The 122,418-nt window shown below is 40.7% G+C and overlaps 4 protein-coding genes across 8 annotated transcripts; 1 reads left to right on the forward strand and 3 right to left on the reverse strand.

The window, feature by feature from the left end:
• Positions 1-3,534: 3,534 nt before the first annotated feature.
• On the reverse strand, positions 3,535-23,047 carry LOC117809986 (adhesion G protein-coupled receptor G3-like). 2 transcript variants are annotated; one of them, XM_034679509.1, is made up of 13 exons: positions 22,855-23,047; positions 22,657-22,770; positions 22,484-22,535; positions 17,778-17,868; positions 16,812-16,940; positions 13,040-13,198; positions 12,911-12,965; positions 12,725-12,816; positions 9,695-9,813; positions 6,634-6,914; positions 4,772-4,874; positions 4,312-4,628; positions 3,535-4,223 (listed from the first exon to the last, which is right to left on the reverse strand). In XM_034679509.1, the coding sequence occupies exons 1-13, from the start codon at positions 22,910-22,912 to the stop codon at positions 4,108-4,110; spliced, it is 1,686 nt and encodes a 561-aa protein (XP_034535400.1). In that variant the 5' UTR covers positions 22,913-23,047; the 3' UTR covers positions 3,535-4,107. The 2 variants fall into 2 exon arrangements, with proteins under 2 accessions (XP_034535400.1, XP_034535401.1); XM_034679510.1 differs by lacking the exon at positions 22,657-22,770.
• Positions 23,048-24,328: 1,281 nt separating this feature from the next.
• Positions 24,329-38,575, reverse strand: LOC117810681 (adhesion G-protein coupled receptor G5). Its single transcript, XM_034680604.1, has 14 exons — positions 38,537-38,575; positions 37,898-37,971; positions 36,485-36,703; positions 36,182-36,350; positions 34,598-34,763; positions 34,338-34,460; positions 34,117-34,254; positions 32,217-32,256; positions 31,695-31,867; positions 31,395-31,510; positions 30,075-30,343; positions 28,968-29,073; positions 27,580-27,911; positions 24,329-24,628 (listed from the first exon to the last, which is right to left on the reverse strand). Exons 2-14 carry the CDS (start codon positions 37,950-37,952, stop codon positions 24,516-24,518), a joined length of 2,019 nt encoding a protein of 672 aa, XP_034536495.1. The 5' UTR covers positions 37,953-37,971; positions 38,537-38,575; the 3' UTR covers positions 24,329-24,515.
• Positions 38,576-44,278: 5,703 nt separating this feature from the next.
• Positions 44,279-63,520, reverse strand: LOC117809972 (adhesion G-protein coupled receptor G2-like). Of its 4 annotated transcripts, XM_034679484.1 has the most exons (14): positions 63,435-63,520; positions 62,227-63,113; positions 62,048-62,123; positions 61,692-61,833; positions 60,789-60,908; positions 59,398-59,511; positions 59,233-59,278; positions 54,356-54,450; positions 54,155-54,270; positions 52,710-52,978; positions 52,222-52,318; positions 50,480-50,609; positions 44,935-45,091; positions 44,279-44,578 (listed from the first exon to the last, which is right to left on the reverse strand). In XM_034679484.1, exons 2-14 carry the CDS (start codon positions 63,110-63,112, stop codon positions 44,484-44,486), a joined length of 2,343 nt encoding a protein of 780 aa, XP_034535375.1. In that variant the 5' UTR covers position 63,113; positions 63,435-63,520; the 3' UTR covers positions 44,279-44,483. The 4 variants fall into 4 exon arrangements, with proteins under 4 accessions (XP_034535375.1, XP_034535378.1, XP_034535377.1 ...); XM_034679487.1 differs by having other exon boundaries at positions 62,048-63,113; positions 63,435-63,518; XM_034679486.1 differs by lacking the exon at positions 63,435-63,520 and having other exon boundaries at positions 62,227-63,118.
• A 10,848-nt stretch (positions 63,521-74,368) lies between these two features.
• On the forward strand, positions 74,369-120,019 carry mmp15b (matrix metallopeptidase 15b). Its single transcript, XM_034680882.1, has 10 exons — positions 74,369-75,352; positions 88,144-88,292; positions 90,713-90,835; positions 91,021-91,328; positions 96,645-96,806; positions 97,682-97,878; positions 102,966-103,104; positions 110,661-110,811; positions 111,427-111,545; positions 113,021-120,019. Exons 1-10 carry the CDS (start codon positions 75,233-75,235, stop codon positions 113,533-113,535), a joined length of 1,983 nt encoding a protein of 660 aa, XP_034536773.1. The 5' UTR covers positions 74,369-75,232; the 3' UTR covers positions 113,536-120,019.
• Positions 120,020-122,418: the final 2,399 nt, after the last annotated feature.

The raw sequence follows: 122,418 nt of genomic DNA on the forward strand, positions 1-122,418 counted from the left end.
CAGGCCAGAAACAAACTGACGAGGGGGATCAAGGTAGCTAAGAGGAGCTACACTGAGAAGTTAAAACAGAGCTTCTCTGCCAACGACCCCTCAGAAGTTTGGAGAGGCCTGCGTGAAGTCACAAGCTACAGGAGACCCTCCCCCCACCCTGAAGGTAACAAAAGACTAGCTGACGACCTGAACAGCTTCTACTGCAGGTTTTCACACCCCTCACCCGAAGACTCTGATTTACCTGGCCCCCCCACAACCCCCTCCTCTGACCCCCCACCTGCGCTGACGATCTGTGAAGATGAGGTAATCCAGCTCTTCCAGAGACAAAAGACCAAGAAGGCTCCAGGACCAGACGGCATGTCCCCCTCCTGCCTGAGAGTCTTCGCTGAGCAGCTGGCCCCCATCTTCACAAAGATCTTCAACACATCGCTGGAGCTGTGTGAAGTGCCCTCATGCTTCAAAAGCTCCACCATCATCCCAGTCCCAAAGAAACCCACCATCACAGGACTCAATGACTTCAGGCCCGTCGCCCTGACGTCTGTGGTCATGAAGTCCTTGGAGAGACTGGTGTTGAGCCTACTGAAGGACATCACAGGCCCCCTGCTGGACCCCCTGCAGTTTGCCTACCGGGCAAACAGGTCGGTGGAGGATGCAGTCAACATGGGTCTGAACTACATCCTGCATCACCTGGACTCCCCCAGGAGCTACGCTAGGATCCTGTTTGTAGACTTCAGCTCTGCGTTCAACACCATCATACCAGACATCCTGCACCAGAAACTCACCCAGCTCACAGTGCCGGCCTCCATCTGTCAGTGGATCACCAACTTCCTGACGGAGCGCACTACTGCACCACAATCTGCCCCCCCCCCCCCCCCCCCCCACAGTATAAAACCGGTCCACCCAACCCACACCCCCCACCCCATGTCTTTACCTATATCAGTATCTAGTGAGGTGCATTAAAATAAGGGGGTGGAAGGGAGGCGGGAGAGGGGGGGGGAGAGCCTTGGTGCACTAATGCCCCATCATCTGCCCCTCCCCCCTGTATAAAACCCGCCCCCCCAACAGCACCCCCAACCCGATTGTCATTTTTTTTTTTTTTTTTTTTGTCCAACTGTTCTAGTGAAGTGCGTTAAAAGAGGCAGGGCCCGTCTGCGGCAAGCCCACTCCAGGGGGTCATTTCTTGTCTCCTAAATTAAAGCGAGATCTTTGGCTGATTATGTTCCTTTGCTGATGAATTAATTTCCATTATTAACCCATGATCACATTTGAATGGTATGCATGGTGCTTTGCCACTCACAGACTGGGTTAATTCAGAATCCCAAGTGTCCCCATCCAAGAATAATTGATATATCCTCAGTCTAACTCATCTGATGTACACTAATACACCCTGTAAATCAGTGGATGAGGATTTTGGACCATTTATTTCATGTATGTTTACAGTCTGGCATAAAGTTCAGCTATTAGCATGAATTTCCAATACATTATCCTGTGTATCTCAAATTTTTCGTATTTCTTTCCCTTCTAATAGATGATAAACCAATTATTTCCACAATGAGAGGATAGACTTGTTCATAAGCTTCAAGATATTATAGGACATCAAGGCCTCCGTGAATTTGAAGAGTGACAGAGTTCCTATAACATGCCGGGCACTGAATTCTTCTTTTACTTACAGCTGTGTGCAGCTATGTGGACTCACGGTGTACCAAAGGCACAGATCTGGAAAAGCATCCCCTTAATTTACTATGAGGCTCAAAAGGCAAACGCAATGGCATTGTTACAGACCTTTACAATTATATAACCGAGGCCTCAAATAAGCCTCTGCTGCTTGATAACTTGTAGAAGAGGGACATTAATAATTCCTCAGATCTCGATTGGCCGACTATTTGGCTTAATATATCCCTATCATGAAGACCGACTATTTGGCTAAATATATCCCTATCATGAAGAAATTTAAACAATCACATGATTCATTATGATGATAATGATATTATGACTATGCTGTGTTTGCAATATCAAAGCTACTGAAAAAGAACTGATTAACAATTGATCACAAAAAAGAAAATGCTGCAAATCAAGACTTTCCTACAGTAGTGCTTCAGGCCTGTAAGAGTGCTTTAATACAATTATTTTATTATTAATGGGACAGAGAAAAATACAGGATACTGAGTTTATAAATTATCTGTCAGCAACATGTTTAGCACTACCAGAAAGGAGTGCGTGTGATGGCTGCTTAGCTAAAATACAACAAATACAAGCATGTAAATCAAACCCACAAAACCTCAATGTCTTCTGATTGGCTCGTTCTGAAAGCCCCTTGAGTTCATACTGAACTCGGCAGATCAGCGTTTTCCATTGATGCCAGCATTTTCATGGAATACCGTCCAACAGACTTTAAAGTTGATATCCATTCCCTCTTTTACAGAATCTAAGACTTTGATCTCAGACCACTGTGTCTCAAACTGTATCTGCTTTAAAGCTGGGGTTGGCAGTCTTGGAAAACTAGCATGAATTTGAATGTAGCATGTCCTCATCACTCCGTCTCCCCTCCTCCCTCAGAGCTCCTCCAAAACGACGCCCCCCCGCTCACATGCACGAGCGCCGCTGACTTGCGACCATATGATGGTGACTGATTCAAAACCGGTCCTCACCAAAACATTATCATAGTGAAAGTTAAAAACACAAACAAACATGGCTGCTGTTAGTACTCACAACTATCATTCTAGCATTATCCAGTTGTACTGGTGACACGATATCAGGAGAAAAGTTATAACACATATATAACACTGTAACAGCTCTCCTGTTTGTTAAACCTGTTCAGTGTAGATGTTCTTAATTCCTACAGTGTTGACGGTCAGTGAAGGCATCAGGAGAGGTGTAGAGTGTGCGAGCTGGAGAGAGGAGAGACAAGAGGAGAAGTTCTTCATTCATTCAAACATTGATTGTTGCTTTGTTGGTTGGTGTGATCACGGCCGACAGTGACCGGTTATTAAAGATCAACGTGTTCACGAATCGGCTCGTCATCCCTACAGCCTCCGGACGGACGCTACTGTACATCTACATTTCTGTAGGACTTACTAAATGTCATTAACTCTTCTGCTTGTCAGAGCCCCCGTGGTGAGAGCTTTTTAGACTCTGATCCAGACTACAGTCCTGAGCAAAGCACCTCATCAGGTCAGAGGGGACAGGCCCGAGGTCGAGCGAGAGGGGCAGTAAATAGAGTCAGGGGAAGCAGAGGCAGGAGACGGGGACTCAGAGTACACGCCGGGGAAATGTACACGCAGGAGGAGGGCAGAACAGCAGGACGGGATTTGAATGGTTTAAAATTTTGGGACCCAAAAAAGGCTGATTGGTTGGTGTTTTCCCAGGTTTACTCCGGCTGTAGATAGCAGCTTTTCTTCACTCTTTTTTAAGAACACATTATGTATTGATTGCCATCAGGACATAAAGATCATTTTAACCAGTATAACAAAAAGTGGATCTAAATCTGATTACCAACCCCAGCTTTAAGTAATCTATTGTTTCTTTGAATGATTGTGTGTTTGTTCATTGTTTCTAATGTGCCTGTGATCAAGACGACATTGGACATGAGGGAAACCTCAATGTCTTTACGAGAATAAATAAAGATTTTGAATTGAATTGAATATTGAGGAATAGTTCATGATCGTCTTGTCGTATTGTGCCATAATCCACACAGAAAGACTAATACATCTGTTTGATTTTGCTTTAAAAATCCAAATAAAGACATTAACAACAAAAACATAGCTGAGAGGTGAAGTTCAGGGACTGAGTTAGCTGAGATGACTCAGCCAGAGCAGACAGCCAGAAGACACCACCAAAGAAATCATGCTCTCACTTAAGATTATCTTTAAGCCTTAATCAGTGATGTGCAGAAGAGTGCTCTGGAGTGTTCTCAGATTTTGTTCTTAGCTAAGAACAAATCCTAGATAAGAAAACTTTGGTGGATGTCTGAATCTTCTTAAAATCTTTGTAAGGGGGTTTTAAGAACAAAGGTGCTCTTAAGTGAAAGAGAAATTAAGAGGTATTTCGTTTTGAATTAACTGCATGGTTGCAGTAAAAACCTATTATAAGCAATGAATACTACATTTAGAGGGAAATTCAGTTATTAAAGCTTGTTGTCATCATTTTCTGGGATGAGGGGTCTCTAGATGAAGAGTTGTTTTCAGATCGAGTCTTGCAGCTCAAAGCAACAGACCACAGGAACATAAATACACCTGAGAGGGGAAAAAAAGACTGTGAATTCACTTAGAAAATCATGAAATCACAGTTTACACTTTTGATGAAGCTCATACACACACTGACCTTGCAGGGAGTTGAGTATTGTGAACACATAGATCCCAGCCAGGGAGACATAGGTGGTGCTCCCTAACCCCCACGGTAGACCCAGCACCCAGCTGAGACCTAGCACGGTGGCACAGTCCTTCCATAACCTGGACCCCTTCTCTTTGTTCATCTTCTGCCACCCACCGCCGCCTTCACCACTCCTCCTCACTCCCCACAGCTTAAACACCACCAGCCCCATCATGCAGGAGTTACACAGTATCACCAGACATGGGAGGGCCACGGTGGTGATGTAGATTACTACAAGATGCTGATTGAAATCACTGCTTATCCAACATCTGCAGGTCAGCAAAAGACATACACCATTCAAGAATGTTGAAGCCAAATCAATTTATGTAGAGATGAATAAGGCAGAGTACCGAATAAAAGTGCATTTATGCTTCATATTCAAACTGCTGTCAATAAAATCTTGCTTTCTTACATTGGTGCGGTTAAGTTTGGGTTGTTTTCATCCTCCACCTTTAAGTTGAATTTTCCATAAACACCTGAGATCCCACAAACCAATGCAATCAGTGTAGGAAGTCCTGCAAAGAGGGAAAAAAAACTGACTTCAATGCTGCAGGCTGCATTTTCCACTCTGTTTCAGGGGCGTGTCCAGAGGGATGGCCAGGGGTGACACTGGCCTTTCTTGAAATATGATTGGCCACCCCAGGTCAGTCCAAAAATCCTAAGCTTTGACTGGTCATTTGCCCTGTCAGAGGTGGGACTTACATTAATAATTAATTATACCGTAATGATAGATGCCACAGTAGATTGTGAAGACAGAGAGGATGTGTATGCACAAATACCCTGGCCACCCCTACTCATGTCAGTGCCTCAGCTTGGCCACCCTGTCTTTAAAGTTCTCAACATGCCCCTGCTCGGCTTGCTCAGATCAAAACGTCATAATGAAAAATGTGCAATCAGTCTTTCCTCACAGAAGTTAACAAACACTCTATTGAGAGCTTAATGAGAGTAAATGTTGGGTTTCAGTGTTTTTCAGGTGATAAAACACGACTCCTTATGAAGGCTTAACCCTCCTTTTATACTTGGGGTCAACTGGACCCCCTTCAATGTTTAACGTCTCTAAATTAATGACTAACATCATGTTTTGGCCTCAAATTTCATGACTTTTCCTAATTTAATGGGGACAACTGGGAAAACCTGAAATTAAAATGTTGATATATTTCAATTTCCTGTAAAAAAAATAAATGCATCGGTGTTCCTTGGGGTCAATTTGACCCCAGGCTGTTTTAGCTGTATGTAACATAAGAAATATCAACATTTTACACACTTTTGTTTTGGTTGTTTTGGATGATATTGAGGTCACTATAACCAAGGACACTTCCTCATGTGACTGCAGGAGCTGGGATTGAACTATCAACCTTCAGATTGAGATATAATATTTCCAGCCACCATGTCTCTAAAGACATTCAATGTTGAGTCCTGTGTCATATGTTTTGATAACGACGAGAGCATGACAAACTCACAGCAGTTTGATGTTCTGTTTTACAAATGAAGTCCTTCTGAATGTTTAAAATTGTGTTTATGCTTAAAATATATTTCATTTAATGGTCTGTGTAGGTAGTCAACAAAGAAACATAAAGTACCTGACACATAAACCTGGGAAACAATCAGTTTCTGGAGATTTAAATTGCTGGGGTCAAATTGACCCCAATCATAAAACATGTTTGTAAATTTGAGGGTAACAGGAGGGGTAATATGTTACCACAGAACTGGAACTGTTTAAAAATCTGATCCCTGTTAGTCAGTTAACATGTTGTTTAAAACTTGCATCTGCTGCCCTCCAGTGGCCTAAACATGTATTGCATTGTGTTTAGACAATCATGAGTGCCCTACTACAACATTTAAACAAACACAAGGAAAGCTTTAAAAAAATAAGAAAATCAAAGAGCACACAAATTAAAATAGCACAACAAAATGCAGGGAGGAGAACAACAATATCTCTGTGATGTATTGTTGAATTTGGTAGTGTTCTCTGCATGTGTTCGCAAACCACTAGTTGTATTTTTTTACTCCTATAGATGGCGCTCTTGGTTTAAAAATAAAGGCTCAATGAATGGCAACTCAGTGTGCTTTCAACCCTTTGTTGAACAGAGAGCGCCATCTAGAGGAGTCAAAAAATACAACTAGTGATTTGCGAAGCCTCATTTGCCCATCACTAGTTGTAAGCTTTCTGAAATCTGTTCATGTGTAGTCATGTTTTTTTTTAACAAACAATACTACACTGAACAATTCATTCCCCGTAAAGCATTCACAGAAACTCAACCAGACTCCACTCACCCCATCCCACCAAGCTCAGTTTGAGCAGGTATCTTCTGACGTAGATGTTAAACACTCTGACCAGAAGGAGGTACAGGTGGAAGCCTTCTAGAGCCATCCAGGTGAAGGTGGTCAGCAGGGACCAGTGCAGGACCACACCCAGGCCATGACAAACCCAGTCATCCTCATCATCCTTCAGCTGCCACACCCAGATGCAGCTCAGCAGAAAGCTGAGGTGGAGGCAGAGCAGCGCTCCTGTGAGCTGCATGTGCACGCTCACGGCCTTCTCTGGACGCCTCTGCCTGAAGGAGAGATTATACTTCAGGATCACTGTAGCAGATAATGTCCTGCTGATCATAAGTGTGTCCCCTATTTACATATATGTTGGTACCATTTAGTTAACAAACTCAGGGTCAATCAGGTTTGTCATATCTCCCAAGAGTTAATTTAATTTCTTTAACTTTTTTAATCTACTAGTTGTTGATCATTGACAAATTACTTTTGTTATTACCTGGCTGTATTACATACTCTGATAGTATCAAAACACCATTAAATGAATGGCTGTAAAAGTAATGCCAGAAACATACTGACAGCAAATATCATATCAAATCCAAAACTGGGGTGGAGACTGGCATGTTTCACCATGTTTCATTTAAGTTGCAGATCATGATACAATGCAACATTTATGTTTAAAGATCAACTGCCAAGCTCAGAGATTATGCAGAGCTGAATGAGTTCCTTGATGTTCCCTTCAATGGAAATGTTCAGTTTCATGTTTTTTTTTTTAGAAAATAAGAAGACTAATGTGTTAAAGCTACCATTGATTGAAATGTTCAATATATGCAATGATTAATATTAATGTCTCACATGCAGGGTAAGAAGAATCTGTTGCCATGGGACTGGAGATTTTTTTTTAGCTCTCTATATAAATAATTTTTAAATCAATAAATAATCTTTTAATTAATATTTTGTGTCAGCTAGTTTATTTCTTTAGTTGGTAGTGGTGTAATAAAGATAACCACCCATTTACTACATTATACCTTACTTAGTTTGAACTGTACCTCTAGACGCATACATGAAAATAACCCTGAAGGTTTAAAAGGATGTAAAAAAATGTACTGCTCCTTTAAGACCTGAATTTTTCAGGAATTTTCATCAGCACAGTCATACAGTCTTGCTTTCTCCTTCTGTACAGGCAAATATATGCTTCATTAGCTTGTGCAAACATGAACTTATATTGTTCTTTCTTGTTTCACACTTGAACTATTATTGGAAGCTGACTCATGCAAGTAAATCAGAGGGCGCCATAACATGCCAAATATGTTTTTTTGTTTTTTTTTTGTTGCAGAGGAGTAATTCTAACCTCCTTATACACATGTTTGATCTCAATATGTTATGGTCCTGATTTGTTGTGTGATTTGCCCTAACCCTCTCTCTCTCTGCCTGCAGGTTGCATGGGTAGGGGCGGGGCCGGTCTCCTCAGCAGTGAGGCTCATCAGGCACACCTGTCCCTGATCTGCTCATCAGCACTGGCTTCTTAAGCCACCACCAAACACTCCTCCAGTGCCAGATTATTCCTCTAGCCGCATGCTCCATGTCCCGTTGTAGCCTTGCTCCTGAGGAGATTCAAGACACGCTTTTCTGTTTACTTATCTCAAGTTGTTTCCAGAGGATTGATTCCTAGTTTTTGTTTGTGAGTTTTTGATAGAACCTTTTTCCCCTTTTGGGTGATTTTGTGTTACTCCTAGTTTTGTACTTTTTCTCCGTTGTTTTTACCCGCAAGGCGCTTTTTGTTGAACCTTGGTTTTTGCTTAATAAATACTTTTTCCCTGTACTCTGCATTTGGGTCCTAGTCCTTTTCTCAAGCAGTAACACAATACTTCTGTCTGTCTAAAACCACATTGAGTGTGGCCAGAAGGTGTGAAATCAACAGGCTTAATTTCTTTGTTGGCTTTTGAACCGGAACAAAGTATGAAGATTTCACTAATAAAAGAAGTGTTTATCAGTAGGGGACAGTATCAAAGTAGATTTACTTGAGTTTTGCATTGAAGTATTATTTTGTGTATCTGTGCTTTACTTAAGTATTGCTCTTTTAGGAAATGTATTACTTTTACTCCACTACATTTCTATAAATGTTCTCAATACTCACTACTTTTGCTCTGAAGGCAGCTGATAAATTTCCTATTTTTTCCAACTGATCCAAAAAACAATAAACAGTGTTCCTGTAGTTCTGTTTGTGGTTTGCCTTAGTGTTGTCATAACTGTGTGTCACAGGTCTCCGTGGTTGAATCTCAAGTTGAACAGATGTCACAGATCAGGCGGTTTTATTTAGTGGTTGAAATGATGGCTACAGCAGAGAAGGATGATGATTCTTCACATGAGCATCCATGGCCATATCTCCAGCACATGGTTGAGTTTTTTTTAAATGAAGACTGGTTTGAATCTTTGTAAATGTTTGCTCTGGTTACTGCACACAAACTTCATCACAGCCTACAAAATGTGCTGTCTTACCTGAGAAAGCATGTCGAGGTATGTAGCTAACAGATTAAACCAAGCTATCTATTTGGAGCTGCAAATCTTGAAAACTGTAGCATGTGAATTAATAAAATATTTTCTAAATAAACAGAAAGTGTAGGAATGTACACCTGTGTATTATTGACTGCACTGATCCTTTGTCTAAATACTTCTATTCTTTTTAAAATAATGAGTACTTCTAAAAGGAAGGACTCCACTTCTTTAACTCAAGTAATAAATTGGAGTAACATTTGACAAGGAGGATCTATACTTTGATTCAAGTAATGAAGTTGAGTTCTTTGTCCACCACTGACTGTTACACTTGTAGCACTTGTAAACTCAGTGTACAGGAAGAAGAGAGGGAAGCAGGGGGGCTGCATTGGTCAACATGAGTGTCAGCTCTTGAAACCTCAGCTAAAGATGTTACCTTGTGGTTTCACTTCACAGGAATACACAGCCTTTGTGTATTCTGTGTTTCAGCACTCACACTAAAGAGATTAAAGGGGTCTTTTATAATATCAGACATGTCATTTTTCTCAGAAAAAGTGTATGAATTCACAAATCTTACTGCAGACATATGTAGATGATCAGGCTGCTGGTTATGAAGAAGACAGACAGAGCTGAGCCAATGTAGGTGATGTAGCTTAAGGCAGTAGCACTCTTTTTGTCCACTTTTAGTTCAGGGTTCTGAAAACAGAAAAAAAACATTAAATGAAAAATAAAAACCTAAATTATGTCAAGCAGAGAAATAACATCAATGTCAATTATCTGTACGTGTGTAAATAACTGTTTTGTCGGACATTGCCAAATACTGATGTTTCCTTTCACCCTAATCTCAAAGCCCATCCCCTGATATCTGAAGAGTATTGACCAACTTCGCAGTAATTTTGATTAAGCCGGCAGTTAGTGATAAAGACTTCCTTTCCCCTGTGCTGCATTACTTACAGTCTAATTGGGTCATAAGTTTGCCAAAACAACATCACAATGACGCAGATGTGTAGAAATTAAAGAGTCAAGCTTTGTCATGTCTGTCCTCAAGAGGAGAAGAAAACAACTTTTATCAAATCTGTTTGTTGAACATAGACATCAATCATTTCTGATGCACTCCAGTAAGTCAGGTAACCTTGACACGGTTTTGCTTCCGGGACATGAAATGTTGTTAGCTGCACTGATTTGAAAATATCTAAACCGTCCTCAGATAGACACATAATGCATTCTGCCTGTTTTTGCTCACAGACTGTTTAACCTGTGAAAACCAAAGCTTGCTAATATCTCATTGGTCTGTATTGTTCAGACTATAATTGCTCTGCTACTGGGGAAACTGTGACTTTGTGGCAAACCTTTTCAAAGTGTCTTTGAGCTAGTCACGGAACCCTGAGTTGCTCCCTGCAGCACAGCGGTTGGCGAGATTGATTAGTTCTGACTTGCAGCTTGTTTAGCATCCTCTGCATCGTATGAATGGGTGAATGTGATATGTATTGTCATAGTGTTTTAAAGCTGGGGTTGGTAATCAGATTTAGATACACTTTTTGTCATACTGGTTAAAATGATCTTTATGTCCTGATGGCAATCATTACATGATGTGTTCCTAAAAGAGTGAAAAAAAACTGTTATCTACAGCCGGAGTAAACCTGGGAAAACACCAACCAATCACCGTTTTTTGGCTCCCCAAATTTTAAACCAATCAAATCCCGTCCAGCCGTTCTGCCCTCCTCCTGCGCGTACATTTCCCCGGCGTGCACTCCTCCGAGTCCCCGTCTCCTGCCTCTACTTCCCCTGACTCTATTTACTGCCCCTCTCGCTCGTCCTCGGGCCTGTCCCCTCTGACCTGATGAGGTGCTTTGCTCAGGACTGTAGTCCGGATCAGAGTCTAAAAAGCTCTCACCAACAAGCAGAATAATTAATGACGTTCAGTAAGTCCTACAGAAAATATATATTTATTGTAGCGTCCGTCCGGACGCTGTAGTGATGACGAGCCGATTCGTGAACATGTTGATCTTTAATAACCGGTCACTGTCGGCCGTGATCACGCCAACCAACAAAACAACAATCAATGTTTGAATGAATGAAAAACTTCTCCTCTTGTCTCTCCTCTCTCCCACTCGCACACTCTACACCTCTCCTGATGCCTTCACTGACTGTCAACACTGTAGGAATTAAGAACATCTACACTGAACACGTTTAACAAACAGTAGATCTGTTACAGTATTATATATGTGTTATAACTTTTCTCCTGATATCGTGTCACCAGTACAACTGGATAATGCTAGAATGATAGTTGTGAGTACTAACAGCAGCCATATTTGTTTGTGTTTTCAACTTTCACTATGAGAATGTTTTGGTGAGGACCGGTTTTGAATCAGTCACGATCATGGTCGAGAATCAGCGGCGCTCGTGCATGTGAGCAGGGGGGGGGGGGGGGGGGGGCGTTGTTTTGGAGGAGCTCCGAGGGAGGAGGGGAGGGGTTAGACGGAGTCATGAGGAAAAGCTACATTCAAATTCATGCTGGTTTACCGAGACTACCAACCCCAGCTTTAAGTGATCTCAACCATAGAAATGCAGGCAGTCTGTTATCCACTTAGCAGGAACCAGAGCACTTCTCATACTAAAATCCAGACCCTGAGTACAGATTCTACTTTTTTTGTGAGGGATATTTCTGTAGTTTTACCAGAAGTCAGATGACACATTCAGTTGTAGACGATTTATGAGCAAATGAAGTTGTGTCTTAACCTCTTTACATCTAAGTTGAAGATATGCATCTGAAAAATCTAACATCATAATACAATATAAAGTGAAAGAGCAACTTTCAGTGGCAGATTTAGCTTCATGGTTAGACTCACAGCTTAGCCTAATGAGTTTGAGTATGGCTTACTTTTTATGACTGCTGTTAGAGTGAGGATCTGATCTTTAAATGCACTTATGATTAAGGATGTGCATGTTTAGTCAGTTTAATGATTAAACTTTGTCGCCCTAGTTAGTCAGCACAAGAATTACTGGTCGATATCACAAAATCTGAATATTTATATTCCTGCGGTTTTGACCTACAGCTGCGCTACTGCTTGGACATACTATATGATTATAGTGTGTTGCTACTTGCCACTACCGGGGCTGTTGCTCTGGTTAATCTAACTGCTATACCACTCTACTGCTCTTCTGCGTAGATGACAGATTGCATCTCATAGCCCGACACAGTTTAGCAGTAATTTGATCCAGACAAAAAGGGACTAAGTGTTTTCCTGCCTTTAGACTTATTGGTTAGTTTGAATTTAAATCTGTGTGTTCCAAAGGTAGTCATCATTGCTATTGTACTGTTATTTTAATGGGTGTGTTTTAATTATACACGTGGAACAAACCAAACAACATATAGACCATGCATTGTTGTTGTACCGCAGTGTAAAGCCTAGCTCAATTACTATAATGTAAATAAAGGATTGAAAATTAACTCCAGTTTTATTTTGGTCATCTGGATTTTATGATTTTTGAGAGACTTCAAAAAGCAGGGATCTTGAAAATGCTGATCATCACTCCTTCTCTCACCCATGCATACATTTGTTTGTGTTGAGAGAGTGTAATGGAAAAAAAATATATGCCAACTTACCACCAGCACAGCAAAAAAGCTCAAGTGGTCGCAGCTGCAAATAAATTCAGCTCCTGTGTTGTTGGTTTCACAGCCCTGTGGACTCCAGTAACCTTAATATAATACACACGCAATAAGTGAGTCATCAAATAGAATTGAAGTGCTGATGTAAGAGGGAAATAAAGTGGTCTGGTAAGTGAAACCCACCTGTTCCATTCAGTGTTGATTGCTCAACCCAGAACACACAAGTCCCATTCTTTTCCTGAAACATATGCAGAGTTTAAGACAGCCTATAATGACGGTGAAATGCTAGCACAGCTAGTGTCATTGTGTTACCTGTTTGTTTTGTGTGAAGGTTAATCTGATGGGTTGTGAGAGGCCTGTGACAGGTTGACTCCCCGCTCTCACCACCAGCACAAACTCCCCCATGACAAGGCCGTCTATGCGGAGCGGCATGCTTGATCTGCTTGATCTGCTCTTTCGTGGTGGACTCAGCTGCAAGAAAAAAACATGAGGGGTGACATGAGGTTAATGCTGAGGTTAGCTTCTTGAAAATGTGTTAAACCTTCCTGTAAATGCAGCCAAACATTTAGGCTGTATAAATAAAGTTAAAGTTCTAAAAGCATCTTTACATTCATTAAAATACACAGTTTTTCTATATATTTACATGTTAAACACATGCTGATTCTCCCTCTGTGGTCGCCTTCATGACAGCCTTGAGCTAAGTCATTCTGGACTCTTATGGTTAGTGGAATAACATGTGATGAGCACAAGCAGCAATCACCAGTGCTGACTGAGGTTATGATTATTTTAGATATTTTATTATGCATTATTATTCATTGTGACCTTTTGTTAACAATTTTAGCTTAGTTTTCTGTGTTTCAATGTTGGTTTATTAGTTTAGTTTAGATTTTAGTTATTTCCGTTTGTTCTGTTTTACTCTGTTTACTTTTAGCGGGTGAGACTCAGAAGGGCCAGAAAAAACATTATCTAATAAAAACTTGAATCATCATGCCATTTTTAAAAAAAACATTCACAAAAGATGAACAACAGACAAGTGACCAACACCTCCTTATGGTGGGTGATAGTGTCACATTGCAGAAAAACAGAGGAGATATTTGCAGATAATAAAGATATCATAATTAAAGAACAAAAGGGACAAACAAACTTACTAAGATCTCCAAGAAACTGAATTCAAAAGAAAACACTAGAAACACTGGGATAAGGAAACACAAGCTACACAAGGAAGACTTACACACAGAACACAAGAAAGACTGACAATGATCCAACACAGGACAGGGGAAACAGAGAAACCACATACACAGAGTGATTAGTGGAACACAGGTGGAGCAAATCAATCTTTATTTGTATAGCTCCAAATCAAAACAATTGTTATCTCTATAATCTATGTTAACAGAGACCCAACACCAAGACTCATTTTGAGCCACCATGAGCTTTGCACCTCGCTGTATTTAAGTAGTTACAGCGGCGAGGAAAAACTTCCTTTTAACAGGCAGAAACCTCGACAGAACCAGACTCATATTAGACAGAAATCTGCCTCGACAGAGTTGGGGTTGTAAAGAGAGATAGAGGAGAAGCAGAGAGAGAGAGAGAGAGAGAGAGAGAGAGAGAGAGAGAGAGAGAGAGAGAGAGAGAGAGAGAGAGAGAGAAAGAGAGAGAGAGAGAGAGAGAGAGAGAGAGAGATTTAAACTTAAATTTAAACTTAAATTTAGACATCTAAATTTAAGCCCAAAAGACTCACTTCAATATAAAGCACTAAAAACCCAAGAGCTGAACCCTGAAAACTGTCCCGTTATTCAGCTGGTGAGGAAGCTAATCAGCCAGACTCCAATCAGCACTGATCCAAAATACAACCAAATTAAACTCATCATGAAGCACTCCAAAGATCTGGAGAAGACACTGGAGAAACCAAACTAAGACCCAAAGTAGAATGAATTGTTATTTGACTCTAAACCCTGATTCTAAATGATCTGAATATCTGTACAGTGTCAGAGATACAAAACAAAGACGTATCCTGACCAAATACAGGCTGAGTGACCACCAGCTGGATATAGAGACAGGGAGATACAGGCAGACATGGCTGCCCAGAGAGGAGCATCTATGTGCTCACTGCTCTACAGGGGACATAGAGACAGAGATGCACTTCCTCCTCCACTGCAGCAAGTTCTCTTCTCTAAGAGATTCCCACTACAGGGACATTACTAAAATGGTACCAAACTTCCCAACATTAACCCCAGACGAGAAACTGTCAGTTCTCCTGGGGGAAGGGTCAGCAGCTCCTCTGGCTGCTAAATATGTGTCTGCCTGTCACAGCCTGAGGGACGCACCATCCCATGGTGTTTGATTTTGGGTGGAGGTTTTGTGAGCGCGCCGCATCGGGTGAGGACATTGAGATATGCTGTATAGGTGACACCATCGTTCATTAATGCATATAAAATATGTAATATATGGTTGATATGTATGTGATGAATATAATATGTAATGAATATGGTGTGTGAATTGAATTGAATTGAGAGAGAGATGGACTCAAATCAGGTTAATCAAAAAGGAGGGAAAGGAGGGAAACACACAAAGACAGGAAGTAAATCTAAACAGGGATCAAGAACTACAAAATAAAACAGGAAACACTAGACTAAGAAAAACAATTAAATACAACAAGAGACATGGATCACTAAACACACAAGGGAGACAGAGGATAACTAATACAGAATACACACAGGGAGAAAACAAGGCAAGAAACACAAGGAAAAAACTAAACTAAACTTCAACTCATGACAGATAGCCTGTATTAAATTGCATGATCACCACTAACTGTGTTGGATTGTGAATAAACATGTGAGTCTTAACCTTGGGGCCCCTTCCCCCACATGAAGGGAGAATGCAAGGTGGTTATGGAGAAAAAATTCAAACATCTTAAAAATAAGAAACCATGTTCTTCTTTTGGGAATGTATATTACATGAGATTGCCTGTTCTAGTGACATTATTATCCTTGGTGCTGTTTCAGGCTGCTGAACAACTGCATAAGCATCTCTCTCTCTCTCTCTCTCTCTCTCTCTCTCTCTCTCTCTCTCTCTCTCTCTCTCTCTCTCTCTCTCTCTCTCTCTCTCTCTCTCTCTCTCTGTCACTTTTTTGTTTTTGTTTCTATTTTTTCTTCTCTACCTGTTGACGACTCATAATTTGAAGAGAGTGCAGAATTAGGGCCACAGTTGTTTTTACAACCAGTACAAGTAAGCAGGCTTAAAGATCCAACTGTAGCATGCCTTGTTGGTCAGTCATTAAATCTTCACCTCACAGCAGTTTTTGGGTAACTTCGGACAAATATCTGCGTGCTGCTTTCTGTGTGGCTCTTGGCAGTCCAAGAAGTCCGCACTCTCAGGCCTTTTGGTGAGAAATTCTGACATGTTTGTGTTGATATTTTAAAGTGGCTTGTCAGGTCTATTGTTTTCATTATTTATTATTATATTTATTTTATTGGATATTAATAAGAGTCAGAATTATTGCTGGAATTCCTACGTAGAGATAAGTAACAAGAAGACTGGCTATTTATCAAGAGTTAACCATGGATGCTGGCTGTTCCATTTTAATATATTGGTGTTTGTTAACCTCTCTCTCCTCTCCAGCTCCACCCTCCTCCAAATTTGGTCACCTCTGGCTACAAAACCAATGTGGTGAAAGCCAAATACAGACCTAGAGGTTTCTTCAAGCAGTTAAGAAACCAGTAATTGAGGCCATGGTGACTGCTGCTACTATTTAAAGTCTGAATGATTAATAAGGAAGTGTTGTTGTGTAACTGATGAGCTTTGGAGAGCAGTAAAGCGTAATAAAGACATCTGCCTTCTTCCTGTTGTGTGTTTATAAAGAGTGATCCAACATATGCACATTCAACCCTAATGGTACAGTTCACAACAGCCCTCTGTGAGTGTGTGGAGTTTATGGAAATCAGCATGAGGACAAAATGCGACCTTTTATACGTACACACAGAGGGCTGGCTCACAGTGAAGGCAAGTGTCAGTATACACAAATGTAACCCTTGTTGGACTTGAAGGCTTCCCAATGTCTGAAATGTTGAGTCATGGGGGGACTGACCTTAAAGTAAGTACTGTTGAGCACAGTGGCTACCAGCAGCACCTCGTCCCCTGACATAGCTCCTCTGCTTTTCTGGAGAGCTGAGGACGGGATGTGAACCCGGTGCTGAGGGGTGGGACTCACTTCGGCCTAAAAAAGAACATGAATACATGAACAGTTTTTTCTGTTATATATGCTGAAAAATGGTTCGTTAAAAGAACTCGGTGTACATTCAGAACTTGCATTGTTTGTCAAAATGTGAATTTTATTAGTGTATCAAAAATACATCTTTTTTTTATTTTGATTTTGTTAAAAAACTAAAAACCCATTGCGTAGTATCTGTTAAGAGGAGTGTCTCTTCATGAGAGCTTTAAAGACCAAATGACCTACCTGCATTCAGACAGTGGTAGATGGACATTTTATAAAGGTTACCAACCCTATGTTTTAAAACTCAATCTCCTTATTCAGAGGTCACACATCCAGGTATATTATATTTCCTCATGTAACACCACACATCAAGGAAAATGTGTATTTAACGACAGTGATCAACATAGAAAGTATCTCAGACATCCTTATGTAATTATATGTACAGTATGTGGGCCAGAGCTCTTTAAACATTGTACGCATGGTCTGGGGTGAAGAGGCTACAGAAACAGACTAAACAAACCTCAGTGTGGGTAATGGCAGCATGTCGCAGTGTGGCCTATCACAGTGACCAGCCTATTGTTTTGTTTTCAAGGTGGCTAATTATCCCGTTATCCAATACCAGCTGTGTTATCTCAAGATAAAGAGATAAAAAGGTCAAGATCTCAAGGAAAACTGTAAATTACTTGTTATCGGGTTTTCAGATTATTCATAAACAAAGAAAATAAAATGTATCAATGCATGTCGGCTCAGGGGTTCTTTACACTTCATACAAAATTACAGATCATGTCACCAACTAAAGGTAGATGATATTACACCTGGGAGAAAAAAATGAGGGCTCACCTCCTTGGAAGAGTTAACATTCTGCCGAACGAATGACACGCCAAACATACGGCCTCTCGGTCGACACGTTGCAATCCTGTCCTCATAACATCTGGAAACACATATTTCAGAAAGCTTTAGAGATGCAGTAATCAAGAATGAAGACTCATAACTATCACGAGTACTGTTTGAAGGTGAACAACACAGCTATCGTTAATTTTCACCCGGTTGTCTTCCTAATCAACCGGCTGTGTTTAATTCTTGATTCTAATTGGTCGAAGTCCCATAACATCAGTAATTAATTTCAATTAGACAGAGCAACAGCAGAGACAACCAGATCACACATCATACATATCAATCTGCAGAAAGGACACATTTATATAGTTAGTGATTTCAGTTCTTCATGTTGACTGAGTGGCAAAATCAGTAGTTTCAGCTAGCATTGGTAGAAAACAGAGAATGTTTTTAATACTACTCTGAATTTATTGGCGAGCACAAAACTTTACATTTGAGGTTAATGGATGACCAGTAACCAGCAGAAAGGGGAAGAAGAAAAGAGGGGAAACAGCGCAGAAACTAGAGAGAGATAAGGAGCAAAGGGGAAGGGACATCAACCAAATTAAAAAAACCCAAAGCATCTAAAAAACTGAAACATGGTATAGGCTTTGACACAGCGACAGGACTGGCTGAGTGAGAGGAAAACAACAACAGGAAGAAGACCATACACAGGCGCACTGTTAAAAATGCCACGGAAAAACACCAATGTTTTGACTTTATTGTGAAAGAAAATGCAAAGTGAAATGTAAATTCCAACATGCAAGTTCTTTGATAGGAACCCTGTTTCCATGGAAGTACTACCAAATGTCCAATGTGAGGGACTTTTCTTTTTTAGCTGCATAGATAAAACATTTTCAAATAATTAAGATAATCTTTACATCAGTACGAAGCGTCCCTTCAGGGTGAGACAAGACCCTCCTGCTTTTCATCAGGGTTTTGTCTCATAACCACCTGCTCACTATGCGTGATCCCTGACATAAGAGAAGACCTTTGACATTTAATGATCATTCTTCAGAGTCATCCTTGTGGTGAGGACATTTCAACACACTGTGTTAAAATAACAGAAATGCAGTGTAAAGTCTACCTAGTTCCTGAAAAGCAGAAAAAGATAACTTTATCATATCACAAAACATGATAAGTTGTTTTAACTTGGGGCATGTCAGTATCTCACAAACATGGCGATGATGTCCCAGTATGTACTTCTTCCACAGCAGGAAACAAAAACACTTCTTCCAAAGTGTGGAACAAAGATATGTTTTCTTTAAAAAGACATTTGTAAATAGGGGACATCACCTCTCATGATGAGGACACAGCTGTACAAACAGAAACAAAGACTCACAGTGAGTCTAAATGGGTCAAGATTGTAAAACATAATGTTTTGCTTTCTGAAACAACCTGCTAACACTAATACAATCTGAGAGGTGGATCAATAAGGGGGCCAGGGGCAGCATTGACCCATTTAATTGTGATTAGCCACATAGGGGTGGATGTTGATCAGTGATAGAGTCAGTCAACTTCAATTGGAAGGTTGACAGTTCACTTGTGTCATTGGGCAAGACACTGAACCCCAAATACTAACAGTCCCAAGCAGCCTCTGCAATCAGTGTGTGAATGTGGTGTGAATGGATGAATGTGACTAGCAGTGTAAAAGCACTTTGAGTAGTCAGAAAATCATAGAAAAGGGCTACATCAGTTCAAGTCCATGTACCACTTATCCCTGGTGCCACTCCAAAATCCTAAACTATGATTGGCTATTTGCCTTGTCATAAGTGCAACTTATTCTAAACTCAACTATCTAGCTGTTTTGCTGTTTTATAAATGTCTATGATGATGTTTTTCACATGATTTCCATTCTGCCTCTTCATATTAAAGTGAACTGATCTCTGGATGTTTTAAAGGAAACAAAAGACTCAAATTATTGATTACATTTTTCAATTATTTTGTTACCTGTTTTATTGATTCCATATTTTATACTTCTATCTATCGCTGTCTGTTTTCTGCATGCTGGAATATGTAAAAATGTGCTTTAGAAATAAAGTGGAGAAAGGTCCAGATTCACTCCTGATGAGTGTTTACACAGTTTGATTAAGAAGATATTCACTTTATCAGCAGGCTCATATATCCATTCATCAGCAATGTCTTTGGTTTGGCACTAAAACCTCATTTTATTAAAAAGTTTTGAACTAGGGCTGTCGTGATATACCTGTATTGACAATAACAGTCTTATTAAATTGATGAAATATTGATATTTTGCTAAAATAACCATACAGTAATACTCACAAAACCCATCTGTAGTTATATGATTGTTCTGACTTTACATGTTTCAAACATACCTGACCCTCTGAGATTATAATCTGCTTTACTCAGTTTAAAATAACTTGAATACAAACTGGAAGTCTTTAACTTGAAAAAAGTATTTCTAATGTTTTGAACAAACACTGTCTTAAAATGTCTAAGTGCGAGGACTTATGAATAATGGATTAGTGGATTCATGGGAACAAGGCTTGTTTATAGCTTTTATTCTTGGGCGTTATTATAGGATTTTAATTTGTTTTATATACTGTACATTTCTCTGACCTCCACACAGAGCGTCACATACAGGATAAAAAGAGAACTATGCAATATACATATGTAGATGTTGCTTTTGATGATTTATGTGTGCGGCTTCCAGTTGAGTATATGATAAATGGTAAGTCATATTAATTGTATTTCATATTCTCTCTCAATTTTAATGCCATTTAATTAATCTTCATTAAAAAAAATAAACATGTCATCACCAAACACCATACATTTAGTTTCATTCTTATTTAGTGATAAATTCTTCATTTTTTTAAACTTCATCAGCTCAGTTTCTTCTGTCAATAATTCTGTCATGTTCTCCCTACAACAGATTTGTATCTGCTGCAAAATTAACTCATTTAAATTGATTCAAAACACTATGAATATACAGTTGTGCTCATAAGTTAACAGACCCTGGCAGAATGTATGGTTTCTTGGGTGGTTTCTGTTGTCTTTATGATATAAAAAGATTAAACACAGTTGTTTGATAACAATTTTGCTTCACCCAACCACTAACCACAAGTGAAAAAAAGTTTTTTCCCCTATCATTCATATTCTCTGAAAAATGGCCAAAAAAAAATCACAAATTCTGCCAGGGTCTGTAAACTTATGAGCACAACTGTAATTTAAGTATGAATAACTAAGGTACTGATACTGATCCTGGAGGCACACCACAAGTTACTCCTGCAGTCTTTAATGGGTTTCAGTGTTGTTAGTTTTTACATATTGTAACCTATTTGTTGAATTCATTCCTAACCATTGTCTTGAAATATCTCTTATAGCACAGCATTCTGATCTCTGCAGAAGTAGGGCCTAGTCTATTGTGTCAAAGGCTGTACGTAGATCAATAAATACAACTACTGTGTATTGTTTTTTTATCCACTTCTGTTGCTATATTTTCAACAAAATCCTTCACAGCTATGATGACAATACATTTCTCCCAAACCAATATTGATGGTTTCTCAATAATCATAGTTCAATTAAGTCATTAAATCTATTTACATGTAGTTTTTCAGATAGTTTGGATACATGGAAAGAGCTTTGCACAACTGTATCACAGGTAAGGGGCATAAGGAACAAATGAGACGATCAAAACAGGCATGAGTCCTGCACACTAACTCAAAGAAAATATGTTTATTTGTAACATTTCTAGTTGTTGCAAATAGTTACAAATAGTCTCGCTTTAAACTGAATTTCATTCTTATAACAGCTTTATTTATTTAGTTATTTATTTATTACCTCTTTCAAATTTTAGTCACTTTTATTCTATTTTATTTATTTATTTATGTATGTATTTATTTTATTTTTTAAGTATATCATCTTGTGTTCTTTTAATGGTTTAATATTTTAGTGTTTTATTATCTTAGAAATGTTTTTTATTTTGGGGAGATTCATTTCCTGTGTTGAGTTTTAACATCTTATTTTACCTCCAGTATTTCTGCATTAAGATATCATGAGAGCGATTCCTCAGTTCTTTCAGCAACTTCTTTTATATCTTTTATTTTATTTTTATTTTTTTTATTACTATTGTTGCATATATTGTGTTCTTAACCTGAGGATTGTGGGGTGGGTTTGGGGTCGGGGCTGGGGGTGGGATCTTTTTTCTTAATTTATTCTATTTTAAGTTGTTTTTATGTACAGCACTTTGTGTTACAATGTATGAAAAGTGCTTTCTAAATAAAGTCTGATTGATTGATTTTGGTCCTAGACCTCCTTCAGGTAAACAAGAAAATGATGGCAGCAAAGACACAGACTCTAAAATTTCAGATAGTATGCTCATCACTATTTTTTAAAAGCTCTGTTTTTCGTTTTTGTTACAGAATATGAAATATAAAAGGGTAAGTATAATGAGCTGCTCCAGAGAGCACCTCTCCCCTTGCTTAAGCATATTAACCTATTAGGGATTCTGTACTGAGGATACATTGTTTGACTCAAATAAACTTCAACTTCATTAAAACCCTGTTTCACAGGTAAGATAAAAAGATACTTAATGTCCAGCCTTGCATGTTTTATTATTATAACTATAATTATTATTCCCAGTTATGGCATCTAGTGATTAAAGAGGTCTGAATTACAGCCTTAGTTCAGTATTCACAGTGTGTGTGTGTTACCCGGTCCAGGCACCTCCTTGTCGACATTCACTGATGACATCTTCACAGAAGTCTAACAGAGAGAGAAAACAATCATGTAAGAATGGTTTCAATAAAAGTTTAGCCCTACCAAATAAAATGAAACCTTAGAAAATAAAACATACAGCAAGCAACTTTGTCTGATCTACACTTACTGCTAGAAACTGTGGGTTTCAGTGTTGAATAGCCAGTTGTGGAAGAGTCCCTAACATCAGGCTGAGGAGGACGGAGAGTGGGTATATTTTTTCCTTTGTTTGCGAATTCTCGACCTTTGTACATATTGACAGCACAATTGGTTTTCAGCTAATGAGCAGGAAGCCATTAATGACAACAAATACCTGTAAGCAACTTACCACCAGCTTGTGTCTCAGAAAAGCAGACAAGAGTAACGATGAAAGCGGTAATCCACATATTCTCTGACTGAAGTTAAAGATTTCTGTCACACATAGTTCTGCCTGTTTGAGGTCTGCTCTCTGAGGTGAGCACAGTTTCACATCAACAAAAACCACACCATGACAGAGGTGTGGGGGTGGACTGTGACCATTTACAGGAAGCGATTCAATGAACATGTGCATAGGAAGGTGTGGTTTTATTCATTTGCTAATGACACTATGAACATTTTTTTTTTTAAATCTAGTGTTATGAAATGAAAAAAGCAGATCTGCTCCACTTATAATGAAACTGTGGCTCTTCATAGAAAAACAAATTATGCAGAATTGTGTTTTCCAGCGTGAGCAAAAAGAGGAAGTTTCAAAATGTTCGTTTTCCTACAGACACAAGAAAAAAAGTTAAGTCCCACTACTTGCTAAGTCATCTGACACTGACAGCCTATAAAGGAAGTGAAACTCCAACCTGTCAAACACTTGTTTCTAAAATAGCAGATCCCAGATGGAAAAAAAAAACATACATGTACAACTTTGACTTATTCACTCATTAATATATCATTAAAGATCTACATAGGATTTAGTGAAAAAAGCATTTCAAATACTATTCTTATACACTTTTATATAATTTACCCAGCTGTGGTAAATACTTGATTCTGATAGGTTAAAACTTGAGAGCAATGGTGATTAATCCTCAGCAACAAAAGCAACACCAGGAACAACATGATCATAAACATCACGTCAAGTCCATCAGCAGGAGGAAGTCCCCTTGTCCTGTTGGCTGACGTGTTGGTGTTTTGTATACGTGCTTTCTTACTTATCACTTTAAATACTTTCATGTAATTGGTCAAAGCCCCACAACATTGATTAATTAAAAAAAACAAATAAGCAGGCCAATGGCTGATGAGAACATGCTGTTCTGTGGAGTCAGATGGACCATTTTTTAAAGCTGTATACATTAATCATTTATCAAACAATAAAATCATCTTTGAATCAACAGTTTGTCAACTCTAACCACAAAACATTACCCCTTATTAAGACTTTATTCTAATACAGAGGTTTCATTTTATACACACAGTTATGCAGGAAATGGCTTTAAAAGGAATAAATCAAAAGTCATATTTAAAGCTAGGGTTGGTAGTCTTGGAAAACTAGCATGAATTTGAATGTAGCATTTCCTCAGGACTCCATCTAACCCCTCCCCTCCTCCCTCGGAGCTCCTCCAAAACGACGCCCCCCTCTCACATGCACGAGCGCTGCTGATTCATGACCATATGATGGTGACTGATTCAGAACCGGTCCTCACCAAAACATTGTCATAGTTTAAAATTTTGGCACCCAAAAACTGTGATTGGTTGATGTTTTCCCAGGTTTACTCCGGCTGTAGATAGCAGCTTTTCTTCACTCTTTTTTAAGAACACATTATGTATTGATTACCATTAGGACATAAAGATCATTTTAACCAGTATAACAAAAAGTGGATCTAAATCTGATTACCAACCCCAGCTTTAAGTGAGGACAGTTTTAAAGTTACAGAGAACAATATTTACATCAAATGCTCAAATGGAAACATGAAGGGCTCCAAATGAGTGGCCATCTTTTTCACACAGACAAAAGAGAGCAAAAGGGGACTATTCAGATTTGGTTGCTAAAGTCCTCACAGGTGTTGAACTCAATTTTTCCTCCATTTCCCTCTTCCTCTGCTTCTTGGCTGACAGACAGATCCACAGGAAGATGAAGAAACCTTAAAGAGAGGAAAATAAAGGGATGACAGTTAATTCAACACAAGAATCAGGAGTCTAAATTTTGAGACAATTTATTCCACAATCCACAGATCAGAGGCCTTGCTGAGTTTCCACCCAGTTCAATGTGAGTAATAACAGCTAAAACCTGGCCTGTACTAGGATATTTTTTCAAATCTTAACCAATTTTGAAACGTGAGACCCAAGCTGCAACCTCTGGCAGCGAGAATTTAAGCCAATGCTGAAGTGTTAAAAACTGCAGTTCATCAAGTGTCCACTTGAGGCTGGCTCCAGAAGTACCAGAAACCACATACAGACCAATTCAAAGAAGCTGATCTTTACAGCAGAAATAAACATGTTTACAGCCTGGTACAGAAAAGGAGTGTAGTCCGGATAACTTATTTCTTGATCAGCACACACTGTACGGGGGGTGGGGGTAATTTCAAAGATATTAAGATTAAGATTTTTCCATTATGAGAGGCACAGCTGACTTGCTTGTCAGGCGGGAACACTGTAGCTGTTGGCTAGGAGGCTAAAGGCCTCTCAATTCACCAACAACCAGAGTCCACTAACTTCCAATCTTACAAAATCTCTCACAGTCAAATGTGACTTTAGAGCAGGGGCGTCAAACTCATTTCAGTTCAGGGGCCACATACAGCCGAAGTTGATCTGCAGTGGGCCGGACCAGTAAAATCACAACATAATAACCTATAAATAACAATAACTCTAAATGTTTCCCTTTGTTTTAGTGCAAAAAAAGTACATTCTGAAAATGTTCATATTTAATGAACTATCTTTCTACAAAAACAACTGTTTTATTTCTCATACTGGGGCCAAATATAATAATAATACTTTTTATTACTACAGAGCTACTGAGAAGGTTCCCCCCAGGTTTGGTGCTTGGTTCTGTGAGGTTGAGACAGGAGGTGGGCGTGTGAGGAACGCAAGTTACGGGAAGGAGTGTGATGGTGGAGGAGGTCAGTGAGGTAGGAAGGGGCCTGGTGATGGAGGAGGTCAGTGAGGTAGGAAGGGGCCTAGTGGTGGAGGAGGTCAGTGAGGTAGGAAGGGGGCCTGGTGGTGGAGGAGGTCAGTGAGGTAGGAAGGGGCCTGGTGATGGAGGAGGTCAGTGAGGTAGGAAGGGGCCTGGTGGTGGAGGAGGTCAGTGAGGTAGGAAGGGGCCTGGTGGTGGAGGAGGTCAGTGAGGTAGGAAGGGGGCCTGGTGGTGGAGGAGGTCAGTGAGGTAGGAAGGGGGCCTGGTGGTGGAGGAGGTCAGTGAGGTAGGAAGGGGGCCTGGTGGTGGAGGAGGTCAGTGAGGTAGGAAGGGGGCCTGGTGGTGGAGGAGGTCAGTGAGGTAGGAAGGGGCCTGGTGGTGGAGGAGGTCAGTGAGGTAGGAAGGGGCCTGGTGGTGGAGGAGGTCAGTGAGGTAGGAAGGGGGCCTGGTGGTGGAGGAGGTCAGTGAGGTAGGAAGGGGCCTGGTGATGGAGGAGGTCAGTGAGGTAGGAAGGGGCCTGGTGGTGGAGGAGGTCAGTGAGGTAGGAAGGGGCCTGGTGATGGAGGAGGTCAGTGAGGTAGGAGGGGGCCTGGTGGTGGAGGAGGTCAGTGAGGTAGGAAGGGGCCTGGTGGTGGAGGAGGTCAGTGAGGTAGGAAGGGGGCCTGGTGGTGGAGGAGGTCAGTGAGGTCGGAAGGGGCCTGGTGGTGGAGGAGGTCAATTGCTTGCTGGACAGTGTTGTATGCAGGGCTGTTGTGCTAGTGTTCATAGTTAGTGGATCATCTTATAGTGCTTTAAAAAGTCTTTAGGAATCTCAACCGGATTATGCACAGCAAGTCATCTAATTTCTCACTTTGAGGAAAAAAAATCCCGGAAAAAAAGTGCTGTTCAGGTTCGCTCCATCAGCACTATGATTGTATGCGACCCCCGGAGGACAAATTTGAAATAGTAGTTACTTTTATTGAAAAATTGCAGATAATGTCTTCTCTTTTTTCACTTTGCTAAGTTGTTCAGCGGGCCGGATTGGAACCTCTGGCGAGCCGGTTTTGGCCCGCGGGCCGCATGTTTGACACCCCTGCTTTAGAGTAAACAGACAGCAGATGAGTGGTGTTGTTGGGCTAAATGTTGTGTGCTACCTGGTCCATTGCAGTAGTAATTTCTGTTTAACTCCAGTCACTTTGATCTTGATATGTTTTCAAGAATACATCTAAATACTTGTGTTGTTTCCTCAAGTCAACAAGTTAGTCCTACATGTCTGACGTCCATAGCTCTATGCTTTGTACATACTGTTGTCATAGCTGTGTTGTTGTTCTTCCTTCTTCAGTCAGCTTGTTTCACAATTATCTCTCAGTTTGTTCTACATGACAATCCACAATGTGGAGGCTCGACTGTCCTGAGGGTTCTCTCCATACAACTACGTTTCTAAACATGTATACTTAACATGTTAGCTGGTAAAAACCTCACTCCATAGAAAAACTTTGCAAGCTAATCTGAGAACCATAACAAAACAGGCCTTTGCTGACTTTTGACAGAAGGAAGAATCTGGCTCAAAATCAGCCTGATTATCTTGTGGTGTGTTCTCGTCTTACATTAGCCAAGTTTGAGAAAAGTTACAGAGTTAAATGGACTCAACTCAAACTTTATTACTATTATTTATGAGGGTGGGTTTTTTTGCCTTTCCTCAAAAGGACATATTGAGATAAACTGAGGGGAGAGTAGGGAAAGCCATGATCAAGAAGGACTTCCATAAGTCCTTTTTTTCATAAAACCTTTCCAAATAATAATTAAGTATGGATTTATTTAGCAACTAGCCATGTCATGAGCAGATAATGTGCAGGGAATTTATTCAGTAAGTATCCAATCTGCTTTCAAAAACCAGCTCACTGCATTCTGCCTTACTTATTGTTATTTTGTATGACTAAATCGTTAAAATAAAAACCTCTATCACTCAAACTAGTAGCAGACCTTGTGTGGAGTTGAGGATGCAGAAGAGGTAGAGAATTGGGTAGTTGATGTATCCTGAGCCCAAGAAGGCCAAACCCCAGGTGGTCCCCATCAGGCAGGTGAGACTTAACACAGTAAGACCCCCCTTGCAGGACTCAGTGAACCTCTGCGGGTCTCTTAGGCTTTTTCGCACCTCAGCCTTGGCACCGAGCTTGGACCTGCTCCTCAACATTTGTTTCATCTTGCAGATACTGGAACCCACTGCCACCAGTATGCCGGTGTTAAAGATGAATATGAGGGTGAAGTAGACCAGATTCAAGGAGTAGAAGAAGGAGTCGTCTGTGATCCAGCAGCTGTGGGACAAAACATGATTAGCCAACAGGGCAAGTAAAACTCCAGGTATTCAGGGTACATATAGAGTAGGCTATACTGCACACAGAATAAAACAGACCTCTGTGTTTTTTAATAATAAAACCAGATGCAATGCAATTATGATTGGAACATTTCATTACAGCCTCTTATGTTCATTTACATCCTGAGATTCCTTTTCCATAGTTAGCAGCTGAGTCCACCTCTCTATTCGTCATAAAAAGTAGACCTAGCAGTGAGATTGACTGTGTATAAAATTGTTGTTTCAAAAACCTGAGACAGAAATACCCTCTGCAAAAGATCTTTGAAGTATCTCACATTCAGAGCCAGAGTTTGCTAATTACAGGATTCAGTTGGTGGTGCCCAGCTTTGAACTCACCCCTTCCATCAACCAAATTACAAATCTAACTTGCTGATGGAATGGCTAGGGTCCATTAAGTTGGCATACTCTACAACAGAACAGATTTGGAATTGAAGCAGACTCTCACAGTTATGGAAAATGCAATACCGGGTGTTGTTTTTCTTTACTTTTACTCATGCCCTTGCTCCACTACTCTGCTCACCTGTTTCACAGATCATGTTTGACTAAACCTTATTCAATGTGTACTTAACTTTCATAGTTTGACCGATGTCTTATCTGTTAACATGGAGAAGGCAGGCTTCAGCTCAGTCAGTAAGCTCTACGTGTTTTGGCTTCACTTCTGGGTAGCTATCTTGTTGACCACCTTTCATACAGTCTTTAGTTAATACCCATCCCTTTGTCTGTCTCTGTATTAACAGGTCACCACATGACAGTGAGTCATCAATCACAGGAAGCCACAGTCTTCAGCGTACCCTGTTTTTAATTTCGCTCTGAGTGGGCTTTAATTCACAGAATGGGCATCATGCTTTTTTGAAGAGGACTCAGAACTGGGGATTTGGGCCCTGACAAAATTTCTAAAATTTGTGCTGCAGCACTTAAATCGACTTAAGGCTCAGGTGATATTAAGGTAGACTTTCAAAGCAGAGGGTCTTCATAAAAACATTCAGTATTTACTAACATGGAGTTGGTTTGGTTGGTATCAGCCATGGTCATGTGTGTAACTCCATAGAACTGTTTGAAGTCCTTCATTCCCACAGACACCGCCACGATTACAGCAGGGATCCCTGAGAATCACACACACACACACACACACACACACACACACACACACACACACACACACACACACACACACACACACACACACACACACACACACACACACACACAATGAATATGTTTGTTTGGAACAACTTGGTCCTCCTGCTTCCATTAACCTGTATGAAGGACTACTTACTGTAAAACTCTGCATGTAAAGTGAAAACAAAGATTTTTTTTTGTTATCAGGATCCAACCAGGTGACAGCAGTGATAAGTATTTAAAATAAAATATTCTAGCAGGTAGTATGGTTGAGCTTTTGGGCTTTAATGAGTGACAAAAATGGTAGTGATGGGCAAATGAAGCTTTGCCAACCACTAGTTGTACTTTTTGACTCTTGGTTTACAAATAAAGGCTCAATTAATGGCAATTCATTGTGCTTTCAACCCTTTGTTGAACAGAGAGCGCCATCTAGAGGAGTCAAAAAATACAACTAGTGATTCGCGAAGCTTCATTTGCCCATTACTACAAAATGGATCTAAGACCGTTTCATCCGTGGTAAAGTAAATGCTGAGTAACTTTCATTTTGTGTTGATTTTGGCGCCCCCTTTGGAAAAAGAAGCACCTTTTTTTCTGTCTAGATTCTATCATGTACAAGTTCCTCAGACAAAACCAGAAAAAAAAAAAACCTTTCCTGCTGTCTTTTTAACATCAAACATATCACGCACCTTGAATTTTCTGATAACCTCTCTACCCAGTGCTTATCAAACTATTAGGATTTACTGTTTAATTATGGGATAGCATCCCATACAAGATGGAGATATCTATACTTTATAAGTACTATAAAATGTAGCCTTTAGTCAGAACAAGAGCTTATGGGTTTTCCCCATGAAATAACTTCCTCTGTCTGAAAACTGACCATGTTCCTGGTGATTTCTGTTTTTGTTCTGAGTTAAACCACTCTTAGTCATCAGACAGTGAAACACCTCATCAGCATGTAAACTCTGACTGCTAGAACAAAACTCACCCCATCCAGCCAGAGACAGTTTGACCAGGTAGTGCTTGTAGTCGGTGTTGAACACCTTTATCAGCAAGAGGTACAGGTGAAGAGCCTCTATGGCCATCCAGGTGAAACAGCAGAGCAGGGAGTAATGCATGAGAGCGGCCACAAACACACACACCCAGTCCAGTTTCACTGTGGCCCCCCACTCCGTCAGCAGGAAGGTGGTGTTGAGCAGGAACAAGGCCCCGCTCAGAGAGACATGAATGGAGATGGAGTAATCTGTTTTCTGGTTTCTGGGAGAAACAGAAGAAGAACTTAACAAAATGACATAAGACAAGTACACAGCTGGTGTACTATTTAAACAGCAACCTGTTTCCACAGCAGCCAACTTTCTTTATTCACCTGTCTCCACAGTGACCTTTTCTTTAAAGTTCACCCCATATCATCATATCAATATGTACATTTGAGATTGTTTTTTTAAAAACATTTTTAAGTCTGTTTGTATGAGGTACTCGTCACTAGTAAGCGTATTAGCCTCAGGGGATGCTGGCCAGGTTGGCCCCTTTGTTGAGAAATCAGCCAGGGAACCGGCATAGAAGATTAGCTATCACCTGCTATGGACAGGGTCAACTCTGCAACCTGATTTAGCTGATTTAAAGACACTTCTACAAAACCACTGTTCAAAGTGTAAGTGCGGTTGAAGAAAGTTGGTGAAAAACTCTGCTTGGTAAGCAATGCAGATTGCAACTGTATGTGAGCTGCTGACATGGGCACCACCAGGGATTTTGGGCCAGTCAAAAAGTAGAAAACCATACTACCAGTACACGTACTTACATGAGATGTTAAAAAAAAAAAAAACATACAGAGGGTGTATTGAAAGTGGAGGTTTTGTTCAATGTGTTGTACCAATAGAAAAGGCACATCTTGAAATCTTGAAAACATGAGCTCAGTGTCAGCCATTTTTCAGAGGGATGCTATCCTATGAGGTAGCATCAGGGAATCATAAGAAGTATATCCCACATGGATGTCATGAACAGGCCAATTTATAATATTGGACTACACTCAATTTTCTTGGAGAGACACTGGATGAAATACTGTCAACCTTTCTCTGCTGTCTTCAGTCTTTATTCTATGTTCTGTCTTTCCTTCCAATCATGACATTACATGATATATATTGTTATATATAGGCTACTCTGAAAGAGCAAAGACAATCAAAAACAATCATAAAACTACTGTGACATTGAGGGCAAAAAATGCGCTTTAAGGACCTCATATTTCATAAAAAGAGATTTGTGGGCATGTATTTGTATTTTGTGTGACTCCATAGAATGTATGTGCACTTACCGACTGAAGACATAAATGACGAGAGACAAAGCAGTGAAGAAGGCAGACAGACCACAGCCAATGTAACTGATGTATGACAGTATTTCCCAGTGGATTTGTGCAATCGGGTCTCTTATCTGCAGCAAAGATGGACTGGTTGTAACTATATTTAATTTCATACCTAAGAACAAGTGTTATTTCTTGCACAGGAAATAGATTTAATATAACCTTTAACAGAAGTATTTTCACATCATCTGTATGAAATGAGTCAGCCTGGCTTCATCAGGAAATTGTGAGTCATAAACAAGTGTGTCTATTTACCAGCAACACGGCGAATGGTGTCGTATGATTACATCTGCAAGTGATTTGGTCATTAAAGGTTTCACTGTAATTGGTTGGCGACCTGTCCAGGATGTGCCCTGTCTTCCCCCCGAAGCCCAATGGGTGGAAGGTTTCAGTGTCAGTCTCACATCCATCATTTTTCCAGACCCAATCTGGGAACATAAATATTAAAACTTGGTGAACTCAAACAGGCATCTTCTGATGTTTCTTTGAATAAAAAGATTTGTTACAGGAATTTGATTTCACATTTGGTAAATTCAATTTTTGTTAAAGTACAAATAAATAATAAACAAGTAAAATAAAATTCAGCTTTTTTGAGCTTGTATTTGAGATCATTATCCTGATTTACTTAAATCGAAGGAACAAAGTAAGGAACTTACAAATTATTATTACAAGTTTAATCATACTGATTCCCAGTTTGTCAGTGACTTATTAAATTACTTTTGGCAACTAAAATGACATTCAACATCATTTTCATACTGAAAGTGAATACACACCTACCTTGTTCATCAAAAAAGCGACACTCTAACCACGTGTCATTCTGTGAAAATACAAAAATAGGAAAAACATTAAACAAACAGATGAACCAAGCAGCAACCTCCACTGTTAGAACATGTAGCCAATGAAGAAGAGCAAGAACTTGCAGTACCTTGAGTTTCCACTTGAGGCTGACCCCATAATACACAAAATACATCCAAACAGGATGCAACGCCAGTGAGCATCAGCAACCAATTCAGCTAGACCACATAGTTTCCTGTTCAAGTGTCTGACTGGCAACATGGTTAAGCAATGCAATGCATCCTTTGGATTTTGACTATCTGATTCTGTTCTATACCTGTTTCTTGCTTAGACATTGCCGAGGAGCGGTTCCTTAAAGAAGTTCAGATGAGGAGATACTTGTGGGCCTTGTCCTTTTACAACAATTACACGGCAGCAGGAGTGTCCAGTACAAAAATGTTTTTTGATTGGATTCTTTTTCCTGTGTATCAGAGTGTAGAGTATTGCATCAATAACACATTACCTTAGATCATTACCCGACTTTCTTACTGATCTTCGGGCTGTGTAAGATGCTTGATTCTGATTGGTCAAAACCCCTTGACAACAGTTATTAACTTTCACTAACATGTTTAGTTTAGTTTAGTTTAGTTTAGTTTAGTTTAGTTTATTTATTATTCATCGTGTCGTGCACCTTAAGGTGCCCAGCCCATATGGACTTACAAGACACTACAAAACAAAACAAAATAGGAGCAACAACATCAGAAGAAAAAGAAAAATAGAAGAAAGAAGAGCAGTTACAATACTGCACATGTCCAACAATGACCTAAAGTAATTCAGAAGCACAGAGTTATACTTCAGACATTTGGCAGTGACAACAACTAAATCAGACATAGAGTGTGCTCCTACGCTGCTGAACAGCATTTAACACAAACTGAGCAAACTGGAACACTTTGTGTGTAAACAGGAACTGAAGTATATCTTCATCGGACATGCAAAACAAATCAGGACAGTTTTCTGATATTCTGTTGAAAATTAACAACGCCAGAGTTTTCAAGCGTCATGCCAAATCAATCTGCGGCAAAGAGTTCCTGCTTCTGCTTGTTGACACCACAGACCGTATGGTGAGGTAAAACTATTAGTGCCTGTTAGTACATATTGTAAACAATGTGGCCAAAATGTTAGTTTTCAGTCAAACAGATGTAAACTAGCTTTAAGCTAACTCTGGTACAATGCCTCAAACGGTAACATTTCTGTTCTATGTAGTACATGGTCCCTTTATAAATAGATTTAAAAATAAAAAAAAAACATCCTGTCCAGCAATCCTAGCAACTGCAGCTGAGGAGGTGAGTGCAACTTTAGATAAACGCTCGCAAAAAAATAAACTTAAGCCATAATTCAATTAATTTCATAAGGACACCCTTGAGATGTACCATCTTGTTTTCAAGAAGGTCCCCCCAGGCTGGACAAGACTCTTGTCTCACCCTGTCAAGCTTCTATTTCCCAAAACCACCTGCTCACCATACATTAACCCTTGCAGTCTCCATATCTGTGATTTGAATGTTGCATCATAACTTTTGTTGGCACTGGGGGCTGAGCCACTTTCTTTATAAAAACACAAATGTAAGACGTTAGAAATAAGCCTCCTCTACCATCTTGGACATCTACTAGTAGCAATCTATTGTTGTTGTTGTTGTTGTTTGCACAGCATAACAGAAGTGTTAAGACGACAGATGCAGTGTGGATGCGTGTCTGTATAAGTACATGATGCAATGTGATAAGGTATTTGACTATCTGTTGCTGTGCTGTTTTGACATGGTGGCCTCATGTTAACATGCCCATGATTACAAATCAATCACAGACTGATGTTGATAGTGCTAATGCATACTTGCACAAACATACTTACATCCAGGTTTTTTAGTTCAAGAAAAGTTCTGAAAATCATCATGACTGATGTTGGCAGATTTTGAAATTGCTGATCCCCCAGCAGCTCTATCCTGAGAATCATTGATGAGATTTGCTCCTGTTGGAACTGATGAGGAGACTGTTTAGATCAGGCATGAAAGAACACAGTGCACTCTGAACTTAACTTTAACCATTGAAGCATGACAGAAGTTATAGATATACTTGGAAAAGGATGGGCGACTTGTAGCTGACCAAACCAATGGTCCTAGTCTCCTGTGGGAGATCACGCAGCGCGTCCACAGGCAGCCAAACATCAGGAATAAAAGACTCATTCTCAGTCCACAGCTAACAGGACATACAAAAAGATTAGCTTTAACCAGGCCAGTTAATCAAATTAAGACAAATCATTCACTATTAAGTATTTCAGACACTGAATACTCTGTGTCATCTTCTTCAGCATGATGTGGTCTCAGCTGAAGTACCTGTGGAGCCTCGACCTGGATCGTGGAGTTTTTTCCCATTAAGTTGAGTATAGCCTCATTGATATTGATCACATTCAGTGATAAATCTTCCATGTTGTAAGTTTTGTTGCCTCCAGCCTCAAGCTGGGTGTTCTCCATAATGTTATGGATGATGTTTTTTTCCACTCTGCAGAGAGATAACAGGGTCGATTAAAGAGAAAGTCATGCACACAGATTTGTTTAAAGCTAGGGTTGGTAGTCAAGGAAAACTAGCATGAATTTGAATGTAGCGTTTCCTCTGGACTCCGTTTCCCAGGTTTTCTCCGGCTGTAGATAACAGCTTGTTTTCACTCTTTTTTAAGAACACATTATGCATTGATTGCCATCAGGACATAAAGGTCATTTTAACCAGTATAACAAAAAGTGTATCTAAATCTGACTACCAACCCAGCTTTAAATGCAAAAATCATATTATTTTACAATCTCTGAGATTCAAATTTACAGTAATATATTACATCCCAGAATAGTCTGAAGTCATCCCTGTGTTATTGTAACTGTTATTGGTTGTTGTCATGCACAGCTGAGAGGTGTGTCACTAAAAATATAGTTAATGCAAGGAATATTGGGTCATTTTCTCTTTACTCCTTTCTTAAAGGATTGCATCTTGGAGATAATAAAGGAATCGACTATGCTCTTTCCCTCATCACTCAGATAATTCAAACAGCTTTTATCATGGCTAACACTTTATGAGTGACACCTGAGAGCTAGTTAAGGCAACTTGAGATCCTACTAATAGTCATGCACCTGCAGGCTCTGGCTATATGGGGTTTAAGATATTATCTCATCACTCCTCAACTTGTGCAGATAACATTAACCTGCGTGGAGTGAAGTCAGAGCCTTGAAGTTAAATACAAACAGTGTCTGCTGCAGCTGCAATAAAGTTTCAATCAATCCAACAAACTTGTTTCAGTTAAGTTACCAGGCTTAAAGCATAGCTGGTTTCCCCAAGCAGTAACGCATCACTTTTGTGCCTGACCACATCTCATATCAATAGCACACACTCACATGGGTGCAAAATCAAGTACATAATCTTGCTATTTACACAATGTCGGTGCCAGGTGTAAAAATGACAATGTGTTTGCTGAACAATAACAATGACACTTGCGCTGCATGCCAAATGTTTTATACTAGATGTAGGATAGGACCCCTCGAGCCAGTACAGTACAGAAATCGTGTTGTTTACCATTATAAGGTACGATGGCTGAGTTGTGTATAGATGCTCGCTTGGTTTTATAAACTGAACAGCTTGGAGATGAAGGGATAACCTGTCAAGGAACTCAGTGACAGCAAGTGGCTGTGTGATTTGGCTGTCATGGTGAACCCAAACTTAGAAAAGCAACTGGGAGTGGCGTCATCTGTACAATCTGTAAGTATTTTCTGAGAACTTTGATTGCCCTTGATTAACATAAGTCATGACATCAAATGGTGTAGAAATATCTACGTTTGTCACAAAGGAGTGTTTGATTCAACCACAGCTGAACGACTTTTGAAGCTGTATTGTGTGCATGAAATTGTTCAACAGAAAACAGTCATTTCGACACTTACTTAATGAAGTTTCTCATGAGATAATCGTTAATAGCAAAGAGCTTGTCGCATGAATGTATTATGTGATAGAGTTTCATTATTTCAGTCTGCAGAGAATCGTTACGGCTCAGGTCATTTAGCAGCTTCATGACTGGGATTGGATGGCAAATGTGACACTTGCAGGTAATACCTGGAAGGAGAGAGAGGAGTCAGGTTTAACCTGCAGACATATAAGAGGTGTGATTGATTTACTGTAAATGAGCCAGATTGCGGTGTTGCAAAGTTAAATATAACTGTGGTCTGCTTTTGAGACAATGCACCTACCCTGTGTTGTGTGCTCCACCATGCGGTCGTCAAATGTGGTCTCAATGTCAAAGCAGGTTAAGGAACCATTGAACATCCTTTTTTGGGGACTTTGGACAGTGCACTGGGGCATGCAGTTGTATCCACTGAATATACAAGGAGAGTAAACTTTTCTGTTATCAGTAACATTGCACTCTGTTGAGCTCATGGAAATGATTCCATCTGATATCTGAAAACAAACTGAAAAAAAAAAATAGATGAGAAATTAACAGTGTGCAAATCTTCAGCCACAATGACATGAAAAAGCCTTTTTTGAGGGGGTTGAACCGTTTTAGAACAATGTTTTGGCTGACTTGATTGGTTAAGGTTAATCGTTCAGATAGTGAGGTACTTGATATCATCACACTCAAACTGTAAGGTTACTATTTGTTTTTTATTTCTGTGCATTCTATGCAGCACAAATTACTAGCTCTAAATATTTCCAGCTGCACAGCCAGTTGTAGGACCGTCCCCTGGCTGACTCCAATCAACACAGCTGCATTTGCAAAATCAAAGTGGCAGATAAGAAAAAAATACTCAGTTAATGCATAAATTATGATTTAGAATGTCTGTTTTACATCATTAGTGTGCGATATATTTGACTTTAATAACTCCCATTTCTTCTCTTGAGAGAATTTTTCCTCTGATTTTTTCTTGGGGCGTGTATGACAGTAATATTTCAGCTGCAGGCCCAACCTTACACTTCTAGTCACATCACATTTGAGTCTTCTTTCCTCTTTGCAGTTTTAGTCTACACAAACTCAAAACATTTTTGTCTAACTTAAGTCACATTTCAGTCATTACTTGTATTCAAAACATTTTCTCTCTTTGAACGAATTCTCCTCAATAAGATATTGATATCAGGGTTGAACCAAGTATTAAAGGCATTTTATCTCTCTTAAAATTTGTGTTTTTATGCATTGCATAATATAGTTTAACATTAAGAGCAGAAATACCTTAGTATCAGATAAATAGCTTTTTAAAAAAAGGAACATAATTTGCTCTCTCTGTTTTGGTCCAGAAAATCCAAACTGATGTTGTCTTCTTATAAATTTTAAATGTAGGCCTACTTCAATGTTTCTATTTTGTTTTTATCTATTTATTTTCTATTATTCATGATTTATCGCTCTGCTGCAGTTGAATACTCTTGTTTCATCACTTGTATTCTGTTTATCTGCATTTATTCTTCTTGACCTTTGGGTTTCATTTTGTTCTTGCATAGTTTGAATTTTTCAGACTACTCTGTTTTACCTCTCTGTGAAGTGTTTATTCTATCATCCTCATATTTTCTGCTTTTCTTTGTCTGTCAAGGCATTTAGTAAAGATCTGTTTTTAAAGGTGCTCCATAAATACATGTTGTACTAATATAGACTAAGAAAAAGAAAAAACACATACGTTCATTAGCCATGAGTCCAGACAGCAGCAGTAACAGCAGGAAGGGAACCATCATGATTCCCCTGGGGCTGTAACTGATAGATTACATGGAAAATACATAAATTAATCTACACTGTAGAGCAGATGACCCATGTGTTTCTCAGCTCTTATATATGTATATATGTCTTAAAGGAAAGGCTTTTGTGAAGTGAGAAAAAAGAAAGAACTATGAAAATGATCTCTGCTGGCTTACTCTTGTGGCAAACTGTTTTAGAAGTACATCAAATAATTGCAAACATTGACCTTATTTCAATTTCCCAAAATATTAAAGTGTTCTTATTCAAGTATCTTCCTGTGGATGCAGCATGCAAAAACGTTGAATGATCAAGAGAAAAAAGAGGATAGATCATACAGATAGTAACAACAAATAAAGTGTATTAGCTCTGGTTAAAGTAAAATTATCCACATAAGCCATCACTGACATTTCATTCAAATCAATAAACACAGTTATATGTGAAACTTTTTTACTGTGATCAGTAAAAAAGTTCTGAACGTAATTCCAAAACACTGTTACAAAATACCAGCAGTATAACCCCCAGCAAATAAAATACATTTTGATGAATAATTACATGAGCACTTAGCGAATAAGTCTCTTCTTACCTGTGAAGCTAGTCTATGTTGAGCAGACCTCAGTTAGCTATGATGAGTTGTCACATAATGGGAGGCTCAGAGTCCAAAACAGTACAGCTTGTGTGGGATCTATGGGAGGCGTTTGTTTTATGCAAAAACGTTTTATTAGTGCAACCAAACCAAATCAGTCTTTCAATAGGATCACGTCATCATGTACAGTAACCTTATCGTCTGGAAAAACAGTGATGGTGATAAATGTTCCAGCTGTATATCACTTCATCATGATACATTTAGAGATGTGTCACTTTTAAGTAAACTGGTAATAGTTAAAAAATGTCACTAGGTTAAAATAATGTATGCAGACACATGAAAAACACCTGTGTGTACTCTGTAGATGTGAGCCTTCTAAATCTCACAAGCTGTGTTGTTATTTGGAAACATAATTAATATATTTTGTAAGGCAGAGTGCAGTTGGTGTAGAGGATTTTTATTAATCTAAAGTCACTCTGGCATCTCGTCATTGATCTTTATATTTTCCCTCTAAACTTGCACTCCTTGGAGTGGACTTGGACACTGATCCAGTTGGTGGATATGTATCACTAATGTGTGTTGACACCAGACGTCATCAAATTACAAGGCTTTGCCACTCTCCCTTTGGGTGTCATTCAGAGCATAAGGTGACACATAAGAGTGCCACATGTGGTTGACGTCCAATAGTCTGATTGATTAGTTATAGGCAGCCAAAAATTAAGGCATGCTCAGGGTTAGAACCTACCTTGTGTGGTAAAATAATAAAACAATGTTGGCTTCTGGCTTCACAATGGACTTAAACCCGATTCTTGAGCGAAGCTGTCCACAGTAAGAATCAAATCTGGTTGAAAACATTATGAAATCTGTCTGAACATCTAAGACCACATGTCAACCATTTTTCAACCAGCAGCTAAAATTGTGTTATAACATCAGCATGTCAGAAAGCAGATTTTTTGTTTTATTATTACATATATTGGTTAATAGAGGGATGAAAGGAGGATTGACAAGTACTGTAAAATCAAAAAATTGCACTAGTATATGGAATAGTCTTTTTTTAGGGGACAAGGTTAATCGTGTTCCTGCATGAAGACCCCCACTGTGTACGGCAATGTGCAGTTCCCATGCATATTTGTAGCTCTCTCGAGTACCACCTGTTATCGCCACCCTGCCAGATACCTGTATAGTTGTTGAAATAAACCTATGGCCATGATGATAATTGTGACGAATGGATAGATCCACCTCTTGCCAACCTCTCTGCTGGTCACTTGTTATCTTAGACTGAGGAGTCATTTCAATCAAACCAGCACCCCACAGGGTTTATTGATGTACTAGTATATCACTATTTCTTTAAATGCATGAATATAACCTGTGAGGAAGAGAGGTGGTGCTGCTATGGTCTGCCTCCAACATGCTTTGTACTTTTACAAGTGATCACTTGGTTCATTGAGAGCCATATTCTGGGTAAAATAATAATAATAATAATACATTTTATTTATATATCGCTTTTCAAAAACTCAAAGACACTGTACAATTGTTAAAATCAATACAAGCAAAAAAACAAATAACACAGATCAAACAAAACAACAGTACAATCACAAATGAAAAGCTAACTTAAAAAGGTGAGTTTTTAAAAAGAGATTTGAAAGCTGAAGGGTCAGAGCAGTTTTGGACATGGGAGGGGAGTGAGTTCCAGAGGGTGGGGGCGGCTACTGAAAAGGCTCTGTCCCCCCAGGTTCGGTGCTTGGTTCTGTGAGGTGGGGACAGGAGGTTGGCATGTGAGGAGCGCAGGTTACGGGAAGGAGTGTGATGGTGGAGGAGGTCAGTGAGGTAGGAAGGGGCCTGGTGGTGGAGGAGGTCAGTGAGGTAGGAAGGGGCCTGGTGGTGGAGGAGGTCAGTGAGGTAGGAAGGGGCCTGGTGGTGGAGGAGGTCAGTGAGGTAGGAGGGGGCCTGGTGGTGGAGGAGGTCAGTGAGGTAGGAAGGGGCCTGGTGGTGGAGGAGGTCAGTGAGGTAGGAAGGGGCCTGGTGGTGGAGGAGGTCAGTGAGGTAGGAGGGGGCCTGGTGGTGGAGGAGGTCAGTGAGGTAGGAAGGGGCCTGGTGGTGGAGGAGGTCAGTGAGGTAGGAGGGGGCCTGGTGGTGGAGGAGGTCAGTGAGGTAGGAAGGGGCCTGGTGGGGGAGGAGGTCAGTGAGGTAGGAGGGGGCCTGGTGGTGGAGGAGGTCAGTGAGGTAGGAGGGGGCCTGGTGGTGGAGGAGGTCAGTGAGGTAGGAAGGGGCCTGGTGGTGGAGGAGGTCAGTGAGGTAGGAAGGGGCCTGGTGGTGGAGGAGGTCAGTGAGGTAGGAAGGGGCCTGGTGGTGGAGGAGGTCAGTGAGGTAGGAAGGGGCCTGGTGGTGGAGGAGGTCAGTGAGGTAGGAAGGGGCCTGGTGGTGGAGGAGGTCAGTGAGGTAGGAAGGGGCCTGGTGGTGGAGGAGGTCAGTGAGGTAGGAAGGGGCCTGGTGGTGGAGGAGGTCAGTGAGGTAGGAAGGGGCCTGGTGGTGGAGGAGGTCAGTGAGGAAGGAGGGGGCCTGGTGGTGGAGGAGGTCAGTGAGGTAGGAAGGGGCCTGGTGGTGGAGGAGGTCAGTGAGGTAGGAAGGGGCCTGGTGGTGGAGGAGGTCAGTGAGGTAGGAAGGGGCCTGGTGGTGGAGGAGGTCAGTGAGGTAGGAAGGGGCCTGGTGGTGAAGGAGGTCAGTGAGGTAGGAAGGGGCCTGGTGGTGGAGGAGGTCAGTGAGGTAGGAAGGGGCCTGGTGGTGGAGGAGGTCAGTGAGGTAGGAGGGGGTCTGGTGGTGGAGGAGGTCAGTGAGGTAGGAAGGGGCCTGGTGGTGGAGGAGGTCAGTGAGGTAGGAAGGGGCCTGGTGGTGGAGGAGGTCAGTGAGGTAGGAAGGGGCCTGGTGGTGGAGGAGGTCAGTGAGGTAGGAAGGGGCCTGGTGGTGAAGGAGGTCAGTGAGGTAGGAAGGGGCCTGGTGGTGGAGGAGGTCAGTGAGGTAGGAAGGGGCCTGGTGGTGGAGGAGGTCAGTGAGGTAGGAGGGGGTCTGGTGGTGGAGGAGGTCAGTGAGGTAGGAAGGGGCCTGGTGGTGGAGGAGGTCAGTGAGGTAGGAAGGGGCCTGGTAGTGGAGGGCTTTGTGGGTGAGGAGGAGGATTTTAAACTGTATGCGGTAGGGGACGGGGCCAATGAAGATGTTGGAGGACGGGGATGATGTGGTCACGGGAGCGGGTGCAGGTGAGGAGGCGTGCAGCAGAGTTTTGAATGTATTTCAGTGTACTGAGGACTTTGGATGATGTGCCGTACAGGATGCTATTACATTAATCTAAACAGGATGTGATGAATGCGTGGATAAGGGTTTCTGTGGCAGAGAAAGAGAGGAATGGAAGGAGGCGGGCTTTGTTTCGGAGGTGGAAGAAGGCCGTTTTAGTGAGCTGGGTGACGTAGTGTTGAAAAGAAAGGTTGCTGTCAAAAATGATTCCAAGGTTACTGATGTGAGGTGCAGGAGATAGAGCAGAGTTATTTAAAATGAGAGTGAGATTTGGAATGGGATTTGTGAGGGACTTGGGGCCGATGATTATGAGGTCGGATTTGTCGTAGTTCAGTGAAAGGAAGTTGGTGTGCATCCATGTTTTTATTTCAGAGAGGCAGTTAAATATAGAGCTGGATGTCATTAGCGTAGCAGTGAAAATGAAGGCCATGTTGACGGATGATGTTACCAAGGGGGAGCAAGTAAATGATGAACAGGAGGGGACCAAGCACCAAACCCTGGGGGATGCCTTGAACCAGAGGAGCAATGTTAGAGGTGCAGTTGTTGGTGTAAATTAACTGTTGACGGTCAGTGAGGTAAGATTTCAGCCAGGAGAGTGCAGTTCCAGTGATGTTGATGGTGTGCTCTAGGCGGGAGAGAAGAATAGTGTGGTTTATTGTGTCAAATGCAGCAGTGAGATCGAGGAGGATGTGGATGTTGAGGTGGCCAGAATCGGAGGACAGGAAAAGGTCATTTGTGATTAAATAACAAAACATAAAAAATACCTACAGTATATCTGTAAGATAAACTGCATACAGTATATGGGTCTGCGTATCGGATGCAGATCACTTTTTGAATGACTTCAAAGGTATTAAAGGTGCACCTTACTCACTGAATTTTACAGAGGTCTTTGTAAAGATGTAATGTGACTTTATATAACTTATATTCAGCTTTGTGTCTCAGCGTGAAAACCCTTTCTTGGTAATTCACCTCTTGTTACATTTTGAGTTTCTTCCTCCAAGTGTGAAATATTGGCCTTTAATTAATCTATCTATTTTTTCCACATTTAAACAACTTTTTGAATAAACGTAGACCGGCCATCTAGGTTCATTCTTTAAGTAATTTATTTTGTGATGGTCCAAACTGCGTGGGTCATCAGAGCCCTACTTTAACAGACTACTTTAACAGAATACAACAAAATATAAGTAACAATTTTTAAATCATTATCATGTCTAAATAAATATTTGGTGTAAAATGATTGATTGATAAAGCAAGTAGCTGTTTATTAAGTTGGATAATTAATGGTGAACCTTTTGTTCTAGTGGGGGGAAACTCTTCAGGGTAAGACAAGACCTTTCAGGGTCCTCCTCACAAGTTCTAGCAGAAACTGCTCACCCTACATTATCCCTTTGCGTATTCATGTTTTGCTTTGCCTTTCTGTGTGGAGTTTGCATGTCCTCTCCAAAAAACATGCTCTTCAGGTTGATTGGTGACTCTAAATTGCCCGTAGATGTGAGTGTGTGCGTGAATGTTTTCTACTTTGATGGACTGGTGGCCAGCGTGTGTCCCGCCTCTCACCCAATGACAGCTGGAATCATAGACTGTATATATAATGGCCAGCGTCGCTCCGCCTTTTCTCATTATGCGGTTTTCAAGCCAAAATATCCTGTTCCAGAACACTTCTACAGCGTAGTGTCCCGAGGACCTACAGAGTTTCTCTCTACAGCAGCTGTCAATCAAAGTAAAGCCGGATTTAAAACCCTGTTTTTTAACCTCTAATAACTAACGAAAAAGAAACTTTTCAGAAAAAAGAGGACTTGAACACAAAACAGTCAAATAATAACTACATATCACCACAGCATACGGATGTGAGAAACATTTGTACGACATGTATTTCTTCTTTAAATACTTTCATTCAAATGAATGGGGGAGACAGAGTTTTTGACCTATACTACAGCCAGCCACTAGGGGGAGCAGTTTTTGTGACAGCCTCACTTCAAGCCAAGCGAGATGACATCCATTTTATATACAGTCTATCGCTGGGTTAGGCTACATCCTCCCACAACGCTAAGCTAATGATAAGCTCTAAGATAATGGATGGCTCCCTGACCCTGACTAAAGCAAACGCCTTCTAAATATTCTAAAAAAAAGAAGTTGTATTATGACAGACATAGAGAAAAGCTTTGTTTTCATTCAAGTGTAAAATTGCACTAGTCACAAATTCTTTAGTTGATTATTTCTTCCTTTTAAAAATCAGCTTTAATAACGTAAAACATTCCACAACATGTTGTTGCTGAATAGGCAAAAGAGGGTTTAAACCTGTATCAAGCAGTGATCCCCAAAAATCTTTGACTTTCTCAAAAGATGTTTCAGTTTTTAAGTGCAGGTTTGAGATGAACAGAAGACTATTGAAAATATCACTAAAACAGTGTTATTAACATAATATGTCACAGATAGTCACAACATCAGTCAGCTACATCAGTTTGCACAAGTCGGCTTTAGCTAGCATGTCTACTTTATTTGGGTTGGCTACACAAAACATCATAATCCATGGTAAAACAAAATAATAACAACAAACTTTACACTAGGCTAGTTTTTTTTTTCTTTTGATAAATACTTCACCACACGCGTGCACACAGACACAAACTGAAACAGTCTTCGTCTTGGCATTATGGGTTTGGAGTTAGCTGTTGGTGCTTTGTGTTTTAAAGCTCATCATAGCAGTAGAGTTTCTAATTTTTCTCAAAGACATCAAGAATCGCAGGAAGATGAAGAAACCTGCATGAAAGGAGAGGAAAGAGATATTAAAGAGAAACTGGTGGGGAAGTTCACACCAGTCATGCAAATGTCCCTGACCACAAAATGTTACTTGTGCTGTCAGGCCAATATGTAGGTTACATAAAAGTGCTCATTTTGACGATTCTTCATTTGTATGTAGTATAATTTGCCTCTATCCCTCTGAGGTGCAAAGAACTAACTTTGCATTTTCAAGAAGTACAGCTTTTATGGAAATATGCACACAATGCCCCACTTGTGTTCTACACATAAACCTTAATATTTGCATGCTCCCCAGACCTAATTTGCTGCAACATTATCAAGATAGAGATGAACATGAGGAACCAGGGTGTGCAGACCTTGCAGTGAGTTCAGGATGCAGAAGGCATAGTGTCCAGGAACAGTCAGGTAACCAAAAGAGAAGAAGACCAGCCCCCAGGGGATGCCAAGAAGAACGGTGACTCCCAGCAGGGTGCATATGTCTTGCTTCGCTCTGTCACGGTCGATGTATTCAGACTGACATGCAAAAGAGGGCAGTCATGTTAGAAACATTATTACATCACAGGCAACCAAAAAAAAGGGAAAACAATTTAAGTGACAAATTGTGTGTAGTCATGCAGATTAAACACCAACACAGCTTTGAGAACAAATCGCTCTAAACTTAACACTTTAATTTATGCCATTTAAGCCAAACATTAGCATTTCTCCGTCAGCATTCTTATCAGATGCAGAGAGTAGCAGCAGCACATGTGTGAGGCCCACTTCCTGTGAGTCTCCTGTTCACATGTTGTTCTCAGTCAGCCTGTCCTGTTACAATGCCAAACTCAACCGTGTTGTGGTTTGTGGTTGCTTTTGTGTCTGTGTTCTTCAGTTGGGTCTGCATCTCTTTCACACAGCTTCAGGGATGATTTTAGGATCTGACTTTTAGGGGTGCACAGCTTCTTTAAAATTGTGATATGGAGAGCTCCTCGCAAGTGTTCGGTCCTACCACTAAACCACTGATTTCACTGAACAAAGAAAAATATGATCCTGTGACATTTCTATTCACAACAACGACACTAAATAACCTGAGTTTTACACCACTACATGTTTAAGAAAATGAAAGATGGAATACGTTGTTTTTGAGGTATGTCATTCATAGGTACTGTACTGTACTGTTGTTATTGCTGGTGTGATCATTAATTATTCGGGCAGGAGGAGGTTTGGGAGAATCTGCAGTGGAGTCATTGAAACATGAATGCATCATTTACTATAACACATATAACTTTGTAATGTAATGTACTCATTGCTCAACAAATACTCCTTTTTATTATCTTTTAACACTTAAAAAACATTTCTCTAAAGTTAAAAAATCAACAGCAAAAAATTATCTCACCATAAACAACCTTAAGCATCCTGACCTGTCATTTCATATTTTGTGTTTACTAGTGATGTGCAAATGAAGCTTCGCAAACCACTAGTTGTATTTTTTTACTCCTGTAGATGGCGCTCTTGGTTTAAAAATAAAGGCTCAATGAATGGCAACTCAGTGTGCTTTCAACCCTTTGTTGAACAGAGAGCGCCATCTAGAGGAGTCAAAAAGTGATTCGCGAAGCCTCATTTGCCCATCGCTAGTGTTTACCTACCTATAACATACCAGGTATTTTGTCCATAAACTTGTCAGCTAACCCATTAACTGTTGAAGGAGTCACACATCCCTGAGCTCTATCAATACTAAACAGGATGCTACATTAAAATGAGTCATAACTTATTCAAGCCCAAGTCAGAGGATTGCACCTGAATGAGGTAGGCATATCAGATGCAGAAGTGTGTAAAATGTTAAATATTTAATACTTCCATGTTGTAGTTGCTAGCTGCCCCTCTGAATGCAACTGTATTGTTGATAGACTAAACTAAATTCGAATGAAAAATCTGGTTGAGCACTCGACCCTTTCCTTATTTTTACAGGGGTGCTGAGATTATGTATGTTTTAGTACACTGCAAAAAGCCAGCCTTCAAAAACATTAACATGAACAAATATATAAAAATTGGGGTATATTACTTAAACTAAGCAAAATTATCGGCCAACAGAACAAGAAAATTTGGCTCGTCAAGACTTTCAAAACAAGTAAAAATATCTAACCTCAATAGACACAGAAATACCTTAAGACAGGGGTGTCAAACATGCGGCCCACGGGCCAAAACCAGCCCGCCAGAGGTTCCAATCCGGCCCGCGGAATAACTTTGCAAAATGAAAGGGTTACATAGAAGACATTAAGACTAAAATTTTTCAATAAAAGTAACTGCGATTTCAGATTTGTCCTCTAGGGGTCGCACTAAATCATATTGTTGACGGAGCGCACATGAAAGGCACTTTTTTTTCCTGGGACTTTGTTCTTAAAGTGAGGAAATAGATTAGGCTACTTGCTGTTTGCATAATCCGGTTGAGATTCATAAAGACTTTTTAGAGCACTATAAGATGATCCACTAAATAGTCAACTTTACCTTCTTCATTATTATAATCTATCTTTTCTTTTGCAGTAAACATTACATTCGGTGTCAGGTGAATGGGTAACCTGTGTGTTTGGTGTGTTCGCAGCAGGTTTCAGGGCTTAAAGAGTTTGTAGAAATATAGTTCGTTAAATGTGAACATTTTCAGAATGTGCTTGTACTTTTTTGCACTAAAACAAAGGGAAAATTTAGAGTTGTCATTATTTATAGGTTGTTATATTCTGATTTTACTGGTCCGGCCCACTTTAGATCAACTTGGGCTGTATGTGGCCCCTGAACTGAAATGAGTTTGACACCCCTGCCTTAAGATGTGTGTATTTTCAATAATAACAAGTGCATTATTCTTCATAGAAATAAAAAAAATTAGACTTCTTTTCTCAATATGTTGAAAAATATTCTTAAATTAAGTAAATGCTACTGCCATTATCTATTTATTTTATTTTATTTTAGGGGGGGGGGGCACTTTTACACCTTTTATTTGTAGAGGAAAGGACAGTGGATAGTGCAGGAAGGTGGGAGAGAGTGGGGAAATGACATGCGGGAAAGATACCACAGGCTGGATTTGAACCCGGGCCAACCTTTTTATTTACAGTCTATGGGGCCAACCACTCAATTGGTGAGCAACTTAACCATTAGGCTAAGTCCACACCCTAGTGCCATCAACTTGACATAATGACATGCACAAGGCCTTACATTTCTTGAAACAAACAAAGTTATACTAAAATCTAATTTACTTTTCTTGATGGACAGACAAAAGTTAAGAATATATTTCTCATTATGTAGGATCATTTTCTGCCTTGTCATTTGGAAGAACTTATCTGAATGTAATTATTTCTGTTTGAAACGGTTTGAAATGTTAAATGTTTAAACATGAAGTGTCAGTTTACAGTACTGTGCCAACTGTACTGATATATAGTAGTACATATTTTCTATTGTTTCATTGAAAATAAAACAGTGGATAACATTTGGCTGTCATTTGTTTTAATTGTGTGAAGAGATTTGTGTCAAAGTCATGATTTCTTATTTCATGCTTGAAATAAGAAATGATGTCAGTTTTATCCTTGTGAGTGTTGATGAAACAGCTTTGTAACAGTTGATATTCTAGTTTCAAGCATGTATTACTCAATAAGTCATAAAATCTCAGTAACAAGCTGTAATATCTTACTAAGATCATTTAGGACTAAAACACTCAAAACAAGTGAAACACTCTCACATAAAAACTGCTTAGTGAGAAAAACGATCTTATTAGGAAAAAGATAAGCACATTTTACCCTTATCTGAGATATTCAATCTTACTTAGATTTCACTTTTTGCAGTGTAGTCAGTCCCTCCAGGAAGTTGCGATTTTTTCGCGGCCTTGCAATTTTATACAATCACCGCAACTTTCCTGCAAATTTGACCAATTATCTTAATCTCAGCCCCTGTACGTCATCGGTTTTGTCATCAATTTTACTTCATTGGAACCAATCGGCAAACTCCGGTCTCAAACGATAAAGCCAATGCGGAAGTGCTATAAACTGCAATACATCGAAAATCCGCTTCAGGCTGGCTGCAGGAACACCGTAAACCACACTCATATGAATGGTAAAAAGACGATCTTTTTAGCATTAATAAACATGTTTACAGCCTGGTTCAAACACCGGCTTGGCCCTACAAAGCTAATCTCTCTAATGTCACACACTGTACGGGGGTGAATTTTTTTCTAACGTGACGGTTCAGAAGATATTAAGATTACGAGTTTTGCCCAAATAAGGATATGACTGACGTGACTCCCGGTCGGGAACACACAGCCATTGGCTAAGAGGCTCACACTACGTCACACTCTGCCTAGTTGAGTTCCGCATTACCAATATGGCTGCTGTCGATTTGCTTCAAAACAGCTCTCAGGAACAGATGGGTGACGTCACAGATACTACGTCCATATTTTAGACAGTCTATGGTTGGAACATAAACGTAAGTCCTCATTTAATCGGCACTTTTCAACAACAAAACACGCACGGGGAGCGGGTGAAGAGATAGGACAGCAGGCAGGACAAGTGACGATGACAACGTTGCTATTTATAGATACTAGAGTAATTATTTGAGGGCCTCAGTGTTCGCTTGGTCACCTACCTGCAGCAGGTGTGCCTTATGGACCAGCTTTCCTCACCTCCATGCATCTGTCTCATCTTCATTGATGATTTTTACCTCCCGGTGTGCGTTAGTGACAAACACACAACCGGGGGACGTCTGTTTACTATTTGAGGTTTGACGTTTTTGCCGCTATTACCGTAAATAGGCGTCTACAGCTTGATTTAATCCAGTTTGGTGAAACATCAGACACATTCAGTAAGGTTTGATCAACTCATAGTCCTCAAAGATTCAGATTCGTTTCAGAGTGCCGTGAACTGACTGTCTGTGCCTCTGTCACTGCGAGGTGCATTCAGGGACCGTCGTAAATGTGCAATACAGTCCTTTCATGGCAATTTTCTAAGAATCAAGAGACTCAAAATACAGTCACAGTGGCCACATCAAGAATGTTTTCTAAAAACAACTGTAATTTAGCGTATTTACTTGCCCCTGAGATGTTATTGGGGGAAAAAAGAAAAAAAAATCGCAACTTTCAGCGCAATTTTTTCAAAAAGCTGTCGTAAATTCAGACTTTTTGGGCCGCAACAATCACAAAAAAATCCCGCGAAATCCTGGAGGGACTGTGTAGTGAGTGGCGGTGCTTCAGTCTATGCTCAGCTCCTTGTGTGTTTTAACATCCCTCGCTATTTCTGCAAAGTTTTCCTCCTTTTGTCTTCTTCTCTCTGCTAGGGACTGGTCAGCCATCAATCACCGATCTAAAGTTTTGAGACTATTGACAATGTCCTCCATGCTGTTTACCGATGCTATTGGAAACCCACATTTTTGCCACACTGTCAACAGGAAGAGGTGAAAACTTGGGCCTTACAAATGTCCTGGACACCTAACAGCAGATTGATTGCATGAGTTCTAGTTGTTCCTGAGAATACTTGTGCTATTTAGGTTGAATTACTGTTACTGTTGTATTGGTGTTTTGACCATTCAGAATCAAGTTTAAATTAACTAGGTGATAAGACAGCCAGGTAATCCATGTCATTCATCATTCTTGCATCTAATTGCCAGCCGGACCTTGAACAGCACATAGGCCTTGTTATTCAGCTATGTGTAGGCTCCACTGGTATCCCTGAAATATCACCCATCACCCCAAATGGACAAATCCATGAGTCATGATCATCAGCGGTTCATGTGGCAAACAATCCTTCAGTTCACTTTTTGGGTTTAGGTGTTTCATGGGCTATACAGTAGTGACAGCAACACATTATATAGTAGCATCAAACTTGTGCTTTTAACATCACACGACATGACAGACAAGACGAGAAGAGTTCAAAAACTGCAGATGGCTCAAACCTGTTTTTTTTTACGGAGACTCACAAGACGTCTGATCGTCACTCCTAACATGATCAGGTTAAAGCAGAACACCAAGCTGAACATCCCCACTGTGGTCACCATCTTCACCGTGTCATTGACTATGTAGCATCTACAGAGAGAGGGAGACAGACAGGGACTTAATCTCACACCCTACGAAATCAAATACAGTGTCCAAGGAGCCAGTCTGGACTTCATGTTAGTCAATACGAGGCTTTATATAAGAGGTTTTCTTGCTGTATAGAGAGGATGCAAGTACGTGCTACCACCACTAGAGGGAAAAATAATTCATCCATTATCATTGACTTGGTGCTACAAAAAGCTGTCTCTTAAATGTGGTACGCAACAGAGCTGCATTTCTGTTGTGTATAAGGGAGCTGTAGAAAAATGGTGAAAAAAAAAGGCCAACGCAGGGTTTATTATAATAATCAGAACAAAAAGAAGTTGAATGCTGGGTGGCAGCCATTACAACATGAGCAGGAAAAAAATTCAGCAAGAATCATGTGAAAACTGAGGGATGCTGAATCTAAGTTTATCCAGAGACACTGTAGAGGTTAAAGATAATGTAAAGAAGACATTATTTAAATCTTTGTAAGGTTCATGGGTTATCACGCCTGGTGGTGAAATCATTTATTTTGACACCTTGCACAGTCCTGTAAAGACTTCACAGCTCTTTTCATACAACAAAGACTTATACTAAACATTTCATACGATAGGTTTTTCACAGCCAGAGTACTACTTGATCTATGTATAACTACATTATATCTATTTATTACTCTGTTTTAGTGTTTTACTCTGATGCACCAGTTTTCACATAAGCACCCCTAAAATTGTCCTGAATTTTTCAGGAGCTCTGACCCTGAATCTTTACAAAGTTGTTTGTTCACACATGCCCCCACAGTGTAAAGTCTTTCCTGTTCAGACCAGGGGAGTTTGGAGGGGGGCAGGTGAACCACAGTTCCAATTGGAGTCTTGATTGGAATAAAAGGGTTGCGTATTTATTTTTTTTCTGATTAAAAAATCTAAGTATTCATCATTCTATTGGCAGATGACTGTACGTACTCGTTTCTAATCTGTTATGATTTAAGTTCACACAAGAACATCTTAAAGCAACATGAACCTGGTCGTATAATGGAGTAAAGTTTATTTTGAACATTTTGAAACACATAAACATTGTTAGTCACCTTGATGGAAAAAAACTCTGGGTAAAGTGGAGTTAACATTTTGGCTGTGTGCATTTACACATGCAGCCCATCTGAAAAAAAACTTAAAGTTTTCAGGAGTTTTGTCATTTCCTCGTCGTTTAAGCAGAAATTTAAATTCCAACTAGCCGACTCAACATATATAGAGGTTTAACTTCATATCACTCAGACATACCAATGGTACTGAATTTTGTAGCCGGGGGTTAAGATTAGGGTTGTTAAAATACTCCTTTTGGCATTCTAAGATCTTGTATTTTTCATTGGAAACAGACATTTTTGGGGGCTTTTCAACACTTGGCTGCAAAGTGTAACATAATTTCTGCCTTCATCTGGTTGGTCTGGTCTTTAGAGTCTCTATGTAGTCAAATATCCCAGGTATTTCCCATCCCATGATTCCCTGTGAGTTTGTGATGCAGTTCTAAAAGCATTCAAACACACAGAAACACTAACACGCATTAAACACTTGCAATGTAGAGTATCAAGGTTGTCAAGCTTGCATTTTTATTCCTGGTTATTTCTTACATTTCAGTGCTGTTTGGGTTCTTGGAGTCCAGTGGGGATATACCATACGCGTCTCTGTCTATAATGATCACCAGGGACACAATGACTACAGGGACACCTGAAACACAAAATCAAAGTTCACTGCAGAGTTTCTGAGCTGAAGCTGACAACACTTCAAGTTGTTTTTGTCTCTGGATACACTTGATTTAATGTAAGTCACATTCATCCACCACGATACATCTTCATTCAAGACATTACAAGCAAAAATATACCTCCTTTATTGCATTTAAAAAGTACAATAAACAAGTTCTTGTTTAGTTTCTTAAATAATATATTGTGGCAATGGCAGCTATTTGTCAGACCTTTTTTTTTTCCTGGAATGTCTTAAAATAAGATACAGTTCAGACCTCTCAGATGACTGTGGCTTATATGAGGTGTAATGATATATTTTGACTTGAAACTAGACAAATATACTTCCAAAGATTGGAGGTTTTGCAGACTCTACTCACCCCATCCCACCAGGCTGAGTTTGAGCAGGTATCTCCTGATGTAGATGTTGAAGACTCTGACCAACAGGAGGTAGAGGTGAAACCCCTCCAGAGCCATCCAGCTGAATGTAGCCAGCAGTGAGTAGTGAAGGGCAAGGGCAAAGTAAAGACAAAGACCAGAGTGGGCTAGTGCTGCCACTGTGTGGCTGGGGAGGAAGTGCACGTTGAGGAGGATCAGAGAAATGGCCAGGTTAATGTGGACCTTCATGGAGACGTCTGCTCTGACTTTTCTGATGGACAGAGAAGAATTTATTTTAAAGCTCCTATAAAGAGTTATTAGTTGGTATAATTACATGGACTGGTTTCATCCTCATGCCTCTATGAGACCTACATCAGAAAACCAATGCATGAAGAAGTTGAATATTTCTATAGAGATATTTGATTTGTCTGTAACCTCTGTCTCGAGGTCAGAGTCAGACAAAGAGATTAACAGCATGCTGCAGAAACCTAATATATATATATATATATATATATATATATATGTATGTATGTATGTATGTATGTATGTATGTATGTATGTATGTATGTATGTATGTATGTATGTATGTATGTGTATATATATATATATATATATATATATATATATATATATATATATATTGACAAAATCAACAAAGAGATAAAAGCACCACTTTGTCCACAGGGGGCACCAAAATCTGCACAGATGGAAAGATCCTCACATGAGCTTTAAGTTCTAGTTAAAGGCTCTGTGAGGTGTTTCAGTGTGTTGATTTTGTGACCCTCTAAGACAAAAAAATGTAGCATGTCCAGGTTGAATACTGCATTTCCCATGAGCACCATCAGCCACTGATGAAGAGGTATCTCTTGACAAAGCTAGCATTTGTTTGAGCTGAAAATCAGCACAATCTACTTATTCCAACCCTTTTAATACTTTTCAGAGCCTGCTTATTTCTAGATTTAACCATCTCATTTTAAGATTTCTTGTTAAATAAAATGAACTTGCTGCATGGACAGATCATTTCACTAGTTTTGAGAAATTTTCACCTTGAATTAAGTTTGTCATCCTATATTTAAGCTACCCTTTTTTGCAGTGTATAATCTCATTTTACTCAGGTCATGAAGAGGCATCAATATAAGAGTGACTCTACATCAAAATCACTGAAAAACATTGACTTAAATTATGTGCAGATTTTGTGATCATGGTATAAATGAAGTCATACAAGATCATTTTGTGGACAGCAGGACAGAAAAAGTCTGATAAGAAAAAAACAAGTAATGGGAAAAAAGGAAACTCTGGAGAGAGAATGTTAAAATTCTGAGAAGAATAAGAGCTGAAGAAATGAACCATAACCAAAAAGAGGAAGGACAAACTGACGGTAAGAAAGGATGACAAGAGGACAAGAGAAGTTGAGAGCAGAGTTACCTAGAAGAGAAGATAGAAATACCTGTTAATGATGAAAAGCAGAACTGTGATGACCAGGACGAAAAGAGACAGACTGCAGCCAATCAGAGTGATGTATGACAGAATCTCCTGATGCTCGACTGGGAGGTCAGCTGACACCTGGGGAGAGAGTACAATGCTTATAAATCGGATACTTTTGTACATGGTATTTGCATTAGGTGTAGTCAATCTTGTTTTTCCCTACCAGGAGCACAGCAAAGTATGTGAGGTGATCACAGGAGCAGATGACCTGACTCTGACCAGGCCTCCACAGGGTGGTGCAGCCATCCTCACTAAAATCTGGGAAATCAAACAAACTGATTATTTAAAAGTAGGAATCCTTCACAACTCCTTTTCATTACATCTTCTGTTTCCCACACATAGTCAATATCATGCATGTGGGTTGAGTATATTTTCGGCTGCTTAAGTATAATCCAGAGACTTGCTCTGCAGGTAATCAGAGAGAGAGAGAGGTCCACCCATTATGTCCTTCCTGCTAATGCAATGATTGAAGTGTGACATCTCATATTAAAGGGTAACTGAACCCCTGAGTTTCCAAGGATTTGCCTTTATAACATCAATGTATCAACCATGGACTGTATAAATAATGGACGTAGTATCTGTGACGTCACCCATCTGTTTCTGAAGCGCTGTTTTGAGGCCAATCGTTGGCGGGAGCAATATTGCTGCTGTCGAGCGATTGTGACGTAAAGACGCGGGCTTTGAGCCTCCTAGCAAACAGCTACAGTGTTCCCGCCTGTCAATCAAGTCAGCTGTGCCTCTCATAATGGAAAAATCGTAATCTCAATATCTTAGAAATTGCTGCGTTATGAATTCAATTCACCCCCCTCACAGTGTGTGCCGATCGAGAAATGAGCTATCCAGACTACACTCATCTTTTGTACCAGGCTGTAAACATGTTAATTTCTGCTGTAAAGATCAGCTTTTTTGGATGGGTGTGTAAGTGGTTTCCTGTACTTCCGGAGCCAACCTCAAGTGGACACTCGATGAACTGCAGTTTTTAACATTTCCGCACTGGCTTCAATTCTCACGGCCGGAGGTTGCCGCTTGGTATCCACATTGATGGTGCTGGGGGGGACACACCCACTCATTTCCTCGTGGTACCACCATCAGCTGCAACATTACTTTATAGTCCAACTCATACATTCTTTGCACCACACACACAAACACACACAAACATCAGGGGAGTGGAGGCCACTAACACAACTTGAGCCCAGATTGCTTTCCTAAAAACCTCAAATCTTTTTGACTATAAGCTTTTTTCAGAGCGACACACAATCAGAGAGTTATCAGCAACATGATCACAGAGAGGCAGAGCTATAAACAGCCTGGGAAGTGAAAGTTGACCTAAAGCTGACCTACAACTTAACTAGCTTTAATTGGAGAGATCTCACAACCAAAATACTGCCTGATACTGCAAACTATCTTCTACCCCTAAAACAATCTATGCTAACAGTACAGTCCAATTACTAATGACTACATTTACAGTTAGAATCTCTTGACACATCACTCAGTTTGCCGAGTCAGGTGGTGAAGGTTTTAAAGGGTTTGGCGATGAAAGTTGACACCACATACAGTATGTCAACTACCTCTGGATCAGCCAATACAAAAACTTCATTGCAGTAGCCTGGTTTCATTCTGTAGAGGGCAGTCACTACACTTATTGTAACACTACAAAATGACCATATATAGAGACTTTCAACATGGTTTGGGCATTTAGTTACTCTTTAAATATGAACCTTAAATATGAACCTTTTCATAGTTCCTTTCAAAGTTACGTGCAGCTGATGGCTGCCGAAGTCAATCTGCACCATCTTAGTTTTGGGGTGTTGCAAAACACATCGTTATCAAGGCTTGTCCTCATGCAGATCACCTGTTGTGATAATGTAATATTTACACTGCAAAAACTCAAAATCTTACCAAGTGAAATTGTCTCATTTTTAGTCAAAATGTCTTCTCCCACTTGATTTAAGATACATTTACTGAACAAGTAACATTTGAGCAAGATAGAGGGACTTGTTTTAAGACAATGCATCTTAGATATCTTGTTAAGTCAAACAATCTTGAAATGATTTGTTTTGAGTTGTAATTTAGAAGAAACAAGGTTTATTTTACATTTCAGACATTTTTCAAGCTGAGATCTTATTTGTAGAAGACGGATAATCTTGATTTAAGACAAACCCTTTACTTGATTTAAGTAAATGCATGTTATTGCAGAATCTATCAGAAAACAGCTCCATTGATGAAAGAAAGAAAGAAAGAAAGAAAGAAAGAAAGAAAGAAAGAAAAGTTGTTGTTTTTAAGGGTGGGTTACAGTTTTCAGGAACTGTTTCTTCTAAATCAGATAAAATATACATCCTCAAACTACATGCACACAATGAAACACCTACTTTAGAGCATAGCTGGCTTATCCTAAAAATCAACATGACTGAATATTAGTATATCCAGCTCACTATGAGAAGACATTATATCTCAAAATGCTCAAATTAAACTTTGTCATCTTATTTCAAGTACAAGATGGTCTTAAACCTAGAGAAGTGCTGCTATAATACAACTCAAATTAAGGTGAATATATCTCAAATGAAGAAGTTGACATGAAATGTATTAGTGCAGAAATATTTTTTTGAGTAAAAAATACTAATTGTTATCATTCCTGTCTTATTCTGAGACACTGAGCTTTAAAATACTGGTAAAATATTGCTCAAAATAAGTTTTCCCTACTAATTTTAAGGTCACAGTTTTCTAAATATTACGTCTTATTTTAAGAAATCTTACCAAGGAAATTTTCACTTTTTCTATAGGCAGATTTATTTTTGCTTATTTTAAGGTAAAAGTAGCTTTTTTTCTTGTTTTTGGAGGGGCATTTTTTCCAGTGTAAGGATTAAAAAAAATGTTTAAAAAATTGTTTGCAAAACGTAGTGAAACCTCATTATGTGCTTGTGCGATGCAGAGGAGGAGGAGAAGACACTAAGGTTTAAATTACTGGTTAAATTTTGCTTAAAATAAGTTTTCCCTGCAAATTTTAAGATCACAGTTTTCTAAATATTACATCTTATTTTAAGAAATCTTACCAAGCAAATTTTCACTTGTTCTATTGGCAGTTTTTTTTTTTGCTTATTTCAAGGTAAAAGTACCTTGAAATAAGTTTTTTTCCCTTGTTTTTGGAGGGGAATTTCTCGAGTGTAATGAAAGATTTACACATGATTTGTATATGATCATATCTGGGTGTGCTGATGATGAATATTGTCAAACGATCACAGGAAAAGGAGGAGGTGGAGGAAAGCACTTTGTTGTGTGTGTAAAGAGAGGAAATGGGTTGGTGTGTGTGTGTGTGTATGTGTGTGTGTGTGTTTGTGTGTGTGTGTGTGTGTGTGTGTGTTTGTGTGTGTGTGTGTGAGAGAGAGAGAAAGATAGAGTTGAGGGAAATATAAGCACAGAAAATAAATTAAAGCCGCAAGCAGCGATGAACGGGCCCTCGCACGCGAGCCGCCGCCTACTATGCGAGCCGCCACATGTAAATCACCGCCTGATATTTGCCACCACATGATGCCAAAGCAAGATCTGAGAGTATATACTGCCTTAGGTGGTGCAAATGTTCCAAGTTTTTGGCAGATTGCCAAGAAAAGCTCCAAACTTGACAGAGTGCCACGCCCACAATTTTAGAACAGACATTTTCTGAACAGAATTCCTTTAACAATTATTTAATCGTCAATATGTCTGCTATAGAATGTGCCTTGTTTGGACTGAATCGGAGAAAAACTGTAGGAGGAGATCGGAAAAGTATGCACCCTTATTTGGGCGTCATTCTTCACATTCAAAGCTGTATGTGCGTTTGATGCCCCGCCTCAACGCCTGCCACGCCCACATTTTTTGTCTGATCAAAATTCAAGGTGTCTACTATAGGTTGCCCTTGGTTTGGACTGAATCGGAGAAAAGCTCTCGGAGTTAATAGCGTTTGTATGCACCCTTATTTTGACGCCATTTTTCATGTTTAAAGCTAGGTGGCGCTCTTCCTGTTGAGTTTGGGATATGGGTGCAAGAGGCTTTTTTGTGCGTCCTGATGCCATGAATATGTGTAAAATTTTTCAAGCATGTAGCTCAAAATAACCCCTATGGGGAGGGGTTTTTGAAAACTGTAGGGGGCGCTAGTGAGCACATTTTTTTCAACTTTTTTTGCGAAACCCATAAAATAGCGCAATTTTTCCCAGCACTGACGAGTGTGTTGGATGAGGTGAAATTACGTGCATTTTAAAGTCACAAAAATCAATTTTCCGACGTTTTTTTTTTATGCCCCGCCCCAAAGTCTGCCACGCCCACAACTTTCGTCTAAACGGAATGCCTTTAATTTGTATTAATCGTCAATGTGTTTACTATAGAATGTGCCTAGTTTGGACTGAATCGGAGAAAAGCTCTAGGAGAAATGAGCAGAAGTATGCACCCTTGCACGGACCCATTTTGGCCCATTTTTTCATGTTCAAAGCTAGGTGGCGCTCTTCCTGTTGAGTTTTGAATATGGGTGCCGCTGACTTTTTTGTGCGTCCTGGTGCCATAAATATGTGTAAGATTTTTCATGCATGTAGCTCAAAAAACTCGATGCGTAGGGTGTTATTTTTACCTCTAGGGGGCGCTACAGAATTTTTTTTTGCAAGACCTGTAATAACTTGCAATTTTCACCAGGCCCGATGAGTGTGCAAAAATACTCGCGCTTTCATTAACGTTCAGGGGATCCAAAACTGCAATCTCCTATAATATGAAACCCTTAGGGTTACAATAGGGCCTTCGCCACCATCGGTGCTCGGGCCCTAATTATCATAAAAAAACGGAACAAATTAGACTTGTTTGTGAACACACACTAATTAGAGAACAAAGCACAGTAAATATAGAAATGTTAAGGTGTTTTGATTATTTTAAGAACGCCTCCCCTGCCACAGGTAAACCTTTCTGTGACAAACACTGAATTCACTTTTCACTTTGTTTAAACCACCAACCAAATTGTGATCTCTATTAAACAAACATTATAATGAGCTCTCATGTGTGTTGTGTTGCTGTGTTGTTACTCACTGTATGTTGAAAAATCTAAGAATCTACAGCTGGGCTTCTGGTTGTCCTGTTGAACAACAATAAACAATGTCAGATTAGGTTTATAGTGTAGGTTTAGTGTATAACTCTACAAGATTGAAGAGGTAAAGGGGTTGAGAGTGATCTTTGAAGTGAAGTTGTAGTTACATTTATTTCCATGGTGAGATTTATTGTGATATTGACTCGTTGCTGTAATCCAGAAATATTCTTCCCCCGCACGCTCAAGCCAACCAGTCTGTCCTCATATAAAATATCTGAGGTCTATAAGACAACATACAGGCAATCAGTTAGTTTGGCAGTTCAATCAGGAGACATAGGAGGCACTGCAACTGTCAGCTGTTTGCAGTCTATAGAAAAACTGTTATACACCAACAATGGGAACCTACGTGAGAATGTTTCTCATCATGTTTTCATGCCACTACAGAGAACAATGGGACAGATATAGGAGCAACTACCTCTTATTCAGAAAGAACGTACAGTTGATTCTAAAACAGCATGCTGCACCATTGCATTTGAGGATATTGTGTGAAAAGGGCTGTTCCTCTTTTGTGAAAGATTCCTGTCAGTGCAAGTGTTGAACATTTGTACAAAAGAAACGCTATATGTTTGTTATGAGGGTAAGGAGGATGGAATTGAAGTTGTTTCCAGCAGTTGTTAAAAATCTAATCTATACAAAGACAAATGTGAATGTGTTTTATTTTAATGATGTTGTTGTTTTGTTTTGGGGGTTTTTTTGGATGGAAAAATGCACCCAGGGTTCAGTAATCCCTGAAGTCAAACTGACCTCCAAAGGGCTCAAGGGTCATATTTATTGTCATCTCACATTGTGTCTTTGTAGAACTTTTTAGTATCTTTTTTTCCCTTATTTTCCTTGTATTTCTTGTGTTGCATCTGTTTCAGACTTTTGCACAGGTTTTTAAATTTACCTCCAGGTTAGATTACTGTATTCCCTTTTATCAGGCTGCCCTAACAAGTCTCTAAAGACTCTTCAGCTAGTTCAAAACGCTGCAGCTCGAGTACTGACTAGAACTAGGAAAAGAGAGCACATCTCTCCAGTGTTAGCTTCTCTACACTAGAATTTAAAATGCTTCTTCTGACTTACAAAGCTCTTAATAATCTGCAGCTAAATACTGCAAAGTGCAATGCTCATGGTGGATTGAGGTGGGGTAAGACTGAGTCTTATCCTGTCTTGGTGTTTGACATAGAGTGGTCTAGACCTCCTATGTTTGTAAAAGTCTTGAGATAACGTTTGTTGTGATTTGGCGCTATACAAATAAAGGTTGATTGATTGATTGATTGATTGATTGATTGATTGATTGATTGATTGATTAAATTTGCAGCATGTTTCTGCATTAAGTGTCATAGGCCCTTGCCCTTGTCAATTACTGTACATCCCAAACCCATAAAACAGTTTGTATGATGGCTGTCGTAAACAGCTCGTTAAAAATGTAACTTCGTAAAATGAAATGCTAGGTCTGTTTGACCAACCTACTTTTAAATGACTGCGCTGAACACTGGAATAAAGTGTGATATCTGACCTTGTTTGTTCCAGACCAGGTAAGCATGCAGAACACGATTGTGTTGTTTGATCCAGCACCTATCTCACTCGGCAGGCAAACACTCACTTTGCTGTTGGTGAGAGTCTTCTCTGATGTTGCCTAAAGGTACAGAGCAAAAACAGGATTGAAGGGCACTTTTGCTTTGGCTGTTCTGGTAATCAATAAACACACAGCGTTCAGTGGATATCAGACTCGATATAAAATATAGAATAGCTTCTGGTATTAAATAGTAGTTATTAATAATAATAACTAGCTTCAGACTAATTCAAGGGAATTAATATTTCATGGAGCATTTCATCCTAGACATGTAAGCATGCTGACAGGTGATACTTAGCACCAATAATAACTACAGCTATGGCTAATGTCAGCATATTCTACATAACTAACTAAAAGTTTGACCTGATTTTGGTGCCAGAGGGAAAGTAAGAGAAACACAAAGGTTATTACAGTCAGAATAAAAATGTGTGGGCCAAACAGCTGTTGAGACATTTTTCTCTAGTGGAAATTTAGGGGAGGACCAAAACCTGGGATAGATCATCTGCAAACAGTTGTTCAACAAGAACCTGTCAAGATTTTTGTACCATCTTTGACATGCTAATGGAAGCAGAGAAAATGTCATGGAACTGTTTATGTCGTTAAATTCACATTTACTTTTCTCCCTCAATGTTTGGTTTAAATTGCGAGGCAGTCTATTTGGCAGTCGTCAAGACATTTCAGCTAAAACTAAACAAATGACATATTTCAGGCTCTACAGAACTAACCAACAAAGATTAATTAAGGTGCTGCATTCAGGAGTGTTGCAGACGATGTCCACATTGCGAGCCAAAGATGTATCAAGTTGCAAAATAACTTTGAGTGACCCCAAAGAATGGAAACCCTTACCTCATTTTCACTCGCATAGATTTCAAGGCCTGCAAAGGGGCCTTTAGGTTTGTACAGCAACGCCACCAAAGTGTTGGTAGACATGGATGTCGTCTCATTCACCTCTGTGTCCTCCAGAACCTGTTTAAGGCTCTTCATGGCTCTTAATAAAAAGCACAACAAATATTATTGTTATTATTGTTTTGTGATTCAGTACTTCCTGCATCTGATTTTAGCGTAATGATTTTGTAAATTGCTCAGTGTCTTGGTTTTTGATTTTTCCATAATAACATTTAATCAATAATTCCTAAAACACACAAACACAAAAATCCCAGAAGTTTAAAATAAACTGGAAGATGTTGAAGTAAAATCTTTACTGAAAAGTTTCTTCACGGCTTCCTTTTTTCAAGACGTTGTCTACGTCCTGCATACAAAATCTGGCATCTGAGACCCCTGAGAAGCGTACAGATTTATATTTTTGATGAGTTACAGATTTTTTAAATAAACATATAAAACACATTTCCTTCAAACCATAATAAATATTAAAACATCTCACCTGCTGCCTTTTTCTTTCCACATCGAATTGGAGGATTACCTGGATTGTCATGTTTATGGGGTGAACCTTTATTTTCATGATGACCCGGAGGTGTGTTTTCTTTCGAACCCATACCTTGATTACCACCCATATTTAAACCATTAGAATGGTCCGAATGAGAACTTTGATTTTTATTCTGATTTGAACCTTGATCATGACCTGACTGGCTTTCTTTATTTTTATCTAAACTCTGATTTTGATTTTGACCTGTTCTATGACCCTGGCCCTCTCCTGATCCTTTATGTCCATCTCCACCTGCTTTTTGCATCGCATCTTGACCTGAACCTTGACTATGATCTTCACTTGAACCATGATTCTCCCTTGATTCTTGACTTCGAGCCTGCCTTTTAGATTGATCCTTAGCTGAACCTTGATTTTGAACTTCACTTGAACCTTGACTATGATCTTCATTCGAACCATGATTCTCCCTTGATTCTTGACTTTGAGCCTGCCTTTCAGATTGATCCTTAGCTGAACCTTGATTTTGAACTTCACTTGAACCTTGACTATGATCTTCACTCGAACCATGATTCTCCCTTGATTCTTGACTTCGAGCCTGCCTTTTAGATTGATCCTTAGCTGAACCTTGATTTTGAACTTCACTTGAACCTTGACTATGATCTTCACTCGAACCATGATTCTCCCCTGATTCTTGACTTCGAGCATGCCTTTTATTTTGATTATGAGCTAAATCTTGATTTCGATCTTGACCTGAACCCTGATTTTTATCCTGATCTGGCCTCTTACATGGATTCTTGCCTACACCTTTGTTTTGATCAGGATGTTTGCAGGTGACGTTAAGAGACACCAAAGACAGGACCAGCCAAAAGAGGAGCCACCTCTCCATCCTGTTAAGTGAGGGGGATTCATTTAGAACAAATACCTAACATTATTTCATTAAAAGGCATATATCATAATATGAATGCCAAAAAAAGCACATATTAAAGTAAGGCATGTCCTTATCAAACCTGCTACACAGACAGAGGAAACTAACAGCACAATTATCACACTACATTTAGTTACTAGGTTACATGAACAAGGATGGTTACACAAGTCTGTTTCATACACGTCATAAAATAACAAATGTGTTGTATTTATCCCTAGACCTGGCTGAGCATCAATAATTATTTAACAAGTTTTGACCTGAAGAGAATCAAATGGTGTCCTACCTGTTGAAGTGACTGAGTTCTTGTGGACAGTATTTGATCTGATGAGAACAGAGTACAACTGATGTGACAACAGGAAAACAGAGAGTGGGGAAACAAGTTCAACTGAAAAAGCGTTTTGGGAGTTATAGAGAACCAAATGAGCATGCAAAAAGGTTATTGAGACAAAAGAGGAAGCTGCAAGGGACAGCAATCTAAAAGTTTCTTCTGAAGCAACAGTGAATGTGGGTCAATGTGAAAAAATGATCAAAGTTATTCCCAGATTACAAAACAAAAGAGAGTACATGCTCCTCCTACTTACAAGTTGAAAAAGACAACTAGTTATGTTAAGCAGCAAGTGACTCCAGAAAAGAACATTTGTCAATTCACTGTACATCACTGAAGTCTTATGTCACTACTTCCACCAGCAGATGGTGGTAAAACATCAGAAAACCTTAAAACCAATTCAAAAGTTCAATTTAAGCTTGTATTCGGGTATTTCTATATGATTTAAATTTGGCCCTTTTAAACTTTTAAGTTACAACTGAAGAACATGTTTTACTAAATCCTACATTTTCACATTATTAAATACGTCATGTCATATCAACCTGCTTAATGATCTCAAGACACTCTTGAATGAACTGAGTACTGAGCATCTGGACACATCTGCAGAGGACTGCAAGATGAGAAGTGCACTATGATGTGTTTCAAAATAACTGATAAGGCACATTGTCCATTTGCTGATTGCACACAGGACACAGGGTCGGACAGCACTGCTGACTTTGAAAAATAATTTATGTGAATGTAAAGCAAATATTCAGTTTTTAGGCTTGTCGTCACTGGACTTGATTTTGGGCTGTCTAAATAGAAAAGGTCCAGTATGCAGTACCGCCACACCACACCACATTTTTAACCCTTTTGCGTACCAGGACTTTTTCAGGGTATACAGGATGTCTTACCCATAGACTGTATAAAATATGGACGTAGTATCTGTGACGTCACCCATCTGTTCCTGAGAGCTGTTTTGAAGCAAATCGACGGCAGCAGCCATATTGGTAATGCGGAACTCAACTAGGCAGAGTGTGACGTAGTGTGAGCCTCTTAACCAATGGCTGTGTGTTCCCGACCGGGAGTCACGTCAGTCATGTCCTTATTTGGGCAAAACTCGTAATCTTAATATCTTCTGAACCGTCACGTTAGAAAAAAATTCACCCCCCGTACAGTGTGTGCCATTAGAGAGATTAGCTTTGTAGGGCCAAGACGTTTTTTGAACCAGGCTGTAAACATAATAACAATAATAATAATAATAAATTGTATTTAAAGGCGCCTTTCTCGGCACTCAAGGACACCGCACAGATAGAAATATATATATACACGAATTCACATTAAAGGAAACAAAATCAGAGTCAGAAATGAAAACAATATAAACTAACAAGGGGTAAGAAAAAAATAGAAACAATAACAAAATGACAGAGCAATTGGAGTCAGACGGAGTAAGCGGTTTTGAACAGATATGTTTTGAGTTGTGATTTGAAATGGGGGAAAGAATCTGTGTTTCTGAGTTGAGGTGGCAATGAGTTCCAGAGACGGGGAGCAGAGCGGCTGAATGCTCGGCTCCCCATAGTGGTGAGACGGGCGGAGGGGACAGACAGGTGTATGGAGGAAGAGGATCTGAGGGAGCGGGAGGGAGTGGGAACATGGAGGAGGTCGGACAGATATGGGGGGGCGAGGTTGTGGATGGCCTTGAATGTCAACAGAAGGACTTTGAACTGAATGCGGAACTGAACAGGGAGCCAGTGGAGCTGTTGGAGGACAGGAGTGATGTGGTGGATGGAGGGGGTTCGGGCAATGATACGGGCAGCTGAATTCTGGACCAGTTGGAGTTTATGGAGGGATTTGTAAACATGTTTATTAATGCTGAGAAGATCATCTTTTTACCATTCATATCTATGTGGTTTCCGGTGTTTCTGCAGCCAGCCTCAAGCGGATTTTCGATGTATTGCAGTTTATAGCACTTCCGCATTGGCTTCATCATTTGAGACCGGAGTTTGCCGCTTGGTCTTACCAGATGCCAGTATCTTCTCCTGTCCTCTCCATATTACAGTTTCTCTTGGAAACTCATAATAGCATCAAAAACGCATTACCCATGGTCATTGGTGGACAGTAACAAAGTAAATTTACTTGAGTACTGTACTTAAGTACATTTTTGAGTATCTGTTCTTAACTTGAGTATTAATTTTTTTGGAAACGTATTACTTTTTACTCCACTACATTTCTATCAGTGCTCTAGTTACTACTTTATCTTTGAAGTCAGCTCATGAATGTCCTTCTCTTTTCTGAAATCTGATCCTAAGACAGTAAACTGTGTTTGTGTAGTTCTGTTTGTCTCAGTGGTTTAGTCGTACCTGTATATCGTGCGTCACCACGGTTGAACGTGGAGCAAACACAGAGCAGATTTCACTCAGATCAGGCAGTTTGTGTAGAGGTGGTAATGAAGGCTATAATTCTCCACCTGAGCACCCATGGTCATATCTTCACCCCGTGTTAGACGTATTTGAAATGAAGAATGATATGTATCATTTGAAATGTTCTCTGTGTTTCCCACTCTGCACAAACATACAAACATTCACTGTCCAACCTGAGAAAGCGTGTTGAGCTACGTAACATTTGTTTCATTCCAGATGAACATTTCAGACTAAGGTGTCTGTGCTTGAAGTAACTCAGTGTCTGTTTTTATTCCATGGTATAGTTTTTAGAGATTTCAAGTAATGTTTCCTAGATGAACAGAATGTAACAGAATGTACTTCTGTATTCTTTACTGCACTTGTGTATTTTAAAAATACAACATTTTGGGATTTTTTAAGAAGTACTTTGAATACTTAAGTACTTTTAAAAGCAAGTACTTCAGTACTTTAACTCTAGTAATAATTTGACAGAGCAAATTTCACTTGTATTGGAGTAATATTTGACCAGGAGGATCTATACTTTGACTGAAGTAATAAAGCTGTGTACTTTGTCCACCACTGCCCATGGTGCACTACATGACCTTTAGCGTGTGTAACATGTCACTCACTTGTCTGTTTTTCCCAGGACAAATAAACACAAATTGGAAAAAATCTCTATAGTGTAGGATAAACAAAGACAATGACTGGATAGGAGCACAGTGATGCAGAGATGGAGATGTTCATTTTTTTGTGACATACTGAAGTAGATTGTTCAACACATTGAGCATTACCTCTTGATATCTTTTTAAAATTTCTATTCAGAAGTGTCTCAACTTTTTTATCAGAAACACTGGAGGTCTATAGCTGTCAGGCCCACTGAGCTGGCCTGCAGTCATGATCCCTGTTTGAATCCACAGACTTGCGTGTTTATGGAGCCACCTGTAGCTGTTCATGCATTCTGCAGCTGTGTTTGTGTGTGCGTGTGTGAGTGTTATTGTGCTATACGTTGTGGTTTATCCATCAGCAGCTTAACTGGCCGGGCATGCAGGTGTCTATTCTGCCAGGTGGCTGCACAGAAACAGCACAATAGACTGCAGGCTGGACTTTGTCAGAGCAACATTGCAGAAAGCAGAGCAGAATCAACAGAATAGAAATGTGATGATTAATATTTTCCTTAATGCATGTCAGAAAAGGCAAAGTAAAAGCACACAGTCCTCCTTACATGACAAAAAGGTTCTATGGGTTTTCTTAATCAGTTGGCGTCTTTACTGGAGGATTTTCCTGTGTTTGGGTTGCTTATGTCGGAACAGATGAGATCACCTGCGTGGGCTGAAGTTGATTGATGTTAGCCTCGAGGTTTGATCTCACCTGTGACAAACTGCTCACCTGGATAAGATAAAACTAAAGCAGAATGGCTCTCACACACACAGCAGGTGTTGATACTCATCATGACTAACTGGAGTGATACAATTCACTCTATATGTGCTCTGGAAAAGCAGTAATGCAGTGTAAGCAAAAGTAATGCTTACATAATAGTGACGGGTATAAACAAGTTTGCAGACATGCTCCTTGCCTTAATCCAATATGAAATCATACATATCCTGTTTTGCTTTCATTTCAACAAACTTACATGTCAACACCAGCTGTCCTAAGTTCACTGTGGCTCAAATATTGAGGAGGCAAGCTTTGGGGAGGTTTAACCAGCAACCATTGTGTGTGTTCAGTGAGGTATTTCACCTCTTCCCCTGATATCACCTCGGGCTACCAAGATCAGTGGGCGTTTTCAAATTACTGTCCTACCCTGTTTTATCTTTATACATTAAACATGTATCAGCACCCCTTCTGTCACACTCTTTAACCTTTGATGAATACAAAACAACCGGCTGATGTTATGGGATAATATCCTGCACAACACAAATCTTATTTGTGTTACAGGAATTACACCACAGCGGTCACTGTGACCAGCCTGAATACAACATGCCCAAACTAATAAGAAGAGTTAAGCCTCTTTCTGTGCAGAGCAGAGGAGTTCTGATCACCTCATGTTAAGTCGAGATCTGGAGAAAACATCTGAATATAACTCATCAACATGAGCAAACAGAGTCAGTGAAATGTTTGGAGGCATATCTGCTTAGAGTGTCTGTAAATTATGAACGCAAACATAGGTACTGATTACTTACTACAAGTTTGACATTTTTTTTGAACAAGTAAACATTACCATTACGATTGCAAAACAATAAAACACATCAGGTCTGTAATCACTCATTTGTACCCTTTACTGTCTCTCCCACTGTCTCTCTCTCCCTGTGTATGTGTGTGTGTGTGTGTGTGTGTGTGTGTGTGTGTGTGTGTGTGTGTGTGTGTGTGTGTGTGTGTGTGTGTGTGTGTGTGTGTGGGCATATTCACACATTTTATGGGTTTAATGTATACATTTTTACTTATGTGATATACTGGTTATGTTGGTCCATGTTTATTTGGCCCAACTCTGCACATATCTCTTGATTATGCTTAATGGCACTCTAATGCGCTTACTTGCACTTTTGTATAACTTATCTATGCTCTTGTAATGTATTGTTGTTTCCATCCGTTATCGTTTTTATCGTTTGTTATGAACTCTGTTTTGACCTGCTGGGGGCTACGGATGAAAATAAGCCTTATGGCTCAAGGCTGATTTATACTTCTGCGTCAAATTGACGGCGAAGCCTACTTTGGGGGTCTGCGTAGCTCCAGTACCTACGCAGAGGCCAGACCAAGGGAGAGGTTCCGGTGGCTGGTGGTGAGGCTTTCAGCAGTGTGACTGCCCCCTGGTGGCTGGCTGCAGTATAGGTAAAAAAAATCCGTCTCACCAGTCAACTTTAAAAAATAAATACACGTCATATGAATGTTTCTCCCATCCGTATGCTGTGGTGATATGTAGTTAGTATTTGACTGTTTTGTGTCCAAGGCCTCTTTTTTCTGAAAAGTTTCTTTTTCGTTAGTTATTAGAGTTTAAAAAACGGGGTTTTACTTCTGGGTTTCCTTTGATTCACAGCCGCCGTGGAGTGAAACTTCAAAGGACACACAGCGTCTTGTGACGTCACGCTGTAGGGTGGAGCTTATTACAAAGGCTTCACAGGCTCTGGCTGCACAATGGCGGCGCCCAGGAGAGGGATTTTTTGGCTTCAGAGCCGTACAACGGGAAGAGGCGGAGCAACACTGTCCATTTTTATTTACAGTCTATGGGCCAGAAGCACATAGCTGACATGCACCTCCTCCAAAATGTAACTACGCATAGAGGCGCGGACCGCGAGCCCTGTGATTGGTCCGCTCAGCGGCATTGTATTTCCTGCATTACAGCACTTCCGGGATCCCCGCTCATCAGCCGTGTATTTCATCTCCTCCTCTCTATTCTTCATGTAATCATGTCTGTATGATAAACAGCAACATGTATCAGCTGTAGATTAACATAACACGCTTTGAATCTCTGTGGAAAAGTAAACAGAGATCGTAGCGGGGCCGGAAGCAGGCGACCGGCTATCAGAGAGACCACACTGCCCTCAGGTGTTTCGGTGGAGAATTGCTGCGTGACACGGACAAAAAAAACAAGAGTAAGGAAATGGGGAATTCTGTTTTTTGGCAAACGGGATGCATAAATCTGACTTGAGCGTTACAGTGAAGAGGCAAAAACCAGGATGAAGACCAACAAAGATGCACCCTGCTGCTCTTTGTACACAGAGCAGAGAACCTTCGTATACAAATTTTGGACGACACGGACACATCGACGCACAAGTATGTGGTGCTCATGTCCGCGTCAGCCTCTGCTGCGTAGGGGAGACGCAGAAGTATAAACAAGCCTTAAAGGTGACATATCATGCAAAATGGACTTTTTAATGGTTCTCTACCTGAAATATGTTTCCCTGGCATGTCTACAAACCCCCCGAGAATGAAAAAAGTCCATTCTGCCCCTGTTCTGATTTCTCCACATTTCTGTAAATGTGTGTGAAACGAGCCGTTTCAGTTTTCAGTGTTTTTCATACGTCACAACGACATCCGGTCTGTAACAGGAAGTCAGAGCTCGGAGCTTGTTCAGCCCATAGACTGTATAAAATACAACTCAACCCCTCCTCCGTTTTTCATGCCCTGCACACATGTGTGCTAACAAGGAGCTTAGGAGGGAGGCATGCTAGTTGTAGGCTGTCTTAATAAACACAAAGGTCGGTTTTACTCCCCACGTCTGCAGATTTGAAGATCCAGTGGATGATTTTTATTTGTCATGGAAAAGTGCTAGCGCTAGTTAGCATAGCCACATAGCTACATGTTCGTAGCTGTGTACCAAGACACACGTCGATAAATAAATTATTTATAAATTTATAAATAAAACAACAAGAAATACTAAATATGTGAGCAGCCATGTATATTCAGCCAACATGTAAATGCTGGACAGCCGAGGCCACATCCACTTCCTGAGGGTGCGTGGTCAGAGAGCTCATTCTCATTTAAAGGCACAGACACAGAACACAGACTGTTCTGAGCAGGGCTGAAAAAGAGGGGTTTACAGGCAGACCAAAATCTGGTTTCAAAGTGTTTTTTTGAGCATAAACTTTAAAGACATGTTTTGAGGACCTCTTAGACCAATATATTTTGATGAAAAAGAGCATAATATGTCACATTTATCTCTGGCATACTTACATGGATGCTACGCTGAAATGTTCATTAATATGCACTGCCCCTTTAAATAAATAAATAGATAAAATCCTCAGCTCTCCAAAATAAAAAAATTTAAACGAAGTAACAATATTAGCAACATGTGAATTAGTAAGTGTGTAGGGATTAATGCAGACCAGAATAATAACAATAAGGTTAAAATAAGCACATCATATAAAGTAAATCTAGAACTACACTACCAGTATTTGTGTGGTGGTGATCATTCCAAGAGATAAAAACATATCTTGTAACGTATTTGGAACATGAAGAGAGGATATCAAACATAAACATATTACGTACATATTAACAAGAATGAAAATAAAATTGTATATAGAATTTATAAGCCTAACTGAGCCATAACTTTGCACCTTATAAATCACCAGGCCCCTCATCAGAATCACTGTCATCTAGGAGGCAGACACCCTCCACTACTTTATAAAGGTTAGGACCAGGACCAGGCTTGGACCAGCTCTTAGTCATGCTGCTGCAGGCTTAAACACTGCCCTAGAGGACTCAACACACTCTTATCTCCCCCCTCTCTCTTTCTATCTGTATGCATTCATGTCATGTCCATGCATGCCTCTCACCTTAAACCATCATCTCCCATTAACATAACTAACCTGAGATCGTTCCAGGGGTTTCTTAAGCCCCCTTGTCCCCTTGAGGTTCCCTGGGATCATTGCTGCAGATGACCTGACCTGACTCCAACTGCTTCAGCTAACATGTTTTATTCGTGTTGTTATTATAATTGTGAATCTTAGGACTGCTTGACTCTAGCTGCTATGATTAACACCATCAGTCTTTATCATCATTGTACTTGTTAATGGTAAAATAGAGCTGTTGACTTCAATTGTTTCACTTATAAGTATCACTCCAATTTCATCACTGTGCTGTTCTAATATTACACATTTTTGGCACTGTAGCCATAAAGCTGTATTGTTTCTCTTATCTATTGTGGCTGCTGCTCTGTCTGTATCTCCCTCTCTCCCTCTTTCTCGGCCCACCCAGTAGCAACAGATGGCTGTTCAACATGAGTCTGGTTCTGCTCGAGGCTTGCTCAGAGATGGATTAGAGTTAGGTCTCTGTAAATAAGACGGCAGAGTATCATCTCCTAAGATGTGTTTGGTTATGATTTATTGCTCTGTGTAGTAACTGACGGATCAAATTCAGTGATGATTGGAAAAGTGATACACATGCAATCACAACTTGTATATCATTATCAGTAGTTGCTTCCTTTTACCTTAGATCAGATATCTTGATAGAAATCCAATTATGTAGTCATGTCTCTCCACAGTCCCTGACACACAAAGAGGGAGGAAGTGACTGCATGAGGAACAAACATCACTCACTGGGATCCTTATCAGGTATTATCTGTGATGACAGGTGCTTCCTCCTCACCGGAGGACATGTTACAACCACAAAAAAACATCTATTGACCTACACTGCAAAAACTCAAAATCTTACTGATTTAAGTAAATGCATTTTATTGGAGAATTTATCCAAAAACAGCTCCATTGATAAAAGAAAGAAAGAAAGAAAGAAAGAAAGAAAGAAAGAAAGAAAGAAAAGTTGTTGTTTTTAAGGGTGGGTTACAGTTTTCAGGCACTGTTTCATCTAAATCAGATAAAAAATATACATCCTCAAACTACATGCACACAATGAAACACTTACTTTTGAGCATAGCTGTCTTATCCTAAAAAACAACATGACTGAATATTAGTATATCCAGCTCACTATGAGAAGACATTCTCTCTCAAAATGCTCAAATTAAACTTTGTAATCTTATTTCAAGTACAAGATGGTCTTAAACCTAGAGAAGTGCTGCTATAATACAACTCAAATTAAGGTGAATATATCTCAAATGAAGAAGTTGACATGAAATGTATTAGTGCAGAAATATTTTTTTGAGTAAAAAATACTAATTGTTATCATTCCTGCCTTATTCTGAGACACTAAGCTTTAAGTTACTGGTTAAATATTGCTTAAAATAAGTTTTCCCTGCTAATTTTAAAATCACAGTTTTCAAAATATTACCTCTTATTTTAAGAAATTTTAACAAGTAAATTTTCACTTTTTTTATTGGCATTTTTTTTGCTTATTTCAAAGTAAAAGTAGCTTTTTTTCTTGTTTTTGGAGGGGCATTTTTTCCGGTGTAAGGATTAAAAAAAATGTTTAAAAATTGTTTGCAAAACCTTGTGAAACCTCATTATGTGCTTGTACGATGCAGAGGAAATGGGTGTGTGTGTGTGTGTGTGTGTGTGTGTGTGTGTGTGTGTGTGTGTGTGTGTGTGTGTGTGTGTGTGTGTGTGCCACACACGCGCATAACGTAGTCAATAACCCTTACTATAAAGGGGGAGGGTCATTTTTGCTGAAGCCCGCCTCCGGCTCTTTCTCTGCTCCCTCCACCTCCATCCGTCCGGCAAATAAAGAGCATTGTAGTGGTCAGATCTGTCAAGCCTTACATAGGATACAACACAGTACCGGAACAACAACACTTTCAAAATAAAAGAGTAATTATCCCGGAGTAAAATATTTTATAGTTATTTTCAATATTTTATTTTAAGAATATCCATATAATTTGGTGTTACACTACCGCTATACAAATACATTCAAAATAAATAATAAAATAAACTGACAAATTTAACAATATTTCAGAAGGAAGGGGTTTGAAGGGGTAAATATAAAGAAGCCCGTAACAAACATTCATTTATTTATTTATTGTATTCACTCCATTTTTCTGTAGTGACAAATATTTTATTTATTTTTTTATTGCGTTCTCATCTTAATGACTGATGATCATATCTTTTATCTCCACTGTTTAAAAATCACATCAAACATAGAAACCTCCTTATTAGTGAGGATAAGGGCAGCATGGCATGTTGTGACGCCTAACCTATCACATTGATCAGCCTATTGTTTTCTAAATCGTAATATTTCATTATCTTACATGAAGGCATTAATTTATAAGTTGTTTATTAGTTTGAGGAGGAAAATGTATTACTGATATAATATTCTTAATTAGTAATGTATTTTACTTTATTTTGATAGTTTGGCACTGGGTGACGTGTTGGGACAGGTAAGATAGGAAGACAGGCAGAAGACATCATGATTATGAGAAGAAAACTAGAAGTCATCTCTTAAATTGTATTAATTTATATTAACGCTGTGTCAGTCTGATTGTTTTTTTGTTTGTTTGTTTGTTTTGCTTTTTGTTTATTTATTTATTTTTCCCATTATCTTATCTCATGCTATGCACCCCAGTTGAGGTAGCCTACTGCATGTGGGGATGATCCATAGAAAGGGTGGAGTATGATAAAGGGTGTTTGATTTTTTGTGTGTGTAATTGTCAGTACAAAACTTTACAATCTGTTTATCTGTATGCTTGATTAATCTGTATGTTCCTTTTGTTGTTGTTCGGTTTAGGTGGTCTACTTTGTAACTTGTTTACAAAGGGATTGCCTTGTTGTATGTCACATTGTAACACACTTGAAAAATAAAGTTAAAAAAAATTGTAATATTCTGTATGAGTACACATACATGTATAATGTTTCCTTCAAAAAATAATGACATTTAAGATCCATTCCATTTTTCCTATTTTATTATTTTCTGTTTTACATTTCTGTGTGAAAAATCACGATGAACAAAAGCCTGCATTTTTTTTTTTTTTATGAATATGTAACTCAATGGAAGTCAAGCAATGAAACTTTCCATAGAATCAATCTTACTCTATCACTGTCAGGGCCCTGGGAAGTCGGACTACTCGCCTTTTATTTTGATAGTCATATAAGGGAACATCGCTTCCCTGGTGTTACGCTTGACGCAGACATTTCCACGTTTGGTCCCGACACACCACGCACAGCGGACCACTATCTGTCCTGCTCCGGTAGGAAGACAACACAGAGCCAAAGACTCAGGACAACGCCGACAGCAGATAAAGAACTAACCGGCTCACAGAAGACCCCCCGTTAGAAACGGAACAACTGGATTTAGAGGGCAAAGAAAGCGTCATATGATCACTGTACAAGAGAGGTCGTTGCTTTAAAACAGCCGTGCTCGCTCCAAGATACGCACCGCTCCAATCTGCGGCTGAAGGAGTCTGTCAAGTGCGGTGAAGTTCTTTGGCTGTGTTAGAGATTGTAACTTTCTCAGGGTGAATTTAAGTGCACTTCATGAGGCATTATCACGAGGCATTGTGTTTACCCGCTGGATTTGAACATGCTGGCAGTGAATGGTTTGGTATTTCTGCGGTGAAAATCCACTTAGTAGACATCACTGCAGATTTTTGTGAAGTGCACTTTCAAGGTTACTAATCTCTGATGTTGATTAAATGAGACGTGCGCTCTCTTGGGTGAACACCACCACAGTGCGCAGATCACAGTGTGGAAAGAAAGGTGAGATAGAGCAGGGCAGACTTTACAACTTGAAAGAAAGCTGTGTGTAACTACAGACTCACATATGCGTGAATGACTTCCAGACATTTATGAGGGGACACTTCATATATCTGATATGGAGCTCTCTTATAGGATACACAGTTGACAGTTGCACCAGTCTTGGTAGGAAGTAGTTTGCGCGTTTTATTTGGAGCTTTTAGCGCACGAACGGGCGATTCTTTGGCAAAAAAAAAAAGTCGCCCGAGACTTTCCAAGAACTCTTTCCACATCAAACCACCACGAACTCACACTGAGCTCCCGGACAATGGCCTCCTCCTCGCGGAACAGTTGCTTCTTGTTGCTGTGGAGACGGACCGTCCTCACGCTGTGCATGTGTGCGCTGGGGGCGCACGCTGCGGAAGGTGACAACAGCTTCAACGCAGAGGTAAAACACCGCAGTTGTTATTGAACAGACTGAGTGAATAACTTAAATGTGAAGCTAATGTGAAACCATAGCCGTTTTTACAGAAGACCTATTAAAAAAAGTGAACCAATGTTATCTCTGCACCCCTCGAAAATGACCAAAACGTAAGGGTAAAATCTGCAACACTCGAGTTAGTCTGAAACAATTAGAGATATTCATACGTTAGTCATATGTTGGAGCGACTTTGATTTGATTTGATGTCTTTATTTCGAAAATGTAAAAGTAAAATAGAAAAAAAAATAACATACAGTACAAAGAAAGAAATAGTTTTACGAACATGCAAGTAAAACAGAGGAAACAGTTATACAAAAAAAAAACCCAAATCAATCAGTTCCATTAGCAAGCACTGAAACATTTTACTTTACATGTGCAAAAAGGAGTAGGATGAAGTTAAAACTTATCTGATCCTTCCCCTTTATTCACTATTTTCTGGCATTATACGAGTGCATTCCCACAAAAAAAAAAATCTTCATGACCTACCTTCATACTTACACCTACAATCAAAAGCAAAGCATTTTAAATATGTAAAATGTTTTTTACAAGACATGACAATTTTATACCCAAGAAAAAACCCACTGGCATCAAGGTGGCTACTGCTGTAATAGTTCCTACATGATCCAGTGGAGCAAAATAGATCCAATGCACAAAACCTAGTATTGATAGTTTTCTGTTTGGCTCATTTGGTTGACAGTGAGTTGATTTGCTGGTAATTACACTTGAGCAGGTATAACAAAACTTGGCTTTACATAGTTGTTCACATTGCAATGGTTTCAACCTGATTTCTGGGCAGCAAATCAGGACATGGTCAGCACAGGTCTCAAGAAAACTGGAGATGTTTGGACCCTGTTTTAGACCAAGATGCAACAATCATAGAAAATCAGATGAGTAGTTGAACATTCATGAAAGTAAAGCATTGAGAGTACCCTGTGTGTCTATAATCATTTATGGGGTTCTGATCGGTGAGTTTTTGGAGTCCAGTGTGTTTCTGTCAGTTTTGTTTTTTTTTCTCTTGGCAAGTTATTTTTCATACCTCACATTTGATTCTCTTGCTCCTCTCTCTTGTCAATTAAAGACAACTTTTTTGTTCCTTTTGTCCACATTAGATGCTAAAGTGTCAAACTGAAACTTAACCGAGCCTGTCTTGCATTTTTTGTTGCTGCGGTCCAGTGGTTGTCCTGCACACTCATTGGGTTTTGAGTGACAATTTGAGAGCCAAGTGCTGACTTTATATCTCTTAGAGGATGGTTAATGATGGCTGGTGTTGTTTTACAGACAAAGGGAGGGAGGAAGAGAGAGAGAGAGAGAGAGAGAGAGAGAGGAGAGAGAGAGAGAGAGAGAGAGAGAGAGAGAGAGAGAATGACTGCCTGGTCATTATAGCTGAGGTTGCATTACCCAACTCAGTGATCAGGGGGTCTGATGGTGTAATAACGGAGCTGTGTTGTGTGTGGGTTACTGTTTCTCACTGACACAAGAGACTGAGGGTTTACATTGTTTGAACTGAAGACAAATTGCTCAGCACTTCTTACCTAATACGTGTGTGAGAGCTCAAACAGTGACAACTGCTACATGTTAGTGCAATCCCTGAAGTCGTCCATTTAACACTTCTTACTAGCGAAAATGTCATTATCAAAGTGTTTGATCACAAGAAGTTGGACACTGAACATTTTTCTTAGCATCAAAAGATAAATAATGGAAGCATTGAAGAAGGTTTTACTTTGTGGTTAAAGATTTATCCCCTTGATTTTCACAACTTTAAGGAAGTGCCAAATGTCTATATGTCAGGATTGTTGTCTCTGAAATAACAACTCTTTTTCCTGAATGGCACAGTGGGCGTTGTTTCTCTGCCTGGAAGGAAACTGCTAAACCAATAGCTTTTAATCTGCTAAATTCAAAAAGTTAATGGTATTGGAGGCAGCAAAAGACAGAGTGTGTGTTCAAAGCTTGTCTTGTATCATCAGTGAAACTGCAAACATAAGAAAAAAAGTTTAGATTTGAGTTCAACTGGGCGTACACTGTGCAGATAGAGGCTGATTCGGATGTGATGTTTGAGTCACATGATGGATTTTGTAGTTGGGCTGGATTTCTGTTGGATGCGCAGTGTGTGGGAGTGTTCAAAGTAATCTTGATCAACTATAGTCAATGCTCTATCCCATTTAAACACATACAACATGAGCACTCGGGTCATGATAGACAGTTGAACTGGACAGTGTGCTCATAACTGTGAGCTTTGTAAATGATTCACTGCTTCAGTGTGAGCTTACCTTCCACCACATTTATACAATCCTACAGTGCTTCAGTGATAAGACTGCAATTATTGTTAAATAAGGACTTCAGAAAACAATGCAGTCCATTTGTTGATCTCCATCACCTGTTGGATCTCTTATGTTCAGGGAGACTCTGCTTTATGAAGGCGCTTACAGTTCGTTTCTTAATGAATGCATCACTGGGACTCTGTTTTCAGTGGTGAGGACTGGAGGTGGTGAAGTTCATTCTGCATATTTTCAAATAAAAGAGAGGTAAAGGAGGACCTGATCAACATATTCATATCATGTTACATAACTTGTACAGATGATATCTTGTTTGGTTAGTTCCAGAGCAGCCTGCCTCTGTAATACAAACCCAGACTATGTGGGATTGTGTTGAAACTTCATTATACACCTACTGCACAGTTCAGATCACACATTCAAACACGTCTCTGCCTGCTCCTCACTTTTCACATGGAGTCCTGTCTATGTGTTTAGCTGCTGGCCTGAGACCTTGACTCCTACTCTGTCTGGACAAAAAGGATGAAGTAGGAGGGCAGAGAAGAATGAGAGGAAAAAAGAAGGACTGGACATGTTTGATGGAGAAAGAGGAAATGTGAGCGGGGCAGCAGAGGAAAGCTTTCTGAGGAAGTTACGGAAGAGAGACGAAGATAGAGAGGGAAAGTTGTCGGGGATGGTAGCAGCAAGTCTCAGCTGTGCAGCATGTGATGGCTGAATGTGACAGCTGTTCTCTAACTGGGACACACACACACACACACGCACACATACACAAACACACACACACACACACACACACTCATTGTGCACAGGCATGCTGGGCCTGGGACTCCGAGGCATCTCAGGAAAAACAATGGCCCCTCTTGTCTGAGTAGAGAGCTGTGAGAGAAAACCTGATAAAGGAGAGAGCGAGAGAGAGAGGGGATGAGAGAGCAGAGAGAGAAACTTGAACATGATAAGACATGCTCTCCAGACAGAAAGTCAAAGATATAAAACAACAGCTACAGTCGAGTCATAGCAGCAAGGAGACTGGTGTTCAGTGACTTTTTTTACAGCTTGTTACTGGAAAACTTCCTGAATCTGTATCCTTGTTGTATCTGTGTAATCTGCAGCGTGCCGTCTCTTCACATTCCAGCCACTTCCCCCGTGCTCCCCTGTGATTGGCTGTCACAGACTCAAGTTGCAACAGTGATGGGATGAGTCAGGGGAATCCCACAATAGGAACTATACCTCAGTGTGTCTTAGACCTGCAGCTAACAGCTTGTGTGATTGTGGTCATTAAATAGTGAAACCATTAATTGACTCATTTTGAAACCATATGAGTTAATGTTTGAAAAGTTCTGTTTCGGTTACCGTAGTCAGTGGTACGACAGGAGGAAGAAAAACAGATAAGTAAGAGAGAAAACTATGAAGTGTCCCAGGGGAAAGGTAAAGTGAGGGATTGAAAATGTAAAGAAGACTCACGCAGAGTGGCTCTGACGTTTGACTGTTAGGTTGAATTTCACAGATGATGTTTGAAAGAGAGTGTGCAGTGTGCCATCTCTTGAAAATGCTCACCGACGTGCTCCCATTGCAAGCGAGGTCTGCTCTACATGTTTTGCAGACAGCCCCCTTTCTTAGAGGGTGAAATGCTCTCAGACTTCAGAGGTTATAAGACACGATGGTGTTGCGGTAGCCGGCAATATTTTGCTATGTTTTGTTTACCTGTCACTCCCAGGTCGCTGTTGAGCAGATGTCGCTCACAGCAGAGATAACACGAATGGGAGATGATTCACTTCTCAACAACTGAGCTCTGGAGAAGGATTTCAAATCTGCTCAGCATGAAAAACATGTGAAATGATGAAATGGTGATACGCCCATAATATTGACCATTTTTTTCCTAGGGTTTTGTGGACAATGTTGACTACTCATTACAGAGTGTCCTAGAGATCCTGTGAGCAGGAACTTCTGGCTAGTGTTGATTTGAACGCCCCCTGTGGACAAACTGAATTTGTCCTGTACTTGTGTTAGCTGTTTTTTTTTTATGAACATTTTTTATCCTGCTGTCATTTCATGGCTAAAGGTCTAAATAAAGGCTGTGTGGGCAGCATAGTGAATAAATTAATCTGATATCTACCCCACAGCAGCGGTTTCAGGCTTTAAAAATAACAAATGATTAATAATTTATCTCGCATTATGATCTCTTTGCTTTTGGTATTGATAGAATTAAGTCTGTGCAGATTTACAAACAGGTCCTCCTCATGTGGCCTCTACTTCTCTGCATACATGTGTAAAGCATAGACTGTATAAATAATGGACATGGTATTCGTGACATCACCCATCTGAGCGCCAATCGTCGACAGGAGCCATATTGGAAATGCTGAACTCATCCAAACTTAGTGTGAGGTAAAGAGGCGGGGTTTGAGCCTCCATCCAACAGCTATGTGTTCCTGCCTGTCAGTCAAGTCAGTCATGTCCTTAAATGTGCAAACTTGTAATCTTAATATCTTCTGAAACGTCGCATTAGAAATAAATTCACCCCCCGTACAGAGTGTTTGAACCAGGCTGTAAACATGTTTATTTCTGCTGTAAATATCGTCTTTTTTTAATTGGTGTGTATGTGGTTTCTGGTGTTTCTGCAGCCAGCCTCAAGCGGGTTCTCGATGAACTGCAGTTTATAACACTTCCGCATGGGCTTCATATTTTGAGACCGGAGGTTGCCGCTTGGTGTAAAGTCCAGTCCACTAGTGGTCAAACAAAGTGAGTGCAAACTGATGCAACATGGTGTTTTGATTCACAACCAATGGTGTGTAGTTTTGGTTTTGTTAAATCTCGTTTGTGTGTGCTGAGCAGTGAAGGCTGATCCGTCCAATCATTGGTCAACTACGATCCCCTTCCCTGTAACATCCTGCGCTTTCCTGTTTCCTGTCCATGCAACCTTCTTTTTTTTTTTTAAGTCATCTTTTGGAATTTTTTGCTCTTTTGATAGAGCAGCTGAAGAGAGGCAGTACGTCTGGGGGGAACACATGCTGCAGAGGGTTGTGGAAGGGAAAAACAACTGCTGTGAGGAAGACTATAGCCTTTACATACAGGCCGCACTTCAACCCCTGCAGCTTTCTCTCCATATAGATTATCACCTTGATATAGAAGAAGGTGCATAAGTTGTTGTTTGCCTCCTTGAAGCTGTTTGTCACGAAACCTTCAAATCAAACAATTTAGATTTGTCCTGTCTGTCTGTGTCCTTTTCTTTCCTCCTTCTCACTTCTCCATTTACTTATCCTTCCTCTCTGCCAACTTTGGGGGGTAGATGGCAGCAGACCAAGACTTGAATAAAAGCTCTGTTAGTATCTTGGCTGACATTGTGGTGGACACACACGCTCTTACACACACCCACATACACACTCCTGGCAGGTTTTACAACTCCTTGTATATTGCTGGGTCTGGATTTGGCAGGTAAGCTCAAGGACTCTTTGAAAGACCATTAAATAGACGAGGCCCGGCGTACACGCACACACAAGAAGTACCCTGCTCCTCCTGTTGTCTCAGACTTGTTTTGTATTCTGCCCGGCCGATGAGGGAAGGTGAGCATCCAGACTGAAGCACTTTACTGTTTTAGTCGACTGGAGTGAGGGATGGCAGGGTTCACATGCCTCCATACATCTTCGCAGCAGCACTGCAGCTCTGCCCTTGTACCCGACTACAGCTGGTTGTAAATACTCAGCTGAGTGGGATGGAGAGAGAGTACAACAGCTGCCTGGATATACACAAAAGACACAACACAAAGACACAAACATCAACAGACATGAAGGCATTTCCCCTTTTCCTTCCAGTCCGGTATCACTGCAGAAATGATAACCACATGGAGATGCTGATCACAGAGGAAAGAGGAGGGAGGAGCAGGAATGTGAAAGATGCATGTTGGAGATTACAGGACAATAGCTCTGGTTTTCCTTTAAATCACTTTGATTTGAATTCTGAAGGGACTTGCACTTTTACTCAAGTGTTTCGCCCACAACTGCTCCTGTGGTTGGATGACTGGTCGTGAGCGCATTACAGCAAGTGCTTTGTTTTCATCCTCAGACAGCATGAAATATGAAGAGCATTAGTTGACATCGGACAACAATCAATACTGCTCAGTGCTAATCAGCTCTTGAAAGATTTTCTGTCTTTTGCTGACATGTTTTTGTCATTTAAGATTTTTTTTATGTTCTCATCAACCCGTCTGATGGAATGTTATCGAGCTGAATTAACATTTCACTTTGAAAAATACCCCAAAAACTAACATGTTTGATGAAACGACATGTAGCTATGCAGCTGTGGTGAGAAAATCAGATTTCCAGCAAGGGGGGTTGCTGAGTACTTGACACTGAACTATTGACTGTTTGCTAAAACTCTTGTCTAAACAGCTAGTGACCAATCGTAATGCAGTAACTGTAACCAGTCCTGTAAAGCTTTGGATCTGTCCACATACCAAATAAGTATTCAGAGTTTATAGATTGTTTGGTCTAATCATGTTAGTGATAATGTATAGTGAGTGGGTGATTATGCAGATTAGGGTCCCAACAGGGTGAGTGAGACCCCAGATGTGAAGCACACAATTGAAGGCGACGTCAGGCAAGGTGAACAGGACTTGAATGTCCTCATTCAGCTCTCCATCTCTGAGCTTTGCAGTTGAATCACCTTGAAACATATATGAGGCAAATGTCACGACTTTGAACATTGTCACTATTGTCACTACCTCTTATGGTTTAAAGCTGGGGTTGGTAACACTTTTTGTTATACTGGTTAAAATAATCTTTATGTCCTGATGGTAATCAATACATAATGTGTTCTTAAAAAAGAGCGAAGAAAAGCTGCTATCTACAGCCGGAGTAAACCTGGGAAAACACCAACCAATCAGCCTTTTGGGTGCCAAAATTTTAAACCATTCAAATCCTGTCCTGCCGTTCTGCCCGCCTCCTGCGCGTACATTTCCCCGGCGTGCACTCTGAGCCCCCGTCTCCTGCCTCTACTTCCCCTGACTCTATTTACTGCCCCTCTCGCTCGACCTCGGGCCTGTCCCCTCTGACCTGATGAGGTGCTTTGCTCGGGACTGTAGTCCGGATCAGAGTCTAAAAAGCTCTCACCACGGGGGCTCTGACAAGCAGAAGAATTAATGACATTTAGTAAGTCCTACAGAAAATGTATAAGTACTGTAGCGTCCGTCCAGACGCTGTAGGGATGACGAGCCGATTCGTGAACACGTTGAGTTTTAATAACCGGTCACTGTCGTCCGTGATCTCGACAACCAACAAAACAACAATCAATGTTTGAATGAATGAAGAACTTCTCCTCTTGTCTCTCCTCTCTCCCGCTCACACACTCTACACCTCTCCTGATGCCTTCACTAACCGTCAACACTGTAGGAATTAAGAGCATCTACACTGAACACGTTTAACAAACAGTAGAGCTGTTACAGTATTATATATATGTTATAACTTTTCTCCTGATATCGTGTCACCGGTACAACTGGATAATGCTAGAATGACAGTTGTGAGTACTAACAGCAGCCATGTTTGTTTGTGTTTTTAACTTTCACTATGAGAATGTTTTGGTGAGGACCGGTTTTGAATCAGTCATGATCATATAGTCGCAAGTCAGTGGCGCTCGTGCATGTGAGCGGGGGAGGGCGTCGTTTTGGAGGAGCTCTGAGGGAGGAGGGGAGGGGTTAGACGGAGTCATGAGGAAATGCTACATTCAAATTCATGCTAGTTTTCCGAGACTGCCAACCCTAGCTTTAAGTGACTTTTCAGCAGATAAGAGATGCTCTCACCAGCTCTGCTGCCGTTGCCTGGATTGCAGTACAGGATGTTGCTCTACATCTTCCTATCAGAGATGGTTGTGGTCCAGTAGCTCCTCAGGCTGCTCTCACATCTGTGCCCACTAACTGTCATTATTTCCCCACTCTCAAGACCAGCCTGAGAGGGACACTAACTTTTTTACCACAGTGTCAACAGGCAGAGGACTTCTTTACATGGGTTGTTTTGATATGACATATGATCATGTTGTTTCTGGCGCCGCTTTTGCTGTTGAGAAATAAACACCAATCAGCATCAAGTATTTAACACAGCTCGGTGAAAGCTTTTTAAAAAGAAAAAAAAACACAAAGTCAATGGACACTTTTACCAAAGTATCAACTTATTGACCTTCTTTGTGACAGGTGTTCTACCTCACACAATGAGAAAGCCAGAAGTTCTGGACAACAATGACTCAAATCAATAACGTTATATGTTCTCCCAGCATCTTTTGAAAACCTGCTTCTTCCGCTGGCTTTTCAGCTGGGCTCCCTCTTTCATGGGATGCAGATAAAACCCTTTTCTACTCTTTGTTGCTCTCTGTGGTGCTACTTCCCCAAAAAGCACACACTTTGATTTCACTGGTGTTGTGTCTGTGTTGATAACATGTCTAAAGAAATGGCAAAACAACATTTGGGACTGTAGGCAAATAGTGACTGTTGTATTATGCTGTTAACCTGAAACACAGACTACTGCAAAAAGCACAAAGATCAATGAGTAGCAGCTACTATGGATTATAAGGGATATAGTTACCATTAAATGAGTGAAGTTATTCTTCTCATAAACTAATGTTTTGTGTAACATTGAAGTTGTGTGCTGAGTTTGTGAACCACCTGTTTCCCTCACATCAGCTGTGAGTCTGTGTGAGAAATAGTCTGCAGATAGTGTTTGAGGAAGTGCATGTTTGTGTTTCAGAGTGTGTATGTGTGTGTGTTATTGTATGTCAACGTGTTTGAAGCCCTCTTATCTAAAAGCAGAGGTGGGTCAGGGTCAAAACCAGTTCAGCCCCCTTCCTGCTCCTACACACAAGCTCTCACATTCACAGAGCTGACAGAGGCGCCGCATCCACCGCCATGCAGAAAAAAAGAACTGACAGGGAGAGAGGAAAGGTAACATTTATTATAGTGCAGCTACACGTCTACCAGAGAAAATTAATAGAGGTGTAAATGGAAGGCAATTAAGATAGCACTTTATTGATGCCCTGAGGGGAAATCAGGTGTTAGCGCAGCACAAGATGAAACAAGCCACGCTGAGTATGCACTGAGGACAGAGCACGCTTAGAAAGGATAGTGATTACGATATCAAAATGTATGCATGAATAGAAGATAAATCAAACCTCAATGCAGAACTAACAAGGCAAACAGTTTGAAGAGATAAAACTGTAGAGAGGGAAATTAAAAGCTCATTGCATTAATGTGTGCACACAATACTGACATATATGTGACTCAAACATAGTTAATTTCCTCAACACAATGAGAAAGATCATATTATAGTATATATTTACAAGATTTATAAAAGGGTAGACTACACTGCTGTATTTTTTGGAGGTGGAAATACATTTACACAATTTATCATCTGATCATGTTGATAACTGGAACCAGTGATACCCCTCAAAAACACTTCAAAGAAGACAGAGCCTGGCACACCATCACATCTTGTTAAACTTATGAAGACTGCAGAGACCAGCTCAACCAAACCAAAATAAGTTATTCAAATCATAAATAAATAACAAGTGTGGATTGGAACTTGTTGGAGTGAATGTCACGAATACAGCAGTCATCAGAGCTCACCTCATAGCAGCCAGTCTAAATGTGTGCAGAGATGTAACACAAAGATGAAACAGGTTTTGAAGGTTTTAGCTCTTCAGGCTATAAGCTCCAAACCCTGAGGGCCCAAATTCTTTCAGCTTCACCCCTGACCTCCTGACAGCCTGTGGACAATCTATAAAAACGTGAAGCCTCAGGTGCTTCTAGGCACTTCACTTTAGAATTAATCGAGGTTTTGATGATAATGTTTGGATGAGAAACAATCATCTCTACTGTCTTTGCTTATTTTAAAAATGTATCTTATCAGATCTTTTATTGTAAATGGACTGCACTTATTTTGTGCTGTTCTGGTCTTGATACCGCTCAAAGTGCCTTTTACACAATGTCACACTCACTCATTCATACTCATTCTCATTCACACCCGATCACATGCTGGCTATGCCACTGGGATTATTTTGAGCTTTAGTGTCTCGCCCAAAAAAACTCTTGGTCATGTGGGTAGCAGGAGCTGGGGACTGAACTAACCTCCTGAACGAGAGATTACAAACTCTTCCCTTTCAGAGACGGCAACAAGAACAAGCATGAGAGCATCAAATAACTTGTTTGCCATTAGGTTAGGCATTGCATTTCGACTATAGCGCCGGACCAAAGTTACGCCATCTCCACACCTTTTTACAAAGCGACCTCTTCAACAGTGTAATATGGGTGTCCTTGTGGTGTGATTTCAAATTGCGTTAAGGTGTTGTGGAAGTGGGAGTGGCACAGTGGAGCTCCACATGCACTAACACTTAGACATGCACTGTTCGTCCTACCAGCTCTGATGCTACCGTATTCCCTCCATCATGCCCCTGTCACTCCAGCCTCCAATGAGGTATCAGAGGCGGAACAACCTCCCCCAATCTCCAGCCTCAGTGTGTTACACAGTGTAGATGATGTGTAACAGGGATGTAAATATCCCACCTTGAATTGACAATCTGTCTGAGCATTTTGATTAGTTGAACAAAACTCCTCCACTTCACAATGTTAGATCACAAAAGCAGGGATGTAATAGAAAAGCTCTAACACACACGCCTCCTTGCTGTGGCATAAACAGACCCAGCCTATCCTTTGGGTATTGATCTCACTTGAACAGGAAAAGTAGCTTTGTGATGATAACATGAAGGACTCCTCTGAAAGAGTTATGCCTTTTTTTACGTCCCTTAATTTCACCTTTCAAACTGCTCTGTTAGGCAGCAGTTCAATCTCTGAACAGTGTGAACTAATGATGATTTGGCCTCTTGGGGTGACGGTCAAGATTTGGGACAGCCCTTTAAACAAGATTATTTCCAAACAACTTATAAGATGTACCAGCAGACTTCCTTACTGCATTTATGGGTCATGGTTTACAGTTCATGACTGGCAACGTGACACAAATGGGGATTGGCCTGGGCTAATGTGAACAAGTAAAAAAAAGTATTTCTGACTACTCAGCCAAGTTTAAGAGATGTCAGATGACAGGTTTGGAGATTGCATTTTGGCCAAAGCCTTTTGTATCTTTGATTTTCAAACATTTTTTTATTCTTGCATACAAGCACAATGCACTGAAAACTGATTAGTCAGAACTATTCTGACCAGAAACAGAAACCAGAATGTCTCAGATGCTAAAAATACAGACCTTATCCTGCAGATTCTGCATTCATCTGCAGTTGTCTGTTTACAGAGACCAGCAGATAGTGAACAGAGTGAAGAATGGGAAGTGTAGGAGGACTTTCTGATTTGATTTGATGGGACTGCAGGAACATTTTGTATTTAGATGAACAATTACAGAGCAAACACATCCTGTGTCTGAGCAATACTCCAGGCTGTACATGTATGTGATAAGAGCTCTTGTCAAAAAGTATTTTATTTTAATAACACAATTAGAGAAAGACTCACAGAGGCACATGTGTTTCTCATGGCTGTTAAGGAGTGGAGAACATTGATTGTGAAGTTTAACCGTCTAAATGATGGGCGTGAACCTGAAACCTGCACACAGACGTTCACACAGCCACATCAATGAGCACACATGCACACTGAGACACACACCCTTTACATTCCCCACCGTACCAAGGGGAAAGTGTGTGTGCGAGTGTGTGTGTGTGCGGGGCGTATCTTGTATCTCAGACTACCCAACATGTAAGTGCATTGGTGTGTGCGTGTGATATTAGGTTTCCACATAACAGGTGGGATAGACTGTGCGTCATCTGTGATTGGGTCAAGTATCACGTTTTCTCCCTCAAGTCTGTCATCAACCCTCCACCCCCAGCCCTCCCAGATACAAGCTCATGAACACAGAGACACGGAGGACCACTGGCCTGACTGTGTTCTGACCTAAAATCAATGCACTCTCTGCCCTCGGTCTTATTTACTAAACGTTTGATGCAGCCCAAGGCAAAAGACACTTCCTCACTGTTGTTCACCACTGACTTATTCAATCAAAAAAGGCCTTGTAAGCAACACATTTGTATTTGGTCTATCATTTGATTTGAACAAATAACTAATTATCCTACAAAGCTAATGCTACACTCCATCAGTCATCATATAACAGAAACCTGAGACGACAGAGAGTCAAACTTTATTTATTCATGTTTTTTTCATCTGAGCTGTAAACAGTACAAATTGCTATGTACTTTACTTTTGAAAATTAATCTCTTCATTATATAAAAGAGTCCTGCCTGGGAAATTACATCATGTCAATGTAGAGTAATCTGACAAGGATTAAAAGTTTAAAGAGAGTTTATGTTCTGTCTAAAGGGTAAATGTTAATTATGACGCTGCTGTCAGCTTAAAACCTCATGAGCTTTGATTGCAGTGAGTCAGTACAATACAATGATATGATAGCTGTTTATTTGGATTAGTTTCTTTAATGTTCTTTTTTCTTTCTGTGTCTCCAGTCATGGCTGAGGATGTACGGTTACCTGCCGCAGGCCAGCAGACAGATGTCCACCATGAGATCAGCTCAGATCCTGTCCAACGCCGTCAGCGACATGCAGCGCTTCTACGGGCTGGAGGTCACCGGACAGATGGACCCTCAAACCATTAGGTCAGCAGGGCAAAGCTATGATGTTTCTGTACATTGAAGGGGGAATGTTGTTTTTCCTTATTGACCCAAAGTCTGCATGATGGTGACCGCATGACAATATTACACATATCCCTTTACAATTAAGAGACTCGTAGCTTAAAGTAAAAGGGACAACAGAATATTATAAGCATAAAACTTAGATTTTTTAAATCTATATTGCAAAAACAACGAGGTGATGAAGGAGAGGAAACTCAAATAAGGCCACCATCCGTTAAACATGGAACAACGTGCCACAGATATTTAAACAGTGTTCACACAGCAGAGAGCAGCACTGCAGAGGGTAGTTTGTCTTACTTAAGGCTAAACATTTGTATAATGTTCATAATCAAACCTGAACCAGCTAAAGGGTTTTTAAATCTCTTAACAGACCCTTTTAAAACAGTCTTTCATCACGTCTTTGTCTTGAGTCTTTTCAAATTGTACGTGAGGAAAACCATCGTGTGTATGGGCAGAAGTGCGCTCCTTGCTTTGTTGACTGTAAATCCTGTCTTTGAGAATATCCTCTCTGATGGTGTGGAGGTGGATGGGATGCTGTGGATTGTTTTTGAGGCTTCAGACAGCTTTGGGTATTCCTCCTCGTTCGTTTGGCCCCGTACAGTTTTTGTGTGGTCCGGTAATCCTTGATCTCACAGCCCTCTTCATGAAGCTGCTCCTCATCTTCATCACTATTTTTTAGAATCAACTGAAGTTTTATTTCCTGACATTTTGAGCTGCTATGAACGTAGAAAGATTTAAAGGCCCGCTGAGGTACGTCTGCTCCACAGGTCCCCGTTAAATGGTCCACCTTTAATTACCAGGGGAGATTTAATTACCACTTTAAGGAGATTTAACACTTCAAGAGCTGTTCTCAGAATTACATTAAATAAGTCTATATTTATATCAAAATAGGGTATATGAGACACTGTTTTTAAGGGAAACAGGAAAATAATGTAAAATTAGACATTGAGCACCCCCATGGTTTGAATGGAATGATCCACATTTCATATGCAAATATTCGACTATGAGATTGGCAGTCGACTAAAGCTCGTTAGAACGAATCGTCGAATATTCGACTATTTGGGGTCACCCCTACCAATAACTGTGCATTATTTTGTCAAGGTCCAATTCTTAAAGCATATTGCCCTAATAACAGTCAAGTGCAAAACAATCCACAAAGTTTAGCAGCTCTGTTCAGTTTGCTCTGAGTGTGGAATGAGCTGTCAGCATCTTCATCTGTTGCTGTGCAGACCTGTGCTGTGCACTCTCATCTTGACAGAGCTCAGGTGTACTTACATGCAGACAATGAGCAGAATGTTGGGGGAGAGTTCTTACTTGCTAATTGGAGTGGATTCGTGACAGATGTGACCGGTTTCACTATTAACTGCTCTTAAAAGTGTTACGGTTAATCTAATCGTGAAGGCTCCACTACACCAAGTTTTCTATTGTCTCTGTCAAAAAGGGACCGGTGCATTATGCCCGGCACAACTTGTAGACGAAAAATGAGTGACACCTGTGCAGAGTTTCTCCCTCATTTAAAAGTGCGAGGCAGCGTCCTCCGCCCATTTCCGTAACGCCCCCAGATCCCATCAGAGAAGAACACTGTTTTCAGTTGTAACTGCAACATTAAAACGACTTGTAGGCGGCAACCGTGATTATTTCTCTCACAATAATTGTACCACCAAAATCTCTAATTGTTGCATCTGTACTTCCTGCCCCAGACAGCCACATACTGGTAGTTTTGCCTGTTGGAAAAAGGGGTTGGTGGGAAATGAGTCTTGGTAGGCAGGGCATGAAATCAAAGGGACGGTGCTGTAGCAATGATACAAACGTGATGGCAGATGAAGAACAGAGACGTACTCTGTGATGACAGTCTCTGCAAACAGAAGGACATGATGACATCTTCAGTGATCTTGTCTTGAAAATTATTCTCCTTCAACCTCAGTGTTTTTATTATCCCGTTTCCGTTTTGCACCAGCTCACTCAGACTTCCCACGTACATTTTTCACGGGAGCTGGCAGGAAAGTCATGATTAAAACTTTAAGCTGTTTGTATTCACTCACGCAGCTCACCCTGAACATTTTCAGAACGGTTTCAGGAGATTTCTGCATGTTTAAATGCAGCTTTAAGAAGGTATGTCAGAGATTTTTGACCTCTTTACTCAATGTTGTGAACTGTCTTTGAGCAAGGCACCTTTCCTCATTTGTAAACTGTTAGGGCAAAGTAGCTCATGGGTAAACTTCAACAAAAAACAAACAAAAAGTACATAGACAACAAGTGGAGCATGTTTCCTTCCCTTTGTCTGTTCTCCTGGGTGATCCTTACTTCCAGCACATACACACATACACACACACACACACACACACACCCTCTCGCTTGTTCCTGACTTGTTTCCACTTCTTCAGTGCCATGAGGAGACCCCGCTGTGGTGTGCCTGACAAGTTTGGAGGGCAAATCAAAACCAACGTGAGGCGGAAACGCTACGCACTCACTGGACATAAATGGAACAAAAGCCACCTCACTTACAGGTTTGTAGAGAAGATGTTACTTTCTTTTCTTATGTTGCTGTAGGTGGCGGCTGCTTTTTCCCTGTTTTTAATGTGTTTATTTTGCCGCTTATAATTCCTCCACTTGTAATATTTGACCACATAACTCTTTCTGGACATAGGCTTTTTTGTGATTTGACCTCCTTTTACTCTCTTTGTCCCTCCAGCATCCAGAACTACACTCCAAAGATTGGAGAGTATAACTCCTACGAAGCCATCCGTCGGGCCTTCAAAGTCTGGGAGAGTGTGACCCCGTTGACCTTTGACGAAATCCCCTACCAGGAGATCAAATATGGACGCCGCAAGGAGCCTGACATCATGATCTTCTTCGCTTCGGGCTTTCATGGTGACAGTTCACCTTTCGACGGAGAGGGCGGCTTCCTCGCTCATGCGTACTTCCCTGGACCTGGCATGGGCGGGGACACACACTTTGACTCTGATGAGCCGTGGACGATAGGAAACCAGAACGTTCAAGGTAAATGACTGTACTGTTTAATTGTTACGGTTTTGTGGATTCTTAGAGACACATTAATATAAATAATGATAATAGAAATAAACATAAGGTTCACTAAAATACAAAGTTGATATCATGAGGTTTTGAACTAACACAGTCTCTTCTGATGGATAGCATACCACAGCTTAATACCACAGCTTAATAACACAAATATTTACAATCAATGTCTTATATATTGCCAAAACTGTGCAGCAATATTATATGTTATCTGTCATTTGTGCTTGTACACATCCAGTACAGTAATACAATGACAACTGCTAAAAGATAAATAAATAACCCACTCTTCTTTTGCTTTTTCTGCACAAGCTCATTAAGTGTGCAGGACATCTGTATTTCTATGTGCAGTCAGACAAGCAGCATGTTGTGTAAAGAAGCTTTCAGGTGCCCAGCTGATGGTCAGTCTGCAGCGCTGAAGTCTTGGCATGCTGTACAGGTTTAAGGGATCTATATAATAGATTATGAACAGCTGTCCACATCACTTTCCTCCACACAGAACTGGAGCTGGCATGGCTCACTTAACTAAATCATCTGTCATTTGTCAGGCTCCACTACTCCACTTACCTCTGTGAAAGCTCAGAGTCCACGTCACACAGCCTTTGCCCCATCTGCCGCTCCGAACGCTTCTCAAATTTACTCCAGAATGATGTTGTAGGAACATTTACTGACACACAGTAATCCCCTAACTGTGTGACCCTTGCACTGTTGTCTACTCACTGCACAAGCACCGACATGTAAGATGTCTGTACTACCAGACTTTCCCACAGAATGACGGTCAACCTGTGGTAGTGATGAGGCTCAGAGCTTCTTGTACAAGTGTTTGTTAATGAAGACTTTAAATGCTCACCTGACACTTTTGTAAAGTCGCCTCATTAATACAACTTGTCTGTGACGTCTACGCTGTTTTTTTAAGCAGCAGGTGAGTGGCATGTTTATCACATGACAAATTATACACAATCAAAAAAACAGGTCAGGAATAGTATCAACAATAAACGCATGCATTCAAATCCTTTCAAATAGAATATGTCACATACCATATTAAAGAAATGGATGTCAGACCTCAATCAGTGCATTTGCAAGAGGGACATACAAGCAGTGTGTTTCTTTGTCTGTGTGTCTCCCAGCAAAGCATGCGACAGATTGTGACATACCTACCATTATATTGCTGATGCCTGATTGCAATATTGGAAACATAGAAAATTAGCAGCAGTAAATGTACTCGGGCAGCCAATGCAAGTACAGTCTGTGCACGGACAACACTGATTTCTGTTCTTCAAGGGTCCTCAAATAGCTCAAGTTATTGGCTTAACATCTTGCACCTCAGTCCCATCCAAGCGGCAACCTCCGGTCTCAAAACATGAAGCACAAGCGGAAGTTTTATAAACTGCAGTTCATTGAGCGTCCGCTTGAGGCTGGCTGCAGAAACACAGGAAACCACATACACACCAATTCAAAGAAGACGATATTTACAGCAATAATAAACATGTTTACAGCCTGGTTCAAAAAACAGGTCTGAGTAGATGATTTCTCTATCGGCACACACTGTACGGGGGGTGAATGTTTTTCAAACGCAACAGTTCAGAAGATATTAAGATTACAAGTTTTGCCCATTTAAGGACATGACTGACTTGATTGACAGGCAGGAACACTGCAGCTGTTGGCTAGGAGGCTCAAACCCCGCCTCTTTACCTCACACTAGGTCGACAGAAGTTAGGTTCCGTTCAGCATTTCCAATATGGCTCCGGCCGACGGTTGGCTTCAAAACAGCATTCAGGAACAGATGGGTGACGTCACAGATACTACGTCCATTATTTATACGGTCTATGGTCCCATCATGTTTAACCTCTATTATTTCCTAACAATGAACCCCAAAATCCTGTCACAACACTTGATCTTGTGTGGAAACAAGAATTGAGAAATGTATTTCATTTTTTGGACTGTCAGAAGTTTCCAAAGTTCCTCCTCTTCCTGTGCACCCATTAACCCCGCTTACCAGAGAGGGTTCTTTGCAACAATAGGCTTTCCTGCTCTGTTATCTACACACACATTAGACAGTGTGTGTGTGCATGTTTGAGCACATGTGTGTGTGTTAGTATCTGTGTGATCAGCTGTGTGTGGGATGTGTGGCAGCACAGATCACAGGGATGCCACAGTAAGTGGGAGTGTGTTCCAGTCGGTCAGATCAGCAGACTGCTCTCTTTGTTGCTCCACTTTACTTAAACAGCTTAAAAGCAACGCAGAAACAAATTACCATCCTGTCTGACTTTAGCTCCACACATGTCCAATTAGCTGAACTTTTCTCAGATGTAGTCTTCATTTAACTCCGGTATTTTTACAGCCTGACAATTGCTCTGTTGCTGAAATGTCAAGTCCATACCCTTTAAGTTTTTTGTTCTCCATGCTGCTGACTAAACGCAGATTGATCCATTAATTGGGCGTTGTTGTGACAGTTTACATAAGAGTAAAGAGTGTTATTGTTCTGAACACGGCTGTTAGATCTGACACATTTACAATTTTCAGTTCATAGTCAATTTTCAACTTTGTATGTTTCTAGCTCTGCAAAAACTGTTTTATATATTTTGTTTTTTTTGTATTAGTTTAACATTAAAATCATAACAATATACACAGTATATATAAAACACAGTTGAGATTAAAGACAGTTTATTAATCACAAAACTGAAAATCCAAAACGGCATGAAAGGCTTGCCTGGTGAAAAACCTGGTGTGATGAGAGACGGCTTCACTTGAAAGTGAAAAAACACCGCAGGTCAGGCACATAGGAAAAAAATCAGGACACAGACAAATTGTCAGACATTAACTTCACGCTTGTTATAGCCACCAGTGGCGAAGGAATAATCCAGCACTGAAGTGGCAGGAGGACCAGGTATAAGTAGTAGCACAGATTGAGATTGCACTCAGGTGTGTCCCCACAGAGCAGCACTGAGCCACACCTACACCACACACACACAGGAAGGAGGGGGCAACGGCAGAGAGGAGGGGTGAAACGAGGAGAAAAACACTGCCACAGCCTGAGCCGTGACACTTCAGGGACCATATATGAAAGCGTGGCAGTTGCTCCTTGCTTCTTTCTCTTTTTATTCTTCATCTCTGATATAAAACTGACATATGTAAACCAAAACATCGTTTTCAAATCATAACAATTTGCTCTAGAAAAAGTTGTTTTTTTCCCCCATGTTGTAACTTTTCATAGTCTTACAGAAGTGTATTGCATTCACCTGGAAAACAAATCTGCTCTGTTTTTCTGAGTTCAGGCTTTAAGATCCCAAAAGAAGCTCTCAGTTTGGCTGCTGAGGGAAACAGTCCTGCCCTGTTGTTTTGTCTCATCCAGTTTTACCCTTATATGATTTGATACATAAGGAGATATACTTATGTCTGTGTTCATGCCCACTTTGCAGAAGCACATTAGGACTTTGCAGTTGTTCAGATGTAAATCCTGTTGTGATCTACCGGATGTTGCAGTGTTTCTTTGGGATCGGCTAGACCAGCGTATGTTATGGATGTTAGATGATGCATTTGAAGTGCATTAGACTGGCTTCACTGCATACAGGTATTTTTTTTATTTTGAATAAAAGAGCAGATACAACTTTCTCTGGTGAATGTAATAGATGTGTGTGTCTAAGTGAATAATCTGCAAGCGGTAGTTGCTAATGGCTTATTGAAATATCATATGCTAAGAATAAAACATACTTTCACATACAACAGTACAGCTGTATACAGCTCTAAAGCTGTGTTCAATCTCAGTTAACATCTCTGCTGCTGAGATGTCTCTAAATAGACTCCGCTCTGACCTCTGACCTCTTCTAAAGTGGGGTCAACACAAACAAACTTAAGCTTAAGGATCAATCATTGCTCATAAATTATTTAGATGAAGGCAGCTGATGGTAAGAGCACAATCCTTGTCATCCTTCTTTGTTATTCTGCTGTTTCTCTCTCTTCTTCACCTCAGTTTACTCGTCAGTGGAAAACAAGTCTACTGGTTCTACATGTCTGTTGCAAACCTCACAACGCTCAGTGTGATTAATCAGCGTTTCTGGCTCAGACACTCCAACAAACACAGCTCTTACTCTTTATCTAAATAACTTGCTGACATGCACAACCAAACACACCTTACACAGATGAATTGCTGAAGGGGAATAGTTGTAAAGGTCAGAGGCTTTTGTGTGTTTTTGTGGTCAGATGAGACTAATGTGAGCAAGAGCAAACTTGGAGAGAGTGTGTAGGTTGTCAGGGTGCTGCTTTGTGTGTGCTCTCTTCCCTGGGACTCCCCCTCCCCGCTGAAAAATAAGGTTTTGTATGTGGTAAACAAAAGAACAAAGATTGGGAGAACTGGAACAGGACTTGACTGACAAAATGTGTGTGTAGAGGGTACTCAGCAATTGGCTTGAACTTTTAACTTCTAACGCAAAGACTTTTGAAGTTTACTCCTGCTTTTCTCTGTCGAGCTGAATGGTTGTCACAGTTACCTCACAAAGGGCCTCTTCATCTGCTCTCTCTCTCTCTCTCTCTCTGCGTTTCATCCTCAAATATCTCTAACACACCAGTTCTACCCTCTGTTTTCCCTCCATGAGTGTAAGCCACAGTTTAGTACACCATGAGGACATTCATGTGACTCTGAGATTATCCACGGTGTGGAAGAGGAACTGTGCATACTTTGTTTGTGTGTGTGTTACAAAGACAAAATAATGAGATGCACAAGGACAGGCATCCCAAGTATCCTGCTTTCCCATGAAGTGACATCACTATATCCTGACAGCATGATGTCACTGCTGGAATATATCTGACCAATGGGCATGGGCCATCAAGCTAGAAAAAAAGAGACCAGCAAGTTCAAAGTTTGCAGAGAAACAAAGAGGTATTGACTGAGGGAAGAACCCACATTTATGCAGGCTTCACTTCAGAGACAAACTCAAAGGGCTGCGGGGGTCAGTTCCTAACTTGCAGGAAGTTGATGCAGAGGTCAGTGTGTCACAGCTGTGGACTGTCAGTGTGATTATGGAGGTGGCAGAGGGCAGCCGAATGCATTTATCAGCTAGAAATGTTAAAGATGTGATCTGTCAAATCTGTGGACATTTTCATTTACATTTTAACCAGGAGATAATAATCAGCAGCCCTGTGGATTTATAAGAACAAATAAAGGTGTATAAATACAACGGGAAACATCTCTTCCTGCATCCCCCTCCTGTGTTCATTAGTTAATATATAGATATAAGTAGAGCCTCGCGTCCCTAACTGTCTCTTTACTACATGTTATCCATCAAGGTAATGACCTCTTCCTGGTGGCAGTCCACGAGCTTGGTCACGCTCTCGGCTTGGAGCACTCCAACAACCCTCTGGCTATCATGGCTCCTTTTTATCAATGGATGGAGACCGACAATTTCCAGCTGCCCGAAGACGACCGACGGGGAATGCAACAGATCTATGGTATGATGATCTCTGGATGATTACCTTGTTGAATCACAAGGATATGACAATCTAAAAAATTTGAATGTGTTTTCCATCAACATGATGATGACCCAGTTAAATAAAATAAATTAAAAATCCTTTTTATTCCTTAAACACATCAAAAGTTGCCCTTATTTAAAAAGCTGGGTGACATGTCTGAGTTCATCACTTTCAGAATAGCACAAAGATCATTTTAACATCCTGTGAAGTATCTTCCTTTTCTTCATACACATGAAAGAAGGTGGATTAAACTTTTACCTGTTTGTAAAGATGATGCTACAGCAGGTATCCTCTTAGATTACTCAAACATAAAGACTGGATGCCGGTACATAAACTAGACTGGCCTCAAAGTCTCACTTATTAACACACTTGACCTCATTCATCCAGTCTCTCCATAAAGGAAAGAGAAGAAACATGTTTCAGGTGATTGAAAGTTTTAAACTGTACCTCTTCTGGACTGCGAGAAGTCAATTTGTCAGATGAATTAATCTTGTTGTTCTGATGCCGGGCAGACCCTGAGACATCTGGAGATATATTGTCACTAAGTTTCAGTGGTGCTTGTTGTTGTTTGTCCCGGTTGTTTTGTTCACTGTCCCCTCACTGTTTCTGTTTGTGTGTAAAAAAGGTTTTTTTTTAATATAACAGGGGTATTAATCTACCTAAATAGTCATATACAGTATATAAATATATATATATATATGAATCTTATTTCAGGATATTATAAACCAAGTGTAATTTTGTTATATTTGACTGGTAATGAGACAGATTGACTCAGCAAGTCTTTGTTTTTTAGTGAATACATAAAGTGGTATAGGAGATTTGATATTCTACATTCTGTCCGTTTCTCCCAAAAGGTCAACCTGATGGCAGCCCCACTCAGGCCCTGCCAACTGTGACGCCCCGTCGCCCGGAGCCCAGACCACCTCAGCCACCTCCTCGCCATCCAGACCGCCCCAGGACCACCGATAGACCGGACCACTATGGACCCAATATCTGTGAGGGGAACTTTGACTCAGTGGCGATGCTGCGTGGAGAGATGTTTGTCTTTAAGGTAAATGAGTTTGAGAATCAGGAAGTAAGGTTACTTTAACTCAAGCTTCTTGAAGTTCTACACATGAAACAGTAGAGGAATATTTACCTTCATAATGCTTTATTGTATGTCCTTGCTTGGGCAGTCAGTTGGCTTCCAGCAGAGTACCTGTCCTGACAAGTTAACAGCGTCAGTAAATTAGTTATCCTTTTCTGTAGAAGCACTTGGAGACAAATGGCGTGTGCACGGACAGCAAGTGGTCTGTTTTCAATCAGGTCCTTGTGGACTGTAAACCACCAGGGTCTGTGTGTTTTATGAGCGGAGCTCTGTTAAAGGGCAGGGTGTGGTCAGGTGTTTTCCTTAAAGAGCCTCTGGACCCATACAAAACATTCATGAGGGCAGAAACAGCAGTGAGCGATTAGCTGGGACTTTACCTTGAAGAGATGGAAGCTGTGTGCCAGTCCTGGTCATTTAGCTTCTGGCTGCAGCTGCTGTCTGCCGGGCTTTATTATTTATATACCATTTAATGTCTTTTGATATTACGCAACTCACCCCTGTGCTCATTTGTTATTATATATCTGCTAAGTGTTTCAGCCTGTCATGGAGGTAATGGTTTCAAGAAATGTATGTCCATTCACAAAGTTGGATTTATGAAAATAGCAGCAGCAAACATCACTTCACTTCCTGTTGTGTTGTTTCCTCTCTGTAGAATATGCATAGTTAAGATGCACAGTGCAGTCTCACAGAGATCTGTAATGAAGTGTTTTGTTGGAAGAGGTTAGAGGAGGTGTCCCATGTTGGCAACCTGAGGAGGATTGCAGATTGTAGACAGAGCGAGACGGAGAACACTCAGGCTCGGATGGGATATACATTAGTGTCAGACTATCACCCACAACTTTAGCCAACTCCACTACACTTTTGACACAACTCTTATGTCAAGGGTGGAATATGAAGCCCACATCTCTTCTCTGGAAATCTGATTCTGTCTTTTTTCTTTGCGTTGTGATTATTATGGTGTCGAACATGACAGAGCCAAGTTCCAGCGAACACCCAGAGAGCAGTTTCTGATATCTCCTGTCTTGGCCTTTGAGTGTTTCTGACACTGGCCAGTACTTATCAGACTTGGCCTACAGCTGCCTCGACATGTGCTGCACATGGTCAAACAGTTATATTTGTACTCTTGGGTTTCATCTCGGCCAGCAATGTCTATCTTCTTGGGTTTCATCCACATTCAAACAGCTAGTCTGGATAGCCTGAATCAGTGTCCTAAATTAGCTTTTACCTTGCCCAGCAGTGACTTTTATGGGATACAAATGAAGTGTTAATATGAGTGAACTCTGAGCAGGAGCGATGGATGTATTTCTAGTGACAGGTTTAGTTTTGTGAATATAGTTCTGCCTTGGTCTACACTGTTTAAAGCTAGACAAGCCACCACACTCTGCAAAGTGCAAATCCTGAAATTGTTTGTTCGGGTCTAAAGTTTACATCTATAGATTGTTTTTGCAATTTTATATTTTCAATATGTTATTTCTGTTTGCTCCTTGAAGATGAGACAACAAGCTATTTGGAAAGTTTACAGCCCCTAAAGAGTCACTACTTTCTCCCTTTACCGTTTGCCATGTTGACTGCCTCCTGAAGATGCCCCTCCATATGATATTCAGGTTGTGTTTTTTTTATTGCTGAACTCTCACCTAGTCAACATTCTTCACGTTGGTTAATGATCAAACCATGGATGCACTGCATGAGGCAAAGCAGGGCTGATATCGATCCAGATGTCAAGGCAACAATCAAGCCACAAGCCAATTCAGTTTATATGTTTTGATTGATGATAGTTGATTCATTAATTTTTGTCTTTACTGGCCCACCATCTGGATCAGAGACATATATAAATGTGAATCCAAATTTAGAAAACAACCTTTAACTGAACCTTCCTTTACAGCAAAAAAAATATTTTGTAGCATAAATAGCAGCTTAAAAAGCCTCTCTCGCCTGATTTGTAAATAACTCAGTGATAAAAAATAAATCAGTACTTATACAGGTGACTAAACTCCTTCTGTTTAAAGCTTAGATACTCTTGTGTTACAATTGGCAAAGCAGTAACATAAAAAATACATCTAAAATATGTTTTACGAATGATTGCAAACATGAACAAGGCTTTCACTGAGCTCTGGTGTTTATTTTGTTTCCAACAGCTCATACCTGAGAGTCCTCTGAAACAAACACTAGTGTGTCATCATCTAAGTGATAAGATATCAACATAATGAATATATATCAGATACTGCAGTGAGTGAATGCCTGTTTATTTACCATTAGGATGATGTTTGTGAGTGAGCAAGTATCACCTAAAACTGATACTAGACCAGCTGTATATAAGGAAAAATATTCAATGTGCAATAACATTGGTCAGTATTGTGATAATAAAGGTACTTTATGGATCCCCAGGGGGGAAATTCAATTTTTCCCACTCATGCTATTTTTGGACATGCTACACATACAGTTTTTTTTGGAATATACATACAAATGCACACACATGCAGTGAACATGCTTAGGGAGAGATGTCAGAGTGAGGATACTGCCGTCAACCAGCGCACCCAGAGCAGTTGGGGGTTCATGCCTTGCTCAAGGGCACCTCGGCAGTGCCCAGGCAAGTGAACCAGCACCTCTCCAGCCAAACTTCGTCCATGCTGGGACTCGAACCGACGACCCTTAGGTTCCCAAGCCAAGTCCCTATGGACTGAGCTACTGCCGACCCCATAACAAGTGCAAAAATAGCAACAATCATCTAATGTTCATGTTTCACATCGTTTATGTCTTTGCTACATTTTTCTCACTTGTTCTTTCAACAATGAATGTCACCTCTTAATCTGAGGCTCGCTGATATCCAGTTTAAGCTTCAACTTCATCATCAAAACTGTGTGAAAGCATAACCATGTACCTGCTAAAGGTCTTTATCCTGCAGGTCAAATGTAACTTTGTTGAGTCTGAAAGTATTACTTGTTCACATCAAATATTTGCTCATATCATTGTGATGAATTCCAATTTTCACAATGTTTAATCGTGAATGCTTGTGTCAAGATAGCAATGAAATAGTGATTAGTTGTGCAGCCCTAATAACAGTGCATCCCAGGAACAAATCCCTGTTCAGCTAATGACAGACCCGCCCACGCTGGTTATGCTGGATCTTCTCATAGGGACATTACATTTTAAAATTCTGATTGTTGACATTTTGCTTCCAACAGCTGGCTACATTAACAACATGCACATATTCACTTGGGCAATTTAAAAAGCAGTACAAATTACACAAGGGTTTCCTTCCATATAGGACCTTGTTGGGAGATGATGTGGGGCTGTGTGTGTGTGAGAGTGAGTGTGTGTGTGTGTGTGTGTGTGGTAATTTGGGAGCACTGCTGCAGTGCTCAGACATTATAGTTATTCATAGTCAGACATTGTTCTTCTCTGCTGTCACTCTGCAGAGGCAAAATAATTGTATATAGTGAGTGAGTGGGAGCAATGTGTCACATCAGTACCACTCTCTCTTCTCCACAGAGGCCTGTCCATTAAAAGAAGAAAGGCTCCATCAATCCTCTCTTTGAGTTACTTCTATTATTTCTCAGCAGCAGAGTGTTGGACTTAAAGCAAACCAGCAGAGCATACAGAGCTGCTTTCAATACCCAAACTCCCACACTGAGATGTGCTCTGTTCGGCTGAGGACTAATATGGTCAAACCCATCATAATCTGATCTACACAAGCAGACCACACCAATCAAAGGCTGCTCTGTCCGTTCGATTTTTTTTTTCCGTTTGGTTTCTCTCGACCCAAGACAACCCATCTCATCTATTCCCGCTGTGCCGTCCTGTCTGCCTGTGTGTCCTGCGTGAAGGACGAGACCAGGCGTGCTTGCCAAAAAGAAGCAGCATTTTAGCGTTACATTATCCAGGACGAGGCAGGGCTACTGACTCACCACTTATGAATGAGACTGAAGGCTGCTGGTGTAAATCTGTGAGCCGCTGAGTTGTGTGCAGAGTTTATACTGTAGATATGAATGTTCACAAGCAGGAGTGTGTTTCTGCGCAATGAGTACAATGAGCTACTAATGATTTCTCTTGTTATATTCTGCTGGCTTGACAATTTAATCAAGAAGTATTTAGGAAAGTTATGGCGTAGCAGGCTGTGATTAACAGAGAGGGTGCAGTAAGGGTTGTGATAAAGCCAGCAGAGCGAGGACTGACTATTATTAGCCTGCAAGTGTTCCACTGTTGTACGTTTATTGTACTTTCTGGTCTAGTTCTCCTGCAGAGCTCAGCGTGCTTGAAATAATGACCATCAAGCATTACAACAGTGCTGTCTGAGCTCAGTTTGACAAATAGATCAAATCAGTGGACTTATGAAAAGTCAAAATTGGTTCTGTTGAAGCTGTCTGTGCATCTCTCCCATCCTGATTGCACGCTTCCTATTAGGACTGCTGCTTAAAGGGGAAACAGAGTTTGTGGGAATAATTTATAACGCCATGTTTCAAACTTCTCTGAGCATGTTTACTTTAAATGCATGGTCAGGCCTTCAGTCAGAGACAGTAACGTAGACGGATAAAGGAAAATGAAAGTCATTGTTTTTCAAGCTGTGGTCAACTTGGAATAATCAATCAATCAATCAATCAATCAATCTTTATTTGTATAGTGCCAAATCACAACAAACGTTATCTCAGGACGCTTTTACAAACATAGGAGGTCTAGACCACTCTATGTCAAATTATGAACACAGACCCAACTTCAAGAAAGGGTAAGACTCAGTCTGACCCCACCTTAATCCATCATGAACATTGCACATCGCAGTATTTAGCTAGTTACAGTGGCAAGGAAAAACTTCCTTTAACAGGCAGAAACCTCAGGCAGAACCAGACTCATGTTAGACAGCCATCATGCCTCGACTGAGTTGGGTCTGGAAAGACAGATAGAGGGGAGTAAGAGAGAGAGGTGATAGTGATGAGACGAGTAGTAGAAGCTGTTGCAGCTGAAGTCCAGTACGTCCGTATCAGCTGGAGTCCAGAACGTCTGTAATAAACAATAAGGTTGTGCACACTATAACACTCGTCTTATTCTTGTCCTCTCAGGGCCGCTGGTTCTGGCGTGTGCGTAAGAACAGGGTTCTGGATAACTACCCCATGCCCATCAGTCACTTCTGGAGGGGTCTGCCCGGAGACATTGATGCTGCCTACGAGAGACACGACGGCCGGTTCGTCTTTTTTAAAGGTAAGCAGAACACTGTGTAACAATCCCTTTGTTCTTTAAGCTTTGTTACAATTTCTACATTCAGAAGGTACTGTCATTTATCAGTAGATTTGGATAGGCATCGGCGAACCCTTAGGACCCTTACTGGTACCCCTTGAACCTCTGTTATAATTGTGCATACAACAGGCAGTTAACAAATATAGCTGCAATAAACTCAGCCAGTTTATTCACACAAAACTCCTATACAAATCAAAGAACTTAGAAAGAAAAATGTCCAATTAAACACAGCTGCCTCCAAAAGTTCTCCTTGGCAAAGAATATCCTCAAATCCCAACAGAAATGTCCTCAAAAACTCAAAGGTCTTTGAGTCCCAACCAAATGTCTAAAAAGCAATGCACTGCAGAAGAAAAGCACAGGAAAAAAAAACACCTCCAAAAAGAATCAGAAATGTCTCAGAATATTAACAGCTTAAAGGGTTATTCCTGTATTTTCAAACACAAGCCCATAACCCTCCCCTCAGGTTAAGAGTCTGGGTGTCATCCTCGACAGCACCCTCTCCTTCACCTCCCATATCAACCACGTCACCCGGTCCGCCTACTTTCACCTCCGCAATATTAACCGTCTCCGTCCTTCACTCACTCCCCACTCCACCGCCATTCTTGTTCACACCCTCGTCACCTCCCGTTTGGACTATTGCAACTCCCTTCTGTTTGGTCTCCCCCACAAAACCCTCCATAAACTTCAACTGGTTCAAAACTCAGCCGCCCGTATCATCACACGCACCGCCTCCTTCCACCACATCACACCCATCCTGCAACAGCTCCACTGGCTCCCCATCACACACCGGATCAACTACAAAATACTTCTCCTCACCTTCAAATCCATACACAACCTCGCCCCTCCATATCTCTCTGACCTCCTCCATACTGCCACACCCGTCCGCACCCTCAGATCCTCCTCCTCCATCCATCTCACTGTCCCCCCTGCTCGCCTTGTTACCATGGGGAGCAGAGCGGCTGAAGGCTCTGCTCCCCAGCTCTGGAACTCTCTCCCACCTGACCTCCGCAACACTGACTCACTCCCACATTTTAAATCCAAACTCAAAACTCATCTGTTTAAACTGGCTTACTCCATCTGACCACAACTCCTCTGTCCATTCACTTCAAACTTTTAAAATTGTGTTTTATTTACTGTTTGCTATTTAAACTCTGTTTGTTTTTAATGTTGTAAGGTGACCTTGAGTGCCAAGAAAGGCGCCTATAAATAAAATGCATTATTATTATTATTATAACCCTTTTTTTTATTATATTTTACACATTTTAGGAACAAAATTTGTTCAAAAGTTTAAAAATGTCTTCAGTGGATTGCCTCATTTTTCAAAACAGCCTTTTTTATGTGCAACGTAATTCTTTTGGAAAATGTGCATGTTAGTTCAATAAGAGTGAAAGGTTTTACCACGGTCAGAGTTCTGATTGTAAACTGTGTCATAAGACTATGGAAGGGATCCCTGTAGTGATAGACGTCCTTGTCCAATGGTTGGATACCTCTTTGAAAACAGAAACAGCCGTTGCATAGCTGGTTTCAAAACAGCCAGACTCAACTGACAAAACAGCAACCTTTCCTTAGAAAGCTTTGATCTGCTATTCTTTCCCTTTTTGATTATTTGGTGTTAGAAAATAAAAATATGGAGTTTGCTCAAACTTACCTAAATCACTGATGTTGAATAATAATGCTCACAAACTGAGTCATTAATGTAGTCGGTGCATCTGAGATTGTGTTGCAGCAATGTCAACCCATTTAACTTCTTGCAGTTTCTTTTCATTTAGACCCAGAACTATTTATGAATAGAGCCGTGGTTTAGAAACATTAGAAGTCTCCTTAAGTGTTTGTTGTTATCAGGATGATTGATTTACAGTGAGATGAAGGATTTAGAATGGTTAACACGATGCAGTCCTCTTTTGTAAAAACTACCTTTTGTTCAGCAAAATCCACAACGTTCAGCGTGCAACACTGTAACACAATTATACCTCTTTTGCCTTTTATGGGACCGGTTTATAGGACACAGATCAGTTTTTAGATGACAACATAGTTATTAAATGTTTTTTTTTTACACACAGTAACTGCACTGATAATTTATCTAATAAGGGATGAATGGGACAAACTTTTCAAATAGGTTGTCTCTCATTTTGAGAACAAATTCAATCAGAATGACACACATTGGCCTCTTCATCCAAACCACTCTTTCTCTTGTAAGCAACAACAATCTCTTTGCTCTCTCTTGTTTGGGGACTGAGCGTACAGAATAAGTGTCTGTTCTTGCTTTAAAAAACAGGCCTGTCCTTGTTCTAAACCACCTCCCTCTGGGATTATTAGCTGTCACTTAGAGCATGACAAATTTCCAGTGGCACCACCAGACTTTCACAATGATACACCCAATTTTTATTAGCTGCATTACAGCATGCAGGATGATGTTTGGAGTCAGTTTCCAGTGAAACAACAGTGTTCACACATTACCAGCTCCAACAAACGACTACTGTTAAACTAGAGCAGTCAATGATTATTGAAACAGTTAATTGGCTAATCAGATAATGAATTGCACAATTACTTAATGACTCTTATTGAGCTTAACCTGACACACTGGATAGACTGTTTCACACATCTATGGCAAGGGATGTATTTCACATCCACCTCATAGATGGTGTTTGGGAAGAGCAGAACCTTTCAAACTGAAGCTCAGAGGGAGAATGGACGAACATGTAATTCTGTTAATTCATAACGGGCCAATCAGAGCAACAGAACATATGACATTGTGCCGCCGAGGAGTAAACTACATATCCCAAGCTGGACAGGCAGCCGTTGTCATGTCAATACCAAGCAGCAACCTCCGGTCTAAAAATATGAGTCCAATGCGAAAGTGCTAAAAACTGCAGTTCATGGAGGATCCACTTGAGGCTGGCTCCGGAAGAACCGGAAACCACATATACACTAATTCAAAGAAGACAAATGTAGTCTGGATAGCTCATTTCTTGCTCGGCAAACACTGTACAGGGGGTGAATTTTTTTCTAATGCAGCAATTTTGAAGATATTGATATTGATTATGAGTCTTCCAATGAGAGGCACAGCTGACTTGATTGACAGGCGGGAACACTGTAGCTGTTGGCTAGGAGGCTCGAAGCCCGCCTCTTTACGTCACAATCACTTGCAGCAATATGGCCGCCGCCGCCGCCGATTGGCCTCAAAACAGCGCTTCAGAAACACCTGGGTGACGTCACAGATACAACATCCATATTTCATACAGTCTATGGTCAATACACGATTCTTGCTTGGTTTTTTTAAGGAAGTTTGCACATTAAAGGCCTTTGCTCTTCTTTAAATAAAAAAATGTTGTCCAGTTCTGATAAAACTGCCGCTACAGGTGCGTACATGCTAACCTCTACATGGGCTGCCATTGATACAGGCTTGCAGTCACTTCTTGCTTACGCCACAACTTGACCATGTGCTCCCATTATGAATAAGTTCAGTTGTGCAGATTTTGCAGGCCGTCCTTTTCTTTGCAGAGTAGAGGGTGAAATGCTCCCGGACTGTGGAAGTTAGTGTGGTATGGACAGATGCAATTTTTTTTTTTTTTTTTTACCTGTCACTGCCCGATCCCTGTTTTGCATCTCAGCAGAGATAGTTAGCAGGCGAGATGGCTCACCCCAGACAATGTAACATCTGCTCACAGCATGCAAAACTCAGGTGATGTTGGAACCAACTAATGGCTGACGATTGAAATTCACTGAAACTTATCTGGTCACTGACTTTTGTAGACAAAGTTGTCATTTCACCTCTACACATAACACAAGAATATGTTTTAATCTATGTTGCAGCAAGTCATCTCATCTTTATGGATAAGAATTGCAAGCAGTGCATGTTTGAATCAAGAGCATGTTGAACAGAACCATGTCCTCTACAATATATCCTGTTCACTGCTCTGCACAGAAAACTATCCTCCATCTGGGTTCTTCTTTACAGCCTTAATGCTGTCATAATGCCCGCTAATGCTCCCATAAAACAGACTCTTCAACTTTTTTTTCATTTCTTCAGATAATGTCGAAGATATAGTGAACAGTAAATACTCCACCTCCTGAAGAAAGCAGTGGTCCATAATGTATTCTGCACGCAGAGTATAAATCTCCTTTAGCTCAGGTCGTTATTTATACTGTGAGTCACTGAGAGCAGCTTGTCTTTTATAACTCTGGGTAAAGTTGTTGAATGAAAAAGAAAGAATTCAGCCTTTACTGCAGCTCGACTCTGGGAGCTTCGGGGCAGCTGTCGACGGTGAGGAGGATGATGTCATCAGAAAGCCTCTCAGTGTGACACTTGGCTTGCAGCCATTAGCAGAGAAAGAACAAGAGAAACGAAGGGGAAATGAAGGAACAAGGAAGGAAGGACTGGTGGTCCTGGGTGCACAGGGGAAGCAGAGACAACACAGCAGTGAGACTGATCAGATCAGCTGACTTCAGCTGTCCTTTCTGGATCCTCTGTTTTGTCTTTGCATGTGAAGTTCATCATGATCTAAACTCTTGTTATCAGGAATACACAAGAGATGACTCTTAAGTGTTTTTGTTATAGGAGAAATCCAGCATGTTTTTGCACAAATCGGCGCTGATGTTAGTGTTAGATGAGCAAACCCACAACTATCACAGTCTATGTTTGTCTGTGAGGTATTATCATCATTGACCTTTTCCTGCTGTGCTGAGTTCAGTGTTTCCTTGCAGAGTAATAAGGAGAGTGTTTAGATGCCCAATACCAACTCTTGTTGTCAGACCACAATGTTATTCCTGAATTACATAAGGTAATATAAGAAGGATTATTGTAACTAAAGTGGTAAAATAATGTTAAGGTACACTTCATTTAAGTAAATAAAGGGATGGATGAGTTCTGGACATATTAGATGGATAATGGTTTAATGTTAAATTTCCACTTTGAAATATTTTGAAAGGAGAAAGATCCGCCTTTTTGTGATTTTGCAGTATAAAAATCAAAAGTGATTTCACCTGATACATGCACAAATACATCCTACAAGTACAGAAAGACACAAAGCATCATAATGCAGTCAGACAGCTTACATTGTAACAGTTTGAAATGTTAATTGCAGCAGCAGAAAAACATTGTTTGTGTTTGGCGTCGAGTCTCCGACCTAATCACTCCTCACTGATTTATTTCACATTCAGAAATTTGAGGAGTGATGAGGCTCCCCAGCTGCAGCCTGCGGGTGGATGCTGGGGCTGAAAGCACGAGCACAGTAGCGGTGCAGGGCAAGCTGTGGCACTGACAGAGCAGAGGGGAGAGAGTATGGAAATCTCGATGTTTAAATAGACTGCCAAAGGAGGCGGCTTTTGCCAGCTGATTGTGAAAACGATGGGTGGGGAAACCGTGAAGCTTCAGTTGCCTGCTCACAGGTGTCTCCATGGTGAAAATTCTGATTCTTAAAAGATCATTCATCCTCCAAAAATAAGCTTATTTTGTTTTTCTGCCACAACTGTGCAAGGAAGTTTGACATGAGAGAAGTGGAGAGACGAAATATGAACAGGAAAGCAACATACTTCTTCATTAACATCTTAAATGGTCTTTTGTTTTACACTTTAAACCATCTTGAATGACGTCAAAAGTGTACTTGTTCTATGGGGTGGGAACAAGCGGCAACCTCCGGCCGCAGGAATTGAAGTCAATGTGGAAGTGTTAAAAACTGCAGTTCATGGAGTGTCCACTTGAGGCTGGCTCTGGAAGTACCGGAAACCACATACACACCAATTCAAAAAAAGAGGGTCTTTACAGCAGAAATAAACATGTGTACAGCCTGCTACAAAAAAGGAGTGTAGTTTTTAAATTCATAACAGCAGTTATGTTGAGTTCCATATTTCCAATATGGCTGCCGCCAACGATTGGCCTCAAAACGGCGTTTCAGAAACAGACGGGTGACGTCACGGATACTACGTCCATTATTTATACAGTCTTTGGGCGGGAAGTGCCGGATGACTCACAATAGGATACCATATGATTTATTACTTTGCAACTAAATATGATAAGATACAATGCTAACCAAAGCGTCATACGTGGCCCCTGGCTTGGAGAGCATCCTTCACCTTTCCTCTCATCTCAGCATAAAGAGCTGGAGCAGTTTTTTCTTTCTTCTGTTTTGTTTTAAACGTGTCCACCACACTTCTTAGCTTCTGTCACCGCCGTCCAACATAATCCTCGAGTCTTCTTCTTTTTACTTTATTCCTGCTGTCAACGTCCTCTTTGGCAAATTAACTCCCGTTCCTCCCTCATTCATGTCATAAGCACCATTATCATAAGCACTACTTCATGAAAGTGAGGAGTCCTGAAGTAGTCAGGCGGTGAGTCAGATTGGCAGAGAAATCGGTTCAGAGCGCCATATTTTTTAAATTAAAATATTGATATTTAGCACTGATGTGTCGATAAATGTAGCGCACTTCAGGATGATGATGTCTTGTTCTATGCTTTTCAGATAAACAATGCTGTAGCTGATGATATCTGTGACAGTAGCTGATTGGTGTAAAGGCACATGATGGGCTGATTTTATACGTGACATCACACAGCCTTCAATGTGTAGTCCTGAAAAGTATAACAACGCCAGAGACTTTCAATAATCCGCCAACCCTGGGTACAGTAACATGAAAAAAAAAGCACTTTACTTACACAGCTGTTGTATTGGATCGAGATTTCACAGCTGTATTTATCCTCAACAAGCCAGGATACAATACAAACCTCAACATTTATCCCTGAAGACACACTACAGCTACACAGCAGGGAGGAATCAAATCTTTGGATCAGTGAAGCGATCTGCTGCAGTCATAGAAAGTCATGGGATTTTACATCAGAGCCTTTCACCAGAAGAACCCTGGGAAGCATTGCGTCACCACTTGCTCTCTCCAGATGCTGAGTGGAGAGCTTTCAATTTAAACGAGGAGCAAGGGGCCGGAGGTGGGTGGTTGATGGGTGGATGGGTGTGTGGGGGGGGAGGAAGAGGGAGGAGAAAGCACACTGAAGCCAAGATGAGATGTAATGTTGCCTGAAGGAACGGAGTCCCCCGTCTGACACAGTGAAAACAATAAAACCTTCCCTTTGGCGAGGAGTCTGCTGACATGAGACAAGCCGCTCCTATCGGATAATTACCAGCTAAACCCAAACTCTGAGTCAATGATGTCCCACTCTGTTCTCTGCTTTTTTGATTGCTTGCCAACAAATCTTTATTACGTTCACGTATTTTACAAGAGTGTGTAAATGCTGGTTGGGTTTCTCTGATTGCTCTCTTTTTATGTCTCATTCAATTTCAATTATTGAACATGCCCTGTGCCAGAGTATAAAACTGTGTGCCTGTGCAGAATGAGTATGTACATCTGTTTTTGAAAATGTATATGGACGTGGGTGTGACCGAGTGTACATGACATTCACTGTACGCTTTCCACAAGAGTTTAGGGAGGGGGTGGATGTGAAATGTACTGATGCAGGCACCATAAAGGTTTATAAAACATTCCTCTTCTCCTTTTTCCTCCTCCTCTTTCCTCAGGAAACAGATTTTGGATTTTCAGGGAGGCAAACCTGGAGCAAGGCTACCCAATGGAGCTGGTTGACTTTGGTCAAGATATTCCCTATGACAGAATAGACACAGCCATATGGTGGGAGCCATCGGGCTTCACCTACATCTTTCAAGGAGACTGGTAATGCATCCTTTCCGCCTCATATGAAACCCCTTTAATTCAGAAACACATGAAACCCAATGTAAGGGCATTTTGTGGACTCAAGAGGGTCTGCATGTGACGTCTCAGTAGGCAGAGATTCTATGTCTATATACTTTTTAATTTCCATAATTAAACTGACATGACAGAGCACTTATAATTTGTGTTAGACATTCACAGCATGCCCAATCAATATTTAACAGTGCAGAAGGAACAGCAGCAGTTGGATTTGCAAGGCTCTGTGTCGACAGAGGAAGAAGTTTTCTGTGAACAATACAAGCATGCTGAACAGCATTTGCACTGCTGTAGAAAATAAACAAGACACTGCTGCATGCAAGGATGACATGTTTATGAAAATACTCATAGAAAAGTAATTACACCATAGGTCTTTGAATCTAATATCCCCTCGCTGAGCACAGAATGACTGATTGCCTCGCTTCAGGATTAATCGTGCATTTACACCTTGAACAGATTTAAGAGTTCTGTGGGAAGTGTTCTGTTTTTATTCACACCCTGCAGTGTGCTGAGTGAAAAGTCTGCTCTTTTCATGTTAACGCAGCTAACAAACAGCAACATTTCCTTCCTCGTTGTCTGCAGGTACTGGCGCTTTAATGAGCAGTCTCGCCTGGCGGACAGAGGTTACCCGAAACCAATCAGCGTGTGGGGATCTTCAGTGCCCTCGGCTCCCAAGGGGGCCTTCCTCAGCGATGATGGGGGTGAGCTCAGACAAGAAGAGTGGTGTGTGTGTGTGTGTGTGTGTGTGTGTGTGTGTGTGTGTGTGTGTGTGTGTGTGTGTGTGTGTGTGTGTGTGTGTGTGTGTGTGTGTGTGTGTGTGTGTGGATCTGGGAAAGGAGGGGGTGATGGAGACACGCCTGAAACAAAGAATCAGGGTGTGGTCATGGAAACATCAGCAGAAAGAAGGGATAGTGTGTGTGTGTGTGTGTGTGTGTGTGTGTGTGTGTGTGTGTGTGTGTGTGTGTGTGTGTGTGTGTGTGTGTGTGTGTGTGTGTGTGTGTGTGTGTGTGTGTGTTAGAATGGTTATTTTTCCTTATTTTAATCAGAGCGCTGTTCAGAGAGCTCCTTTAAGGAGAGCAGACTTTTTTTTAAAGTGGTACAATTTATCATAACTCATAGATGTTACACATGATTTAAATCGTTTCAATATTAAAATGTTGACCATTTTTGAAACAAAACTACTGGCACAGACATGGAAATAGGACTTATGCCACTTTACCATCTGCTCATTGAATATGTAGTTAGAGTCAGCATTTTCTTAGTGAAAGTGTTAGCTTAGCATACAGACTGGAAACAGGGAAAACACCCATGGCTCTGTCAAAAGAGCTTCCATCTCTTTTGTAGTTTAGAGGTTCACTCCACACAAAAATGACGTGCAGGAGCAGAACTATGGCTGTTTTTCGAACCGGCCTGCTTCATACTACCTACTAATGTAGTATGCAGTAGGTACAGCCTACTGCATACTGCATTTGAATTTAGTATGTAGTATGACTATTCTTTTGTGTTTGGTCTGCAGCATGCTGACCCAGACGTCACTGGATTTCTGGTTTGGAAAGCAGAAGTAAACAACGGTCAAGCTGATGGATAAACTGCTTCTTTAGCATCACTAATGATTTAAAAAGTTAGGAAGTGGTTTATATGGAATTTAATAATTCTCACAGTACCTAAAAAATGAGTTCCACCCATCAAAAAAGAAGAAAAAATAAAAAGCAGAACGAGCGCTGTGCATTGTGGGAAACAGTACGCAAGGCAGACTGGTCCAATGTAAACTGTGAAATTTTCAGTACGTCAGTACGACATCCTGGGAGTTCATACTACTTACTTCATACTGAATTTTGGCCAAATCAGTACGTACTGCTAGTATAGTCGGTTTCAAAAACAGCCTATGTCTCTGCCTGCAGCATTGACTTCTTGAAGTCTTGTCATCACGAGTGTGTTGGCAGGGGACCAGCAGAGACTTCAGAAGACAGTCTGACTTGCAGTCTGTTTCCTGTCTTTTTGCTAATGCTAAGCTAACCAACTTCTGGCTTTAGCTGTATCAAGCGGAAAGATAAAGAGAGTGGCGTTAATCCTCTAATCTTCCCTTTGATAAGACAAAGGAAGTGTATTTAGAATATGTTGAACCGTTCATTCAAATCTCACGCTCACATATTCTGTTCTGTCTTCCCGTCTGCAGCGTACACTTTCTTCTACAAGGGATCCAAGTACTGGAAGTTTGACAACCACCGCATGAAGAGTGAACCTGGCTACCCTAAGTCTATCCTGAGAGACTTTATGGGCTGCAGCGTGGACCTGGACCCGGACAGAGACACGGACGCTGACGCAGGACGCAAAGTCCCGGATGTCAACCGCCCTCCATTCAACCCCGATGCTGGACGTGACGCTGACAAGGGTAAAGACCGGGATGGAACGGATAATGGTGGGAAGGACAAAGACACGGGCAAAGGCTCGGACAACGACAAAGACGAAGATTACAGAGAGGGTCGGGAGGAAGACACCAACGAGGTGGACGTGGTGCTGAAGGTGGACGACAGCGAGGAACGGACCATGAACATCCTGATGGTGACCATCCCGCTGGTCCTGGTGCTGTGCATCCTAGGACTCATCTACGCCATCATCAACACGCTGCAGAGCAAAGGAGCGCCGCGACTGCTGGTGCACTGCAAGCGCTCGTTGCAGGACTGGGTGTGACACGTGACATTAAGGGTCACTGAACTTTAAACTTTTACTGAACCTTAGACTCAATCGTCCTCTAACCCAAAACTTATCCTGTGATCCATCCGTCTCACGTCTCTGTGCTCAGTAGCTCCTGCAGCTCTTAGGTAGTAGATCCCGTACGGAAACACACACACAAGAACAAATCCAGGCATAAATGATGTCTTACACACATGCCTACACACCCACATGAACACCACCCTTAACTCCTCCTGTCTCCCATGGTGCTCTACAATGCGTTGACTGTAGTCTATTTATATGAGAGAAGTTTGCACATTGTTTTTATTTCTTGTTTTTTTTTCTTTTGGTTCATTTTGTGTGACTTTTTTGTTGTTGTTATTGTTTCTAAACCAGGAAGCCTGTTCTATTCTCTCCTCCATTTCTGCACCGCCCTCCTCCTTTTCCTAATCTCAGTCAGGCTTTTTCCCCAAAGGATAACTTGACTTCTGCTTGTGCTATGAATGTTGCCACAAATGAACGTAATGGAAACAGTTCATACGGACAGACGGATTAGTAGATGGACGATCTTTCCGGTGGGGTTTGGTAGTGATTCTTCCTTTCTTGTCATCATTTTCTCCCTCTTGTTTATCTTTTCTCTTTCCTCTGCAGTGCAGTTTATGGTGTTGCTGGTTGATGGGTTAGAGAAGCAGGGTCTGATACTTCACTGTAGTTTACATAAAGAGATATTTTAAGCCCAGCCTCTGAGGCCAGTTATTAACCCCTCTGACTCCCCTTTCTCTGGAAGTGATCAGGCTGCAGCTGAAACTCTGTCTTCGCTGTCTTCCTCAAGTGAGATGTTGATAATTAACATTGTGGGGTCGTTGCTAAAAATATTTCTGATGCAAGCTTTTAAAAAAAACTTGTTATTCAAACTGATTTAAAGAGGAAATGCAGAATAACAGTAAAGAAAACACGGACAGCTTCCTGGATCTAAGGTATTTTGACCCTCCATACTTGCTGTGGTTGTGATCACACGCACTTTGTATGTGAGTATGTTCAGGAAATGAGCAGGATGAATCTAAACTTAATATACGAGCCATCCAACATGAGGAACACACTTATTTATATCTTATGCTAGTGAGATAAATGGCAGTTAACCCTTATTTGTACTACGCAGAAGCCTACATATGATGCGTGACGTACAGTTCCTCAAAATTGTAACGAGGCATTGAAACAACGTGGACTACAAGCCCTGTGATTGGACTGGGTAGCATCAGATTTTGTGCATTAACAACATTTCCTGCATCGCCGCCATCGTCCTACACCTGCACTGATTCAGCAGACAAACATTCTTTCATCTCTGACTCCAAGTATGTGACGGCTGAGCTATAGTTAAATTCTGTTAATGATCTGTACATTTTACCCTCTGCAAATAATGTAGTGTAGCTTATAATGTGGAATTACTGCTTTAAAACAGAGCTGATTTTTGTATTCTGCAGTTCCCCTTAGTGAGAACTGTGTTGACTTGACAGAAGTGTGGGATTTAGAAACAGCCTATTTAAACCACTACTGCAGCTTGTTCACACACATTTGAAAAATCAGTCTAACTTCTTTCTTTCCCTTATTTGGAAACCATTTAAAGACCTCTTACTCTGAAAGGGTAAGCAGAGTTTAAAAGGGTTGTCATCCTTTAACTCTTACACTTAGAGAGCTGCCTCTCTGTCACATTGAGACCTTCGGAGGATGCAGACTGATGTTTGAATGAAAAAGTCAGCTAGCTGTGAAATAACAGACAAAAAGGAGCGTTTGTGTGACTTAAAACACAGGAGAGAAACAAGACAGAGCTTGGCCTTAAACTTAACAACAGGATGTAACACCATCCCTACAGCACAGCAGTTGCCGGTTGTAGCTAATGTGCCGTGGAGTTTGTAATGGACTTTTTATTGCTAGTGATTTTTGAAAGGACATTTTCATTGACGAGCCACGGTCTGTCTGTTGTAAACATGGTGGAGCTGCAAGCACCAGGGTGGGCTCGGCCGTGAGGCTCATGTGAACTCAGACTAATCCTCTTCATTAAAAAACAGCAGGTGTGTGCAAATGCTGTTAACCCCCGCGACCCCCAAACTAAACCTTGAACCCCCCCGAACCAAAACATTCTCCGCTCCCTTTTCATCTTACAGAGATCAATGATGAGACGAAGCGGAGTGAACCAAAGAAAAATGTCCAACTAACTCGCCCATTATATCAGCATCAAAGAGAAGAGGGTATCTCTGAACATTTTAGCCTCTCTACTACAAATGATCACTGATCATTTTCAAACGTGTGCCTTAGAGTTTTAGACTTTTTAACTATGATGCTCAGTGTTCCTGGCAACCTTTAGTTTTCATTTGTTTTCAACTTTTTGACCGCTGATACCACCACAAAAGTTAATGATTGTCACTTTGAGGGATTACATAACCCACGCAGGTTATAAGTGTCAGCTTACTCAATCTGGTAGTGCACAGAAATAAAGGGACTCTAATGACTGTCATGGGAAATGCTTAAAAAAGACTTTTGAAAACATCATTGTTCACAAAGTGGTTGAGGCAGAATAGCTGTTAAGTTTTTAGGAAGTGGTAGAGAGGCTGAAATGTGCTTTCATTTTTACAAACAGATTTGACATCCTTTAAATGTCACTACACCTTTAGTAAATCAACTTTAACAATTGATCCAGTCATTGTAAGATATGTAAATCATTAATCAGCATTGGGAAGTCATTATCATTGGTTGCTTTAAATAAATGAGTAATCTTTGGGGGCTACAAATCCGGCCAAAACGGGGGAGTGTGTATGGCCAGAGGACCATACAGTGCAGCTTCAAATATGAATGGGAGGAAAGCTTATCTGAGGGGGCATTAGGTAGTAAGCTGCCGGTCTGAGCAGAGAGGGCTCAGCTCAGCCGGCTCAGGTTACACAGATCTGGACGGGGAGGGTGAGGAGAGACTGAATTTCCTGCAGCTGAGACAAGGGATAGAGGGGGGGAGTGAGGGGGGAGGCTGACCTCTTCTCTCTGAGCTTGCAAAGTTTGGATCTCAGGAACAAGGAGGGGTGGGAATTCAGAGAGAGAGGGAGAGAGAGACTTTGATTTGCTCAATCCCACTGGCAGCAGTGACCCAAATTCTCCTGTTAGCTCAACATCAGAGCTAGCCAAAGAGGAAACTTTAGCTTACAGTAGCAGGCTGACTTTTTGTTCACAGGAGTGCTTGCTGTGGCTTTGTATTCACCCCATGACATGCATTAAAGCATGCACATTCAACCTGGTTGTTAGGGCTGGATGAGAAAACAACATGAACACAGGGTCCTGGTGATATTCAAGTTAGTAGCCTTGATAGTGAATTTGAAAATGTCCCAAGTTGAGGAAATTGTTGGCAAACAATTTGATACGTTGGACACAAAGGCTACAAAATACAAAGTTCTAGGCACCAAGAATGAGGTCATTGTCTTGTTTTAGCTACCAACCTTCATACAGGTTCAGAAAACGTTACTGAACACATAACAACACTTTGTACTTGATGAAAGGACAAGGATTTCTCTTCAAAAAGACATAGACTCATAAGTGGTTCCCTGAATTTTGTCTTTTGTAATCCATTAGACTTCCGATCCAATCCTCCCCCGCTCTGTATTCTCCAGATTTCTTACATGTTGCTGTGTTTGGGACATTGTTGGCCAATGTCAGTGATTGTGCCGGGGTGTGAAGGTCACAGCCATCAGTCGGCAGGTCAGGACATAAACACAATGCAGCACCAAGGTGACTTTGCTGTCGCTCTCTGTCTCTAACACACACACACACAGCATGCAGGATGAAGAGAGGCTTTATCTGCCATTAGATAAAACCCAGCTCTGCTATTCAGAGGAGTGGAGATATTGTAAGTTTGTTTTATGAAGTGAAACAATCAGAAATGTATTTTTGATCCTCTTTCTCTCCACTTTACACAGTTCGTATCCCTTTAATACACATGGAATCAAAAAGTATCAATGTATAGATTGTTTGACAACCTTTCTCATCATCTTTAACAAACAAAAAACCCTGAAGGCTTCCTCTCAAAACCAAGTGTTAGCTGCAGCTTGGCCACAGGTCACCGTCCCATATCCAGCCCTAAAGTAGGAAAGCACAAGTAGCAGCAGCAGTCTTTTTGGCTAGACTCACAGAGTTATCTTTATCTGCTCTCCTGGTTGTCCGTCATCGAGGTGAAGACAGGTTTAGGTGGAACACCTTTGCCTCATAAAGCTGAGGAAGAAAAGAAAGAGCATAATTAGCCTTAAAGAGAAGTCTTGAGATTGATCTGTGGCGAGTCGATTCAGCGGTTGCCAGGAAACGGTGTCCTGTGTCCATCACTCACCTCCTCATGATCAGGGTTACAGGGGGGATGGGGTTGGCGGACTAAGCTAATCAGTGTTAAAAGCAAACCCCCCCCCCACCCCTCTCTCTTCCTCCTATCCTGCTCTTCCATTGGTCCATCAATGAGAGCTCAGACAGCGTAGAGTCTGGACAGGATCACAAAACGCCAACTCATTGCACAAGATAAAACCCTCTAGAGTTCTTCCTCTTTTTTTCTCCTCCGTGACCTCTCCACAGAGTCCACAGGGAGGTAACCACTTCAAAGCTCAAGAAAACCACTTCAAAGTTGAGAAAGTCGAGCGTACCTGAGTTCGCTTTGCTTGCAGTTTGAGAGATTCTCGGTGAGGTGTCACCGACAGAGATCAAATTTGGCACAGTTCATCGTCTCCGGACATCCGGGGAGAAACAGACGAGTGCTAAAAGGTTCAGGGAAGAAATGTGTCAGGGCTGATTGATGCATGTGTTTTTGTTTCTGTGTGTATGTGTGTGTGGAGGTGTTCAGTTAATCAGCTCTCCTCTCCATAAGCGAGGCCTGTTGTCTGACTGTAAATCTCCCACTCTCTCTGTCCCCCTCCCCTCTGCATACTGGCCCTCAGAGCCCGAGGGGATCATAATAACAACAATGGCCTTCTCTTTCTCCCCCCTCTCGCTCTCTCTCTCTCTCTCTCCTCCCTTTATTTTCTCTCTCCCTAATACACACACAAACACATTATTGTCTTTCAAAACCTCACCTTCCTCCCCTCCCTTTCTCCCCCCCCTGCTTAGAAATCCAGTCCAAGCCAAGGTCTAAAGCCCTTTTTAGATCCACCTCCTTGTTCAGCAACATTTGAACACTGCAGGAGGATTCACTTCTAAAACACTGTACCTGTCAGGCTTTGAGTTTTGGCGAGCTCAGACTTTGCAGCAGGGAGTCACATTCGGATTCAAAGCTGCAAAGTCTGAAGTATTTTATGTTAATGCCTTGTTTATTGCGAAGTACACAGTGTCTGATGCAAAGTTTGTTTAAGGTTAGGACATCTCTGAGCTTGTCTGAGCTTTCATCTCTCTCAGGATTTGTTTCTGTAAACACTGCATGTGAAGCATTTCTCAGTCAGCCAGGCTGTCGGGGCTCTCTCAACCTTTCTTTTTGTCTTTTATCTTAATGAAAATCTCAGTTTGAATCTCTACAATCATGCAGAAGGCAGGTTTTCTGTGTCTGTGTCTGTGCCCTCAACACTTGTTCTGTTTCAGCTGCCTGTAGTCACTGCGCATCTCTGCCCCTGATCATATCCACAAACTTAGACAAGTCGTTGCATCAGCCAAACTCTACTGGGAAAAACATCAGATCGATAAAACTGGACTGAAAAGATCAAAGCATAAAAAAGTTGAAAAAGAGACTGTTTCTGTTTCACTCGGGTCAACTTTGTGGCTTCTAACAGCTTGAGCGCAGAAGACTGTGGGCTGTCCAGATGCTTCTCTCTTTTTCCCAGAGTGCATCTCACCTTGCTCATCGAACCCTTTCCACTCTGAAACCACTCATTTTCAATCACCACTCGACTAACTCAGCTGCCCGAGGACGAAATAGAAAAGACGGAGGCTGACAAATGACTTTCATTGTCTGTGATGTCACTTTGCTCTGTGGAGCAGCAGAACGGCTCTCAGCGTGCGTCACAGACATCTAACTGTTGATCAGCCCTCTGTTTTCACCCGCTCGCTGCAGCTACAGTAGAGGGTAGATTTTGGTGGATTCAGCTGGACCTGTGCTGACCATCAGTCGTGGAATTGTGCATCTCACACTTACAACCTTGTCGTCATTACCACCTGAGTAATGATTCAGTGTCTTTCTGAGAACACAGAAAGAATCTTTCATCTCTGACTGGGATGAGAGGAGAAAAAAAGAAAGCATCAATTGATGAACACAGATGATTTTAATGTTTGTTTTTGATCATTTGTCTTATTTGTTTTGATTTTGTGCATTTTTTCTCTCCAAACTTGATTTTTTTTTTGTTAATAACATTCCAATTAGTTTTGATGATTGGTTGTTAGTGTTTTATTTTCTGTAGAAATGTAACATTTTATACATTTGTGTTGTGTGTTCACCTCTAGTTGAGTGTGTTAACAAGCCATGCTGGACATGTACACATTAAAAAAAAATGCTCTGGAAGGTGTGTTTCCAGCGTCTTTATGCATTCACCGAGCAGAACACGTCTTTTTGAGCTATCTGAAGACAGTAAAGATTTACGACTCTGCACACACTCATACAGTACACACACCCTCTGCTCTCTTCCTGCGGTGAGGTCACTGTCCATAGGGCCCGGCTTCCTGTCTCACACGGGACACGCAGCTCTGTGACTTTACGGGCCATGGGAGGTGGGAGGAGGGGAGTTTGGCTGATTGCCAGGAAGCCACATGAGAGGAAGTTAGCGGGAGCGAGTGGAGTCAGAAAGAAACCGGGGAGGCCATGGTGTCATCGCAATGAAAGGAAATTCATTGTTCATGACACGTCAAGGCTTTTTATGGAGAATTTTATCCAAACACTAAATTACAGAACAGACACTGATGGCAGACTGTAATGAGATGTTTTTGGGACTCGGAGTAAGCTGTTTGTAAGACTAAAAATAAGGTGACACCGACGCACATCCCGTCGCAGGCGTAATTGGCCGAAATTGTGACCAAATGATAGTTATTTTGTCTTCATTGGAGTCCTTGGATTAATTAATAGAGGAGACTGGCTGTGGGCTTTCAACAGAGGGAGAATGTGTTTGTCACAAGGAGGAATAAAAACCATACATGCTGACATGTCTGAGGAGGCGACAGCTGCCTGTTTTGTTTGTCTGACACATCAATCAAAAGTGAGTGATTCCCCATGAATCAGATGGAAAGTTTAAAATAGAGAGAAGAAAACAGTTGTTCCCGAAGGTGACACCTTACTCTGAGAATCTGTCAGCAGATCCCACAAAAATAACCTCAGTTCTTTCCAGCTTTCCAAACCCGTCGGTGGTCCTCTGACTCATGCTAATTTCCTCCTACTGAAAACATCAATGTGTAAACAACAGCTCACAAATAAATAGTTTAATATGGGAGAAGCAGATCATGGAAGTTTCAGTCTAACTTCAGTCGAAGTGGAGTAAGGTTAGGTGAATGTGTACATGTGTTTCTGACAGTTCATCCATTGATTAATATGTAACCATGAGTGTTTACTGCAGCAGGTGTTAGACCTAAAGCTGCTGTGCTGTTTGCTGCTGGTTATAAAACAGGCTGAAGTCCATATTGAGGCTTTTTGATGATAGACAAAAGCAAACAATGCTATCAGCAACAAGACAGATGATGACTATACTGTCATTTTAAAGCCTGAAACCAGCAAGAGGGAGGAGGTGTCAGCTGAGAAGCTGAAGACACTTCTTTTATACATTCTCAATTTAAACTATTCACAATGGACCATATATTGTCAGTCAAAAGTCAGCAGAATAAGATCTTTTGTCAGCAAACATTACCTATGCACGTAAAGCTCAAAATAAGCTGCTTTGTCCACAGGGGGCGCCAAAAATGACACAAACCAAAAGTTCCTCATGGGAGCTTTAAAGTAATCTGTTTAAGTTGAAAGAAATGAAGGACAACCCACTGCAAGTTATAATTTCATAATAGTTGTGATAATAGTTGAACTCAATGTCACAGAGGAATCAGATATTTAAAGAAAAGAAACACAATTACTGAACCATTTAATTGTTTTTTTAATGGGTAAAGTCCATTTAGAAAAAAAAACATTTGGCAAAAACAAAAAAATCTCCTTTTTTGTGTCTTTGATGCATCTCCATTTTCACTCTACCCCACAGTTTTGTTTTTTCCTAATGCAATCAGGAACATTTTGGACACACATGGGGCAGCTTAAGAACTGAAGATATGTTGTCAACAAAAGGCAAGTTTTAGATCAAAACGTTAGTTACGTTAATAGTTATGTCACATCCATTTTCTGTTTAGTTTTTGCTCTGCTTGAGTCTCCACCATCTCCTGACAAAATGTGTCTGGCTCTTGAGATATGATATTCTCCACTATTTTCCCCTGCTGGCACCAAACATGTTGCTGTTTTGTGTTGTGCAGGCTCTGTACAGTGGAGCTTTGATGTTTCTCCAATGTAATTGACTACCCAGCTGGAAAAAGCTCTGGTATATGAGGGCAGTAAGACATAATAAAAACAGATCAACTGTGGGCCGTGTGGGCAATCGTAATAGACCCAAACATTCTTGTCAGAGGTGATGGAGAAATTTACTCGGGGTCACTATAAGACAGCTCTTCAAGGAAGGATACATGTTGGAGCATTTGCCTTTATTTCAAATTAGCCACTGACGGATGGAAAAGCTGGAGTAGATGGAGAGCGACAGAGTGGGAGGGAAGAGCCCCTCAAACATGAGCCCTTTCAATAAGATGCTCTCTACAAGAAGAGATCACAGGCCAACCTTTTCACCTTATGCTTTGCAACTGAAATAGTTATTTATTTGAAATATTCTGGAAAGCAGCTTTAAGCTGTCATCACCTGGGGTTGCCAGACAGGTGAGCCTGAGAAAT

Source organism: Notolabrus celidotus, chromosome 3, assembly GCF_009762535.1.
Source record: "Notolabrus celidotus isolate fNotCel1 chromosome 3, fNotCel1.pri, whole genome shotgun sequence".
Taxonomy (NCBI): domain Eukaryota; kingdom Metazoa; phylum Chordata; class Actinopteri; order Labriformes; family Labridae; genus Notolabrus; species Notolabrus celidotus.

Coding starts and splice junctions, on each gene's coding strand:
- mmp15b (XM_034680882.1), top strand. CDS start 75,233: ATGGCCTCCTCCTCGCGGAACAGTTGCTTCTTGTTGCTGTGGAGACGG. Junction 88,293..90,712: donor ATGGACCCTCAAACCATTAG/GTCAGCAGGGCA, acceptor CCACTTCTTCAG/TGCCATGAGGAGACCCCGCT. Junction 111,546..113,020: donor CTTCCTCAGCGATGATGGGG/GTGAGCTCAGAC, acceptor TCCCGTCTGCAG/CGTACACTTTCTTCTACAAG.
- LOC117810681 (XM_034680604.1), bottom strand. CDS start 37,952: ATGATGGTTCCCTTCCTGCTGTTACTGCTGCTGTCTGGACTCATGGCT. Junction 32,257..34,116: donor TTGAACTAAAAAACCTGGAT/GTAAGTATGTTT, acceptor GTATTTTCACAG/AATGACACGTGGTTAGAGTG. Junction 31,511..31,694: donor CACCATTCGCCGTGTTGCTG/GTAAATAGACAC, acceptor TCTTTGCTGCAG/ATAAGAGACCCGATTGCACA.
- LOC117809972 (XM_034679484.1), bottom strand. CDS start 63,112: ATGGAGAGGTGGCTCCTCTTTTGGCTGGTCCTGTCTTTGGTGTCTCTT. Junction 54,451..59,232: donor CTTAGATTTTTCAACATACA/GTGAGTAACAAC, acceptor TTGATTTCCCAG/ATTTTAGTGAGGATGGCTGC. Junction 52,319..52,709: donor ACTCAGCCTGGTGGGATGGG/GTGAGTAGAGTC, acceptor TTTGTGTTTCAG/GTGTCCCTGTAGTCATTGTG.
- LOC117809986 (XM_034679509.1), bottom strand. CDS start 22,912: ATGTGGATTACCGCTTTCATCGTTACTCTTGTCTGCTTTTCTGAGACA. Junction 22,536..22,656: donor GAAACCCACAGTTTCTAGCA/GTAAGTGTAGAT, acceptor TCTCTCTGTTAG/ACTTCTGTGAAGATGTCATC. Junction 12,966..13,039: donor CCTTCACACAAAACAAACAG/GTAACACAATGA, acceptor CATATGTTTCAG/GAAAAGAATGGGACTTGTGT.